Source organism: Equus przewalskii, chromosome 4 (genome assembly GCF_037783145.1).
Source record: "Equus przewalskii isolate Varuska chromosome 4, EquPr2, whole genome shotgun sequence".
Lineage (NCBI taxonomy): Eukaryota > Metazoa > Chordata > Mammalia > Perissodactyla > Equidae > Equus > Equus przewalskii.
In genome coordinates this window covers 38,183,876-38,297,130 of record NC_091834.1, presented here as the reverse complement: position 1 = coordinate 38,297,130, position 113,255 = coordinate 38,183,876, and the positions used below count along the sequence as shown (strand labels likewise).

General features: G+C 38.4%; 2 protein-coding genes across 20 annotated transcripts; one reads left to right on the top strand and one right to left on the bottom strand.

Moving 5' to 3' along the window:
* Window positions 1–3,055: 3,055 nt before the first annotated feature.
* PEG10 (paternally expressed 10) lies at window positions 3,056–15,908 on the bottom strand. Its single transcript, XM_008524248.2, is given in 3 exon segments — window positions 3,056–8,374; window positions 8,377–9,554; window positions 15,687–15,908. Coding segments are annotated over 3 exon segments (2,355 nt in total). The 5' UTR covers window positions 15,692–15,908; the 3' UTR covers window positions 3,056–7,202.
* Window positions 15,909–16,012: 104 nt separating this feature from the next.
* Window positions 16,013–83,019, top strand: SGCE (sarcoglycan epsilon). Of its 19 annotated transcripts, none has more exons than XM_070617506.1 (13): window positions 16,070–16,298; window positions 31,945–32,052; window positions 42,801–42,923; window positions 45,070–45,227; window positions 50,739–50,811; window positions 55,040–55,238; window positions 64,934–65,096; window positions 67,875–68,086; window positions 69,008–69,034; window positions 69,770–69,958; window positions 79,891–79,934; window positions 80,809–80,843; window positions 82,730–83,019. In XM_070617506.1, exons 1-13 carry the CDS (start codon window positions 16,190–16,192, stop codon window positions 82,778–82,780), a joined length of 1,491 nt encoding a protein of 496 aa, XP_070473607.1. In that variant the 5' UTR covers window positions 16,070–16,189; the 3' UTR covers window positions 82,781–83,019. The 19 variants fall into 19 exon arrangements, with proteins under 19 accessions (XP_008522475.1, XP_008522474.1, XP_008522473.1 ...); XM_070617515.1 differs by lacking the exon at window positions 16,070–16,298 and adding an exon at window positions 29,212–29,314; XM_008524249.2 differs by lacking the exon at window positions 31,945–32,052.
* Window positions 83,020–113,255: the final 30,236 nt, after the last annotated feature.

Below are 113,255 nucleotides of genomic sequence, written 5' to 3'. Positions count from 1 at the left end.
TTAGACTTATTCTAACATCAGGTTAATGTAAATGAGATTGAATAATGTTGAAACCTCTTAGAATAGAAAAAATGTTTTTATTATTTTTTAGGAGAATTTTATCTATAAAAATTTTCATGAGGGGCTGTCTCTGAGTATAATGTCCATCTACTTCTTTCTTGGTTTATGACATAGACTGCTTGAGAAGAGCTAGCCAATGATATAAAGTTATGTAAGTGATAATTTTAATTTAACAATTTTCTTACATAAGGACAATAAAGCTAGACATAAAACAGTTATTAATGATCTTCCAGGGCTTCACTTGCATATCTTGGGTCAAAATGTTATTCTGTAAATTATCCCTAGTTACCAGAAAGCAGGAATCTAGATGTACATGTGTCAAATGTCTGTAGGGATTATCTGGGAATAGAATTAGGGAGCTTTATTGTGTGCCAAAAGGGTTTCTTGGGAGGTTAATTTGGGAGGAAAGAGCATCTAGCCTCCTTTTCTCTTATTGATTTTAACTCTCAATTAAACACATTAAAATAAACATTTAAGAATTTTAGTGAATTTTAGGAAAAAACAAATGCCAAAAATTAAGAAACATCCTTTGTCCTCACTAAATGACGATTAAATAGTGCCTGCTCACAAATGACTTGGGCAACTATAGTGCCTAAGAGCAGCTGGGGTACCCTGGCCAGAGAATCTTTGGGTGCTCATCCTTCAGCTGCATTCATGCAAGGTCTGTGTCCCCCAAAACCTAGCCCAGTGTTTGGCACATCGAAAGAAGTCAATAAATACAGACACACACACACACACACTTATTTATAGCCATCCAGATTTTTCTCTACATATATTCAAAGAAACTGGAAAAGGAGTTATGGGTGAGGGTTGGGTATTTACTTAGTTTCTCTAGGATAATAGTAGGTGCTTCGGTTATAAATTAGTTGTATTTTATAGGTATGTATCAAATACTTTCTCATTCTGTTGTGCATATTACTTATGAATTCAGAAATATTCACCTTAGTTTCCATTATTATTCCAAGAATAATTTTGTTTACCCTCCCACACCATTAAGCCCCTACTAGTTCTTAATGTATCTGGCATTCACTACTATATTTTTTTTCTGCTTTTTTCTCCCCAAATCCCCCCAGCATACAGTTGTGTATTTTTAGTTGTGGGTCCTTCTAGTTGTGGCACATGAGACACTGCCTCAACGTGGCCTGATGAGCAGTGCCATGTCTACTCCCAGGATCCAACCCAGCGAGACCCCAGGCACAGACGCAGAGCACGCCAACCTAACTACTCAGCCTTGGGTCAGCCCCCATTACTATATTTTTTGAAGCATGGATCAAAAGTGATTCTTCTCCACACTCATATTTAATTACTTTTATATGTTTTTAAAAGTTGTGTATTTTCCCATTGTTATTTATTTTGTATTACTGTATAATTCATTCAAAAAAGGTAACAGAGCACCAATCAGGGAAACACAGGTCTTTATCAAGATTGACCAATGAGCATATATTTATGCATTTTAAGTAAAAATAGCATGATCTTCACTTTAAACAATTGTTTTGATTAATTACTGGCCTCAACCACACTGGATAAGAGAGATTCCTTATATAATTGCTACAGCTACGTAATAGACTTTGTTGATATCTCTGTGGGAAGCCACCTCTTTCATAAAATTGGTATGGGTTTCAACAAATATTGCCATTGCTGTATAAAATAGGTTTAGTGTTCTGGACTAGCCTTGTGACGCAGTTACATAAACTAATTTAATGCAATCTTGAGGTTCATTCCTTTGTATCCCTGAAGTTTTGTTTAATCATGTGGTTTATGGAGAGAGGTGGGGGCCAGGATGGGGAGGAGTCTAGGTGTAACAAAACAGGGATGAATAGGATAGTTCAATTTCCTTTCAAAGTGATTTGGTTAATAGCTTTTACACCATATTGTTTAAATCACAAGTAAGTCTCCCAGCAGACATTTCATTGTGCCCCCCTCTCAATTTCCCCAATTCCATCCACCACCCTGCACACCATGGAAGTCTATGGACTCTGGGCTGGATGGAGAGCCATTCAGGGCAGCCTGCTTCTAAAGAGAGACACTGCTTAGCTGTGTTTTCATCATTAGCGCCAGACCTTCCCTCTAGACACCATCTTCCATGCATCCTTCCCAATAAACCATTGTGTTCATGTGACCACCAGGTCAGATGCACCCACGAACCCTTTGAAACTAGCACATTGAGTCCCTTTTTCAGGTTTTCTATATGTAACCTTTTATTCTACAACTCTGACTAATGTCATTATGCTTTAAAATCTGATAGGATGAGTGCCTCATGAACCTCATTTGTCACTATAGGTGACTTTCATGACCACTCTGATTTTTAGTGTTAATTGGCATTTTTAAAACCTACATGTTAACTTCCCACACATCTCTACCCTGCTTCATTTAGTATATCTCCCTTTTGTTCCTCATTATTGTTTTTCTAATTTTCTACTAATAAATCTCAAGTATTCCAAGCAAAATTGATATTAAAAAGTTTTTATCATGTCATATATATGACATATGTCAATGGAGCAATTAATTGTCTGGCTTTATTTTATATATTAAAATTTTGCATCTTAAAAAAGTTTTTAGTATTACATCAATAGAGCACTAATTGTGTGACTTTATTTTATATGTTGAAGTTTTGCAGCTGGAATAATATAGTTGATTTCCTGGAGCATTCTGGGTAAATAATTGATACTGGGTTGCTTGATTGACGTGTTCTTTATACCACCCCCCCCACTTCCAAACTTACTCCCACCCTCCCACCCCTATCCTCTCAACTCCTCCACTGCCCCACTGCCCCATTCTCCCCCTTCCTCCACATTCTTTCCCCCTCCTCCACTTTCCTTTCCACCCTCTGCCTCCCCCCCCCACCACCCTTGGGCCTTCCTTTCCCCTCCTCTACGACCCCACCCTCTTCACTCCTCCATCTTCCAACCTTCCTTCCCTCTCCAGCCCCCAACGCTCTCCACTGCCCCACCATGTTCCCTTGATGCCAGTGGACGCTGAAATGATCAGGACACAGTTTTCACTTAACCACTAAATCTTTATTAATTGAATTTTTATTATAACATCAATACAATATTAGTAAATAGAAATATAAAGAGAATACAGCAATAAACTGGGGAAGGGTAGGTAGGAGGTGCAGGGGTAGTGAGAAGAGGCAGGGTAAGGAGGAGGGCTACTGAAGGGGGTATAAGCAAGGGCTCTTACTCATCATTTTCCTACAACTTCCATGAATATTTACCATCCATCATCATCAGTTTAATGCCAGCAACAATTTCTCAAAGGGTATCTATCCATCCTGTAACTCCCTAAAGGCTTTGCTCACAATCTCCATCCCTGGAGTTAATACCCAGGGCAAAGAGCCTCCACTAAATTATGTATCCAATCACCTTTGAACTTTCTCCCACTAGGTTTTATTCATGTCCAATTCGCCCTAAATAGGTTGATCCCCCTGCAGTTCCCTCCAAGTTTATTTGAAGTCATTACAGGTAGCAATCACAGGGGAAAGGATCACAAGTAAGTACACATGTCCACTTATAGAGATATCTAATACATAATATCATGCTAACTTTTAAACTAATCCCACCCACTTAAGATTACTTAATAGTCCCTCCCACCCTAAAATACTTATGATTATATATCCCCTATTACTTAAACTGATTACACAAAGAAATAAAACAATGCAAATTTCCACAGACCAATTTGATAGCATTCTACAATCTGAAACAACAAAGAACTTCCAGTCCCACCAGATGTGCATTCTTTCTTTAAATGAAAATGTAGTGTGGTTCCCATCTGGCTCTTCACCTCTACAGGCTGCTTTCATTTCTACCCAGGTCTTTCCAGTAGAGTGTTCTCTGTCGCAATCTTCGAATTCTATCTGATGTTAGATGTCTGCGGTGGATGACAACTGGATCAATTCAGGAGTCCAAGAGGTACCTGCAAACTTAAAGAGAAATCCAGACTGCACTCTATAGATGTGCCCCTCTTGTTTTGTGCACCTGCAAGTTAACTGTGCTAGCTCACATGATTTAATCAAACTAATTCTCCACTTGCCAATATCTCATACAAATACCTCATTGCTCAAACTAAACTGACCCTTCAGAAATGTATGTAAACTTCCTCCCTTTCATATCCTAGCACGATGACCTTAGCTAGTTCTAAGTTTCCCTAACAATGGGAGCTCATATCTTCCTTGATTTTTTAATTAACACTGCAAATTTGGGCCAAAAGTCAATTTTACCAATTTGTTTCAAAGGCTTCACTATTGGCTTTGCTTAATAATTCTGTTTTTTATTTATACCCTTTATTTTGCTCCCTTTCTAACTTCTTCAGATACAAATTTAATTCCTTTGCTTTTCTCTTTCTTACGAATAAAGGCATTTTTGTTGGAAAATGCAAAAAACAATTTAAAGTATTCAATTAACATAAGTTTGATCAACAGCAACAAAATAAGTCAGATGAATGAAAGGAAACTTAATAAAATTCTGATACTAGAGAATAAATTTCAGATTACTTATCCTTAACACCTACATTTATAGATAGTATATATAGCAAGAGAGCATAGTACACACTGCCAACAAGTTGTTCACAAGCTTTACTAAACAGCCAAACGAGCGTCAGGGACTTCATCCACGAATTGTTAACCCACACCGCTGTGCTCTCCATGAGCGCTGTTGTTGTTGGCCAACATCTCCAGCCTTCTGCTTGCAGTGATGGCAAACGTCAGTGTGCACATGCTGGGGCTGCAGACAATGGCCCATTCTAAGCCCTCTGCAGCTTGAAGATCAATTGACAACTATAAATTTGACACAAAACAACTTGAATTCAAATGTATGGAGGATGGATTGTTATGAGGTAAACTGAAGTGATGCTTCAAAATAGTCCAGAAGCACAAATGCACCATTTCAAAAGCAATTACTCTAAAACACGAGTGACTGACAAGCTTTCTGATTCCACCAAAAAAAAAAAAAAAAAGGAATACTTGTTTTGTATTAAATAGCCAATTACGTATCTTCTTTGAATTTGTATATCTTTTTGTGTGATTGTTAAAGGCCAATCAATAAATTGAAATTATATATGACATTAAAATAGAAGATTGAAGATGAACAGGATGAACTATGATACAAATACTCCAGTTCTGAGGAGCCTCTCGTTCACAGTGTCGTAAGGGAAGTTCACAGTCAAGAAATATTTTACACTACGTTACTTCACAATTAGTTTAACACTAACAGTAAGAATTGGATAGTACTTTGTAATTCAATGGAAATAATTTCTGAAAGCAGTCACCACTTTAAAACACTGTTAAAGGACACTACTAACCTACGGCTAAAACTTTTAAGTATTTAAACATGCAAGAAAAAGGGTGGGTGATAATGAATATGTGAAAGATAATGATGAAAAATAAAACTTCACCGTTAGGCTTCTCTTCACGATAGGCAATCTCAAATATACACCATGATGTTTTCTACTGCTCAGACTGTATTCTGGCGATCGGAGGCTGTGTCGAAACACATTCTCCATGAAGCCTGCCTTTCTTCTCCGTGCGTGGCAGCAAAATGGAGTCTCAGCAACCAGGCAGGAAGGATGACAAATCCTGCAGCAGGATTAATGGCAGTAGTAAAGAATCAAACAGAAAGAGAGAGGTTAGACAAACAGTTCAAGGTAGTAGCAAGGGACCAGGCTAAAGGAAGTCAGGCAGTCCCAGGTTAGCACAAAGCATCCAGGAGACACCGGATGATGTCACTGGATCGAAGACAACTCTTGTGTTGTCTGTTGCTTTGAGTCACTTTCTGAGGCCCTTCAGTCATTGTCAGCTCATTATCAGCTCCATCCCCTAGAGGGGACCAGTCTCCATTTTGTGAACTCCAATCTTTTTAAAGTAGGTTACCCCTCAGGTAACACTCCTGGATCTGAAGTTCACTAAAGAAGTCCATATCCTCAAGACAGTGTCCAGTGCCCCAATTCCTCTTCTTCAAAGACATCCCTCCCAGGCATAGGAGTGTGAGTCTGGGTGCTAAAATCATTCCCCCTCTCTAAGCATCCTAATGCTATAGTCCAGTGAGGGGACTGATGATGAAATGCCCTGATGCATATGGAGGCAGAGACATGGATAGATGCTCCCAAGACTTCAGGCGATGCTCTTTCAGCAAAGTAACAATGCTCGTGAAAATTCTTTCTGAAGAACCAGGACGAGTTGGTAACACTAACTCAGAGCCTCTTTTTCTAAGAGTTGGGTACGGGACTTAGGAGTCATTTTGATTTGCTACTCGTTAGCCCTCATAAATGATTGAGAGGTGATCATATTTCACAAACATCTAAACACACCTGGAGCTACCAATAGTCTCTGGTTACCAGGTTTAAAGTTCTGTGGAAGCCATTGCTGGCATGGTGATGGCAAGGTGTTGTGACAAAGCCAGAGTCCTTGGGTACATGTGATTTGCACCAGGATATGAAGGCACACTCTTAACATGCAAGAGTCCATCTGAGAGGGCACTTCCTTCTCAGGCCTGAGGTGTTTCTGGGGCAGGGGTTTTGCTCCTGGGAGAACTGGTCGAGTTGCTGCTCCTTGAGAATTAACAGAACCATGAAAGTGGAGTTTGAAGATGGTGAAGTTTCTAAGGGTGCAGCAAAAAGATCACGGAAGCCGTTTCACACTGCACCACTGATTTTGGCTTCCTTGAAAAGGTGTCAGTCCTCTTCCAAGCGTGGACAGAGTACTGAAACTGCAAGAAAAGTCATCTCCTCCTCCTGCTCTCCCCCTCCATAAAGAAAACAGCATTTCCTGTTTGCGTCAGCTTCTCTGTAAATGTTAAATGAGGAATTTGGCAGCCTATAATTTAGATGGTGAGAGGTTTCAGTAGGTAAAACCCAGCCTTCCAGAATTCTCTGGGAAGTAAACTTTTTACGAATTTCAGTTAGATTGGCAGTCAAAGTGGAAAACTGAGGGATAATTTGTTGGTCAATATTATGTCTCCCAGAAGATAGTGGAGGTGTTTTGCTGTTTTAAGATATGTGCCAGTCGAGGGTGGCCCTGATCTTCCATAGCCGTTTCAGCGAAGGTTGGCCTGAAGATGCAGTACCCCAATTTAGCACATAGTCACTGATTGAGAAGCTGAACAGGAATACATTTTGAGGGCAGAGATCCTGCAGGACAGGAGAAGAATTCAGATTGCGCTGTAGGATGGTGGCGGAGGCGGCGGCGGCGGCGGAGGCGGCGGCTGCGGCGGCGGATACTGGGGCACCGGCGGCTGGCGGTACCAATGAGGATTCCAGGTGATCATCACAGGAACATACAGCGACCGCCCCTGGCCGTCCCGTCCCACTGGGTACCAGGCGAATCCTACTGGGTAGGTCGGGTACGTGCCGTAGGTGGGATACGTTTGGTATCCAGGGATCTGTGGAACGTACTCAGTGTACGTTGCCAGGTGAGCCTGGTCTTCCAAATTTGGAATAGACAGGCGGGGATACTGATTCTGGATAGTGAAACTGTTGGGAGCTCTGCAGTCGTAAGAAACTTGCAGCTTCCACCCCCTTTTCACCTGAAGAACCTGGGCTCCATTAGGTGCGACTGTTGGAGTAATCAGGCCATCTTTCACATTTCTGGCCACAAAATCTCGCAGAGCTGCCATTTCAGGTTCGGACAGTGAGTACACATGTCCGCTGGGAATACTGTGTGCTCCAGGAATCATTTCTATGGTAGGATCTACCAGGCGGTGATCTGGGTAGACGTTTTCATCCACTGGAGTGTACACATTCTGTACATAGTAATACCTCACGGGTGGGTAAACTCTGCATCCGTCTACTGGGTAATAAAATGACGGTTGTGCTGGTGGTGGGAGGGATGGTGGTATTGGAGAGTACATCCGGCAGTGGAACCTGCAGTATTCAGAATCAAAGACGATAGATCGGGTGCTCCATGTGATGTTGGGATCGTGTATGCTCAGCCAGCGCACCCCTAGGACGACGGGGAAGAACGGAGACTGAGTCACATCAAATGACAGCACCTCACGGTGATCTCCCAAGTCGACTATCAGGTCGTGCGTTTCGTGGACAACTGGGCCCGATGCTATGGGACGTCCATCAATTGCTTCTACAAGTATCGGCCAGTCTTTGATTCTTAGAGGAATTCCATTTTGGGCAACGTATTCGTGATCAATGAAGTTGCCAGAGGCACCAGAATCAATCATGGCTCGGACGAACAGGGTGTGTCTGCCCGGAAGATGAATCTGGAGCATCACTTGCAAGTGTGGAGATGAAGCATCATCTTGTGGGGACCTTATTATTTCCGGCCCGGTCGCTGAAGGTCCCTCTACAGCGGGGCCGGGGAGTTTCCCGCCGGCGAAGCCTTTGCGGCCTTGGCAGGACAGTTGTCGGCGTAGTGACCTCCATTTCCACAGTAGAGGCAGAGGTTCAGCTTTCGGCGTCTTTCTTTTTCTTCCTGGGTCAGGCGCATGCGGGCCCCGCCCACCGGCTCGGTTGGATCTACCTGGTGGTGGTGTGTGATGTGCGACAACACCAGCGCCCGCGGCGGGGAGCGCGGCTTGCGAGCGGCGGCTGCCCGGGCCAGCCTTCTCTCGATGTGGATGCACTGGCCGATCAGGGCGGACAGCGACTTGGCAACTTCGAGGCGGGAGAGCTCTGCCTGAATGTGGTCGCTGAGGCCCTCGTGGTATTGGTCAATCAGCGCGGGCTCATTCCAATCCAGGTCCTGGGCAATCATCTGGAAAGCGTTGGAATAGTCGATCACTGACCCCATGCCTTGGCGCAGACGTCTGATCTTGCGCTTGGCAGCCTCTCGCCGCTGAGGGTCTTCAAAGACGTGCTTCATTTCGGTCATGAAGGCTGGGTAGTTGTGCATCAGGTAGTGGGATCGCTCCAGCTTTGCGGAGGCCCAGCGGGCAGCACGGCCGGTCATCATGCTTGTCACGAAGCAGACGCGGACACGATCAACTGAGAAATCTCTGGTGCTCTTTTCCATGAAGAGCTGGCACTGGGCCATGAAAGGAACCAGCGCGTCTGGGTTGCCGTCAAATTTCTCGGGAAGGTCATCTGGGCACTCTTCCTCTATGGGAGTGGGTGGGGCAGCAGCCGCTGCGGCACCACGGAGTTCGATGTCATCTTCCTCATCCTGAGGGGCAGGCTCCACTTGCTCACGAAGGGAGGTGTTCTCCTCTGTGAGCTTCTGCACCTGGTTGTGCAGGTTGTTGTTCTCCTCGGACTGCTTCATGACCTTCTCTCTGAGGGAGTTGATCTCTTCAGAGAGATCGTCGCGCCTGCGATCTGCCAGGTTGGGGATGTACTGGCCCCTTTGGCCACTGCGTGAGGAGGAGGAGGAGGCGGAGGAGGGAGCGTTGGGGGGAGGAGGAGGAGGAGGAGGTGGGCAGTCGGGCCCCAGGGTGAGAGTTGGGGTGGGAGGAGACCTCCCAGGTGTGGCTTCACTCCCGTGGGGATGGAGACCTGAGTCCTGGCCTCCTCTTCCACTCTTTCTTCTTTTTATTTTCAAAAGCTTTTTGTTTCTGTAAATGAGGATAAAAGCATAAATTCAACATACACAATCAAAGCACCATAATACAAAGAAGATTTTAGCATTTAAAGCATCTACCAAAGTACTTTAAATACATGAGTATTTAAAGTATCTCTTTGCTCTCCCTGCTTACATAAATATGTAAACAACAAACAAAAACCTTGCAAAGAAATAGATAACAAAAAGCACCCTACTTTTTGATGTCCAAATGACCTTTTCCTCCTCAAAAGTCACCTGTTCATTATGATTCAACAATTCAGAACTGTAGCAACAGCCCGCTTACCTTTCTGATTATAAAAGAACTACTGAGACGCCCTAAACAAGTAGTTTTATATCAAGAGAGCAAACCCAGAAACTTTCAAAGCAAAGATGGATACCAAATAAATTACACGAAATAGAGCCAAAATCATAACTGTTAACAGAGAAGTTACCTGAAGAATAGCTAATATTCTAGCCAATAGGGAACCAAAAAAATATAGGGGGGAATTAAAATCACAATGCCTGTATTCATCAGCCCTGGGGGGAGGTGGGGTGTGCTGGCAACTCTCACCACCCTAGTCCACCTCTACAGAGAAGGTACCTGGTTATCAAAACAAACAACTGCCCCAAAACCCACCAGATTGTCTAAGTTACTTTTCTGATCATAATATGATTTCCCAAAGAGAATTTTCTATGGGACAGAAATGGCACTGAGCTGCAACGTGTGTATATCAGTCTCCCTCCTCATTATGCAGTCAATCAACAAATATTAATTGATGCCTCTGAGGAGAAGCGGGGCTATAAAATGGGACATTCGAAGAAGTCCAATAATAGTACATCTCAAACTTATAATAAGGACGTAATTAAATAATGCAGGTAAAACACACAGTGAGTGTTCAATACCTGTTAGCTGATATTAATAAAGTTATTAATAAGAAAACAGCAAAGCAACTGTCTGTGTAAAGAGGCTGGGATTAAAACAGGGAGGGGCTGTTACTATGGCAATCTGGGCATGCATTTCCCATCTAAAGAGATATATATATTAATACTGTGTTGGTCAAACAAATCCAGGGCCTCATTTGACTTTCAGATCACCAGTATGCAATCCCTGGTTTTTAAACAAGATTTGTCAGCACAGCCCAACCCGAAAGTTTGTAATTTAGGACGGGATAGGGCTATACTCCTAAGGGGTAGGTAAGTGGCACTGTGTGTGCGTGTCTGTGTATGTGTGTCTCTGGTGTGTGTGACGGGGGAGGGGGTGGCGCACTGGCTGGGCGGGTGGGGAGATGAAAGATCCTAATTATTGGCAAGGTGACAATAAATCCCACATACAATAAACCATTACACAGTGTCTGCCTGTGTACTTCCTGAAAACAGGGTTAAACGCATCCAGAGTAATTTAATTATTTTAACCTCAATGATTTTTTAATGAGCAAATTCTCATATTTGGAAAACTTTAGGAAAGTACTCAAAAGTTTAAAAACGTGATATGCAGACTGCCTGTTCACTAACTTTTATCTTGGAAGTCCCAGCCACCTGTTTCTTTCTGACTCATCAAGGCAAAAATGGATGCCAAATTAATTACATAAAACTTTTTATTATATAAAAAGGTAAACGTGTTATTTAGCAAAGTTAGGTGAAAAAAAGCTAATATTTCAACCAACACGGTCCAAGAGAAAAAAAAAAGGTGTTGAGAATCAAACCTGATGCCTGTAATCTTCAGTCCTGTCCCTGGCTGTGGAGAAATACCCCTTCCTCCTTCTTCCTAAGACCCCTCCCAGTCCTTTCGGCCCCTCCCCTGCCCCAACCCCACCACCCACACCCACTTTCCCTATGGGCTGTGCTGTTGGGATGGCCTCCACAAAGAGTCCTTAAGGGACAGAATTACTGTACCATTTTAATAGTTTTAACCTGCTACTTAATTACTTTAATAACTTAGGCTATAAAAACAATGAATAATTGACATTCAAGATAAAAAGTTTAGGAAAAATTAGAAGATGCAATTAACACATAGCCTGTGACATTCAGTTTCCATTTCCAACTCCTTAAAGACAATTATATTGGTAACACTCAGAATATAAGGTTACAAAATAATGCAATTATTATTCATTAAATTAATGTCCCATTAAAAATAACTAATAAGCACAGGTCAGGTGACTCAGGTGCCCCTTCTGTCATCCAGACATTAATACTTTCAAAACTTAGAAACGAGATTTCTGAAAAGGCATTTACAGCATGGCCTGGTGCAGCGGGACCCAGGTCAGGAAGGTTAACAACCTACATGTCAATCACAGTCACTGAGGTGGGCTTTACTGAGACCCAGGTCTGATGGTTTTAACATCTGCAAAACACAAGGATGCAACAGAAACAACAATACATCAGGAAATCAGCCAACAATTACCGTACTGTTTAGGGGAAAAAGGAGATCAATAGGGGTTTAAAACTCAAAAGCTTTTGGTAGACAGGAAGGTAATACAGCAGTGAGAAGAGAGAGGTGAAGATAACAGGAGGGGTCGCAACTATGTAACTTGGGGATGCATCACTCCTCCCCAAAGACCTTCAATTTTTTTGAGTTTTTAATCCAATGCTGGTCAAACAAATTCAGGGCCTTATTTGGCCTGCAAGGTCACCAGTTTAAGACCCCTGACCTTTACCAATATCAGGCCTCAGGCCTCCGCCCCTGGAGTGGGACTCTAAGTCCTAAAAGAGAGAATTACAGAGTAGTTTAACCATTAAAAGTGCTAGGATAGTGGACAGGCAGGTTAACAGTTAGTGTAAGTAAAGTTTAAAAATGTTGAAACAGCAACAGGAGCACTGTGACTTAATTTGAATTACAGAACTAGGGCTCCTTAAACGCCCTCTGAGGAGGGGCTGGGCTGGGGAGGTAGAGTCAAGAGGTCTGTTCCGAAAACCTGAAAGGACACACAACATAAAGCCAAGCCAACTTGGGACAGGTGCCATATTTACATATGAAAAAAGAGTTCAGTGTTAGTCTATTTAGTAATTAAATACATTTGATTAATTTTTAACTCTTCATGATGACTTCTGAAAATTTCTATTCCCCCAAACACATCAAAAAGTAATAATGGCAGCCAAAAACTGCCGCACATTAAACATGCATTAGGAAATGACACTTCATTAAACTCTTAATTGTTTTACAGTTTCAAATGTTGTCCAAGTTTCTTTTTGAGTACTCTTTGTGAAATGCAAACTCTATTAGTATGCATGTTTTTACCCTTGTTTTGAACCTCTTTCAAAGGTACACAGAGAATTTCCAAAGAGGGAGGCACCACAAGGTGGCAAGTGGGTAAAAAGACAATGGGGACTTACTGAAAGCTGTAATTACGATAAGTACATGCTATCCATAGATTGTATACTTGTTGGGGGGTGTGGGGTTGTGTCTGACAACACCCCCAGCCCCCCGGCAAAGTCCTGGCTCACGGTTTACAATATATAGAACCAGGTTTTCAAATTTCTTCATTTAGTTAGAAACATAAACATGGTACACCTGACTGGCAGGAAGATATAAATTTGTTTTATGTAGATGTTTAATAATGCCAGCTAAAATCCTCAATCTTGTAATATAAACACTTTGTTACATTACACAAATTTTATATGACAATTATAGACTATTAAATAATCCACTTGTCCCAAATTTAAATAATTAGCTTTTGCTTTTTATTTTTAAAAAACTATTTGTAATACTTTAAATTAATTTAGTTGTTTTGTATTATAATTACAGCTTACATTATTGGCGTTTAAAAATGCATATATATATATTTTTTTAATAAGACAAGCAATCCCTTGGACAACTCAGGACAGTAAAGCACCATAGGAAAGATCCAGGAGCAAAAACCAGAAAACACCTGCAGACACCAAGGGAGACAGCGAATAAATCAATTTATTCTGGACATTTAACACATATTTGATGAATGTCCACCATGTGCCAGGCACAACTAATAAATATGTAGGCAGGCTGGCCAGGGCTAATCTCCTAGAGCTGGAAGAAAAAAATCCAGCTTCACAGGCATGCAGATAAACGCCTCTTCCTCACTCAGAGGCCAAGCCAGCAACACCAATAAACCACTTCAAACTCCTCTATGAAACACAGTTCAGGCTGTTCCTTATTTGCATCCATCAAGGCATCCGATTCCAGTACATCCCACCACAAAGGTCCACTAGTGTCTTAAAAAAATCCTTAAATGTGAAAGTATTTACAACAGTCTATTTTTGATTTGTAGTAAAAACATTTAGCTCGACTGCCCTTAGAGGCTCCAGCCACGTCAGCTTAGGAGCACCCTTCATAACCCACTATAAGGGGTTTAAATTGTGGGATTATGTTATCTAACATATGCAAAGTGCTTATAAAAAGCACTTATAAATGACAGGTAAATTTACTATTGTTGTTAATTATTCTTATTATTGTTAAATTTATTAGACACTAGTGGATAAAAAGCAAAACCGGGGCAGCAGGGAAACCGCAGGAGGGTGGGGCTGTGCAGCCAGGCTCAGGGAGTGAAGGCACGCAGGCGCAAAGGAGGTGGGCCTGAGGGAGGGGCTGGGGCCTCACACTGCGCAGGCGCACGTGGCTCTGGGGGAGGCGGGGCCGTAGGCCAGCTCTGTAGAGGCGGGCTCAGGGAGGGGCCAAGCTTTGGAGAGGCGGGGTCTGACCAAGTCACCTCAGAAGAGGTGTGGTCTTGGGGGGGGGGCGCTCCTCAGAGGGGATGGGGTGTGGCTGAGCCACTTCCGAGGAGGCGGACTCAGGGGAAAGTGGGATCTGGGGGGGCCATCTCACAGGAGGCAGGCTGAGAGGCGTGGTCTGGGGAAGCAAGGTCTGGAAGGCGCGCGCTGGGAAGGCGCGCTGCAGAGGAGGAGGCGCGCTCTGAGGAGGCGCTGGGAGGCGCTAAGCAAGCTCTGAGCACATACTGCAGAGAAGGCGCGCTAGAATGGGCGGGGCATGTCTGAGAGTGGCTGCCTGCCTCTCCCAGGATCCCCCCTCCCAAAATCCCTCCCACCAGCCTCCAACAGCCAGATTCATTTCATGCAACAAGAGCAATCACCTCCAGATCCAATCCCCCTCAATACTAAGCAAACCAACAGTTTCCACAAACTGTTGCTGGACGCCAATTCGCGCCACCACTACAACTACACCGCCACTTCAATCAAGCGCAACTAGGCAAGGCAGCCCGCTCTGCCACCACCAAAAGATTCCCTTTTACACTCAAATCAGCGCTCCTTCATTCGACTGCTATAGCAGGAATGGTGTGGACAGAATGTTAAACACTAATTTTTGCCCAGGGCTCCATTTTGTCTAACAACACCATCATGCAGCGAACCGTCCCGCAGAAAAAAACAGTGGGAACCATTCCAAAAGGTGTGTTAGAGACAAAGGGTGGGGTCCCCCTCTAAGAAGACAGAGTAATCTTACTCCGCAGCTCATGTCCCTCTACAGCTGGTTTTTTTGTAGTGGAAAACAGTGCAGCTTGTGTACCTCCGCAGCTGTTATTACTTTGTAGTGCATTTTAGGTGTAAATTATTCTGCAGCTCATGTACCTCTGCAGTTCCTGTGCAATAAAACACTGTCGTGGTTCTAATTGTATCATTTTCGTAGCACTAATTTTCTGCAGCCAAGATTTTGTGCATTTAAGGCGCAAATCAGTCTGCAGCTGGTATATGGCTGCAGTTCATACTGGTTTGTAGTACAATTGAAGCGCCCATCAGTTTGTAGCGCAATTGAGGCGCCTATCAGTCTGTAGCGCATCTGAAGCATCAGTTGTAGCGCACTGAAGCGCCCATCAGTCTGTAGCGCGTTTGAAGCGCTTATCAATTCGTAGCGCATTGAAGCGCCAATTAGTTTTAGCGCCTATCACTTTCTAGTGCATTTGAAGAGCAAATTGGTCTGTAGCTCATGTGTGTCTGCAGCTCATGTCTGTCCGCAGCTCATGTCTGTCTACAGCCTGTATCTGGACTTGGGTGCCGGAAATCAAAGCCGTGAAGGCTTGGCTTCTCCACTCTGTTTTGGGGTACAGCCAGTAAAGGCATGACAAGGTTTGCGTGGAGACATTCAGGGGCACTACTCCATCTCCCGCAGCTCCCGCTAAGAACGCGGAATGAATGTGATCTTAAAAAAAAAAAACATCCTCACCGCATACTCACCACGCGAGGACTCCTCTGCGAAGACACGAAGGACGGGGTCCCACACCTGTGCCAGGCGTGGGCTCCGCTGGGTGCTCCGCAGCCCGGAGTGGCTCCGGACGCGAGCCCGCTCAGCGGACCTTTCGCGAGGCTCAGTGGACGCTCTTCGCCGTTCTCCCCAGGTCGCCGTCAGGTTTCTTCGACACACACCAACCGAAGTTGAAGCGCGTGTACCCGGAGCGCCGACTGGGAGCCTTATATAGGCTGAACAGAGGAGGGGGGCGCCAAATCCCAGAGTGCTCCGCGGGTTAGGGGGGCGGCGGGGGGCGCGGGGGCGGAGGGGCTGGGGGATGGGGGTGGGGGCGATGGCCAAGCTACACTGGCCCGCCGCTAGAGGGAGTACGGGATTAAGGAGGGGGTGCAGGATGCTGATGCTGAACTGGCCAAGCTGGGAGGAAAGAAGAAAGGGAGGGGAGGGGAGAATCGAGGACGGCAGGCCTAGCCAGGCCAAGAATGCAATTGCCCCGGTGGTGGGAGCCGGGAGACCCTTGTGCTTGGACGGGACAGGGTCGGGGGACACGCAGGATGAGCCCCGCGACCACTGGCACCTTCTTGCTGACAGGTTAGTGGCCCGCGCGCGACGGGAGGTCCTGGGGCCAACAGGCCACCGCCTCCCCATCCCCCGCCCGGGTTTGGGGTACCCGGGCGCATTTTCCGGGTGTCAGCCCTTCTTGCTGCCTCCGTCCCCACTGCACCCCTTCTCCAGGGAACCCTGCACCCCACTTCCCGGGCCCTGTGCGTCCCTTCCGAGGCTTGACCCCTGGCCTTTTCTTTTTTTCTCCGCGCCCCCGCGGGCCCCTCCCTGCCAAGAGCGCGCAGAAATTCCATCTCCAGTTTCCATTCCCCACCCCACCCCCAGCCCCAGCCCGGGTTGCGGACCTCTCCCGATCTCTGCAGCAAAGAGCTGGGGGTCGCTGCCCATTTTTCTGGGGGGCCCCTTCCCCCGCGAATGCGGCCGGGAGGCGAGCCAGAGGAAATGGATGTCAAGCTGCCTCCCTTTCTACACAAACATCTTTTTTTCCTCTCCTTGAATCCGATCGGGAGAGAACACAAAAATGTACATTTGAAACACCGAATTCCCCCTTTTCCTAAACGCATTTCTTGGCGGCGGAAACGCCGTTTTTCTTAGGTTTTACCGAGCAGGGAAGCGGAATCCTGAACTGTTGGCCGCTAAACAGGCGTTCAGGTCAGGGTTAACCCCGGCTGGGAGCCAGGGACGCTGCAAACAGCACCGTTTGCCCCACCAAGTGCACTGTTTCGAGAAAGCAAAAACAATTAAAAACAGCTGTGGATGCCTCGAGTGTGCTTGGCGGGCTTCGGAGGCTCCCAGCGACGGCCTTTTGGTGGTGATTACGAGGTTTACGCAGAGACCTAGCTCTCCCCGCAACGTTACGTTTTTCTAAATCTTGTAGGGAGAACGAATACATTTAGTCACGGTAACTGCACGTTTCCTCCTTTCAAGCGTGTTGCCGAGATTCGGCCACAAACATCTCTCTGTATTTATGCGTAGAAACATACATATTTTACGTTAGAGAAAATTACTTGCAGTGAGTTAGAAGACTCTAAAATACTGATGAGGAAGGATGCTAAAAAAAAAAAAGCCTCAACACGGATTTCCATTTAAACGCCTCATAGTATTAGGCGATGAGAAAACGGACAATCTGTTGATAATCTTAGTAAAAGAAGTTTAAGTTAAAATGGAAAACCGAATTGTCCACAGCTGAGTGAGGTTCCAGAAACACGGCTGAGACACATGCGTATTTGAAGGCTAAACTTGGGCATGTTTTAGTAACATGGCTACAGATTATTTTATACTTAGAGGATAAATAAGAATTTACCCATTGTAGGTGGCAGAGTGGCAGGGATCGCACTTAAAGCGAGCCTTTCTAGGAATAAACAAAACTGTGGCACATTTACTGAGGTTTTACTTTTTATCAGAAATAAGAGGTGGACCCTCAGATAGATGAGTGAATGAAGTGCAGATTTTCAACAATGAAAGATATTTTTCTAGGAAGTTGAACACAATTAAACTTTTCAGAAGTGCCTTTTAATCTTTAGTATTCACCCTTGTCTGCAAGATAGACTAATTTCAGGATTTCTTGTGTTTCTTAGCGTACTGTTCTGGTAACTGCCAGGCTGTCAAATTCTTAGCATTTTTTTTCTTTTGTCCAGAAAAGTTACTTCACCTAGTCTTTAACTGATAGACATTCTTCGTCTAAAAAGTGAGGTTAAAAAGCAGTGTAGATGGTAGGGAAAATTGACGTTTAAAAATGTATCCCAACACTTTAAAGTTTGAACCAATTTGAATTTTTTTTTCAAAATGTTAACCAGGATTTTTTTGGTAAAAAAAGAAAAGCAGCTTTAGTATTATTTTTATCATAATAAAAGTAATTCCTATTCATTGTTCAAAATCCATGGGAAAGAAATTCCAGAAAACTGGAAAAAAATCGAGAAGAAAATCAAGATCACCTGTAACCTCTTCAGCCTGAGATAACCCCCGTAAGCATTAGAGATAACCTCCGTAAGCATTATGGAGTCCGCTTTTTCAGACTTTCTCTATGTGTAAATATGTACTTAAATAATATTTTTTTATAGAGTTACATATATATAATTTTAAAAATTAAAAATGGATCAAATCAGTTTTCGTCCATTATTTTCTTTCCAAGGAACTTTATCAAATGACATTAAATTTGCAGAGTTGTTTTAAAGGAAATAATATTAATTACTTTTTCTAATTAAAAATTTAAATGAAGATTAGTACTTAAATATTTTAAACCAGAGAACTGAAATTTCCTCTCATTTCACTATTCTAACATGCATGTAGTTATCACTTTGGTGTATTTCCTTGTGTTGTTCCTCTATATAAGAAATAATTTGTACTTTGCCTAGAAATAGAATTTTCCAAGGAAAAAAACCCGACATCAGTAGATAAGTAATTTTGATAAAACTTTTTATCTAAATATGAAGATGAAAACAAAATACATTAATAGACAAACCCTTTAGATAACATTTTTGTATTATCTAAAACCACAAAACAACATTACAAACCAACCTTCTGCCCCAAAAATTAATAGAGAAGAATTTTAAACACTTTTTGATGTTAGTATCATAAATGAATTTTGGATTTTCTCAGATATTTGTCCCAAATGTTGACTATTTCTTACACATTTTGCACGAGACTACATGTAAAACAAAAAGTGCTAATGTGCATTATTTACTTTATCAAATAACTGGGCATTGTATTTGGACATTTTAATCCATTTTTGTGAGAATTTGGTGTGGATCTATGAAGCTGTTTTTTTTTTTTTTACCACCTGTGTTGAACTTCTAGTGTAGTGAGAAAATTGCTCTTCAAAAACAAGTGGGCTTTTCACTTGTTAAATAATAAACGAGACTTTCTGTTTGGATGTTTTACCTGTTTTATGACAATTTGCTGTTTATCCGTGAAGGTGTTGATCTACCTCACTTACTGAGCTTAATTTCTCAGGTGGGAGGAAAATTGTATTTCAAAACAAAGTGGAATTTTCACTTGTTAAATAATCATTGGACTCTCTAATTGGAGATTTTATCTGTTTTAAATGCTGATTTGCCAGGGATGTGTGAACGTGCTGATTTACCACATGCGTTTGGCTTGACTTTTAAGATGGTAGGGAAAATTTATTTCTAAGCAAAGTGACAGTTGTCACATACTGACTGGACTTAGTAATTGATCATTTTCTCCATTTATTATAAGTTTGCCATAAATCTCAAAGCTGATGATTTACCTCTCATATTTAGCTTAACTTTTAGTACAGTGGACAAATTGTATTTCTAAGGAAAGTAGAATTTTCACTTGTCTCTCAGACGTTGAAAATAGCAAAGGATAGCAGCAGAGAAAACTTGGGGAGAGACAACCTCAAAGAGAGAAAGATAGCATGTATCCAGGTTCTAACACTGGTTTTCCACGGATGAAAACCATGCTCTAAACAAAATGCTGAAGCTGTGAAGAAACCCTGACATGTTAAAAAATTCTCAAGTATTCAGATTCTTTGGATTCTAATAAGTGCAGTATTTATAGATCACATTTTCTCCAGAATAACCAGCCACTTTGTTTCTTTTTCTTTTTCACTGTTTGCACTTACTCTCTCTGACCCCCTTTTCTTAAAACTTACCCTTACTTCAGTTCTAAGCCCCAAAGTGCAGATTCTGTTGCTGATCTTATTTCCTACTTTTAGTGTAAAAAAGGAGTCTAGGTGAATAGATCATAGGAGTTTGTGTGTCCATTAGAGATTCTTAAGCTGAAGCTCTGTTTTAGTCCAGAGCTTCACAGAAATATTAACATGATGGTTTTTTGTTCTTTCCACCCTTTCCAGCCGAGATAGAAACTGACAAGACAGACAGACAGACATGGACAGACAGACACAAACACACACACACACACACACACACGTGCAAAATATCCAGGTTTTTCTAAACTGCAGGCTTGACTTCTCCAGTCTGCTGTCTCCCTAATTTCCAGAAATATTAAGCCGAAAGCAGCAATGCCAAATTCAAAAAAAGAAGCTGATGTTTGTAAGTAGCAACAAGTCTTTTCAAATGAATCTTTTTCTGGTTGGAGTTTTCAGGTTGGTAGGATCTGATAGAACCTCAATGGTCTTACAGCCATTTCACGTGAACTGCTTCCAAGCGAAATTCTTTCTAAGAAAAATTCTGGTTCTTTAATTTTTTAAACAATGTACCTGTAGTAAAGACAGTATTAAATTAAAAATAATCTCCATCGTCTGACACTAGAACAAACATTTCCATTGCTGCTCCTTCCCTTCTATTCTTTGTTCCGTGTGGATATATATTTTTACATGACTATAATTTTAATATGTGTAGGTTTTTTACACTTTGTTTTGAAAGATAAGTGAATCTTGTTTTCAGCCAAGCATTTGTCAAGGCTTCAGGATGCTCTTGTGTGTGAGGTGATGTGGAGACTAGCAGGATTGCTTTGTGAGCGTGAGGCAGGCTGAACCAGCACCCGCCAGGTGTGTGGGGTCCTGGGTTTGGGTCCGGGAGTGGTCCCTGGTCAAGGATCATGAGCCTTTGCCCTGGGTCTTCTCTTCTTCAACATTTTTATGAATGACTTCCATGAAGATCTAGGATGCTTGCTTTAAAATCCATAGAAGCCTTGAAAAGGGATAACTGTTACAAAGATAACAGGATTTAGAGTTTACATGGTTTAAATAGCTGCAGTGCTATGCAAAAAGGTATTTTATAGCAGTAAATGCATCATAATTCATTAGTGTGTAAGGAAGGAGGTGACTTTATATAGTGGCAATTTTTGAGGAAAAAGAAAGTTGATATCAATCAGTGGTATGATGTGGCTGCAAAAAAAATCAAATTTAGATTCTGGTGATATAATGTCCATATGTCACAAAAATTAATAGTACCCTGCTCTAATTAACCACATCTGTAGTATTGTGTCCCTTTCTGGCTGTCACATTTAATGAGAGATGTTGACAAATTAGACAACTTCCAGAACAGTCCATCGGGATGGTAAGGGGTCTGGCAATCCCGTCATAGGAGGTGTCTTCAAAGGGTCTGGAAATGTTTAGCTTGAAAACTAAAAGTAGGCATAAACTCTCTTCTGTTTGCTTCGGAAAGCAAAGCAAGCATCAGTGGGTGAAAGGTAGAGATGGATTTCAACAGGAGACTTTCTAACAGTTCGTGCAGCTCAGCCAGGGAATCAACTTCACACCTTTATTTGGTCTATTCTTTTAAAATATCAGAAATATTCACCTTTCTTGCAATGAATATTTAATTTGAAGGTCATGATAACATTTTAGTGTAGGACAACAAAGATAATAGAAACATTTTATGTTTTCTGATAAACTATCTGAAAAGAATAGTCCTATGTGTTGCAAGTTGATCTCTTACAACTTGAAAATAGCTGCAACAGGGCAATTTCACACATTCCTTCTTCCCTTCTCATTCCATTTCAAACATGAAAATCTGAGAAGAGAATTAAAGATTTTTTCCCCCTGCAGAGTCTTCTGGCCTTTGCTTTGCTTGCTAGAGTGAGTCCTTTCCTGGTGTTTCTTGGTCGCTGGGAGCAGTTTCTCCGGCCGAGTGGCCATGGTTGCTGGGGGGCCCAGGGTGCAGGGGACTAGGCTGCTGCTGGCTGCTGGTCCAGGACAACTCAGCCCTCAGCTGCTGGCTCCTCTTCCCCAGGGGGAAATGTGGGGCAGTTCTCTCTGTGCAGTTTTTCACCCCTCTTATATGTCCTTATGATATTTACAGTTACAATGTGTAGCTTTTCAACAGAAAGTAAAACCTTTCAATCAAAACTAGCTTCTGACCCTGTCCTCTTTTAATTTCTCTCAGTTTCAGCTTAGGCTGCTTTCTCACTGCCTCAGAGGCACAGTCTTAGTGTCTCACACGTCTTGGGGCACATTTTTCTTTCCTCTCCATCTGCCTGTTATTGTTTATTTTGATTACCTTATCTAGCTTTGAAAATGTGATTGCTCAAAATTACTTTGTGAGTAGCACACCGGACCCTCCTTCCGAGGAGTGATAACCTGTAACATATCTGACTCCACAGAAACTATTTTTATGCCCTGGAGCCTTGAAAACTAAGGGAGACTCTGATGAGAAAAGTAAAGAAAGAAGAGAACATTCTTCAGTCATTTTTTTTAACCAACTTTTCCCTGCTGCTTTCACTCCTGCCTCTTTGTCCCACACCCAAAACTTTCTCTTTCACTCAAATTGTTAGGTCAGAAATGTGGTTGCTCTAACTCTGACGGTGTGAAGACTGTTTAATGTTGGACAAGTTTTCCTCTCCTTATTTTCTCTTTTTTGAAAGTGCCGTGCACTTTTGTGGGATTGTAATAATGCACGGGGCAGCTTGTGATGGCTTGCTTCCCAGTTGTTGAAGATGCCACAGGCATTCCTGGGGCTGAGCTCACATTTCCGAGAGAGAAATGCTCAGAGATGAGCTTCTGGCTTGTCAACGCTCGCTCACCTGCTCCGCAGTTGGCTCCTTCCAGTTCCTTGAAGGCAATGCTTGCTCCTGCTGCTGGGCTTGGGAGGTAGATGATCCCCAGTGTTTCAATTGTAAAACTTTAAGAAGTTATCTCCAAAAATAAATAGGTGGTCTCAAAACATGAGTTGCTGGCATGATTATTAATGTTGTTGAAAAAATTAATATGTTAGTAAAACTAAAGTGCTGTTTTCTTCTTGGGTCCCTTTGGTAGGATTTTTATTTTTGTCTCCATCTGAGAAATTTCGTGCAATGTTTATGCAATAGCTGTTTAAATGTGTTCTGTTACTTAAAAAGCACTCATCTTTAGCACATCTCACTTCCTACTTAATTGCCTTGGACTAATCAGATTTTTAGAATAGATCCCTGGCAGTCTGTACCACAGGAATCGCCACGGCATCTGTTGTGACATGGAAGGCAGACTTTTTCTTTGCTCACAAATGAAGCTGGTCATTTCAAAAATGTTTAGGAGTTCGGCAGCTCCACTGTAGATTCTTTCCCATTCTCTAGCTTTTCGCTCATTCATCTGGTCACCACTTGATTATTATGGAGATTTGGGGTTCACTAGGAATTTGAAAGAAGAACTCACAGTTAATTTTCTTATAGCGGGTTACGGTGAAACATTTCAGTCCGTTTTGGTCCCCGCTTTCTTATGCACGAGGCATAGAAGTAAAGTTGATCTTTTACCTTGGAATGCAGAAGAAAAGAAAACATTAGCCCCAAGGTTTTTTGTTTATTTTTTTCCTCCTTAGCAAATTGGTGTTTCTTGCTGTGTGGTAAAATTACATTGGCTTTTCTCTCCTCTGAAACACTTAATCAATGTAGCGCCTTTAATATCTTTCATTTTCTGTAGCTGTAGAGTTGGTTCCAGTCAAAGACCAGTCCCGCAGAAGTGGAAACAGAGCAGGTCGCTACATGTGCTTATCAAAATGTACAGTGTACGCGGTTTTCTGTCTAGCCGTTTTCTTCCAGGAGTTCAGCTTACAGATAGACTCATGAAAGTGCTTAAAGATAAAAGTATAAGGATGTTTACTGTAGTAGTGATAGTAACAATGAAAAACTAGAAAAAATAGTGGTCATCTTTATTAACTAACAATTCTTTTATTCCTTTACTTTTTGGGTGTCAACTGGTTCTGAGACTCCGTGTTCGATGCTGGGGAATATCCGGTCCCAGCTGTCATGGAACTTTTACGTTAGTGGGGTTGACAAGGATTAATCAAATAATCGCACATATAAATGTGCCTTTAGAACTATGGTAAGCATACAAACACTACTAGAATTTCTAAGTAGGGGATTTGGCCAGACAGAGGAATTAAGGAAGGCTTCTCTGAGGAAGTACTGAGATCTGAAGGATGTGTCAGTGTTAGTGAGGAGAAGAGGGAAGGTGTATCTGAGGTAAAAGGAGGAACTCTGTAGAAGCCCTGGGGCAGGTTGACATGGCAAATAGAAGGTGCTGGAAGAAGTCCAGTGAGGTTGGAACCGAGAGAGAAGGGGAGCACAATATAAAAGGAAGCTAGATAAGAGGTCAGGGAGCAAATTTTGCAGGACCTGTTTGACCACCTTGAAGAGTGTACTGTGTCCTAAAACCAATGGGAAGTCTTTGGAGGGGTTTAAGTCGACATGGTCAGATTTGCATTTCGAAAAGATCGCTTTAGCTGCTTTGTGAAGAAAGAGTTGGAGGGGTCTGAATGGGTTGCCGCAGACCAGGTCGAAGGGTTCTTCAGTAATCCAGAACGGAGATGATGGCCTCTGGGTTAGGGTGTGATGAGGAGAAGAAGATAGAAGGGACATTTGGAGGGATAAACAACTAAAGGAGTGTGTTGTAGATTGAATTTGGGGTAGAGATTGGCAGGAGGAGATGTCAAGGATAATTTCTCGATTTCTGTCATATTCACGAGAATAAGCGGTGGCGCCATTCACGGGATGGGGAATGCTAGAAGAGGACCAGACTTTAAAGGAAAGATCAGGAGTCTTAGTTCGGACAGGCTGAGTTCAAGGTGACCATAAGTAAATTATGGTTGAGCCATACAACACAAAGCTATGTAACTTTAAATGTCATATCATGTAAACATGTTCAAGATATATGCTAAGTGAAAAAAGTGTGATCGCTTATGTGAAAAAGAGCATGGTGTGAGTATCCTTGTATATGTGCACAAACATATGTGTGCATATGCACAGAATATGGAAAGAAGCAAAGACTGTTAAGAGTGGATACCCTAGGCAGTGGCATTGGAGAAATGGCCATGAATATGTGAGAGGAAACTTTTGTATTTTGTACCCTCCTGGGTATACTATTTGAGTGTATTACAATGAAAATGTATGGCTTCTATAATAACGGTTTCTAGTAAACACCAGTATGAGAGTATTTCTCTTTCAGAGGTTTCTAAATTGGAAAATCTTGTAAACGTTATTACAGTTTTTCTTGTGAACAGAATTTTTTCCTACAGGTTTGCTTCTCTAACCGAGTAGCTCTTACACTTTGCCTTTTATTCCTTTTCCACTAGATTGCACTATTCCCCCAGATTTCACATAGTCTATGTACGATTTCGTATTCTGCCTTTCACTAATTTTATTGTCAAAACAGTCCAACATTTTGCAGATGAGGACATTAAATTGTAATGATGCATATGACTGCTGCATATATTGTGTATCCCTTTTGTTAAGGGTTCCACTGGTGCTCCTTATTCGTCCAATATTTCTAAGATAGAACGCAGACAGTACCGTTTCTGGGCAGTAGAAACCAACCCCACTATATGCTTTGGTCGGGCTATTTGAGCAAAGCAGTAAAACTACCAAGAGAAGTGGCTAATGCTCCCTTCTCCTTTAGCGATTCTATCAAGCTAGTTTTTTTATTAGACATTTAATTTTCCCCCCAATTTTGATATGTGCAATGCAAAGTTAAGTCTTGTGCCCATGCAGTTTTTGCTTTTGTTGCTTTGTTTCCTCAGAATAAATAGTTAAGAGTTTATGAGAGTCAGAGAGTACAAATGTCAATATAACTCACTTCTTAAGTACAGCTGGCTTTCCTCAAAAGGGTTAAACTGCCGCTCTCAACCGGAGCGCCTTGGCCAGTGCTGGAGTGAAGACTTGCTGAGATGCCACGTGGAGTTTGGGGTGCTTGGAGCCCCGGCTCGTGAGCAGCTTGCAGTGTTTATTCCACTCTGCCATAGAAATATTACTATTTTTCATGTGTCTCATGACCATGAAAACAAAAAAGAGAGGGCTATATTCCATAATGCCAACTGTAGTGGCAAGAATTTTTTCATTTGAACGTCTAGTTTTTAAAAAAATTATATTTAAAGAAACCTGAAATTTTCTTCATCTTAGTTGAAGATTAAATGTAGTAATAGCTCACAATTTTTGAGAACATCATTATGTGCTAAGCACTCTTCCGAGGGTTTTAAGTGTATTGTCTCGTTTAATACTCACAGTGTCTCTATGAAGTGGGTGCTGTTCTGTCACTGCCAGACGAGAAAGCCGAGGCACAGAGAAGGTGAATGACTTGCTCAGCGGACAGAAGCTGGGATTTGAACCCGGGCCCTCGGTCTCCAGAGACTCTGATGTTAAACACTGCATTTATGTACTCCAATTTTATTTCACCCTACAGTCTCATATCTTACCTAGCTTATGGTAAAATTATAAAACTTTAATAATTTTAGATTATATTAAATAATTACTTATGTTCTGCCCTGCCAGGCTCTTCTGTTTTAATGACGTTTGGAGGCTTCTTATTCTGGTATTCTTGGTTTGAAGTCTTGCTGTTACACTTTTCTTGGGACTATCTTTTCCTGACTCCCTTCAGAGGCTGGGGTGGACAGTCCTCAGCAAAGCCTTTTTTTCTCCATGGGTTCCAATTTACTTTTTAGCTTTCTTATTTTAATGAATTGTTTGTGTGTGTGCAAATAACGCATGGGGTTAATTTCTGTGGGCATTGCCTCATTGCTGGCCATTTCTAATCCATCAGTCAGGGGCAATTTATTTTTTCTAGAAACAAAAATAAGTTGAAGATGACCTATTAGTAATAATAATAATATCTCAAATTACATTAAAAATATATAGTTTACAGATTGCTTTCTCATTTAACTGTTGCTTTCTCATTTAACTGTTTGTGGGTAGTTTTGACAAGTAGATGACACGGACTTTGCAACTAGCCAGGAAATGGGTTCAAAATCCAACTCTGCCCCTTACTAAACATATGTCCTGGAGTCGTAAAACTTCGTATCCTCATTGTAAAATGGAGCTAATAGTACCTACTTCCTGTAGTTTTTGATGTGAGGATGAAATCAGTTAACATGTATGAAACCCTTAATGCAGTGCCTCGCGCTCAGCACTTCGAGCATGGTAACTAATGATAGTGCCAACTGAAGTTTTTTAGAGAGAAAAATGTGAAAAACAATATTTCAATGTAAGAGACAATTTAAAAAGTATCAAGGATAGTTGCATATAGAGAAAATAGAGAAGCAAAGGAGTGACATAGTGACATGGGGACTGGTAAGAGAAAGGAAGAGAGGTAGGGGACATGAGTTATATATCCAATTTATGGAACCAAAGTCTGTGTCCCCTTTGAGGAAAATAGCAAAACAGACAGAAAAGAGTGGACAGAGAAAGACTGGACAGTTTGGTTCTACGGTGAGTGTGTTAATCAGATTAAATATCATTTGGCACATCCTGCTGTTTACTTAGACAGTGATGTTGGAGTAAGTTATTATTTATTATTTCTATCCCTTGACATTCTGATTAGCTCATCAGCAGTCAGTCACCATTCACAGCTCTTCAGTTGCTTTTATTAAATAGCAGACCCCTCCTCCCCTAGTCAGCAAATTATTCAGGTTTGGGAAAGAGTACTGTGTCTTCAGAAAGTGCTTGCCCCAGGTCAGATGACGTGTAGACACGCTGCTACAAGACTCAGAACGAGTCATGGACTCTGAAGACAGGCAAGTATTGTATGGTTTCTAGGGAGTTTAAGGGCATGCCAGCCACCTTTGGATTAATTCAGGCTTTGATGATTTTTGAGAGGGAGCATTGAGCAATTGGTTAAATTGTATACCTTGATATGCTAGCCGATTAGGTGAATGTCTTCTTAGTTTGGGCTGTGTAAATGCAGTATGCATATTATTCTGTGCTTTTGTGTTTATGAGTTAGAGCAAAAATCACATCCAGGTGCAATTGTAGCATAGATTATCATGGACCCAGTGAGCACAGTGGAGTTCCTCTCAAGATTTCTGAGGATGGTCCATTATCTTTGGAAGGAGTCCAAGAACCAGTCTATACAAGTTGACATTTTTTTACACATTAGATTTAATCTCGAAAAGCTATGTATAGAATAGTTATTTTTTTAGTTGAGTCATATTTTCCCATCCTGACTAATTATATTTGTTCTCATAGGAAAAAAATGCTTTGGTCCTTTTCTAATGAAAAATCAAACTTTACTGGCTTTTTTCAGTAAGTATTCTGCAGTTGTCAGTGTACAGATTTCTATAATTTTCTATACAAGAAGTGAGTTGAGTGGATCTATGGTGTTGGGAACACAATTAGAAACAAATAGCTGTTTCCGTGTGAGTGATTGAGATTTCTCCCTCGAGGTGTGGGACTGGAATGTTTAAGCAGACACACCGTCTGTGGCATTGTGCCTTGCCTTTAGTGACAAATGTCTGGCAATTTGAGCCGTAAAAAGTTGTCTTTTTATTTAGATTTTTTGGACTTCAATCTTCTGTGGTCAAAGTAAGACTTTAGATGGATCAATATGAACTTTTAAAAAATGAATATAGGCAAAGCAAGGCTGGCCTAAAATAGAGTGATATCTGGGGGATGTGTTTAACCTGTTTTACCCTCCCTCTATTTTTTAACAATTGAAGCACCAGTCAAATTTTTCTTATGAATCCTGTAAAAGCCCTTGGAAGTATGAGCAGTAATATGTTGGTTCACTCGGCAAGGACTTGTAGTGGTGTTAAATCTTGTGTGGGGTTAGTCAGATTCTAAAAGCCAGAGTGTAAGACAAAAAAAACCCATAGACTTAAGTTATCCTAGTAAATCCATTAAAATCCCATAAAGTACAATCTGTAGTTTTGTGTGTGTAACTCTGAACAATAATTCTTATGCACAAAATAGTCTGAGAACCACTGGACTAGAATAAAGGACGGAACAAAAGGGATGCTGTCTGGACACTCATACCATTCTTTCTTTATGGTAACTCCCCAATCCATGGAGGTGGAGAATTCTAAAGAGTACCTGCTTGCCTACAGGATTTACTCCACTTTGCTTTAAGATCAAGCCTCTGTAATCTTCAAACACATTAATAGATTCGGTTGGTTTTGTAAGGATTGACCTAGGCAATATCTATGAAAGCACCTTGCTCAGGACCAGGTGATGTGATGGGTTTAAATCTAAATGTTGCTTGTCAGATCCATGTGTATACATTGTTCTTTGGAAAGTTGTAGAGAAGAATTTGGCCACCTGCTTCCTGTCTTTCTAGGTTGGGACTTCCCACTGTCCAGCAGTGACTTACATGTTCTTGCAAGTTGACTGTATCTGTGGGCCAGTTGGGGGCACAAGTGGATGAGGTTTTCAGTTCTAAGGTCAGTCTTACATTTGGCACATGTGATGTGACTCACTTGAACGTCCTGTATACCCTTGGGTTCTCTAGGTCTTCTCGAGTTCATGTTTGTGTATGAGAATCACCTGATGAAATTATGTAAGCCATCTGTGTAGACTCTCCGTGGTGGAGTCATGAATATGTTTTGAAATTTTTAATGTATTTTTTGGGGTGCCTGTGAATATGTATTTTTAGAGAGCTTGCCAGCTTATGTAACCAGCATGTTGTCTTTGGTGTCCAGCAATCAGGAGAACCCTGGGAGACAGGGTGTTTTGCCACAAGAGACTATAAACATTTCTGATCCTATGTTAGCTTAAATTATTTAGAAAATGACTACTGTATTTTTCATCTAGATTTAAAAGGATATAATTTCAGCTATTAAGTGAATCAACCATTTATTAGGCAAATCATCCATAAGATTAGTCTTTTAGCTGATATAAAATTGATACACTCAAGTTTATATATTTTAAAAATTGAATACCAACCAAGTCATTTATTTGCTTGCGGTGCTAGGGCCTTTGATTTCCACTCCCAGGTATCACGGAAATGATCACCTGAGCTTTTCTTTGCTTGTTTGTTTGTTTTTAGTAACTTAGGTGTTGAATTGTATTCCTTTTTCATTTTGGAAGGGAACTTATTTCTCATAATTTAGTTTAAGTTCAGAATTTTACTCAAAATTCAGTTTTAAAAGCAGGTATACATTCCCTCTCTGATTTACTGAAGTGAGGAGCCCTGTCAACATTGTTTCCTGTACCCCAATATGTGTTTATCTTCACTTGGCCTTCCTTTCTGATTGATGAAGTATTTTCTTTACTTGTATATGCTTGGTCCCACCCATTCTAGTTTTTCTTGGATTGTGTCTCATCGATTATGCTCCTTTGTATTTTCAGTCTCTCTCTCTCTCCATGTGTCTCTTCCCCAGCATGTGAAGAAAATCTGTTTCGCCACACTAAAGTAACCCACACTTCTCTCCGCCTTGCTACCCTTCAGTCTGTCATATCATTTTATCTCTTTGTTCCCCTATTCCAGCCAATGTTTTTGAAAGATTAACTGTATTTGCTGCTTCTATATCTTGACATTTTGCAGTTTGGCTTCTATTCTCACCAATTTATTGGAACTCCGCTTTCAGGAAGTCACCAGTAACTTCTCACTTTTCACTCTAGCAATGTGTTCTAAGCTCTCATCCTCTGACCTTTTCACAGTAGGTGAGGATGTTGATCACACTCTCTTTCTTGACATTCTTCCATTGACATATATATGTGTCACTTCAGGCTCAGTTGTCCCACCTCTCTGACTGCCCTGTCTCTTATTTCTTTGCCGAATCATCCGCTGCTTTTGTTATGTAAATGCATTAACATGTTTTTCTGCCTTTGCTGTCCCTTCCACTTTTTATGCATTCTTCATGCTCTATTTCAGCTCCGGAAGCTAGGACAAAACTATGGTGTACACCCGGGGGATTCTTGGACTGAGCTGAACCCAGAGGGAACATACCTGAGATGGCTAGAAGAAGGGAGAATGAGAAGGCGACCCAATGTTGTAGTTAGGAAAAAGGTGCCCACACATCAAGTCTGAATGGTAAAGATGAAAAGTAGGAGAGTAAGCAGTAAGATTGGTAGTTTGGATGATGGGAAATAGGGTAGACAAATGGGTCAAAACGTGAATGTATCTCTTCTTCAGATTACTTTGTGCTTGAGCACCTACTACATGTTATCCGAGAGCATGATCTTTTTAAGGAATTGCACTGGGGCTGTGGCTTCAGCAGTCATTTCTCTGGGGGTGAACTTCATGTCTGCACCTGAAGCCCCATTAGATTGTCTTACAAACCAGAGCTCTATTTCCATCTTCCTCTTAGGTGCTTTTACCTGGGTATTCATCTAGTACCCTGCATTTAACATATCCCAAATTAAATTTATCATCTTTCTCCTGAAATTGACTTCTTTTTAGGGGGTTCCTAATGTATCACTGTTCTGTGTCATTCTGGATCAAAAATTTAAAGCCATTTGATTCTCCTTTTAGCCCACATCCAGCAATTTGTAAAGCACTGGCAGTATTATCTCCATGGTGTCTTGTAACTGGCCCCACCTTTCCTTTCCTTTCGCTTCAACTGTGATTTATGAGCTGACTGCTATCCTGCACTCCAGAGATAGCCCTTAGTTAGCATCCCCTAAATCCCCTAACCCCGATTCTGTTCATTGCTGCCAGTGTAATATCTCCAAAACTCAACTGAATTTAAGACACTTTAAACTTATCGCAACATTCCTAGCCAGGGATAATTGCTCTCCCTCTCAGTGTTTTTGTAGCACTTAAGCACTTATGCTTTCTACTATTGTGTGTGTAGTCATTGCATATATACTATATTATATATTACATATACCTGTTCATGAATTATCAATCCCTATAGATTGTAAGCTCCTTCACGGGCAGGAACTGTGTCTTGTTTACCTTCTATCCCCATATATTCCTTGTATTGACATGCAGCAAGTATTTATTGAATGGAGTTAAACAGCTAGCTGGGCTAGAGGAATCTGATTCCAGTTAATAGTAGGTGATCTGTGAAAGTCATTTAATTTGACATTAATTTTATTTTTTATGCATTTGTTTTATTTTGAAAAGCATTTTTATTAAGCTGTGCTGATGGCATAAATGGAACAGTTAACTGGAAGACCAAACAGGCCAACAGTTTTATTATCAGCAGAAAAATGACTGCTGGGAAGAAAGATGGTGAGTTTAGGCTGTAAATCTAAATCCCTTTTGGGGAGTCAATTAAATGTCCGCTTCCAATATTCTTTTTGCTTTTGTAGTCTCATGTGGATTTTTTTTTTGATAAGTTAATCTGAAAAAATCACATTTTGTTTTCCTAATCTTCTAAAACTCGTGATCCTCTGTGTTCGTAATCTGCTATTTTCCAAGTTTTTTCCTTTGCTGTAGTTTTGACTTTATTAAAAACTAAAAATAATTCTTGTTTTTAACCTATCGTTGCCCCTTATCCAGTCACTAGCTTGCTACTTATAAAAATTGTCCCAGTGTAGATATTATAACAACTTATTTATAACATTGAAAAACATTAAGAAGTACATTTAACATAAATCATTTTAAAACAGTATTTATATAACCTTAGAAAAATAGTCATAAAATATTTGGGCTAATTGTGGATGATTTTTGTTGCAAAACCAAATTGATGTGTTTTGCTATTAAATAATTAGATGGCATTTGTTTTCTGTTGAAAAGATGACCTGACCTTTGAATGATTGATTGTTCCGTCTAAATTTTCCTTCCCTATCTATAAATGTGTCCATTAGCAATATGCCAGACCTTTGAAATAATGCATTTCATCAGGGAAAAAAAGACTTACTTAATAACCAAAGGATTGGTTGTTTTCAAAATATCAATTATCATAATAAGCTTTTATTTAATATTTCTTGATTAGCTGCTTTTATGATCCCCCTCGCCCCACACCATCACACATACACACACACAAAATTTTGGCTACGTGTGGTCATGACCATTAGCAGAATAGTAGCCTAGTTTCCATAACTTTGGGGCAACTGAAGTGTCTATAAAAATAACAATTTAAAAATCTTTCTAAAAGAACATTGATAACATGGCCTTACTGCCAGATGAAACCTCCTGGGTGCCTTAGAGGAGGGATTGTGGCTTATCTCATTCTCTTCATACATCCCTGAAGTTGGGGTCACTAACTTTTTTCCAGCTAGCACCAAATTATTCCTCAACTGGAATCTTCTACTCCCAGATCTGTTTCACAATAGAACAAAGGACCCCGACATCTCTTCTACTCTGCTGTCTTTGAAACAAACCCACAAACACCTTTGCATTTTTAAGGAATGTTCACTGCTAATATCTATAAGAAAACAGGTTTTTATAACACTACCTTCCCATGAAAGATCACAAAAATTTGGTTTAAAAAGCACTAGAAGCACTTGTTCCAGGACCTAAGCCCATCATCCTATAGTCCTTTCTCCTCACCCTTCTTAGATATTCTCGAGGGATTCTCCCAGGTTCCCTGACAGGAATCACCCCTAACTGTCCTTGTCTGGCTGGTTCCTTAATCAAACTGAGGACCTTCAGCTTTTTCGGCACATCCACTCTTCCCGTTTTCTAGTCTTTCTCGTTATGGGCCCCAGATGGCCTTCAGTGTTGCCATCTTCAGTGTCCTTCTGCTTTGTCATCTCCCAAGGACTTGGGACCTGCCTTGATCCCTGGTTCCCCACACGAGGTCGCCAAAGACTCTTCCCCTGGGCTTCACACCATTTTGCCCTAAATTGCAGTCATCCTTTCCCTTTTCTTCAGTTTCTTCTCTTTAACTTTGATCCCTAGAATTTCTGTCCTCTTTGATCATGTCCCTCCATTTCCTATTTGATTTGCCAGAAAGGTACTCTAACCAGCTGTTAAGCTCAGTTGAATCATTTAATGCGGTGCTTTTCTTAGTGAAATGCGCTATTCCAAGACCCTTACATACAGCATTTTCTAGAATCTCCAAGAGATACTTGTCTCTTCCTGTTTCAAACTTCATGCTCCCGTTGGACCTCAAGCTGATTTTCTCCTTGGAACCTGAGCAGTAACGGTAGTTCTAAAAATAGAAATGATTAATACATCTTGAATCTACTCAGGTAACCAGTTCAGGTTACCACCTTCTCTTCTTTCCTCAGTTCATCCTTTGAGTTTCTCTTGAGTTCATCCTTTAGATTCTGCCTTCCTGGTTTCCTCATCCAATTTAAATCCTATCATTATAGTTCTGTATTATCAAAATATCTTATACAGAGAGTAATAAGTTTCATCAACTATATGAAGAGAATTTTTTCTGGTAGCTTATATAGCAAGGCCATATTAAACGCTATCTCAGATATCAGATGTTCTTTGAGAAGTTCTTTTTGTTTTTGGAGGAAGATTAGCCCTGAGCTAACTACTGCCAATCCTCCTCTTTTTGCTGAGGAAGACTGGCCCTGAGCTAACATCCGTGCCCATCTTCCTCTTATTTATACGTGGGACGCCTAGCACAGCATGGCTTTTGCCAAGTGGTGCCATGTCCGCACCTGGGATCCGAACCGGCGAACCCCAGACTGCCGAGAAGCAAAACGTCTGAACTTAGCTGCCGTGCCACCGGGCTGGCCACTGAGAAGTTCTTGACCATAAATACCAGTCATATCTTTCTGATAATTTCAAGAGAGCACAAAAGATTATAAGAGCATTTATATAGTAAAATAAATTTAGAATTGTATTTTTTGTGTAACTTTCATCTTAAATTATGTTTTAAATCTAACTTTAGCAGTGGGATGGTGCCTCTTCTGTAAATAGGATTTTAAGGAATTTAGAATGTCTTAGACCAACATATTTGGTATCATTCTACCTTGACATATATTAAATAGTTAGAAAAATCATAAGGAGCACTCTAAACATGGACTCTTTTCTTTTTCCTGGGAAAGGGGTAGAGGAACTTAAAATTTACCTCTGGAATAATTTAAATAAAAAGAAAATAAGCCTTTACATTACTCCTTTATATACTTCATTTAAATAAACATCTTCAAATTCTCCTTTCTTAGAACAACTCACATTCTAGAATGAGTTATCCTTAGGTTTACTGATAAACTTTCATTGCTTTTTTCCTAAAAACCAAAGAAAGAGAAAGTCAAAGTGATTATGTCTTGATTTGCTAATTGTTTTCAACTTAAATGTTAAACTTTAATTGGACATTCATGGGATTGAAGTAATATGTACTCTGAATAATTTGGTAGAATTCTCTTCTGCCATCTTAAAGGAGGCTCCTCCTTAGCTCACTGACAGTCAAGGGACAACATGGCCTGAAGATAGAAATCTCTCTCTAGGTGGCTTTTTTCCCTCTGTAGTTGGGGAGGAGCCGGGCGTATCCCCAGGCCTGAAAATATGTGTGCTCCTTTGCCTCTGAAAGGCGGCAAAGTCAGGAGGAAGGATCACGAAGTTCCGGGACTGCAAAAGATCGTCTACCAGAGATGTGTTTCTCCTTCCAGGCTCTGGCTGTGAGGGCTGGAATGTCTCCTTCTAAACTTCAGGTTTGTTTCTTTCTTTAAAAAAAATGTTCAGGTTTGTTTTTTCTTGAAATTGTGATTGTCAACTCACTTCTTCCAATGGTGCAGTGTAATGAGGATAACTTCATGAAATGATAGAATGAACTTGGATTACCTGGTCAAATTCTGGTTCATCATAAAACAGGAGAGATAATTAAGAAAGTTAAGGCGTTATGCCACATAATTAGCTCTCTGTGGTGGGTTGTAATAATATAATGTACAGCCACCGAGTGTGTTACCTTATGTTTTCAAATGAACAAAATATATGACTCCATATGACTCCCTGGTTCAAGTCCTGGCTGTTCCTTTTCCTAGTCCCATAGGCTTGAACCTGTCACTTAGTCCCTCTGGGTTCAGTTTTGTTGTCTATAAAATGAAGGGCTGAACTCTACAGGAGAGCAAATGTGTGCCAACTCCAGTTGGTAGTATCCATCAGAAGTTCTGGGTTGAGTAGAATGCGAGGCCATGTCCACATAGGAAGTAATGCTATGATGTCTCTCTCAGTAAAGAAGGATATTTGGCATGCCCAGACAGGATGGCGTCTAAAGCCCTTTTCAGCTGCAGCATTCTAGGAGACTAAGTTTATTGATCACCAGTTGACAATGATTTGCAACCACCTCCCAACTGACATTTAAGACAAAAACAACAAAATAAAACAAATACATGTTATCTTCATATGGAAAATCAAAATAGTTAACTCCAGTTTAGAAAAATGGTTTCGGTAAGTGCCTTCTGTTGGAGGGAAAAAGTCTCATGAAGAATCCCTTATGCTTTTGGTAGAAAAAGATCCAAGTATTGGTTTCTTTTGTGCCTCACATAAAGAAAAGTAGTCATATCTCTTAGAGGAATGAAGTTTAAAGAGGCAATTTAATGCCTTCCCTGTGATGAATTCTATAGCCTAGGCATGGGTTGTTTGTGACTGAAATAAAAACAGGAGCTGACCACTGCCAAATGAGTGGCCTGCGGACTTCGGTCTTGAGTAAACTCAAAGGTGAAGGGCAGACTGCTGAGAGAAGCTTTTGATTCAAAGCCAATATTTATAAGACTGGATTGATAAAACACAAGGTAAATCTAAGTGAGAAAACAAAACAGGCCATGTACCTGGCTGGATATTGATATCTCTCAAAATGTTTTTCTGTAGTAATTATCTGATTTAATAATTAAATTTCAATTTGACTATTAAAATAACATGTTAAAAAATAAATTAGCAAGGAAACCATAAATCCATCAGGCTCTGAAAACCCTGAAATGAGTTCTCTTGATGCAGAGATAGCAAATGAGATTCATCTCTTAGAATCAATTCTGATTCATTGGTAGCAGCTTCTTGAAGTGCTGTGTATGCAGGGGCTTTGAGCCTCATAAAGAGCTTTTAGCTGTTAAAACTACAAAATATAAGACAAGTCTTAGTTTTCCTGTCAGTACTTGGAATTTTTAATTATCAGGGGTGGTCATATAGTAAAATGTTTAAAAATTGTGTTTTTTTGTATTTCTTTTAAAATAATAGTCCTTTTTTTGGTGAGGAAGATTGCTCTGGAGCTAACACCTATTGCCAATCTGCCCCTTTTTGCTTGAGGAAGATTGTCATTGAGCTAACATCTGTGCCAGTCTTCTTCTATTTTGTATGTGGGACGCTGCCACAGCATGGCTTGATGAGTGCTGTGTAGGTCCACACCTGAGATGTGAACCTGCGAACCCTGGGCTGACAAAGTGGAGTGCACAGACTTAACCACTACAGCACTGGGCCGGCCGCAATAGTCCAATTTTTAGCTTTACCAGGGAAAAAGTGTCTCTTCTGTAAATAGGATTTTGAGGAATTGGAATATCTAGTTGCTTAAGCAAAAGTTTATTTTAAAACTACCAGATAAGTGGCTATTCTGTGTTAACTTTTTTATTTTAAACATATTTAAAAATCATCTTCATCATTCTTATCCCAAATTTTTTTTTCAGATAATACATACTATTAAGGCAGCAGTATGAACAGTTGGGAAATATGCATTATCTTCTTTAAGTAATTTGCACTCAGTTAAAACACCCTTGTCATGCTTCCCAGTGAATAGCTCACATCTTAAAACACCTTGAGTGTGAGAGGCAAATTAACAAAAGTGAAATGCTTTTAGAAATAGATTTTAATTTCTTATTAATAAATTACTTGTTAATTGTAGTATGTTATAATATTCTTAGTCTGATAAATGCTAAGAGTAGTAGATCACTTAATCAATAAATCTTTGTTTAAATTATGAAATATATTTCCCACACATGAAATATGTAAGAAATTATTTTATGCAGCACATTAAATCTGTTTTTATTTGGCAGTTCATGTTTATGTAATATATAGGTTGAATTAAGATTTTCTATGGTACTCTTATTTATTTCTGAGTGCATTTAATACATGGAGTTCACGCTGCCATCTCCTCAAGTGATGGCTATATCCCAATTATAGTAGGATCGTCTATTCAGAAGTATATTGCATCAACTAAGAACCAGGAAATATGCCACAAAAGGGTCTTTGGGTAGCCAAAATAGATGCTACAAATGCAGGCTCCTGTTTTTCACATCTACCAGAGCCCCACGTGCATTACGACAGTACAAATTTGTTCTTACTTTAACGTGCAATCTCACCTCGTTTGGTAGTCTGGTTTCTAAACCTGAAGCAGATTAATAGCAGCAAATTAGAAGGGATAGAGAAACTGCTATAGGAAACATACTGATAGCAATGAGAAATGACAGCCGACAACTTGTCTACAGATGCGAAAACAGAAAATCTATAAAACATGCAACCTGAAAGAACATTAGCAGACTAGGACCTGCTAGTGCTAGTGCTATCAGTAAATGACAAGGCAACCAAATAGTCCATAAGGGTGTCACTGGATAGTAGAGCAGAGTGCAGTAATTGATGTGCCAAATGACGATCTTATGCCGTTAAGAAAGAGGATTGACCGTGGAGTACTTTAGAAAACTCAGCTCTCTGAAATGTTTCCTTCCTTGGGGTTCCTGGTAAACTGAGATTTTACCATATTCTCTTAAACCTTAAAAATTAGAAAATGATTATATAAATGGACCTTTTAATGTGTTGATAAAGCATCTCTGAGAGAGAGATACACATAATGGGTACCTAATAAAGGTCATCTGGACGTGAATACTGACACTACTTTGTGATTTTCTTCTCAAAGATTTCAGAGGAGAGATGGCTTTAAGATTTAAATCTAACTGGCACTTACAGGATCTCACACTCAGCAGCTAGTTTATCTTTATAGCCATGTACTTGTCCTTGGTGATGCAGAAAAAGGGCTGGTAAGTGTTCTCTGGACTTTTTTGTAGAGAAGGGACTTTGTACGTGCCTGTGCACGTACATATGCCATTAAGAATAATCATTGTGGTAATTGTGAAGTTACATGCCACAGATTCATTAGCAATGCACCACCTTAATCCTTTCAAAATTTAATGTTTACGAAATACATCCAAATTTGCTTTTGTTTTTAAGTAATTGTAAATAAGCACACAAGTGCACACCCTCGTATTTTCATCATGATGTTTCTCCTGTAAGGATAAAATTTCAAAGGGACTATTAATAAAGGAAGACAGAATGCTGTTTAGCTAGCATGAGGTTCCACTTTATTGCTAACCGCCATAACCGTCTGTTGCTTGGTTCTGGGCTCTCTGCTGTCATATAGTATCCATTGTTGAAATGGTCCGTAGTTTCTATACCTTATGACTAAAACATACAGACAATAGTTTTGTGGAAAGATTTTGATGGTGTGGTAACGAGGGACGTTGGAGCTACATTTACGGAGGGTGAAATAATTACCCCATCCACTTGCCCACATACCCTTTTGCTCTTCTCAACTCAGATATGTAATTTTTCCTAAAAAAAAAAAAAGAATCTATTATTTATGACTGCCTATCTGCAATTTTTAATCTTTGCAATCTAGCTGCCTTGCTGTGTGAAGATGATGTTTTTGACTCTCCTGTGGGTTGGACTTTGGTTTAATTGTGTTTCCCACTAATGGTGATGGATTTGCACGGGTTTAGCCACACACTGGTTTCCGGTTTCGTTTGTATCCAGTGGCATGTGTTTGCAGAGGTAATGGATTTTTAGCCACAGACGATTGCAAAACCATGCGACACAGAGAGGCCAGACCCTAGGACACCAACTTGATTAGCATGGCACTGTACACATGTATATTTCAGAGATTATTAGATTTTAGTACTGTGGATTCTTAGAGTGTTTACATTTGATTTTCAAGACTTGCTTTTAAGGACAACAGTATGCTTCAAGCCTACTGTTTGTGAGTACTACCTAGACATATGTGCGTGCAACATGTGTTCACTGTTAGTAACAGCCTTTGTTGGTGTTGGTGCAGACCCTATCAGCATTATTTATAGAGCCCGTGTTTAGAACAAGACCCTATAACTTTGAATTTTCTGTGTCATTTGTTGTTTTCAAAAGGAGGCTAAGTGGCTAAGTGTAAACACTGCCCAAATAGCCTCTGTTGAAGAGCTATTTGTTTTGCAAGTAACAAATGGGAAAGGAAAAGGTACAGGATGCTTCTCTGAAATGTTGTGTGGGTACCCATAATTTAAACTGATGCTCCAGAAAGGAAGTATTATTTTTACAAACAAAACATAGTGGCTTAGTCATTTTCCATTTCTAGATGATGAATGTGTCATACATCTGTATCATGTTTTTCTCAAAGTGGATGGCATACTATTCTTAAAGTGAAGCAGGCTTTACTGTGGAGTTGCCAAGGTAACTGACCAGCAAGTATGCAGTTCAGCAAATTGCAGAAGGCAATTGAGTACACATGAATAAAGAAATGTGCATGTCATCTTTAAACCCAGGAGGGCCATGGTAGATTGTGGTTTGGCTCTGTAGATCACAGAAATATTTTTTATGAAAGCAGAATCTAAGATGTTCTATAGTAGTCCTTGAAGTGAGGTGATAGGCAGTGGCAGTACCCGTTTATGGTTCCACTTCAGGCCCTGCCAAGGACTGTATAGAAAATAGAATCATTTCAATTTTGTTTAATGTGAACAACCTTTCTTTTTGCTTTATAAGCTAGCTTTTACCACCTTAGGGCAGCAAAAACTAAAGGAGACTGTTGTAGTTTATAATGTAAATGGAGGATGATAACCTATAAGCTGCTACATGCATATGAGAATTAATTCAAGTTATAAAACTGAAGTTTAAATTAAGTATTATATATATTTAGTCCACAAACATGAGATCTGCGTTTACCTCTACAGTGCTCTAGATTATGTATTCATCCATGCAGTAGGCATTGATAAAATTATTTACATATTGCCAGACACCTTCCAGGTGCCGAGAAAATAACTAAGGTAAATAAAATCCACTGCTAGAGTTCAAGGGGTTTTTCATCTCTAGAAAGAATAAATTAGGTAAGCTGTGAAGAGATTCTTTCAGATTATTCAGAATATTCCTGTGCTGTGGATGTAGGACTGTGATCTAGGATTTAAACACCTTTATGTATAGAATGAAATAACTTCTCAGCAGGAGTTCACAACTCTGCATAATTTGACTTCTCTTCCCAGTTTTCCTCCCCCTACCTTAAACGCACCCCAGAACATAGCATCGCTGGCTTAATTCCCTTCCTTGAAAAGGCCCCGCAGTATCCCATGATTGTATCTTGCACGTCTTCACTGCTGAAATGCCTGCATTCTCCATCTCTGAGTTTCAGAACCTTACTAGTACTTTCAGAGCCGTATCACATTCTACTTCTTACATAAATCTGTTCCAGATCTTTCCAGCCTCCCATGCTGCTCACCGTCTTTCCAGGTATTGCCAGAGTAGTTCACACCTCTGGATCATACCTAGTTAGGTGGGTGGTGGTCCCCCAAACCAGATGGTGAACTCTGGAAGGCAGGGACTGCGTCTCCTTCATCTTCACGTTCCCCGCAGCACCTAGCATTCAGGAGATGTTGTGGAAACCAACTGGTGTTAAAAAACCTCAAATGCTCATCTTGTTTTTCTGTGATTCATTCATTTTCGTTTTTGGAATGGGACCATTTCCACAGGTGAGTAAATTGTTTTTGGGTAGAAGTTGGGTGCTCTAAATGCCAAGGGAACACTACTTACAGAGATTCGTACAAGTCGGGAAAGAACGAGTCTCCTGCATACCTAGTATAAACCTAACTTGCAGCTTCCTTCCCTCTGTTACAAAGCCTTTGAAGTTGTGTTTTTAGTAGTAAAGCAATAGATACGTGAAGCTACAAGCCAAATATTTTCATTCCGTTCCCTTTTTTTGGCAGCCATCCACAGAACTGCAGGGACAGATTTTCATAGATAAAGAAACATTTTGTGGGAGTTCCTATTTTTATGCTGAAAACTTCGCTGTCGGTGTGATCTTGCTATTCAGGGATTTTAGTTAGTTGTGAGCCTGGAGTGAGCAGCCTTGGAGTTCTTGAGGGTAATTACCACATTTACAAATCTATCAGTGACTAAGAGAAAGAACTGGCCTGGTAGAGTTTATCTGTTTAAAAATTGCAACCACTAGCCGATCAGGAAGATAGAAAACCAACAGGGATTGTAGAGGTGACAAGGGTAATGGCAGTAATGTGTAGGTGGAGATGATGAAATCAGAGGAAAAACAATAGGGGAAACCTAATCAAACCAATTTGGCCATTTTAATGTACCTGCAGTATACATCTTAAGTAACCGGGAAATCATGAAATCTGCCTCATTTCACTTCAAGAAATTATTTGCACTAAATTTTATTATGTAGTTATTGCTTATTTAGGATGTAGCATAGTACAATGTATTGTGTGAATTGTTAAATGTCAAGATGAGGTAAAATGGAATAAATCATTTCGAGGAGAGATATGGGGAATAATACTGATCGAAAAAGTATCTAGTGCATTTCTATAAGTATATATGAAAGTCACCTTACATGTATCGTTGGTGTTACATAGTCTGATGGGCTTTGTCTTAACTGTCAAACAGTTAATACGGTATAGAGTCTTATGATTTAAAAATTGTTCCTTATTCTTTGCTTTGAAAAAAAGGAAAAAGAGAAAAATAAAATGTAGCAATTATGTAGTTGGTTAGTTCTCATGATGTATTTCGTTAGTAATAATTCCTATTAAAAGAAATTACCAAAAAGATATTATAGATGTCTTCATTATTTAATAACAAGTTAAAATGTTAAATGTACCTAATTTTGTTTACATAGTATTTGAAAAGTCTCTAAACACACCAAGTTGGAAGAGTTGTTCTGTGTTTTGTCCTAAAATCACTTCCTTTTAAAACAAACTTGTTAACAATATCTTGCACGTTGCCTCAGTTTTCCCAGAAATTTCTGCGTGGTGAAACCCTTCTTCACAGTGTAAGTGAATTATCAAAAGCATATCTCATTATTTGTCTGTCTTTCTCTTATCTTTCCTCTTTGTTTTCAGTGTACACTATTTTCTCGAAAGTGCACTCTGATCGGAATGTGTACCCATCTGCAGGTGTCCTCTTTGTTCATGTTTTGGAAAGAGAATATTTTAAGGGGGAATTTCCGCCTTACCCAAAACCTGGTATGTTCTTGGTGGGGGAAAAAAGTGATTAATTTACTAAATTGTTCTTTTTGTTCAATGTGCGTAATCTAGATGATGTATGATCAGATATTAGGAACATTATTTGGAATGGTCTGGATGCGTGATAAATTGTTGTAGTATATTTCCCATTTTAAGATTAGAAATTTAATTACAAAAGGAAATAATTCATTTTTGAATTTTAAAGAAAGCATATTTCTGGTTTCCCAGTCTTGAATTTCATGCTTCTGGCAAATGATCTCCCTGTATTCGCATAGAAATAATTATAGCTATACAATTACGATTTTCCACATTAAGGCTTAGATTCTTACGTAGTACATTGATTTTTGGAAAACTATACATGTGTTGTAGAAGAGAATGAAATATGGTGTTAAGAAAGAGTTTTCAAGCTTTTGCAACATGAGAATTTTATGTGACTTCATAATAATATAATGGAGATTAATTTTTTTTTTTTCCGAGGAAGATTAGCCCTGAGCTAACTACTGCTAGTCCTCCGCTTTTTGCTGAGGAAGCCTGGCCCTGAGCTAACATCCGTGCCCGTCTTCCTCTACTTTTATATGTGGGACACCTACCACAGCATGGCTTTTGCCAAGCGGTACCGTGTCCTTACCCAGGATCCGAACCGGTGAACCCCGGGCTGCCGAGCAGCAGAACGTGCGAACTTAACCACAGTGCCACTGGGCCGGCCCCTGGAGATTAATTTTTTATTCAAAGTAATAGCAATTATGAAATGTTATTTAATTCACTGTTGGTTTAAATTATGTTATGTTGGATTGTCGCCAATGCCATCCAATTAATAAAGATATAGAAAGAATAGCAAGAAAAAATATTATTATAACTCTTAAGTAACAAAAATTAATTTTCTGAAAATTATAGTATTAGAATTAATATAATATTTTTATAGATTCTATGATGAATAGCATACCTGAGAAGACTCATAAAATATAGTTAAATGTATTCTCACCAGCATTCAAGAAAAAAAGGTAGTGTTTTCATCAGTTATTTAAAAAATGTCTTTTTATGTTGCATTTTATGTTTGCAAACAGCTCCAACATTTAGAAGAAAACAATTAAGATAGTTTCTGGAGTCAACCAAGTTTAAATTCTAGTTTCACCACTTAGTATGACCATGGAGAAGTTACTTAACGTGGAAAATTTCACATTCCATCAATAAAATTAGGGCTAATGATAGTACTACTTTTATAGGTATGTTTGAACATCAGATGAAATGGTGCCTACAGAAGCCAGGAAACAGGACCAGGCCCATGCTAACAAATGACGCTGTTGTTATTGTTTACTAATAATAAATGTCATTATTACAGTTCTTTTGGATTTCTAACAGCTTTTTCAACTCATCCTTCAGTGTTTTAAAATTACATTATTTTTTTTGTTTGTTTTAAAATTACATTATTTTTGGGGGGCCAGCCCGGGGGCACAGTGGTTAAGCGTGCATGTTCCACTTCTCAGCGGCCCGGGGTTCACTGGTTCAGATCCCGGGTGCAGACGTGGCACCACTTGGCAAAAGCCATGCTGTGGTAGGCGTCCCACATATAAAGTAGAGGGAGATGGGCACCGATGTTAGCTCAGGGCCAGACTTCCTCAGCAAAAAGAGGAGGATTGGCAGTAGTTAGCTCAGGGCTAATCTTCCTCAAAAAAAGAAATAAATAAAATTACATTATTTTTGTTTTGATGGTACTTTTATAAGTTTGAGATATCCCTTAAGATTAGTTGATAGTGTTCAAAGATTCATGAAAGGAAGGCTTTGTAGAGGAATGAATACGTCAACATGATTAGAGATTTTCCCAGAACATAGCTCTCATTGGCAGAACTTTCCCACTTCAATGTGACCCCCACTGCAAAAAAAGAAAAGAAATTTCCAAAAGTTTTGTATGAATCTGCTTTCTTCGTTGCATCAGATTTCTAGACAAACTAAACAACCAAAAGGGCTTTTTCTTTACGTGAGACGCTAATCTAAATTTCCAGATGGCTTTTTTTTTTTTTTTGGTATGTATTTAGTTTGCAACAAATGTAAGAAAAAAGTTTTAGACAGAAATATTTTGATTGAAACTACCAAAGCAACATGTGTGAAAAAAACTGTTTTATATCTTAATTCTGTGTTTCTTATCTAGGTGAAATTAGTAATGATCCCATAACATTTAACACAAATTTAATGGGTTACCCAGACCGACCTGGATGGCTTCGATATATCCAAAGGACACCATATAGTGATGGAGTCCTGTATGGGTCTCCAACAGCTGAAAATGTGGGGAAACCAACAATCATTGAGGTAATTTACTTAGAAAGAGCAAAATTGTTTTTGTTTTTTTTGTAATTTGAGTTTCAAATATTGAAATTAAAATTACATGGAAGTGGTTTTCAATATTTTATGCATGGAAACACACTAGATAACATTTGGAAATGTACCATTCCTGTCTGTTCGTCTACAAAGATTTTTGTTTCAGTTTTTACATAAAAAAGGGCAGTCTAAATTAGTGAGAAAATTAGAAGACATTTAAAAGAAATAGGTTAGTATGAATCCTATTTAAGAAAATAAATAGAAACTTAAGACACTTATTTGCTCCATATTTTAATTACAAATTTCATGTTCATTGAAATACGGTCCTTAAGCAGACATCTTATGAGCCCCTAGCATGTGCTAAGTCTTATGATAGGCGCTGGTGACAGAAAGATGAACGACAGGTGAGCCCCGCCATGTCTTACAGTCCAGAGATTGAAGCACTGGAATGGAAACTCATACCTAGCCAACACTGACATAACTGTTAAAATAAGAAGGTGCTGTTTGATGCATAGTCGTGTAAGAGGGTAAGTAGAAATTCACAAAGAAGAAGGAAGGCTCTCTTAGTTAGAAGAAACAGCGCATCAAAATCTTGGAGGTATAAAGCAAACCACATGGTCTTAGAGAATTTACAAGTTTGGCTGGAGGGTAGGATATACTCCAGAGGAAGAATGATGGGAATGGAGGGGCCGATGTTGGTAGGGGCAGATCTTTGAGGGCTCTGTAAGCCATGCTGATATGTTGGACTTTTATTTTGGAAGTGATGATGGTGTTAGAATTCATCGGATTTTCACCACTACCTAGCATCATACCTGGAAAATATTAGAAATTAAAACAATAACAAAAACAATGATGACATTGAACCTTTAATGAGAATTAATAGTTTTTAAAAAATGAATGGATATAAAAGCTAAAAGTGTTTCACTGTTTACTATACCTAGCAAAATCAGGATTATAATGGCAATTAATGACAGGAGAGTAATCCTATACTTTTAGGCCCTGATGCCTCCAGGATCTTAGGTTCTAATTTAACTGTTCAATTCCATAAGGATTTACTGGTAGTGACCAGGACAGCAGCAGAGGAACTGCTAGTAGAAGTGCCAAGAGCTTGCCCAGGTCTAGGTGGCATGTTTCCTAACTGGCACACATTCTCGGGGGATTACATGCTTTGAGTTTTTCTCTGAAGTTCTAATCTTGGGCTGTGGGTATGAGCTTCCACGTTGGCCGGGAGAAGAAGGTGTTCCTTCATTTGAATTAAAGTTTGTATTAACATGATTTTTTGATGATTTCTAGCTGTAAATCTACTTCCTTAAGACAGTGTAGATATAAGATAGAAATATATGTAGATATAAGACAGTTAATTTTGAGTTATTGTCAAAATAGTTTTAAAAAATATTCAGTAAAGTTATGAAAGAAATATATAAATGTAATTTACCACATTACTAGATTAAAAGAGAAAAACAGCATATCACCTTGATTGAGGCAGAGAAAGAGCATTTAATAAAATTCAACACCTATTCTTGATAAGAAAAAAATAACTCTTAGCAAACTAGGAATAGAAGTGTACTTCCTTAGCCTGATTGGTTACTTACCAAAAATAATAGCAAACATCCTTTTTGTAATGGAAAACACTAGAGGAATTCCGTTTGAAATCAGGAACAAAACAAGGATGACTCCCTCTAACACATCTATTATACAATATATAAGAAATCCCAGCCAGTGCAGTAAAGAAAGAAAAATTAAATCTATAAGTATTTGAAAGGAAGAAATGGAATAGTCAATGATATAAAGAGTCTATAGATTATTAAAATCTTAAGAAAGCCCAGCAGTAAGCTATGGGAGCAATATAAAAAATTTAGTTGTATTTCTCTACATCAGTAACAAGTATTGAGAAAATCCATGTTTTTAAAAGATACTGTTTTTCAATACCAGAAATTATAAGGTGCTTGGAATAAATCTAACAGAAGATATGCAACATCTGTATGGTGAAAATTATGAAACTTCATTGATAGTAAAGAATACCTGTATAAATGAAAAGATAGTCCATTCAGCAATAGGAAGTCTCAAAATCGTGAGGGTGTCACTTTTCCCCTGATTGGTCTATAGATTCAATGCAATTCCAATAAAAATTGCAATAGTTTTTTTCATGAAACTTAGCAACTAATTCTGAAATTTGTAAAGAAGATAATGGCCAAGAATAATCAAGACACTCCTAAATAAGAAAAAAAGGGGAAAGGATTCTTTCCCTTCCAGTTATCAAGATTTATTATAAATCTGTATTAATTATCATAAGGATGTATTGATACAGGGATAGACAGATTAACCAATGAATAGGAGAGCTCAGGAACAGATCCATCCACATAAGGAATAATGATATATGTCTGAAGAGATGATGCCACAGATCACTGGGAAAAAGGATGTCTGTTAAAGGGTGCTCAGACAATGGGTTAGCCATATGGCAAACGTAAAATTGGATTCTTCACGGGAAACGCAAAACTTAAGTTTAGATAGATTAAGGATTTAAACATGAAAAGCAAAATTTTAAACTATTATATGAAAATGGAGAAGAATATCTTTCTGAGTTTAGGGTAGGGAAGGATTTCTTAAATAATACCTAAATATTTTTATTTAAAAGGAAATATTGGTGAATTTTACTACATTAAATTTGTGAATTTCTATTCATCAAAAGAAACCATGGGGAAAATAAGACAACCCACAAACTGGAAGAAGATATTTTAAATATATATAGCTGACTATTGGTGAGTATCTAAAATATAAAAAAGGACTCCTACAATTCAGTAAGAAAAAGACATGAACAGACATTTCACAGAAGAGGAGACATAAATGCCAATTAAATAAAGAAGCTTACTCTCATCAGTAATGAGGAATATTGAAATTAAGACCACAGTGAGAATTTTACTCTCAGAAAAATTCATTGCAGGTGGGTATGGGAACTGGCATACCCACCTCAGAAAACAGTACTGAATATTTCACATAGCTGAGTATTGCCGTACCCTGTGATCCAGCAGTCCCGCTTCTAGGTACAGACCCAAAGAAATACTTGGAAATGTCCACTGGGAGGCATGTACAGTCATGTTTCTTGGGCAATGTTTGTATAGCAAAACGTGGGGAACCTACAAAGCAAGAGAGCCAAAAGCCTATCAGCAAGAGAAAAGATAAATTGTGGAGTATTCACACAGTGAATGTTTACACCAAAACTGAAGTTAAGCTTGCTCAGCAACGTGGATAAATGTTTTAAACATAATGTTGAATTAAAAAAACAAATTCCAGAAGACTGCATACAGTTTCCCGTTTTTTGTAAAGCTCAGAAACAAGCAAACTTATTTAAGTATATGCCTTTATAATAAAACTATATTTAAAATGAATGGGATGACAAACACAAGATTCAGATGTCTCCTTCCGGTTGGAGAGAGGCAAGGGGCTAGGATAGGCGAGAAACCCATGTGTTGAGCCTGGACTCACAGGGGTTCATTGTGTTCTTATACCTTACTACTGACATGTAATGCAGTTCATGCTATACATTTTCATCATTTAAAATTAAACATATGTTTTATCAAACACAAGCAGTGATTAATCTGTAACTCATTCCTACATCCATATGTAGTAACATATTTACAGTATTTAAAAATATTCTATGAATATAGTCAAAAGAGTTTTGCATATCTTAAACTAATATTTGATCATATAAATCCACTGGTGAATTTATTCAGGAGATAATTATTAAGCATCTAAAGTAGATCAGCCACTATTCTAGAAATAGGGGATCAAAAAAGCGTGCACACACACAGGCATACCTCTCTGCTGTGAAGGGTTTCACATCATCATAAGTAAAATTTGATTGAGGATATTACAATATTTAAATATCTCATTAGAAGTGATAGAGGGACTGCATTCTGTTATAGCTGTTAAATTAAACATTAAATATAAATTTAGATAATAAAATTCTTCATCCTGGTTTATGAAAGGTTCTTCATTCTCTTCAGTAGCCTATGATTTAAAAAAAAAAAAGCTTATTAGACTTTATGAAATTTACAATAATGAAACTTGTGATAATTATGGGAAGGCTAGACATAAAAATATTGCCACTACTTTAAAAATGTCTAATCTTTCTTCCTGAGCTTTAGTTTTGAGATATTATAATAAATAGTAGAGGATTGATACTTTTTTCCATTGAGAATGTGATTAAGGTTTTTGCAGAGTAGACTTTAAATCGTGAAGATTCCCAAATCAAATCTTTTTTGCCTTTTTTTCCACTTGCTCCTTTGTGAGCAATCGTTCCTAGTTTATTTTAATGACTAGTCTTAGAGTTCAGTGTGAACCTAATTGATTATGTGTCCCAACAGATAGCAGCAAGGAAGTCATTAAATCCGACAGAAATTTGACACATTGTGGAGAAAGAATTTCTTCTAACTTTGTGGAATAATATGCTTTTCAGACTATGTACCTTTGAATATTGTTAAAGGTTTGGAATTATTTATTCCAAAATTCTGACTTTTACTGTTCTTTCAAATATTATTTCTGATGAGTGTAATTTATTTCATGTAAAGCCCACATGTGATGCTGTGAAAATCTTTGATATTTGTAATGTGCCAGATGTCTCTCTTTAGTTGGAGTCAGTTTTGTCGTGCTCTTTTGTCTCGGTGTCACCTACAGCCGCAGTCACGGTCAGAAGGTTAGTGCCGGGATGCTAAGACTTTTACGCAAGCATTTGTTTTTTTTTTGAGGTATTGCTGACCTGTCTGAATGATTTAATATCTGTTATAAAGTTAATTATTCCTTGAGTTTTGAAGCCATATCCTGTTGTTGGCCTTTGCTTTGTTTGTTGTTGGCAGTGGCTGTTTCTGAGTTGACTTTGATGTAAGTTCATTGGCTCTGCAAATGTTTACTAATAGTTGACTCTGCAAAGGGATTGATTGGTGTTTTTGAACGTGTGCCGTAAGCTTCACAGACTGTGATCCTTCAGCTTTACTCCCGTCGCAAGCGAGATATGGTTTCCAAAGGGTTTTTCATGATGCTTTTTGACTGGTTGGTGTGCAGTTTAGTTCTGAACGCAAACACCACTGAGATGTGCTTGTTTTAAAGTGAACTTTCCAGGATAATCCTTAAGCTCCATATAAAAATACAAATATTGTTTTGGTTTTTTTGAAATCTTAGAATGACACTGGTAAGTCATTCACAATGGTTACTCCATTTACTAATAGTGCATCTGCATTGTTACTAGCACTTAATGGGCTTCTATAAAAGAGTCTTTCTGATTTTAACTTTTTGTTGTAGCATGTTAAATAGACCTGACTAATTATTTGTTTTCCCATAATATTGCTAAAAGCTGAGTTCTTATAGCCCAGAGAAGGAATATTTTGTAAGTATACAAACAAATAATGAAAAGGGAAAGAATGACAATTTGTTTTTATTTTGTCCTTAATGAATTTCGTTTTCCAAATAGCATTTCACTTCATTAACATGATTTTCTTTTTCTGATAGATAACTGCCTACAATAGGCGTACCTTTGAGACTGCAAGGCATAATTTGATAATTAATATAATGTCAGCGGAAGGTAGGTATGGAAAAATGTGTTGCTAATTATTTCCTTATTTACAAGAAGGTACTGCATACCTAATATAACTTATGAAATAGTAAAATGCAGAAAAGAAAACTAAGCAATATTTAGTTTGTTGTAAAATATCGTGATGTATTATGGTGCTAAAGAGCTCTGGATAGAGAGCCAAACAGATAGGCCACTTATTTCTCCAGGCCTTGGTTTCAACATCTGTAAAATGGGACTAACAATAGCATTTCTCTCATAAGTGTGGGGTAAGGGTTCCATGAGTTAAGGCTTGAAGTGTGCTTAAGGCAGGGCTGAACACAGTGTGTACAATCAGTAATTATTAGCTAGTTTTATTATTTTACTTTAAAACTTATCATAGGTGGTAGTCCAGTTGTATGTGAATATAAAGAGTTGTTGATGGACAAAATAAACTGTAATTTGAGTCACAGACTCCTTCCTAAAGACCTAATCACGTATCTGTAATTGCTAGAGCCCGTCAGCAGTTTGAGTTACATATGCTCAGACTGTAAGTGATCCCCAGGGGTTTGGAAGGTTAGGGACACAGGAAATATTCCAATAATTACACTCTCAAATATGCTGACTCTATTTTGGTATTTTATTGGGAAAAATACATACCACTAAAAACTTTGTAGTTAAAATTTATAAAGCATGGGGTTCTCCTCTCTATACTAGATATCACTTGTGAGGGTAATGGGAGAAGAATTGATACAGCATTTTTCCCCCTGAAAACAGTAAAACAATTGTGCATCCTGTATAGGGGAATTCTTACTTCTATTTCCTAGTACAATTAAAAACAAATGAGCAAACACAAAACATTTTGTCAGAACCTACTAATTTGAAATTCATGATAATTCAGTAAAGGCTGGGTTAAAAATTGCCTTTATACTGTACGAAAGAAAGCAGTCTCTGTAGAATTGATAACTTAATACATAATTGGGGAGATTACTAGAAGATTTTGAAGCCTTTACATGAATTTTTTCCCAGGTGTTCCGAGTATCAGTTCTCTGGGCCCCGACAGAGGACTCCCCGCCCACTTGTGCACTCCGCAAGGGCTTCTAGCAGGCATTCATGTTTGGATCACGGAGACTTTTGTTCTGGACTCCAATTGTAATTGGATGCTTGCATCCACTCTAAGCTGTCCCTATAGAATTGGAATATCCTTAATGAGCAGAATAATTGCAAAGTTCCCTGTCTCCTTGGGAATTCATTAGTATAGTTATATAGTTACATTACAGTGGGCTTGAACCACTAACCTCACTGTTCTGCTCTCAGAGGGACTCAGAAACTCTGTGTGAGCTATGACAGTCTCTACAAACTCCAAAGACAGCCTAGTCTAGAGTTTGAACTCCCTCATTCTCAAGTCTGGTCTCAGACCTGTGGACACGGAGTACACAGGCATCCTAATAAATGTTGTTGACATGTGGGGACCGCGTTCAGGCAAATACTAAAGGAAGACTGCTAGACAGCTGTAGGATTGAAAATTGGCTCTAGGGGCTGTTTATCTAAATCAGGGGTTTGGAAGGTGTGTTGGTGAGGGAGGGAGACCAGATGGGTTTTGGAAGCCTCTACACTTACTTCAGGCAGAGCTGCCCTGCTGCCTTTTACACAGGGTTCAGTTGCCCAAAACTATGAAAACCAGTGAACCAAATGGCATCTGTTTCTCCTTCCTGGTCTAGATGGAATGTATATGGGCACTGGGATGTACATCTTTGAGCATAGCCCTCCCACATGCCATTTCTCCCAGGAAGGTTAGGAAAAGAAGTAACGAGAGTCCAATATCAGGATAATCACGCTTAGTACAACTGCCTGCCCAGCTGCCTCCTGCTCTGAGAGACCTAATGGGAAATTAGTCATGTGGAATCACACAGCATGGAGCTCAAGGAGAGTACACAGAGTGATTCTCTGAATTGGATTCAGGGCTGCAGAGGCCTGCCACCAAGCTGTTGGCCTACTGTTCCCTTGGCCTCTGTGATGTCCAAATATAGCAGGCATGGGATTTCCCCAAAGTTAGAAAGCTACTGTGACTCATCTCTGGGAGGCCTGGCAGCAGCACTTGGCCAAGTAGACGGCAGGCAGCTGCCCAGCCCAGAGCCTCAGAGGGCGTGGCGGCGGCAGGTCTCAGACAGGAGCCGTGAAACAGGGTCACGTGCGTTAGGAGAAGCCAAATAATAGTTCTCCAAAAAGTGGCATGGATAATAAGAAAAAAGTTTTACGTACTTTTTTAGAAAAGTGGATGTAAAAACACTGAATGAAATTAATAGACTTCTAGCATACTCAAAAACTATATTTGGTATTATTTATAAATACTATTTATTGCCAAGAAACTGTTCTTCGTAATTATTTCTACATGACTATTTCTTGGTATGGGGAAAGATGTCGCATGATTAAGCTACTGTTTATCTGTATAAAACAGAAAGTGTATCTGTATAAAACAGGAAACTTATCTACATAAAAGAGAATAAATACATCATATCTTAGAAGATTGCAGATGGGCCATACGTCAAACAAATGTAACAAAATCACAAGCAGAATAAATGACAGTGTAGGAGATGAGTAAAGAACCCCTGTGATTAGAGCCTTGAAAAACTTAATCTTAAGGAAGAGACACCACGCTCTAGAAAACTCTCTAAGCCACAATCTTTCCCTGACTTCACCTCTGTCATCAAACGTACTTTAATATTAAAGAGGCTTTATAAGAAACGGGGTCATGAAGATTTCAGTTATTTACTGTATAATTTTTATTGTTTATTAAATGAGTGAAATACTTCACAGATATGTGAGTTTTAATGAAATAAATCAGAGGATGTACATAGTGTAATCACTGCTGGGGACTTTAAATCTATGTGTAGTCCCAGAAACATTTTCTTGTCCTTTGAAGGGAAGAATTCAGGTAATCAGCTTCTTCATATTTTATAATAATTGCTAAAATTTAATATTTTATAAGTTCTTACCCTATGCTGGGAGCTCTGGTAAGCACTGTATACACACAGTCATCTCCTTTAGCTTAGATAAAAATCATGTGAGGTAAGTTGAAATGATGGTAAATTCCTAGTCTGCTCTAAAGATCCACTTGCCCTTCTGAGAGCATGGAGACGCTTACAGGTACCTCACACTCTCTGGTCGTGAGTATTAATATGATAGTTCACCTCTGTCTCTTAGCTTGGCCTGCCCCATAGTAAGTATTCAAAAAAAGTCGCCTTTATTATTACAGAAATATTATTGAACAAAAAGAATGCTATTCTTTGTCTTATTAGAACAAACAGAATATAGGAGATGATGGTTTGTAATTCGAGAGTGGGATTTGAGAAACTGAAATAAATTATACTTCTTTGGAGTTTCTTATATTGAGAGTCTGAACTGGATATTGAGTTGGTTTAAAATATTAACTTTGAAACCTTTAGAGGGAAATATTGAGACATTGGGGAAGGAAAAAGCTGACTAAATCTCTGACAATGCGAGATATGGAATTTCACGAGAAATTTAAATATAATTTCTCTAGAATGCTTAATTATGGAGTGGTCAAAAGAGTAAACTTGTATGATTTCAGAATTCTTATTGAAAGTATAATTAATATTTATTTTAGTAAAAAGTAATGTTTTAGCATGCTCCAAAAAGATCAGTAATACTGCAAATTAAAAATACAGTATTTTGAATTATATATAAATAACCCACAAGCAAGTGCAGATATTCTGGAATGTCTTCTCTCTTTGGAAAAAGATGTTGCTCTGTGCCTGACTCCCTCCTCTGTTCAAATGGGACTAGCACTACCTAGGGTTGTAGTGATCCAGTGAGAGGATGTGTTTGTAAAAGATCTGTCAATTTTAAAACACTGAAAATGCAAAATATTATTGTTACTCATGTAGAGATCTGGAAATGCTCCTTCTGCCTGGGCGCTTTGGCAGGGCGAGAAAGCTGGCAGGTCACTGGCAAGTTGAAGGCACATTTGACACTTTTTTTCTTTTTTGGCTGAATCCTATCATAAATTGCCCTACTGTCCCCCGGATTTGATTACATTGTAGATAAAATTCTGTGTCAAATGTATGTTATGTTTTTAGATATGTCCTCTGTTATACAGAAAGCCTTTAAAGTCAGTGTTAATATCGTTCCCCAAAGCCAGGATTGTGACGGAAATCAACAAATCTCGAATTGTTCTTCTGTTTCCCTTTCAAAAGATTACTTCATTAAAGATATGCATACCCTTTTTCACCAAAATTAGACTTCCCGTTACCGTATCAAGCAGAATTCTTCATTAAGAATATGAATGTAGAAGAAATGTTGGCCAGCGAGGTTCTTGGAGACTTTCTCGGGGCCGTGAAAAACGTGTGGCAGCCAGAGCGTCTGAACGCCATAAACATCACGTCGGCCCTAGACAGGGGCGGCAGGGTTCCGCTTCCGATTAATGACATGAAGGAGGGGTAAGCAGACCTTTATCTCATTGCATTAAATACGGATTTTTAAATATGGTGATCTTATCAAACTTGTTATAGATGGAAGATGGCCGAATATTGTAAAGACGTGAAAACACTAGCAATTTTCTATATTGGCAAAGAGTTTACGTTAATGGTTCTTTATATCTGATGTTCCAGGTCCTGTGAAATCTAATTGTAGATCAGGATCAGCATCATAAATTATAGCACTAAGTCTCTCGTACCTTCCATAGAGAAGCTGATTATTTAGGGCCCTGAATTTCAAAGGAAATTGATGCCCCAGTTATCAGCTGCAGAAAGACAGTCGGACTGCTGTAACTTTATTCTAGGAAACTATTTCTTCGCCTTTAACATTCTTTCCACCATGTGTCGGTGACTGATGGCTGGGGTGGATTTGAAACCCATTCCTAAAGCCTGGCCTTGTCATTCACAAGCTGTGTGACATTGGGCAAAATGCTGCACTCCTCTGTGCCTCAGCTTCCTCTCTTGCCCCACTGGGGATTACACCCTCTCGCCACGTTGTTATGATGAAACAAGACAATGCATTTGAAAGGGATTTGCCTGTTCTCAAGCCTTACATACAAGACTTACACCCTCGTAGAGGTTAAGAGACACTCCTTATGCCTGAGTGAATTGAAAGGACCGAAGGTCAATGTTGAATCAAACTTGGATCTTTAATTTCGAATGTGTAGGTTGAGGCAGAGCTGCCTTTTTTTTAAGCAGTCCTACAAATGTATGAGATATGGAGTAAATCACATTTCGTGCAGCATATCCCTTTCCAACTCCTTCTTTGTCCATGTTCCTGGTAACGTTTTTATACGGATGATGTCTGGAATTAACTAGAATACCTGGATTAAGAAGAATTAAATTGAAGAGCAGCTTTAAAGGAGAAGTTTGTTGGAAATAAGGGAAAAGATCACAAATAGACATCGATGAAGTATGAGGGAGGAGGCAGAGGGGGATAAGGGATAAGCAGTCAGCTGGAAAGTCCAACTTACAAATTCCAGAAATAAACTGCACCTCGTTTGTTACAGTGACGGATTTTGAAGCCGGTCAAGCACACGTAGAAGAGCTTTGAGGAAAACAGTTGCTTCATCTCTGTCTATCTGTTGGTTGGCTTTCTATATGAAGACGTAATTCTAGAGCTTAACTTTTCACCTCAGAGTTGCACCATGGTTCTCCTGCCCACTGAGTAATTAAACTCGCACCGTGGAAAGAGATGAACAGGGGTATCTTCCCTGAAAATGTTCTCCAAATATGGAGTCTTTTCAGCAGTTTCTTAAAGTAACGTGTTCCACGATAATTGTTAAAACAGTGACCAACAGATGCTAGGGGAAGCAGCTTGAAACCAGGCATTGGTAGTTTCCCATAGCTGTGCTTTCTTTTGGGGGTCACCCCTCCTCTAACCAGTAGCGCAGGCCCTACCCATGGAGGCACTTTTAGAAACAACTAAATAGAACTAAATAAGTCTATAAACCAAACTCTGACCTAAAACAGTGCTTCCAACTATGCTAGCCTGAGAATTGCCGCTAGAGCTTTATTAAAAATATAGATAGTTTCCTGGCCTCTGATTTCTACTAGAGATTCTGAATCTTTGAGACTAGGGCTGGGCCTGAGCATGTGACGCTAAAATAAGAACAGAATTTTTGTCCTACGAGTGCTTGTTAGAGAATTCAGTCATTAGCTGACCGACCCACAACACCTGCCAGATGGCGGCATGTGCTGTCAGCTCTTTGAGAGTCAGTCCCGTGGCATGTATTTGGACCTTGTTGTCTCAGATCCCTTCCCAACTTGAAATGCTTTCCCGTGAGTTTTAATTTAATGTTAAGCTGTAACCTTTACAAAGTATTCATATGATAAGTCTTTTAAAATAGCATTTCTGTAAATTGTACCCACTGCCAACTCTATTAGTCTAATGTCCCTCTATGAGCACCAATGAAATAAGACCCTACTTGAATATAATTCCAGAAGAAAAATTTGTCCCTGGGGATTATTTTGCTTATTTTCTTTAGTTGTTATACAATGTCCTGGTAACAAAAATAATTTTTTTTACCCCCGTTGCCTTAAATTTAGAAATAAATCCAATGCTGAACTCATCTCTTGTGCCTTCCTTTCTTTTTAATGGTGTGTATCATGATTCTTAATTCACGTAATAAACTTTTTGCTTCCGTACTTTCTTTTGAAAATAATGTGGGCTATATATCCCTTTAAAAAATGAAATAGTGAAAAGATCAAGAGAGAGAGTCAGAGGTAGCAAAGCCCTTACATCCCTTTCTTTTTCTGCAATTTTATTTAAAAGTGTATTCTTATACTGCAAAGTGTTAATTAAGCACCTAATAGTGAGTTCTGCTTAATACTTAGCGTAAGTCTCATTGTTTGATTTAAAAAAAAAATAACTCCATTATTTCCTTTTACTCATGGAAGCCACAGTCTAACGGCAGATTTTCCCCATTTGGTATATGTAGTCAGATAAACAGCGGATGACGAAGAGGGGCTCTCGGTAGTGGACCCTCAGAGTACACCTGCTGCCCTTCCACAGCCCAAAGTGCCATTAAATGTCAGTCATCCAGAACCCCCCCCGCCCCCCCCCTCCGGCGGCATCCCAGCTCCTCATCCTTCGTGATGTGCATTTTTTAAAGATCCTGCAAAACTCGCTGACAGCTATCAAACTTCTCCTAAATCTGACAGAAAACAATTATAAAGATTTACATCAAAGTAAGTAAGCTCCTGCAAAGGAAGGCTGAGCCTCCTGAAAAGATTCCCTTTCCCTTGCCAGCCCCATAGCCCCAGGGCAGCCGTGCTCTCTCAGGGTGTGGTCTTGGTGCTGCTTTTGCTCCTGACACTGAGCCAGAGGCTAGGGACTCATGGATGCATTTAGCCTGGGATAAAGCTGGTGGAAAGAGGAGCAGGTTCATATTTCATTCTAGGCATGGCATAACTGCCAACCCAGGGTGAGTGATGTGGTGTAAATGGTAGCTATGAAGGGAATGATGGGGTGTGAGGATTAAAGAATATACTCACTTTTTATAAGAGATTGTCAAAGCTACCACTATTTCCTCTGGTTACCAAAGCGTGTGGCTCTAGCCTCAGTGGGCAACAGAGAATCCTAGTTTATTCTCTAGACTGTCTACAGAGTACTCCCTCTAATTAATTGTCTGCTTTTGCCCTATAAAGGCCTCAGTGAGAAGTTACAGTTGAGGAGGAGAATGTAAGTCAGTGGCTCCCAAATCCTGCTCTGACACAAGGTCATGATCCTGGGCCAGTCTATAGTGCTCTGCTGTATTTGTCCTCATGTTTGATGATTTACAATATTACCTTTTATTCTTAAATAATGTGCCTCCTATATTTTTGGTGCAAATATCTTTTTATGGAATGATGGTGATATGAGATAGGAACTTCTTAAAAAAGCCTTTGATAAGGTAAAAATTGGAGGCCTATGTAAGTCCATTTTTATAAGTATAAAAATAAATATAAATAAATGAAATCCACACAGCTATATGTCTACTATCTGTTCTTCTAAGTTCTACACATAGGTTCATTTTTTTCTTTCATAATTGAGCATTTGTTAAGTATTTTTTTTAGGGGGGAATAGTGTATTAGTCTCTAGGGTACAGTGATTTAAAAAATACATTCTAAGCTCACAATCTGTTAGGACCAGGCAAGTAATCAGATAATTAAAAAACAGTGTTGTACGTACCGCAGTTGAGGTAGTCACAGAGAGTGCTCCTTCCCCACTTGAGGTCCCTGCCTGGAAAGGGTTCATGGAGGAGGTGAAGCCTGATCTGAGTTTAAAATACAGGTACAAATTAGCCTGCCTAAAAAATGAGAAAGGGGGATTCTAGGGAGAAGGAACAGTTGGGCAAAAGCCCTTAGGTAGGACAAAAATCTGGTGGGTTTGGAAACCTACTTCATGTGGAAATGGGGGACAGGGACCCAGAAGTGATATTTACCAAGGATGCTAGACTAGACCGTGTCAGGCCTTGGACACCAGGAAAACTTGTTTGGATTTTATCCTGAAGCATTAGAGACCTTTGCAGAAAATGGTTTAAAGTTTTCATTTTATCAGGTGGGCCTGCTAAGCCCACCTCACAGTTGAAAGAATAAACTGAACCCAAATGCCTCCTCTCTGCAAGCAGGAGATTCCACTCCCCCGCCAGAATACCCCAGAAGGGTCGAGCCTTGTGTGCCAGTTCTCCTGCTAAGATGGTTCATTCCTTCTCCAGTGGAGAGGATTAAGCAAGCAGTCAAACTAGAGTCCAGAAGTGTCCTTTAGTCTTTGTTTTTTATTCTGTATTGTCTTTTATTTAGTTTTATTTATTCTTTATTTTTCACTTTATTTTTTGATTGATTGATTGCAGGAATGCACAGAACAAAGAAGTGGAGTGGGGAACAGAGGCAGGAATCATGGTGTGTTTTCTTTTAAGAGCTCAGGAGTTCCCAGGCAGCATGTAACATATATGGATACATTCTCCTCTTCTAAACTGTCTTTTATCTTCTATATACACAAAGTAAAGAGTAAAATACATTCATTACTTGGACAATTAGATAAATAATACAATCATTGGATCCATTTATCTGGCTTTTGCTGAACAAGGCAGCGTTTTGACTTAGATTTTTCACCCGTTCCTTGGTTCTCCACATTGTGTGCATAAAGGCTTCAGTAAGTATATTTTCCCTCAAGGGAAATTGAGTTGCTCAGATTAGAATAACCAAATCCTTCATAAGTAGCAAGTTCTGTCCAGTGCACACCAGTTCCCGAAAGGTTGAGGTGCCATGTTTTGTTAACATTGCTTGAGAGTCTTGTACTTGATAATACGCTCCCATCTAATCTGTTTACACACATTTGAAAGTTCGAAAACATGTGGCTAAGGTCATAAAGGTGTAAAGATCATCCTCATTTCACTTAATAAATATTTTAAGTTTCTGCGTTTCAAAAAGCTAACTAAAAGGAAAGCAACGGATTATGAAAAGTAATTTCAGCATGTAGAGCCTACAGTTGTTGTTGTTGTACATGGCCTCATACAAAATTATTTTTAAAAAGCCAACATATTGAAACTCACTGGCTCTACAAAAGAAATAATAAATACACGTTTTTGACCTACAAAGCAAATCCAGTGTCTGCTTCTCTTGAACATCATGTTTGTAGTCTGTTTGTGTTTTATTTATTAACTTATTTTCCCAGTTTCACTGAGATATAATTGACCTATCACACTGTATGAGTTTAAGTGCACAATATAGTGATTTGATATGTGTATATATGCAAAATAATTACCATAATCAGTTTAGTTAACATCCATCACCTCACATAGTTATAAATTTTTTTTCTTGAGATGAGAACTTTTAAGATATACTCTCCTAGCAACTTTGAAATATACAATTGCTTGTTTTTAAACTGGTATAATGCTTTTCATTCATTCATTCATTCAGCACATAGGCTCCTTGAGGACAGTGAGAAAGAATGAGTGTACACCCGGGGCTGTTGCATCACTCCCTGTGGAAAGTGATGGTGACTAGGACTAGGGTTGTAGCAGTGGGATGGAACAGAGTGGACAGGTGTGTATGAGAGTTCTTGCAGGGTAAATGTCAGAGACCCGTGGTGGATTGAATATGTGGGGAAAAGGACAGAAGTCAAAGATGATGGTGCTTGAGCATCTGGCCGTGCCAATCACCGAGAGAGAAGAAGATAGAGGAGGAACAGGTGGAGGTGGGGTGGGGTGATGATGAGCTCAGTTTGGAGCATATTAAGTTTGTGAAGCTTATGGATCATCCAAGTAGCGATGAAAGTAATTTGGCAGGATGTGTCAACTGTCATAAAAATGTTTCCACTTCTAGGCATCTCTTTTAAGATAGTAACTAAAGAATATGCACAGAGATAGTCTTTGCAATATTATTTATAACATCAAAAAATTGGAAACAACTTACATGTCCAACTCTGAAATAATGGCTGAATAAATCGTGTACACTTAAAAATTACATTGCTATAAGACTACAATTACAAAGACTGTACAATATGGAAAATGCTTATGACGCGTTAAATGAAAAAGGACACAAAGTTATATTTTAGAGATGATTGCAATTAGGTTAAAATATATGCATTTGAAAAATATTCTACAAGGTACATTGGAAAATGAAAATAGTTATCTTGGTAATATAAATTAATTCTGTTTTTATATCCCAAGTTTCATGTAATGTTTTTATATTACTTTTATAATTCAAGAAAAAAAAACATTTCAAAGTACTAAAAACTCTTATGCTTATGCCCATTTATGTTAACTTGAAGTGAATTAATTTGAAATCTTACTAATTATAATTGCAAATCAATGACATGTTAAAGCAAGAGGACTGTTAACAGTTGTAAGAAATACTCATTTTGTTTCTCTGTTTACAAATGTATTTCACAGTTATCAAGGAAAAATATGGTCTTGGGTAGGCAGTTAATAAGGGGATAGAAATTGACTTTATGTGACGCTTAAAAGTAACCACTTGCTTTAAATGGACTATATTTATATTAACTGATTATCTAAATACCAGTGGTTTGTCGCATCTGCTTTTGTTTGAATTTTTAATATTCCATTTGATCTTTAATTTCAGTCTGTTATATACTGTCCGTCTCCCAAAGGCACCAGAGGTTTTTTTTTTAAATATTCTTTCAAATGAATCCTAAGTCCAAATATAAATTTGACATAAAGAGCAACCAAATGAGTTTGTGTAATCATGCTCCAGGACACAGTTGTCAACTCAGGTTGTGACCTCGTACTTACACGGACATTTCTTTTAATCTTTGTGCTTCACTTTTATTTCATTTCATTTTTAAAAATAACAGCTTTATTGAGATATAATTCACATACCATACAGTTCTCCTATTTAAGTTGTATAACTCAAAGGATTTTAGTTTATTCACAATCTTGTGCAATCATTACCACAATCAATTTTAGAACATTTTCGTCATCCCAGCACCCTCCTCCTATACCCATTAGTAGTCACTTACCGCCACCACCACCCTTAGTCCTAGGCAGTCACTATTTATTTGCTGTCTCTATAAATTTTCCTATTCTGGACATTTCATATGAATGGAATCATATAATATGTGGTCTTTTGTGACTGGCTTCTTTCACTTCGTTTTCAAGGTTCATTCATGTTGTAGATGTATTGGTAGTTCGTTCCTTTTTATGGCTGAGTAATATTCTATTGTATGTATATTTCACCTTTTATCCATTCATCAGTTGATGAGCATTTGGATTGTTTCCACTTTTTGACTACTGTGAGTAATGTTGCTATGAACATTCATGCACAAATTTTTGTATAGACATATATTTTCGTTTCTCTTAGGGTATATACTTAGGAGTGGAATTGCGGGGTCATATGGTAACTCTATTTAACCTTTTGAGGAACTGACAAACTGTTTTCCAAAACAGTTGCACCATTTTACATTCCCACGAGCAGAGTAGGAGAGTAGCAGTTACTCCACATCCCTGTCAGCACTTCCTATTATCTGTCTTTTTTATTATAGCCATCCTTGTGGGTGTGAAGTAGTATCTTGTTGTGGTTTTGATTTGTTTTGCTGATGGCTAATGATGTTGAGCATCTTTTCATGCACTTATTAGGCATTTGGATATCTTCTTTGGAGAAATGTCGATTCAGATCCTTTGCCATTTTTAAATTGGATTGTTTGTCTTTTTGTTGTTGAGTTGTAAAAGTCCTTTATATATTGTAGTTACAAGTCCCTTATTAGATTTATGACTTCAAATATTTTCTCCCATTCTGTGGATTGCCTTTTCACTTTCTTGATGGTGTCCTTTGAAGCACAAGGTTTTTAATTTTGATAACATGCAATTATCTATTTTTTTCTGTTATTGCTGGAACTTTTGGTATCATATCTAAGAAACCATTGCCTAAGCCAAGGTCAGGAAAATTTATGCCTGTTTTCTTCTCAGAGTTTAATAGTTTTAGCTCTTACATGTAAGGCTTTGATCTGTTTTAAGTTATCTTTTATATGGGGTCCAGCTTCATTCTTTTGCCTGTGGATATCCAACGGTACCATTTATTGTGGAGTCTATTCTTTCTCCCATTGAATTGTGTTGGCACCTGTGACAAAAGTCAGTTTACTAAATGTAAGAGTTTATTTCTGGACTCTGAATTCTATTCCATTGATCTACATGTCTATTCTTATTCTAGTGCAGTCACCCCTCTGTATCCATGAGTTTTGCAAATTCAACCAACTGCAGATGGAAATTTCACAGATAGGGAGGAATTTAATTGAGTTGTATCCATGGATGTAAAACCTATGGATATGAAAAGCCAACTGTATTCCTTGTACCATGCCATTCTATGTAACAGACTTGAGCATCCATGGATTTTGGTAACCATGGGGGTCCTGGAACTAGTCCCCCGTGGATACTCAGGGGTGTATACCCTCTGTCTTGATTACTGTTGCTTTGTAGTAAGTTTTGAAGTTGGTAGCTGTGAGTCTTCCAACTTTGTTTTTCTTTTTCAAGAATTTGTGTGTGTGTGTGTGTGTGTGGCTGTTTTGGATCCCTTGAATTTCCATATAAATTTTAGGATTAGTTTGTCAATTTCTGCAAAGAAGACAGCTGGAATTTTGATAGGTTTATTTCATTTTGTGAGTAGCTATAGCATTGTCATTAGGAAAAGAAATAATATTTAGAGTAATTTCCTGGTTCTCTCTCTTCTTTTGAAAGGCGTATGAGATTCTCATCTTCTCAAGCTGCTCCAAGATGATTTAAATGCTATTATCTCTATCTTCTTTTTTATTGTTAATCTCTTATTAGTGGGGCAGGCCCGTGGCTGAGTGGTTAAGTTCACACGCTCCGCTTCAGTGGCCCAGGGTTTCACCGGTTCGGATCCTAGGTGTGGACATGGCACCACTCATCAGGCCATGTTGAGGCAGCATCCCACATGCCACAACTAGAAAGACCCACAACTAAAATATACAACTATGTACTGGGGGGATTTGGGGAGAAAAAGCAAAAAAAAAAAAAACTCTTATTAGCCAATTAAGTAGAGTTCTTTCCTTCTAATTGCAGCGATACCAAAAAAAAGGTTTTGTTTGCCTAGATTGTGTTTACTAAACAATAGCTTTTCTCTTCTATTAACTTCTTAGATAAAAATTGAGAGACCGTGTAATGAGAGACCTAACAGTAAGAATGTGTGCAGTAGAAAAGCTGACAGAACTTTGGGTAGAATAGCTCAGTCTGTCTAACGCTCCATACCTCCAGGGACGTAATTTCACTATCTTATTAAAATGAAATCAAGTGAAGATTTATTACCAATAATTATTTATTTATTATTTTAGTGATAGCGTTATTTTTCTAAACAATTTAAGAATAATTTTTAAAGGTAAGTAATCTACCAAACATAGTAATCAGAGTATGAGACCTGTTTGTTTTGAATTAAAATAAATAGGATGGAAAAAGCTTTTAGAAATTAACGTAGAATTGCGAGTATCAGTTGCACCAAAGCACTCAGTAAATATTGGTTGAATAAAGGAAAAAAATGAAAGGAAGTCCCTACATAAATCACTGTTTTGAAAGCCCATGCCTCAACCTTAGGGATGATTCTAGATAATCCCTCAATTCAAAAGGATAAATCCTGCTTTCAGGGTAGATTGTTTTTCAGTATTTCCAATTTTCTTAAAGGATAACCTGAGTTTCACATTTTTGCAGCGTTTACGTCATGGTTGGTGCTGATGTCCCATTTTCGTCTTGTTTACGAGAAGTTGAAAATCCTCAGAATCAATTGAGATGCAGTCAAGAAATGGAACCTGTAATAACATGTGATAAAAAATTTCGTACTCAATTTTACATTGACTGGTGCAAAATTTCATTGGTGAGTTTTTATTTTATTTTGTTTTTGCAGATATAATTAGAAGTGATGTGGCTGGAGATAACAATTGACTAAAACCTGAATTGCTTTTAGGAACAAATCCTGGGTTTACTTTATTAACTGCAGTTGACTTCCCTCGACTTTAAGGATTTGGCAAGCTCATTGACAGTGCATCCATTTAGGAAAGAGTATCTCCACTTTTGTACTCAGTCTAGCCTTGATTAGTTGCTGGGGCCGGATTAGCTTGACAGGTGGTCCAGATGGCCCCCCTGGACATCCAGGTGGCTGCTAAGTAGGGATAGAGTATGGAGTCAGTGTGACATGTGAAGAAAGTCTCAAATATGCTTCTGCCACCCTACTTTGGAAGGAGAGACTGGAGTACAATAATAAATCTGAAAATAAAGCAATATTGCTCTATGATTCAGTGTCTTGGAAACTCAAATTGTATGAAAAGTTCAAGGGATAAGAAACAATTCCTACTGAGGAAATTTAGAATCTCACCCACAGTCCCATAAATAATAAATATTTCTTTCTAAACCACTTTTTAGTTACTGTGCTAAAAGACTTAGGAAAATGTGGGTAAGGTTTCATATATATGTAAGAGATATATATAATATTTTATATGAAATTTATATTATAGTTTTTGGTCCAGCTTTCTGTAAGATAGGAAAGTTGGTTTACTTGTGACCTTTAGATTTAACTTCTGTCAACTCTCGATGATTGGTGGTGAGTGAATTAGATCTAAGTTTAAAGTTGACATTTGAACAAAGTTATTGACACATAAACACAACTGTCACTTCATGTCTTCGCTAACCAGCTGCAGGCAGCTTTCCTGGATCCAGTGCGGGAGAACATGCTGCTCACGTTGCAGCTCTTAGCACCTGTGGCCCCTGGCCCTGGGCTCCTCTTTCCATGTCGCTTGTGTCTTGGGAAAATAGTTCTCCTTTTTTGCCTTCTCAAATGAAGTAAAATTGTTAAGATGCTGGGGTTTATGTGTATTATAGATAAATGTTGAATTTGCAAAGCTCAGTATTTCAGTCATGGTGCAAATTGTGCAAGGCTGCGAGAGCCTGAGTGGCTGCCGTGAGAACTTCAGCGACTGCTTCTGACCCTGGTCAGTAGACGGTGGGCCCGACACTGCCGTTCTACTTGTGCTGGTGCTGTAAAGTGTTTATGTTTAGGGATATTATCTAATTTCTAAAGGTTTAAAAATGGCTTATGCTTTGAAGATTTTGGTTTTTGTGGTAAGACTTGATAAATGGAAAGGTTGGGATTTTCATTTTTTATTATTTATATGTCTCATCTTACCACAGAAGATTTCAGGAGGCTTAAATAAAAGGGTCAAAAAATAAGCATAAAAACAATAAAATATAAAAGAAATGGAAAATCAGGACCTAAACTTTACAAAAAAGTAAGTTTAACGTCAAGTTTGACTACAAGCTTCCTAATGTCCAGGATTAAAAGAGGAAATTCATCAGTTATTTAGTTCTCATTCGTAAAGGGAGCAGAGAATCCATTCCTTGGGAGAAAATTAAGTTTTTACTAGCACTGTATTGTTCACAAAATTCTTCAAGTAGAGTATTTTGGGAGAAGATTCTGAGAAATGCCACAAATAATTCTTCCTAGCCATTTTTTGTAGGGGGAGCAAATATAGTAACAGATTTCACATTGCTATTTTTGTGGTGTCCTTTAAGTAAAACCTTAGCGTAATTAAATGCAACTCTGTGAAAGCCGTTCAGTTAATGTGGATGTAAATTAATATAGTGCGAGTGTTGTGCATTTTTTGATCCTGAGATTGTTGTTGTTAGTGTCGTAGACTCCTAGTGACCCCGTGTACAGCAGCGCAGAACCCTGCTGGGTCTTCTTGTGCCATACTCTCACCTCTGGCTCTGTATCAGACAATGCTCCACTGCTATTCATAGGGTTTTCATGGCCAATCTTTTTCCAGAAGTGGGTGGCCAGGTCCTTCTTCCTAGTCTGTCTTAGTCTGGAAGCTCCACTGAGATCTGTCTGCCGTAGGTGACCCTGCTGGTATTTGAAATACTGGTAGCATAGCTTTCAGCATCACAGCAACAGGCAGCTGTGACAGTATGACAACCGACAGGGGTGGTGTGCTTCCTTGAGCAGGAAAGGAACCTTGGCTGTGATGATGAGAGTGTTGAAGCTTAACCACTAGAAGGTCAGGGCTTGCTGATCTTAGGATAGAATTTAGTGAAACTATAGCCTTGGATGGGTTACAGTAGTTCCTTAGACTATCTTCCCTGAAAACTACTTCTGTCAGCTAGATGGTAGAAAGATCAAGGTTATAATCATTTAAAGAAAAAATTTTTTTCCCTTTTCTGTTTTACTAACCTTAGAAACCACACCCCCACACCTGGTTATCAGCCAGTTCACTGTTAACATCTGCACTAGAGGTTTGTCACTAGGAAACAAGAAATTTACACAGTAGTGTGAAGGACTTCTGCTTTGGAGGAAGGAAACTGGAAAAGAACAACTGCACACACACACACACACGCATATTTATGTATTTAGACATGTCCAATGCATATCTGTTGTGGGAAGTTCATAGAAAGCAGGCCAACATAAACCCTTTAATTTATTACTTCTATTCATTACTTCTTCATAGTTCCCATAAATAATTGCAAGTTCAAGATGATAAACTAATTAGAAAAGATTGCTTTTGAGAAATTTGTCAAAGATTGTTTTGCTATGTCTAGATCTTAAACTTTTATAATGTTTGCAGCTGTTGATTTGATGTGTAATTGTCTTCTTTTGCATCAGGTTGATAAAACAAAGCAAGTGTCCACCTATCAGGAAGTGATTCGTGGAGAGGGGATTTTGCCTGATGGTGGCGAGTACAAACCCCCTTCTGATTCTTTGAAAAGCAGAGACTATTACACGGATTTCCTAATTACACTGGCTGTGCCCTCGGCAGTAGCATTGGTCCTTTTTCTAATACTTGCTTATATTATGTGCTGCCGACGGGAAGGAGTGTGAGTACTTTAAAGCACTAATGAAAAATTATAGAGCCTACTAAGATAACAACGTATAAGATTTCATTAAAAGCCAAGTTCCATTTAGTTCATAAAGCACTTTATAAATGAACTGAAATTGTGTTCAAGTCAAACTACAGTACTTTATTCCTTTAAAATGAATTAAAGTAGTTTTGAGTCTAGTAAATCAAATTAGGGGATATAATTACTTTATTCAAAAATTATTAAGGCTAGATGTAAATTCATGCTGGCAAAACAGTCCAAGAATAATTGAGGCTAAATATTTTGGTTATGCACGCCGTCTTGTATGAGTAGAGACCTCGGGATCTATTGACATGGTAATTGCACTTTAAATAAATAAATAGTTTGATCAGAAGTGATGGTCAAAATTCTTCTTGACATTGTTTGGCTGTCAAACAGGGTAACAATCTAAATGTTTAAAATATATCTATAAAAACAGCAGTAAATTAATGAGAAGAAGAGTATAGTTTGAGTAATGAGTCTTCACTTCATGAATAGTTAGTACTTTCAGGACGTCTATGTCAATTAAAATAATCTCCTGAGATTATCTGGAAGTCAGGGTAACAAAACAAAGGATAAAAAATTAATAAAGCAGCAAGTAACAAATTCTTCCATTTATACATGTAGCCTGATTTCATTATGTCATAGAATTTATTTCTAAGAGCTTAATTCTTAATCTCCATTTTTTTTCATTTTTCTGTGTCTTTCTCATCAGTATTCCATCTCTGTACGTGCACTCATCCAAATAATGTCATAAACTTGGTGGCAAATGCTGCCTGGTTGCATTTAATAGTAACAATGTCAGCATTTCCACATCATGCAAGATCCCATGAGCATATAGTCTTAATGTTCCAAATATCAATGCTATTATTTAATTCATAAATTTTGTTTTGTTTCTAGGGAAAAGAGAAACATGCAAACACCAGAGTAAGTGTCTTCTTTCCTGTTATTTTCTTTATCATTCTTTTCACTTTTCAGTTGCCCATCATGCTCCATACATGTGTGTCATGCTTTTTTCCCCCCATTCGTCATCTTTCATAGTTTCTTTCATCAATGTGAAAGCTGCTTTCTAAATAGAGATATTTAGGAGGGGTAGAAACTAAAAATAAAAAGGGTTTGAAAACTAAGATTATGTAGATAAAATTAAACCTAAAATATTTCAGATTCAGAATATTAACTTGCCATTTATATTATGTGATTTCCCAATCTGCATTTCTATAAACCAGAGAACAGACGAAAAGACCTTTCATACACGTTTTCCTGAATCTACAGTAATAACCTACCATAAAATGAAACTTCTGTGAGTATTTATAAATGCCCCATCAGAAGCAACAATATAAAAGCTATGGTAGTTTTATCTTAATTGTAGAGATTAAATAAAATGCTAGTTTCTTACTTAGGGCTGTAATATTAACACAAAGCTTTATAGCTTAGTTTAATGAGTGACACGTTTATTTAAAAATTAGTTTATAATTTTCAATTTTGCTATGTTAAAGGTATATGAAATGTATCTCTTTCTAGAGTAACTTGTAGAATTCCCAAAGTGCAATAATATCTTCTTATTTTAAAAGGAAAAAATATTTCATAACTTTTTCAAATTGATGACCCTTTGGGCTAATATATGATTTTAAATATATGTTGTTTTATTTCTTTTTGACCTAGCATCCAACTGGTCCATCATAGTGCTATTCAGAAATCTACCAAAGAACTTCGTGACATGTCCAAGAATAGAGAGATAGCGTGGCCCCTGTCAACGCTTCCTGTGTTTCACCCTGTGACGGGGGAACTCATCCGTCCCCTCCACGCAGACAGTTATGAAAGCACTAATATGCCTTTGATGCAAACGCAGCAGTAAGTATCCACTTGGAACCCTCATTATGAACATGCATGAATAGATCTACTTATTGTCTCTAAAGACCAGAGCTTTTCATTGTTGTTGCTTCTGTTTGTTTCTTTGTTTGTTTATAATTGGAAGAGAAAAATACCAAAAGAACATTGATAATGTAGATCCCATCCTCGCTGTGCTGACTCAAATAAATAGAATTATTTTCAGGAAATGCTTTTTTTCCCTTCACTAATCCCAACAAGATAACATTCACCTTAATATTTAAGAAATTGACATTGAACTAACATATGTTTGCTCACTGATGAGTTAATTGGGAAAAGAGTAGCATATCCTAAAGCATGACAAATTGATTATTTTTTAGAGCTATTATTAGAATTATTGGTTCTGTTAACCTATTTTTTTAATGTTATTACCGCAGATCTATTTGATCTACATTTTTTGCCTCAGGGTAAAAGGTTTTTAGGTTGTTTTTTGTGATCTGCTTGTATATCAAAATGAATAGTTTGAATTTTGGCTATAAACACAATTTATTAGTGCAAACCTTCTCTGTAGTGCTGGAAGGGCTGTGGTCAGAAAGCCTGGAGGAGGCCTTTGTAAGGGGTAAACCTGGGGGAGAGGAGTTGGGGAAATTGCCCAGTTGCTCTTAAGAACCAAAGTTATATGCCTAGAAGCTCAGTTTTCATATAAAGCAATCGTAGGTAAAGCTGTCATTTATTTTTAGAACATGGCTCTTTTTTTCTTTTTCAACCATACCTTAAAATGGGTTAAATTCAGTTTCACCAAAGAAGCCACAAGTTTGTTTTTGAGATCTCCTTATTTTTCACTTTATTTTTATAAATAGAATGGATATACAGAAAAATCCAACCCCTCCCCCCCCAGACAGAATCCTTAGGATATGATATAAAAGTCACCTCTTACTGATTAAAGATTTATCTGGAAACCATGCTGGGTGCAAAGGTTTTCCCATTGTGAGTGCTTATTTTGTAACCATGTAAAAAGCATCTGGTAATTTGAAGATTAACGGTAATTAATATGAATCGTATAGATAGTCCAACTCAACAAATTTGTCCAAAATACTTTGGAACTCTAAAAGTATTATAAGTATTTTCCTGAAATCCTCTAACATCATTTACGTAGTGTTGACTAGGCCAAGGTGTATGTTTATGTGTGCATGTGTGTGTGAGTAATTGATTCAGGTCCGATTAACAGTGAGGAAAATTGCATACGTTTAAAATTTTGAGTTTTGGAAACAGTAATAGTCTATCAGGGATGTAAATATTAAAATCTCACAAAATACAGTTGTACTGAATAGAAGGGGTGGATTTCTAAGTTCTCTAACGGTTAGTGGATCATCATAAAACTGTTTCACTTTACCAGGATTAGATACTGATGAGAAAAATTTGTGAAATTTCAAGAATATTCTAATAGTTCACAATTTATCATCTCTCCTACCTTTTTTAGATGAAAATTATGAACAGCCTTATCATTCATTTTCAAAATGAAAAGAAAGAATTCTTTAAGGCCACCGTTTTTTATATTCTTTACTCAAGAGTGCTAGTGAAATGTTGATATCTGTTCTTCAAATGTTGATATATATTCTCAAAAATGAAATGGTCAAATACACTTGAGAAGTGGATTTTTTGGTGGTGGATTTTTAAACTACAAGAGTTCTCATAATCTTTAGTGTGTTGATATACTTTGTGAACCCATGGAAAAGGGTCAGAAGAGGTAACTCTTTAAAGAACAGTTTGGGAAATGCTTCTATTGACAAAATAATAATGCTGTCAAACTTTAGGATAGAGAAATATTTATTATAATGAATAGGGTAACTTGAATATGTTTGTAAATCAGTAAAACTCTATTGTTGGTGAAGTTTAAGGGAGGGAAAAAGGCCGCATCATTTTTTAGATATGTTTTCTAACAGTATATATTGAGAATAAAAATAGCCCCTTAAAAATTATTCAGATTCCCTGTGGTTAGGATTTTGCAGTGTTGCCACTAATATACAAACATAATAACATTTCCTGTCTAGTTTACAACAAATGCATCTTCCTGATCCTTCTGTAACCCCATCTAGACTGTCATTATGTTGATCAGATCTCTCTGTTTACAAATACAATAGGTTATTTTATTGAATTTGCAACAATTTGATCATATATGTATTTTTAAGTCCAGAAAAACCTTCATATTATTCAGATTTCTGCTAATGGAAAAACTCCATTAACTAGCACTTCTATATAAATAGGGTACATAGATAATTGATGATGTTCACAATGATTATTCTGAGACACTGCGAGATCATCAAGTGTGTCTGACTCATCAGAGGAAAATTAAATTCCATTCGGTGTAGTTTCAGTGTTGAGTGTACATTATCTTTCTTTTACTCTTGGAAATGGATAATATGTGCGCAGTCTCTATGGTAACTGCCTATGATTAACTTCATTTTCCAGCCATGCCAGATAAAAGTAATTTATTATATCAGGTTTGTCACAGCTGTCCTTTACAAAAATTCAGCTTTTAGTCCTTACCTTAAAAGCATAGCTCTGTATTTAAAGTTTCATTTCAGCGCCAAGTACACACATATGTAAATATTTTGGTCATTGGGATTGAATTGAGTTCTCGACATTAGAATGAGGTGTTATATTTGATGAGGCATTACAGTACTTGATAACCAGGTAGATGCTTGAACAGTGCTGCCTGGTGTTTATTAATTAACCCTTCCTAAGAGGGCACGCGTTTCATCTTCACATATTCATACTAACTTTACTGAATCTATTATTCTTAAATAATTTGGCTAGCTACAGGATTTCGTGCTGCTTCTTCAGACTCGACACCAGAAATGTTCAGGCATAAGGATGTGGTTGAAAGCTTATGTTAGCTTCCAAGCAAGACTCAAGAACGTTCAAAGCTTTCCTTCCAAAGTTACATAGTAGCTTGTTTGGGTCTTTTAAACAAGTCAATCCACGAGGTATACGAGGTATAGAGAACCTCGTAACAGTGTAAGGTATACAAGACTCACAATAGTTGTGTAATGAGGGGCTGCCTCAGTTATTTGTAAATTACACAGTAATATTTTCTTTTTGGTAGAATGCTTCATGTGACTTCAGACTCACAGGATGAATTAGACAGTAAACAAATGTTTAATCATCTGCAGGTGATAAAATTGAGACCTGGATAAGAAACAACTAAATTAGGTCAAAACTGAGATTAGATTGTTTACCTATCTTGATATGAAGTCAGGGAAAGATAAGGTGGTCACTGACCTCAGAAAGATCTCTGATCCAGGTTACAGGCAAGGTTCAGGTTATGGAAAAGTACAAACAGGCTGTTAAAGTTATCAGATAGTATAGAAATGTAAGATAAATTTAATTTGCTCTTTGCTAATATATTTATTGTTTAATAACTTTTTTATTTTGGAATGATTTTTGAGGTACAGAAAAGTTGCGAAGATAATAGAGTTCCCAAATAGCCCTTACCCAGTTTCTCCGCTTGTTAACATCTGACAGTACATAGTGCGTTTGTCGCAACTAAGAAACCAACATTGGTGCTTACTGTTAACCAGACTTCAGACTTTTTTTTCTTTCAGATTTCATTAGTTTTTTTCCCCTAATGTTTTTTTCCTCTTCTGTGATTCTGTCTAGGACACAGTAATTGGCATGTGTCTTTAGTCTTCTCTGGTCTAGGCAGTTTCTTAGACTTTTTTGTTTCCTGTGACCTTGACAGTCTTGAGGAGCTGGGTATTCTGTAGAATGTTCCCCATCCCCTGGTATAGTCGAGCTTTTTGCGTCTGTGCTTAATCAGTTATCTTTGTAGCCCAGTGAGTAAATGTTGCCATTAATAGTAAGAAGAATGTTTTCCTCTGTAGGCAATCCCCTTACTTATTACGATTCATTGCTGGAAATCACTTATAAAGTAAATTCTTAAAGGTAAATTTGCTTTACCCAAAGAATCATTATGATTAGGGGTTATGTTTTTGACCAAAGACTTAACATCAAAAATATATTACTGCTTTGGTTGATGTACCTCAAAGATAAACCTTTGTAATGATTTAAGTTAAGGAAATCAAATTCTGAGTCATAGCATTTTAGGTCCTAAAGGGATGTTGAGAGAGTCTAGCCTGGTTGTTCCCAAACCAAGGTGCAGGCACACTGACCCGTGGGGCTTTTACACACGCATCCCAGGGCCCCTGCTTCTGGAGATTTGGATTCTGGTAGACGCGTGTATGCGGTGGAGCAGGAAAAAAGGTTGAGAACCCCTGATTTAAATACTTAAAAGGCCTAGGTGTTAGGATTCAGGAAAGCCAGATGGGTATTTCTGGTGGTATTTCTGTTGAGGGAGGAGGTGGAAAAGGGGTTGTTGGTCACACTCTTCCAGTGGAGTTTTAAAAGGGGAACAGTTTCTCCTAATTCCCCCGAGGGGTCTGAGCGAAGGAGAAATGTGAAAGGGGGCCGTCCATGCGCATTCGCATTATCTAGAGCGTGGGGCTGTTTGTGGGTTTATCATATGATTATCAGCCACTCGACTTTTCTCACCTCCTTAAGCTACCTGAGGAGAACGGTGTGGAGAAGGGAGAGCTGAGTGCTGATTAGAAAATAATGGCTGGGGGCCGGCCCGGTGGCGCAGCGGTTAAGTGCGCACATTCCGCTTTGGCGGCTCAGGGTTCACCGGCTCAGATCCTGGGTGTGGACGTGGCACCACTTAGCAAGCCATGCTGTGGTAGGCGTCCCACGTACAAAGGAGAGGAAGATGGGCACGGATGTTAGCTCAGGGCCAGTCTTCCTCAGCAAAAAGACGAGGATTGGCAGCAAGTGTTAGCTTAGGGCTAATCTTCCCCACCCCAAAAAAGAAAAGAATGCCTGAAGGGACAGGGAAATGCTAAACCTTGAAAAGGTAAAAACCACCAGGAAATTGTACTTATTTTGCAATTTTGTGGGAGGCATTGACTGGAGGATCCTAAACACTCAGTTTTCTAAAAAGTAATTTATTCTTAAATTTGTAATGTATGGTGTGGTCTTTTGAAGGGTAGATCTGCCTCTTTATTCTTTTCTTATACCAACGTCAATATCAATCGATTTTTCCTGAGCGGGAGGCATCTTCATAGAGGATTTTATATGATTATGTAATGAATAATAGAGAAAGATGCCCAAACATTTTCTAGGAAGATTTTAATTGGCTATACAAAAATTTTCCTTGTTCATTATACTAAACAGAATACCTAATCCAGGGTAATTGGGTCTCCCTCAAAACAGGAGGTGGGTTGTGTCTAATCTTTTGCAAATTAACAAGTATAAAAGTAGAATTAAGGTCTTCTAATTAAAGCTATTTAGTAACTAATCATTTTAGCTTTTACCTAAAATATTTTTCCATTTGTCTTTCCTTTCGTAATAATTAGAGCTAACTTCATGGCAAAATTCCATAAATAAAAAATTAGGTTTCAATAAAAGTTAATATCAGTTGAAGAGAATGTTTCAGGGGACCAAGATAATGCTTTCCTGTTGACAAAAAGTGTCAAGCACCCAGGGATATTTCAGAGGCATTGACTTTTAAAAAAAAATTCAGTGAGTCTACCCTAACAGCAATAGTTGCGGTATCTCTTGAATGCATTTTGGTTCTATCAGTTTGTACTGCTCTGTAAAGCTGTGGTGGGCTTGCTTTTGGCCTTATACAAGCAGAGGAAAAAAACTAAAAGAAGTAGATGAACGTCTTCTTTCTATTTTCTATTCCATGTATGTTCTACATTGCTTTTAGTTAAAATTAGGTTTTGAAATAAAAAATTATGGTGATGCTTCCAGTTTCTTTGCGTCCTTCCTTCCTTCCTTTATCCAAATAATGGTGTGATTCCTTAGTAAAAATAGTTATAGAATCCAAATCAGCATTTTCGAAAAAAAAATTTTTGTAGAAAATTCAAGGTTTGGGGCCAATATCAATTTTGCTAAAATAATTGGAAAATACCAAAAATATATTACTATTTCTTACGGTTAAGTGACTCCATACAAATTCAAAAGAGAAGTGTTTTGTATTCCACATAACTAAACTGATGTAATTTATTTTCATCTGTGGCCTTATGCAAAGCACTTGACCTTTCTTTGCTTTTGAGTCTTTAAGCAAGTAGGAATATAATGGGTTGGTAATCATCAACCTTACTCATAGACTTACTCTACAGGATATCCAGGAATGTCAGATTACCTTAAAACGGTTGTACAAATAAATAATTGTATACTCCCTCCAAATCACTTATTTATTAATTTGCAAGTTATTACCTTTGTTTTCTTAAAGAATGAAGTTTGTGCAATGGCTAATTTACATAATTTTCTATTTAAATGGATGTAATTCATGGTAGTAAAATTAGAAAATAATTAATGCTAATAATTTAGAGAATTATAGTTTTCTTAAATCTTTGTTCTACGGAATGCAGTTTACACATCCTAATCTTTCAGTTAGTCCATTAATAACTTAATTATTTTAAATAGTTTTGTGACTCTATAAAGGTCCTTTCTTTGAAGGATTAGAGACTTCTATTTGAAGTCAGCCCCCACTCTCCTGGATAATTGCCTTTAGTAGCCTGCTTTCACCAAAGATGGAAAGGCTCCTATTTTCTTACCGCATTCCCTGCTTAACCACAGCAGAGTTAGTCGTAGGCATTTTTACAGTATGCCTGAAGCAGTGCTCTTATGAGGTACCTCCCTTCAACTCTTAAATGGAATACATGCTTCAAATATGCCCAGGATCGTTATAGTAACACTCGAACACTCAGGCTCACATGTACTTGCAAGTTTGGGCAACCAAACAAACAGAGCTATGTGTGCACAGGTGGAGACTGGGGAATTTGACTCTCCACGTGTTTTTGTTGAGCACCATTTTGCACACATAAGCGCTTTTATATAACTCATCTAGGTTTCAGTTGAATTTGCAAGGAGTGCATGTACATTGTTCAAATTTTAAATCCCTAAACCAATGTAACACCCACAATTGCTTTCTCATACATTTCCCAATTTCTTGTTTGTGTGTGGCACTTTCTCAGCCAACCATTTCTCTTCAGACGGAGCCAAGCCCATTGCTATTTAGAAAGTTTACGGGCCGGCCTGGTGGTGCAGCCGTTAAGTTCGCATGTTCCGCTTTGGCGGCCAAGGGCTCACTGTTCGGATCCCAGGTGCAGACCTATGCACTGCTCATCAAGCCATGCTGTGGCAGACGTCCCACATATAAAATAGAGAAAGATGGGCATGGGTGTTAGCTCAGGGCCAATCTTCCTCAGCAAAAAGAGGAAGATTGGCAGTGAATGTTAGCTCAGGACTACTCTTCCTCAAAAAAAAAAAAGCAAAAGGAAAAAGAAAAAAAGAAAGTTTAGCAGTGTAGTAGAAGAGGAAAAAAAAAATGGAGACTAGAGAAGAAATGACAGGGCATAGATTGACTTTGACGGTGGTTTTCAAACACTGTTCCATGGAAGGGTGAGTTGGATTGGCCAGTGGGAGAGGGGGCTCCAACTACTTCATCCAAATACTGATTTTGAATTTGGGTATCCGTGATGGAGCAAGGGCTTTTGAAGGGCTTTCTTTGTCCTCTTTGGTATTTTTATTTTGTCAGAATGTACTAATGTAAACCATTAATAGGCTGGGTAGAGCCAGAGATGATAGGAAATGAGGAAGTGCGTGTGCGTGCGTGCGTCAAAGGTGTGCTGTATTGGTTTCTAATGTAGAGTAGACCCAAGTTAGTCAGACCTGAGAAGTTAAAACAAAACCGACATCCCCCTCCCAAATGCCCGCGAAATTGCATTTTGACTTATGTGGTAAAGATGCCTGTTTTCCCATCTTTAAATCTAGAACTTATTTCCTCTTTGTGGTTTATAAATTAGTCCTTTTACTTTCATGATCAAAACCACTATAAATGCATTGTCTGAAATACTGAGAGAATCAACAAACCAAAAAAAAAAGATACTCCCTGAGACCACACAAGGATAAGTAGGGCTCATAGGTAATAGCAAAAAAAAAATGTTATTGGGATGAATTATTAAGTAACTTCCTCAAGTTGAATTAGAATTGATTTTGTTATTTCCTTCACAATACATTTAAAATGGAACTGGAAATTTTAAAAAAAAAGATCACTAGAAGTCATTAACATTTCTATAGATTATTTAAGGGTTTAAACAGTGTTTAAGTAGCATGTACTGTTTTCCACTTTAGATCGTTGAATTTGGAACAGAATATTTGCCTGCCTGAAATGATTCAGATCAATGGTTTTCAAACTTTGTTTCTTGGAGGTTTCTTAGAAATGCCTCAGGGGCCAGCATGTGGGGCCAAGGAAACAAAGCAGGCGGGATTTCTGGCTCCCTTGTTTCAACCCAGGCAACCTCACATTCATCTCTTTTGTATGTCAAGAGTTCTGCTTAGGATTTCAATTAAAAGGAATTCCATTGCTGAAGAGGAAAAAAAACTTTAAAAATCCCTGGCTTGGATCAAGTTCTGCTCTGTAGCAAGGGGCTGCCTCCTAGAATTTCTTCCACACAGAATCTAAATTGTACATTTTAAATACAATTTTAAACTAATTTTAACATCAGAATTTGAAACTAAATCGGTATGAGTGTTATGTGAATCTTCATAAGCATCTTCCGTTTTGCATGTATTCATTAAAAAATTGTTTATTGCATGCTTACTGCTGGGGATACTAAACAAAATAGGATGATTCTTACTGTTAAGGTACTTGGGGGCAATTAAACATTATGTGAGGAGAACTACGACGACAGTCAGCATGCGGATGAAGTATGCTAAAAGGTAACCTAATTGGGGGGATGCTTAGAGATTGAGGAGGCTTAGAAGAGGTGGTACTCGAGATGTTAGTTCTTTAATTAAAAAAGATAATAAGTTAAAACAATTAACATTCTTTGTGGGATATTTTTAAATTATCAGAGTGATGCTTGTCCACTGTAAATTTCAAGTAGAGTTTGCAAGGACAAATGGAAGCTGGTTGGGTGCAAAAGGTGACAGTGGCCATGGTGGAGGTGGTTCTGTTTCAGGCCATCAGGGAGGGCTCCATGTACGGACCAGATATATTGGTGGCCTTCTAGGCCACACTGAGGGACTTGAAACTGAATTTACAGGTAGGTATGAGGAAGTAATCAAATGTGTGTTATTTGAGGGACACAATCAGATTTGTGTTGTAGAAGATCCTCTGACAGTAGTGTGTGCAGTGGATCATGAATGAGCAGGAATGGGAATGAGGAAACAGTGCAGATCAGTTGCAAAGATCCAAGTGAGAAATGATGGTGGCTTCAGCCAAGTTAGCCATGGAGATGGGGAAGAAGCGACAAATTCAAAGGAGATTGAGGAGAATTGTCAAGAGTTCCCAAGTGATTGGATGTGGGGACTGAAGGGGAGAGGGAAGGGTTCATGATGACTTCCCCATTTTGACTAGTGTATTTGGGTGGATGGCCAGTGTCATTCTCTGGGATGGGGATAGAGGAGCACAGGTTTGGCACAGTGAATGAAGATGGTTATTTACGTTGTTCTGTGAGAGTGTGTGAGTGTGTACATGTGTTCTAGACCTGGATCTAAAAGTGTACAGGTTACAAGCACAAGCCCTGGAGCCCCTGTGTTCCCATCTTTATCCACCACTTCCTAGCTACGTAGCCTCAGAACTCTAAGGCTATTTCATCGTATGTAAATTGGGAAAAATATTACCTACCTCCTAGGCTTCTTGTGAGGTAGAGTATAGCATGTTGTAGGGACTCAATGAATGTTACCAAATATTGTTATTATTTCTCTTCCTCAGACCTCAGGCTCCACATCCATAAACCCATGAGAAGTGAGTGGGGGGTTGAGCTGGATTAGATGATCTCTGAGGTCCTTTCTAGCTATAAAGTTTTTCATTCTAATATGGCTGTGCTCTGTTTACATGTCTGTAAACAAACACACTTTTACTCAAAAATATTAACCATTTCTAGGAACTTGCCACATCAGACTCAGATTCCCCAACAGCAGACTACAGGTGAGTACTAAAAGTAATAAGTTGATGTTGATGGATGAAGCTAATAGATTAAAAGATAATTATAGTACTATGTAATTTATGAAGCTTTAGCTTCACCATGTAAGGCAAAACAGTTGTGTCATTCCTCAATCAGAGTTAGAACTGCAGAATAATAGCTTAGATTATTGCATAGATTGGCATCACAGTGATAAACACAGGGTAAATGATCTTAGAGCAAAAGCATCCGTGGAGGTCCTGTCTAATTAAGGAAGACTGAATAAAACCCCTTCCTTCAGCGAAGCTCCCTATTCTTCCCCTTGGTATGAAAGATTCTTAGCTTGGATGCATCTAGGATTTGTCTCAGTAAGTGAGCAGCTTGAAACTGACTCTTACAAAAGGAAACCATTGTGTCTAATCACTGAGGCTTTGGGGGGATAAATGAGAAATGGTTGGCCTGGTTTTAATGCCACTTTTAAAAGCTCTTATAACTTGACCAGCGACAACAAGATGGCGGACAATTCTCCCTAAACTATTCTATTTCCCTAAGACTTGCTTTCTTTAAGTTTATTTCTTTCAAGTGTCCCTAAAAAATTTCCCCTGCCAATTATTTCATTCATCTCGGTACCGAGTAGATAACTTATTCATGATTGTCTTCTAATTAGTGGTTGATTCTTAGTTCTAATTGCCAGGCAACCAGTAATGCCTTTGTAGCTCTTTCGGAAAAGCAAGAGAAGTTTTAAAACTGTAAGTTGGATGTGGAATTCTGACTGTGAATAGTGGTATTGTGGTAGGGAAGCTATTAAGTAAGTCTCAAAAACTTCAGGCGTATATAGAAATTTATTGGATGTTTTCATTCAAAAATTATCTTCTCTATTACTGCTTTCGGGAATTTAAGGAGATTTTCGTTTGACAACTTTTCAAAGATTTGAGGCAAGTATAATGAAGTTATTCATCAGATTTTAATTACGAGATAACATTTATCAGAATTTTCCCCCACAGTTTTGATTACTTGTTTTAATTAAATGCTAACATGTTTCAACCAGACTGTTCAATATATTGATGCAGTGGTGCTACTGTGTAAGCATTCAGGAGATTGATGAAGGAACCAACTTTATTATGAATATGCGTTACCTAAAGAGCAAAGAAATAAATGAATCCTGCTGCCACTAATTTCATGGCTTTTTTTTTAAAGGAAAAATTTTTAAAGAATATTTCTACAGTGGAAATGTTAGAACTTTGTCTTCATTAACCTCATAAACTTCCATCTCTCCTAAGATGTCTTTCCTCTGATCTTTAATTATGTCAGGCAAAGAGTGAGTAGAAGGGAGACTATTTCATTTCTAGCAAAATAATAAATTCTTTTGAGTATTTTAAAAATCCAGGTTTTACATATTCTGCCATTAGGGCAAATAAGGAAATCTAAGTATATGGTATTAGGGAGATTACTTGATAGTTGTATAGAGTTTTAGCAAGTAGACTTGTTAGCGTGCTACATTTTAGTAATAGGCAGCATTTTCCAAATACAGGGACAATTTCTGCCTGAGCAAATGTGATAAGAGCCAAAGAATTTCCCCTGGGGGATTTTAGGCTGTTCAACCTAATTTTCTAAATTATTTTTCTAAAACAGGTTTTGGGGAGCAGGCATTTTGCGTGAGTCAAGAAAGCTTTGATCTCCTTTTTAGTTAACACTGTAGCCCATTACCTTCTTGTTTTCTTATATTTTTCTGTAATTTGGAGCATATTATGGACTAAAGAGCACTATCTCCTCTTGGTTGTTTTCTTCTTCTTGTTGTTTTTGGTGAGTCCCCAGAGTATGTGAGTGCTAAAGGGAGAGAGACTACCCTAGCATTTTTATAATTATGATGGATTGTTGTGTTTCTGCTCTGATTAGAGTCATGCCTCCTGGAGAGAGGAGCTAAATGGGCAGGTTACATTTCTTCTTCCGATTCTATTCATTTGAATGAAAAAATAAAGTTTGTTTCTTCATTTCTAAGTATTCTGTTCCGTCTGCACATGCATGGATTCAGTGCTGTTTATGTATTTTCGTGGGTACACCAGCTTTTCTGTTCCTCCATCCTGGTTATTTTAGTACCACAAAGAGGCAACAACATTTGTGCATGATTACCGGGAAATAATAATTTGGTTTTTCCAAGAACCTCAGAGCACTATGCTAGTGTCACAGTTTTCTTTATGAAGGTAACATAAGCACCAATTTGTCTCTTGGATACCAAGTGATTTAGTTGTGGCTACCTATATGGAATTTGTCAGGGGAGAGTATATTTTGAAGTTTGGTTTATTTAGTTAGTTGTTTTAAATGATCATCAGAAGTTGAAGAAATGAACTAGCTGCTGGTGGTGTAATCCTGGCCTTAAGCACTAGCTGGGATAATGGAGCAGTTGAAAGCTGTCAGTAGCCCTACCCTTTGGACCAGCCCCACGCCATTGATTTTGATGCCCCTTCAGGTTTTCCCGTTTTCCCTGCCCTTCCAACCTACCTGGTATCTTCTAAAAAGCCGTGATTAAAAGGTAGAGTCATACATCGTCCAGTCACCCTCGTTCTGTTTTGTTTATTGTGGGAGGAATTTTCAGGCCATACCTTTGGAGAAATAGAAAACACCCTAGCTTTGGCCGAAGAAGGAGGGGACAGATTTAGAAAATTTTCTTAAAACCAAATGCAGAGAAATAAGACAGCATAATTATTTTAAATTATGTTATGATGGAAAATTACTGGTTTGGTCAAATTTTCGTTTTGCTCAAAATCTGTAAGTGTCTATGCCCTGACTAACTCATGCCCATATTCATTCTTCCACATTTCAGGTAAATGGTATCCCTGAAGAAAGGAAACTGACCGAAGCAATGAATTTGTAATCAGACAATAGAGCCGTTCTCTCTTACTTCTCTCTTCCAATAATGCATGAGCTTTCCTGGCATTTGTTGTGCATGTCGACAGTATTAAGTATGTACCAAATGATACAGTATAACTTTCATTTTACTAATGCATTTTTTTTGTACTTAAAGCATTTTTGACAATTTGTAAAACATTGATGACTTTATATTTGTTACAATAAAAAGTGATCTTTAAAATAAATATTATTAATGAAGCCTAATGCTGGTGAAATTTATTTCAGAAAGTATTTGATTGCCTCCTGCGTAGTAGGAATCTTTTGTTGCTAGGAACAGGTCCACGTGTTCAGTCTTCATTCAACAAGATTTTATTAAGCACTTCCTATAAACACATAAAATGTCTATGCTTCCAAGTGAGCAATCTATTTAAATAATACTTTGATCTTTCTGGCCTTTAAAGCCTATTCTTTTCTATAACACTTAGAGTGTTTTAGGGTAAACCTGGTTTTATGGATTGAGGATCTGGTGACACCCAGTTCATGAAGAGCAGCCCAGGCTGCACAATTACATGACTCCATAATCAGATATTTGGTTTTAGAAGCAAGCCAGGCACTATTACTTAAAAAGAGAATAGTAACCTGTTGATGGTGACATGAATTAGCTCCAAAGCCCCAGGCTCCCCTGGAATAATACTACTTTTGAGGCTTAGCAACCTTTTCATACCCTGGTGGTCTGCTTCATGCATCTTGGACACTATTGAATCAGTGTGGTCATCAAGCTAGCTAGCAGGGCCACTTGTATTGCAAACTAGACCAGCCAGAAAACCTTCTCTTACTCTTCTGTGGGGTGGATTTCTGTGTTACCTATTAATTGATCAGAGGACACACAAATGCTATCTAAATCTGATTCCAAGATCCAAAAAGATTCTCTCTTAGTATTGTGTGCAACAACTTGTCCACTTAGGGAGAATATTATGTCCTTGACACTGGAAACCCCCTCCCCCCATCTCCTTCCTGGGACTTAACAGAGAATGTAGGTTCTTTGATTTCTTAGAGATTTAGCTTGTACTTTTATTCCTTCCCAAGACAGCTAGGGCAGTGCCACTTGCTGTTCTTCAAGACTGATCAGCTTGAGGTTGTAAATATATTGGGTCAGTTTCATGTCCTAGGAGGAAGGACAGGTTGCCACGACTCCAGACAACTAGATTGTGGCACTGCGGCAGAGAATTAATAAACTTGCTTCTGCCAGGTGAAACCAAAGTGTTCCTGGTAGCCCAAGTGAGCAAGAACATAGTACACGATCCACAAATCCAGAACTGCAGGACGGGGTCAGGAACTTTTATTCATCTGTTCTAGGAATGAGGCCACTGTGGGAATTGGAAAATGCAGTTGGAGTTTGTATCGGTTTTCACATTGACCAACCATATTAAGGAATTGAATGGGGATAAGAATCATTGGCCAGCATCTCACAAAAGTTTTGATAATTGCCTTAATGTCTGCACTTCCCTCTGAAAAAGTGGTCTTGCCTCTGACTTAATATTTAAAAGGAGAGGAAGAGTCCAAATAGCTTCCCAATGGTCATTGCTTTCTTAATAGCCCTTACTTTGTGGGTCAAAAAAGATATGTGGAGATTCTGCTACACGCTGAGAATTTCTATCCCAACCAAGCACCCTCATAGTGGGCAAATGAGTACATGGTGAGTTTGGGGTCCCAACGGTGAACTTAAACTAGAACACCTTTTTACAGTCGGCCACAGTAAACTGTTGCCCTAACAAACCCACTGCAGTGGTTATCTGCACTTTTAATAATTTAAGAAAACTCGGATCTAGATTCCAAATATCCCCTAAAAGTTGTGATTTTTCCTTTCTCCAAGGTTTAGTCACCCCATAAATTATGACCTCTTTTTGGGGAATTTCACATCTATAAGTCTACAGTGATGATAGAAAAGAACATTATGTAAAAATGTTAAGACTAAATTTGAGGCTAAGAGAATACTTAGAAGATAATAATTAAGTAGAAAACAATGTCAAGGTTGGAGCCTCCAAGTACAGATATATCGAATAGATGGAGCGTATGACCTCTGGGATCAGTGCTCCAAGATTTGAACTATCACTTCCCATGCCCTGACTATACCCCATTGAGTGGATGGATAAAAGCTTTCAAGCAAGCCATTCTAAGATGGAGCAGCTTCCCAAATTTACATTTTGTAATTTCCTATGGAACACTCGCGCCTTATTTATTGCATGCCCAATATGCAATAAATATAACTCATTAACTATGAGTCAAGTGATGTTCTGAGGATACCGTGGAGAGCCAAACAAAACACAGGCTCTGCCCTCCTGGAGTTTACATTCTAATAGGACAGACAGACATTAGTCAAGTAGTCCTACAAATAAATATCAAATTGCAATTGTGATAAATGCGATAAGGGAAAGTAATTGGTGCTGTAAAAGCTTATCACAGGGGAACTTGACCTAGTCAGCAAACTCAAAGATTTCCTGAGGAAGTTTGTGCTGATATCAAAGGATGAGTAGAAATTCATGAGATGAAGTGGAGTAAGAAAGAATATTTGAGGGAGAGCAAAGAGCATATCTAAGTTCCTTTGGGAGAAGAGATCCTAGCAAGTATAGGGTTGTATCAGAAAGTCCATGCAGCCAGAGTATGGAGTATAGGGAAGAGATGTTGGGGAAGTGTGGAGGAAGGTGAGACCCAAGAGATAGGTAGGACCAAACCATGCATGAGTTTAAAGGCAGAAACATAAAGTCTAAAGCAGTATAAGAATGAAGGATGGTGATGTCATATTTTGCATTTTTGTACAATTGATCCAGCTATAATATAGAGAAGAGAGAGAGTAGGTGGGCAGAGTGGATATGGATAGACCAGCTAGGAGATTATTGTAGACACAATAGGAGAAATAATAACTTTGATTAGGACAGTGGTGGAAGAGATGGAGAGAAATGGACAGATTCAAAAGCGATTTAGGAGGTGAAAAATAGCAGTTGTTGATATGTTGATACTTTGGAAATGGTGTTAAGGAAAAGAAAGAGGCTAATTCTGATTCTGTAGGGGCATTTTTGGTCCAGTGGTGGTGCTGTCTATTGTGATAGAAGATGCTGGATGAGAACTAGGATTGAGGAAAGCAACATGAGTTCAGTTTCGTGTAAGGTGAACTTAAAGTCCCTTTGGGAAAACCAAGAGAAGTAGGCAGTTGGATACATGAATTTGAAGCTCAAAGTAGAGGTCTGGACTGGTGATATGATCAGTAAGTCATCTGGATATATGTAGTCAGTGAAGCTATGAAAGTTGGTGAGAAATCTGGTCCTTCATATGTCAACCAAGCATTCATGGGTCAGCCAAAGTCTACGTTACAGTTATTCCTCCAATAGCTAGCAAAAAGGATAGGATACATTAAGTTTGGTATTTACCAGAATCTAATGGTCAGAGAAAGGCAGGGATGGTATTTTATTCACAGTTTGCAGAATTAAAATGTGCTATTACTTATGGTTTGTATTAAAAGCTTACCACTTTATTAATAAATCTTATGTTTTAAAAGGTTGCACATGTGCTACAAGGATTTCTGTGGTCAGATCATCTCACTTTGCATTCGATTAATAGGCTGCAGTTCATCTGAGGTAATTTATCTTGTCGTTTTCCTTTTGGTATTTAAATTCGTTAAATTTGTGGCAGCCATGGAGGTATGCTGCTTGGATCTTCCTTCAGGAAAGAGTTTGCCATTCAGCTTCAAAGAGTGCAGTTTAATGCACAGCTTCCAGTTGTTGGCACCTTCAGGGTCTGCCTTGGCCTTTGAACAGAGGAACACTTTCTGGGCCGCCACCCTCTAGCCACAACTGAGCATAGTGTGAGTGCTAGGCCTAGGATTCTTGTAACGGGAAATTTTTGCTCTGGAGCTCCCTATTGGGTTGGCTGAGACTTTGTCAGAATTGCATTGTGGTCAGATGACCTCTTTGCCTAATCCTGCTTCCTCTCCACTGCCTTTCCTTCCAGAGATGTCAGATCTCCATCATGGATTGAGGATTTTCTTGCCAAATCCTCCTTCCCCCTCTTTTCTTTCACAGCTATTGCCCCCAATAAACCTTTGCACTTCCAATCCCATTTCAGCATCTGCTTTCCAGAAGACCGTACTGCTCACTCTGGTATTGCTTTACCTTCCCAATAACAAATGTGAGTCAGTGGTTCAAAAGCGGTTCACTGAAGAATAAAAGTGATAAAAATAGGCATACTATACCAACAGGGACACATACTGTAATTCAAAATAATGCCATGAACATAAAGAGTGATTAGGGCTCTGTTACAAATATAGAATAAGTCTCTATGTTCTAGAAAACATAATTTTGTGTGAGGATTTTACATACAAGAAGCCAAAACAGAGAAGTGCCAATCTTAAAAGTGGGTTTTATTGGATCAGAAATCTGTTCACCAGGACCACCTCACTAACTAGTCTGTTGTCTGTTTTTGCACCATTTTCAAATAATATGCAATTTCTTTCTAATAAACCAATTGAAAATAAAATTGATTGCTTTTATAAATTCACAAAAGGCAACAGAAATTTTGAATTAGTTTGTTCCCCCTCCCCCAAAAACAGGTCATTTGTTTGAGAGGTGATCCCGGGAAACCAGAGTGTGGGAGCAGAAAGAGTGAAGAAGTTAGGAGGTTCTGAAGGAAAGCTAATGAAGGGTAGTATGTCATTGATCTGGCTATTATTCTGGAAAGTAGAACTCGGTCCTACTGGAGATGCTCTAATGAACTGTGTAGAACAAACCTCAGAATTTTCCCTCCAAGTGACAGGAGATTTAGACTTTCATCCCCTGACTCCATCCTACACCTGAGAGTTGCTCCGGGGGCATTAACTCCCCTGCACTTGTGAGCTTTGGCTGTGAGTAGGCTGAGCAATATCCTAGTGCTCTGGAGAAAACCCTGGAGTGGAGAAACAGAGAGATGTTATGGAAACTTAAGGTGAAAAACTCAGAAAGAAAGCTGAACAAGCTATTTGCAAAATCTCTTGATCAAGGGATTTTGCGTAGTATCATTGACATCCAAGGTTAAAAGGCAATTACTATCAGTTGTTTTTATTAGTTGACATTTCAATTTGCAGTGTACTGAAATCATTCATGCATAGCTTATAAATCAACTTGTGATATCCATGAGTTCATCTATAAAGGAGAATTGCTTGATGAGTTTTTTGCCCTATCACTGACAACTCATCCTGTGAGAGGACTGATTCTCATTTAGGGAAAAATTATTTGTGAGATGTGTTGATGTGACAAGTATACTCCTGAAATCACAGTGGCTTAACACAACAAGTTTACTACTCTCTCATGTCATAGTCTAGTGCAGTTACGTGAGTTTTCCTCTATCTTGTGTACTCTATGATCTGGAAGACATAAGATCCAGGATTTCTATGGAAAAGGAAATGCAAGGTCATGTGGGATGTTTTTAAGAGCTGGCCTTTGAAATGGCTTCTGTCACTTTCATCTGTACTTTGTTGGCTGGTGATGCCATGTTGTCCAACCATAGTTGTTACAGACACTGGGAAATGTGGTCTTCCTGTGTACTCAAGAAGAGGACATCGTGTGGTAAACACAAACACTGTCTCTGCTGCAGATGTGAACTGGACAATACATGTGATCAGTGCTTATGGACTAATAGCTGTATATCATGATGAAGGATGTAATCGTGCAAATAAGTAGTTCTTATTCTTAATCTCCAATGACCTAAATTGCGAATAACTTTTGATTCAGTGGAAATAAAAACAATAACAAAGAAATTGCCTAGATATAATAGTTAAACTAGATACGTTTTGGAGAAGTATTGCATTGAATTCATGTAGAAGAATGTATGATTTTAGGTTCACAGTCCCTTGTCTGCAATTCCCAAATCCAATATCTCAGTTTTTTCCATAGGTTCATGGCAAATCCATTTAGTAGTAGAACTTGACCCAAACAAAAATGAGGATGCTTATTTTATCTTTCTTAATCCTACTTGGTGTGATGTTTTGCTATAGAAATATTAATATTTGATTACGTAGTTTTGCCCTTACCCTATTGAGTATGTTACATAATGTAAGGAACATACCTTATATTAATTACATTTATAAAGTCTGAAAACAGTTGCATATTAAAACACATCTGGTCCCTAGAGTTTCCAGTAATGTGTTGTGGGCTTATATTACTAATTTTATAAATGTTATATTTAATATTATATGATTTTTCTGTACACGCTTCTTTTTACTACATAAATTTGAAGGTCCATGTATGTGCCTAAAGCAAATTAAGTGGTGAAACAATAAGGAAAGATTGAGATAAACTGGGCTAACAGAGTAGTATATCCCTGTTTCTTTCTTTCTTTTTCTGTTTCCCAAAACATCTCAAAATATCTTATTGATTATCTGGGTCATTCATTCATTTGTCTGGTGAAATTTTTTTAGAGCCTATTATGTTCTAGGCGTTGAATTATGCTTGGTAAATAAAGCAGACACACTGTGCTATGAAAGACAATAAACAAGTCTAGTACACTGTCTGGCACAAGTTGGTGCTAAATAAATATTTGTCAAGGGAATTAATCTAACATCAATGAGTACAGGCTAGGAAGGTTAAAGAAGTGTAGTAAAAGAGAATGGGGAAGGCAGCTACTTATTAAGTGATCAAAATAGGCCTCTCTTAAGAGAGAACATTTAAGATGAAACTGGAAGAAAGATCACGTGCCCATCATGCTTGCAGTCTTGTCAGGTGACACAGCATGGGCATGGATCCACAGGCAATGTAACAGGACATGGTGGTTGGAGTTTCTGCCCAGCATCCATTGACCTTTCTTCTGGCAACTTCCCGTATTTTCCTCTAGGCAACCATTCCCTGCCATACTTTCAATCCAGGGGCTTCCACTTGAATTGACTGCATACGCAGCACCAGATTTCAGGTCTGGTGAATCAGAACACTGAATCCCTCTGGACAGGGTTCAGACCTCTGCCCCAGGAGAGCCTGTGAGATATGATCCATTTTTGCTAGGACTGCTGAGAGGAATGGGCTCTTTTCGGAGATACTTGAATCAAGAGTGAAAATAAGGCCAACAGCGTAAAAAAAGGAGGGACCAACAGAATGGTTAGAACACAGCTCTCTTTGTGCTGTGGGCAGTAGGTTGGATTTTCTGACGCTTCAAGCTCAAGAACGTGAAGGAGCTCGTGTAGATGGAGCATATCGAGCAAGGGGGAAGTGGGATCAAAGATGATTGTGGTATAAATGTATCAAACCAACATGGGCTATACCTCAAACTTACACAACATTCTATGTAATTATGTCTCAATAAAAATTAGTTAAGAAGGAAAATTGTATTGGAAATCCAAAAAAGAAAAAAAAAAAGAAACCAATTGCTTAAAAACTTTTTTTAAAAAAAGAAAAGATGATTGTAGAGATGTAAACAGAGTCCCATTAGACTTACAGACTTTTATCAAGGAGTTTGGATTTTATTCTAAGAGCACTGGAAATTAAGCATTTGAAGTAGAAAAGTAACACGATCCAATTTACATTTAAAAATCACTCTGGGTCAGCAAAAGTGGTGAAGTAAAGACCTTTGCAAATTTTCTCCTCCATAAATGAGAAAACTGGCAAAAATGGTCAAAAATAACTTTTTCAAAACTCTGGGAGTTAACCGAAGGCTTGTAGCAATCTGGGAAGGGTTTATTCGAGAAAATACAGTTGAATCTTGGTGAGAGGAGCAAGCTTCCTGGCATTTGAACCCCTCTTGTTCTCATCCTCCCCACTCCGGCCCCGCAGGAGCTTTGAAAACAAACAGTCTGCAATCATGGTGAAAACCAGCAGTCTGGGAAGCACTAAAAGGCACAGAATGAGGTTGGAGTTTCTTTAAAACCTCATTCCAAGAGAACTGTCATTCTGGTGGTTCTGTCTGGTGGTTCCCCGGATGACAACTTGCAAGGCTGTCTTTATTTGAGCTGATTTAGAACTCCCCTTGCAAGAAAAATCTTTTCCCTGGGGCATTTGGTGAAAACAGAAGCAAATTTATGAACTTCCTAGCTTCCTGAGGTGGTGGATAACTGTTGGGGTGGGTGTGGAAAGTGGGGAGTGACTCTTTTCTGAGTATTTTTTGATATAGTTCTGACTTTTAGAACCACATTAGGGGCTGGCCCCTTGGCCAAGCGGTTAAGTTTGCACATGCAGCTGCGGCCGCCCAGGGTTTCGCTGGTTCAGATCCTGGACACAGACATGGCACCACTCATCAGGCCATGCTGAGGCATTGTCCCACATGCCACAACTAGAAGGACCCACAACTAAAAATACACAACTATGTACTGGAGGGCTTTGGGGAGAAAAAGGAAAAACAAAATCTTTTTTTTTTTTGAGGAAGATTAGCCCTGAGCTAACTGCTGCCAATCCTCCTCTTTTTGCTGAGGAAGACTGGCCCTGAGCTAATATCTGTACCCATCTTCCTCTACTTTATATGTGGAACGCCTACCACAGCATGGTGTGCCAATCGGTGCCATGTCTGCACCCAGGATCCGAACCGGCAAACCCAGGGCTGCCAAACCGGAACATGTGCACTTAACCGCTGTCACGGGGGCCAGCCCAGAAAAATAAAATCTTAAAACAAACAAACAAACAAAAACCTTAGGGGAGAATCCTTCCTTGCCTCTTCTTAGGCAAGTTTCTAGTGATTTGCTGGCAATTCTTGGCATCCTTTGGCTTGCAGTGGCAGCCGTTCAGTCTCTGCATTTGTCATCACATGGCATTCTCCACTTGTTTGTCTGTGTTTCTGTGTGTCTCTCTTATTGCTGACCCTGTTCCGCTATGTCTTCTTAACTAATTATATTTACAACGACCCTATTTCTAAGTAAATTCACATTCTGAGGTTCTGGGAGTCAGGATTTCAGCATAGCCTTTCCCCCCCTCCATGTTTAATATATACATTGCCAAAATGCTTTCAAGAAGATAATACCAATTTACACCCTAATCTATGCATAGATGGGTTGACAAAGATGACAAAAGAGTAATATTTATTACTGGTACTGGTTCTACTCAATATTTCTTTGATTACCACTGAGGATGAATGATTTTTTTCATAGTGTTCTGGCCTTCTTTTTTTTCCTTTTATTGTCATTTAAAAAACCCACATAACATTAAATTTACCTTTTTAACCATTTCTAAGTGCACAGTTCAGTAATGTTAAGTATATTTACATTGTTGTGCAACAGATCTCTAGAACTTTTTCATCTTCAAAATTGAAACTGTGTACCCATTAAACACTAACCTTGCCTCCCCCTTTCCCCAGCCTTTGGCAACAATCTTTCTACTTTGTGTTTTAATGATTTTTGACTACTTTAACTACCTCATATGAGGGCAATCATATAGTATCTGTCCTTTTATAACTGGCTTTTTTCACTTAGCATAATGTCCTTGAGGTTCATCCATGTTGTAGCATGTGACAGGATTTCCTTCTTTTTTAAGGAGGCATAATATTTCATTGTATGTCTACATCACATTTTCTTTATCCATTCATCTGTTGATAAACATTTGGCTTGCTTCTACCTGTTTGCTATTGTAAATAATGAGGCAATGAACATGGGTGTGCAAAAATCTCCTCAATATCCTGCTTTGGTCAACATATCTCAGCAGTTGCATATGGAAAAAACAATAACTTTGCTGTGAAGAAACCTGGAAAACACGGCTTTAACCAAGTGATCAAAGTTAACATCACCAGTAATGGGACAAGTTGACACCATGTGCCTCCTCTTATCATGCACCAAAAAGAACCACTGTTTCTGTGATATTCCTCCAAAAATGCATATCCTAAACCTAAGCAAGAAGAAACATCTGACAACCCCAAACTTGGAGACACTCTACAAAATAACTGGCCTTACTCTTTAAAACTATCAATCTCGTGGAGATATGGACTGAGGAACTCCACGTTAAAGGAGACTAAAGAGACGTTACAATCAAATGCAATGTGTGGTCTTGGACTGGAATTCTCAGCTCTTCGGAAAAGAAATTGTATAGATAGATGGATGGATATATAGATAGGGTAAAATGATAAAGCAAGTATGGTAAAATATTAACATTTGGTAAATTTGAGTACATGGAAATAGTTGTACTATATTTGAAATTATCTCAAAACATAAATTCTTAAAAATAGACTCTAACTAAAATATGAAGAATGATAAAAGGGCAAGGAGTTAAGGCAGAGGAAAGAAAAGTAGGAATAGGATGGGGAAGAAGAAAGAGAAGAGTGTGTCTTAGAGAAATATTTTGTGTGCAGAATTGATAGGATTTACTGATGGATTGGAAATGTGGGGAAAGGAGGAATCAAGAGACTTCCAGAATTATGGCCTTAGTTCCTGGGCATATTTTTGACCCATTTACTGAGTTTGAGAAGGGTGGGGGAAGAATATACATCAAGGACAAAATCAAGAGTTTGGCTTTGAACTTTTTTTTCTAGTTACAAAGGCCAACTCTCCCTAGGAACAAAAGCAGGGTAGATGTTTCATCTCAGGAATTTTCAATGCCATATGCCAATTTTTTGTGTACGTAAGTTTGTGGGAAGACTCTGAAACCAATTTTATTGGCTACAACAGTAAAACATTAACCAGTCATGTATACGAACGCTTGGTCATGTCTACGTCAGTGCGAAGTGTTCAAAGGTTCTGTCAGAAACAGATAATGAAGGGGAAAGATAATGAAGTCCAGGGGTCTTGTTTGAGGTGAATGTGTAACACAGGGCTATCTTGGACAAACCTAAAGAGGGACAGACACATTTCAAAGGTAAATAGTCAGGGTTATGGCCTAATTTATCTATTATGATTCCTCATCTCTGAAAATTATTGGAAAATTGAAATGAATAATTAAAATTGCTTCCTCTTTGTGTTAGGGTTCTGAATGTGGAGATCATGAGTTCCCAGGCCAAGCCAACTAATCAGGATCATTGAGACAGAAGATTTCTTTATTGACTGTCCATGGAATTTCCAGTGAGACATAGTAAAGTACATTGATGCCACATCCTGATAGATGATAATCATGGATTAGACAATTAAGGTCTTTCTCTAAGGCCTGCAGATCTATCATGTTCACAAACTCTGCAACAGAGTGGCTTCACAAGCCTGTAAAGTCTATTTTGTGAGAAATGCCAAGTGCCTAAAAATTAAAAATGGGATGAGAGATGTAACCTTCAACTAGATTATGCTACGTAGCTTATTCCTTGATGTGTCATTTATCTACTGCTACAATTCTGCTGTGTAACAAACCACCCCAAAAATAATAAACATTTTTTAGCTCACTGTGGGTTATCTATTTAGGCTGGGTTTGCTTAGAAGTTTCTTCTAGTCTCAACTGGATTTCCCAATATGGCCTGGAGTTGGCTAACTACTGGCTGATCTAGAATGGCCTTGGCTGGAATGCTGGGAAACCTTGGTTTCTCCCAAGTTTATCTCATTTAATTAGGTTGGCATGAACATATTCTAATAGCATGGCAGAAACACAAAAGAGAGTAACTCAATCATGCAAAGGATTAGCAGAAAATGTACATCTTCTTTCAAGCCACTTTTTGTGACACATTTGCTAATATCCCATTGGTCAAAGAGAGTAAACTGGCTGAGCCCTAAATCAGGGTGGGAGAAGAATATAAGTTTACAGAGCAGACTATGAATATGGAGTGGCTATTAATTAGAGCAATTAATGCAATCAATTTACCGTAGTCTGCACACTGGCCCTGATTATTTGTGTTCCTTCCACATGCAAAATACACTAAATCCCTTTCAAGACTCCAAATTCTCATCCAAAAATGGCAACGCACTTAAAGTACAGGATTTTATGTCTACATCAGGTTCAGATGCTTTTCCTTGGATATGGCTCCTCTCGATATGGAAACATATGCTGAAACTGTGAGGAATCTGCCCCACTCCCACAACTCCACATAGAATGGTGAGAGAGGGACTTAACAAATACTGTAGATACTTCTTTTTAAAGGGGGAAGCACTGGAGATGTATAGTAGTCATTGATTTGTTTTCAACTGCTGTATAGAAATGATCACAAACAGCTTAGAACAACACAAATGTATTGTCTCTCAGTTTCCAGGGGTTAGGACTCTGGGTATGGATGAGGTGAGTCCTCTGCTCGGGATCTCACCAGGCTAAAATCAAAGTGTTGGCCTGGGCTAAAATATCATGTGAGACTCAGGGTGCTCTTCCAAGCTCACTGATTGTTAGGAGAATTCAGTTCCTTGTGGTTGTAGTACTGAAGTCCCTGCTCTCTTGATGGCTATAGGTTGGGGACCACTCTCAGCTTCCAGAGGTTGCTGTCACTTCCTTGCCATGTAGCCCCCTACATGGTTGTTCACAGCATGGTATTTCCTTCTTCAAGGCCGGCAGGGGAGTCTCTCTCCTTTTGACTCTCTCCCTTCAGGAAGGGCTCAGTCACTCTTTTAAGGACTCAGTTAGGTCAAGCTCATGCAGGATAACCTCATTTAAATTAACTTAGAGTTAACTGATTAGTAACCTAATTGCACCATATTTGTTAGTCCCTTCTACACTCAATGAGAGGGTATATACAGGCTATCATTACAGGACAAGTGTGAATATTGGGAGCTATTTTAGAATTCTGTCTATCTCAGTCCTCCCTCTAGTCCCCAAAGATTCATCTCATTCCCAAACATTTGCCCCTTTCCCAATGTTCCAAAAGTCTCATCCTATTTTAGCATCTGTTCAAAGTAAACAAAAAAACTCCTCGTCTTATTAGCTCACAGTCCAAAATCTCACTATCAACATTATTTAAATCAGATGCAGATGAAGCTCCTGGATGTAATCTATTAAGCGCAGTTCTATAAAAAATCAACTAAACAGTAAAGAAGGCAGCAACGGAGGAATGAGGGACAAAAAAGCTATACGACATGCCTAAAACAGTGAACAAAATGGCGGAAATCAGTCCTTTCTTATCACTAACTACTTTAAAAGTAAATAGATTAAACTCTTCAATCAAAAGTCAGACATCGGCAGAGTGGATAAAAGTGATTCAACTATATACTGTTTACAAGAGACTCACTTCAGCTCTAAAGAGGCAAATATGTTGAAAGTGGTCAACTGATTTTCAAGAGGGGTGCCAACATCATTCAGTGGGGGGAAAGGACAGTCCGTTCAACGAATGGTACTGGGAAAACTGGATGTCCACATGCAAAAGAATGAAGCTGAACTCTTACTTTCTACTATATACAAAAATTAATTCAAAATGGATCAAAGACCTGAACTGTAATCTAAAATTATAAAACTCTTAGAAATATAGATAAATTGGACTTCATCAAATTAAAAACTTCTATGCATCCGAGGACACTATCTAGAGAACGAAAAGACAACCCACAGAATGGGGGGAATATATTTGCAAATTATATCTCATAAGGATTAACACCCAGAAATCGTAAGGAACTACAACTTAACAAGAAAAAAATCAAACAACACAATTCAAAATGGGCAAAGGACTTGAATAGACATTTCTCCAAAGAAGATATACAAATGGCCACTAAGTACATGAAAAGCTGCAAATGCATCTTTAATATTATAAAGTATTATAATAATATAAAATTTTAAAATAATATAAAAGTATATTATTAAACATTATATACTTTATATAATATATTATAGCATAAAATTTTAATATTTAATATAAAATATTATAAAATCTTTTGTAATATGTCAGTATATTAATTGATCTAAGGAAAAAGATGAAATGATCATCTCCATAAAAGCTGAAAAGTCATTCCACAAAATTTTCGACTCCAATTTTGATTGAAAAAATACTCTAAAATAGGATGTTAGATGGTTACTTCCTTCATATGACATATCTAGGCAGCCATGTGGAACACCAGAAGTATTCTGACTCAGTCAGGAATATTTTACTTGAAGCCTCATAACAAGACAACAGGAAACAAACATCATGATAAGATAGTATAAAGGCATTAGTGGCAGAAAATAATAAAGGAGGAGGTTAAACCATCAATATTTGAAGACGTTATGATTGTATATCTGAAGACCCAAGAGAATCGACTGAACAAACTATTACAAATGAGTAATAAGAAATTCCATAAGGTAGGAGGGGTGTAGATTTAATAGAGAGACATCTCTGTATACAGTGACTAGTTGGAAGCTATAATGATAGAAAAGACCCCATTTAAAGCAGCATCCAAAAAGAGAGAACATCTAGGAATGAATTTACCTGGAAGAGTGCAAGTCTTACATGAATAGCAACTTTAACACACCCCTGAAGGACACCAGTTGCCTTATGCAAATAGAAAGACATATCATAGTTTTGGACTAAAACTCTAACCCAAGGATTTCCTTTATTCTAAATTAATGTGATTCCAATATAGAAATGAATAGGTTTTCTGGAAATAGACAAACTGATTCTGAGTTTCGTTTGGAAAAACAAGCAAACAAACAAGAATATCTAGAAAATCTCTAAAAAAAAAAAAGCAACAGGGAGGGTACTTTCACTAGATATAAAACTATATTATTTTATAACCTCATGACAAATATTGTAAAACATCTATAATTACAACTGTGTAGGGCTATTGCATGAATAACTAGTGATATAGAGTAAAAAGTACATAAATTGTCCCACCCCCATGAATGAATTTAGTGTATGTTATAGGGAGCATCTAGAGTCAGTGATAGAAAAGATGGACTATTTAATAAATGTACTGGCAAGTAGGGAGGCGTCTGAAACAAAATTAAGTTGAATTCCTACCGCACATCATAAGGTATAGAAAAAAATACAGGCGATTTCCTTTAATACTTTGGTGTAGGGAAATCTTCTTTATTCAAAAACTATTCAAAATTCAGAAGTTATAAGAAGATTGACAAAATCTTATATATATATATATATATATATATATATATATATATATATAATATATATATAAAACTTCTACAAAGCAAAAACACCATAAGGAAAGTGAAAGACAGATTGAGGACAAGTATTTGTATCTTACAGACAAAGGGCTAATCTCCCAGACATATAAAGAATTCCTCGAAGTTGATAAGAAAAGGACAAACAACAGATAAATGGGGAAACAGTGTAAGCATACTGTTCACAAAAATGGAAATATTAATTACTTTTAAACATATGACAAGACGCAAGTTGATAACACACTGTGTTGCGAGTGTGGGGCTGTAGGAGACAAGCACTGATGGATGCATTGCTGGTTGGCAGTACAAAATGCTACGGTCCCTAAGGAGGGCAGTCTTGCTGTAAGTATCAAAATTAAAAATGCATATACCCTGTGACCCAGTAATCCCACAGCTGGGAGATTATCTATCACGTATACTCATATTGGTGGAAAATGACGTATAAATAAGGCTATTCACTGTGGTATTATTTGTAATAGTAATTGGTTGGAACTACTTAATAAGGGAATGGTGGATCTCCATATTATTAAGGGATTGGTGGATCAATACAGGAATCAATAAGGAAATGGTGGTTTGATGATGTGAAATGCATGCCATGTAACACTCCGCAATGTAACAAAAAATAGGGAACCTATACATTGATAGGGAAAGATCGCCAAGGAATATTGCTAGATGAAAAAAAGGTACAAAAACCTGGATAGTGCGGAATATTTTATGTTAAAGAGAGGAGAAATAGGACTATGTAGTCCTATTTCCTTGTACTGGATAAAGGAACTTTGTACAAATACATAAAAGAAAGTAAAAGCGACTACATGTAGTGGGGGTGTAGTAGTCACGAGAATTAGGTACATGAGGGACTGCGGAGGAAAAATAAAAGTTTTCACTATCTGCCTTTAATATTTTCTGATTTTTGAAACCATCTAAATATATTCCCTATTCAAAAATAAATACATGAAAAGAAATAATGAAGGACGTTGACCTTGAAAGTGAAGCTAGAGGACACAGGCCGGAGCCAGGATACATTCCTATTTCTGTTATCTCCCCACATATCTCCCCTGGCATTTTAAAGATGACCAGAATGCTGAGAGAGAGGCTTACCAACCCTCTGGTGTCTTCTTTCTGATCTCCCCTTATAACTCCATTGGTATTTTTGAGGCTAGCACCTTGCCAAAAATGAAGTATACAAATGCTACATGTGGGAAGTGATGGGCAATTTTAATTTTTGTTCCAATAATATACCTGTTCCTCTTACATGTCCCCACTCAGATAATGTTAGAACTCTGAGGAAAGAATTAAAGATATCCACTGGTATGGTAGAAGCAGGATATAAAAGGTTTAAATCAGTAGGAAGGAAATAAAAACTGGACAATTGCAACATATTAAAAAGAAAAAATAAATTACAATAAAGAGGAATAAACAAAACAATACAAAACAGGATGGAAGAGTTAGACTAAAAATTACAATTAGCAGAATAAACATGAAAGTGTAAACCCCTCTGGCGTTTGGCTGATTGAGAATGCAGATATAAACATTCAGTGGCAGGGCACCCAGGACTGGGGGGACCGTCTCTGCTTATTGAAAACCAGAACAGGCATACCGCCGCACCGTGGAGAGCTCAGAGTGCGAAAGATCTGGCCAAGATGCTCCTCAGGAAAAACTTGGAATTCGCTCTTAATCACAGAGAGATGGACCATTGAGGGCCAAAGTTTCTGCTCCATACGGCACAGACTCAATAATTTTATTCCATAAAATGTTCAAGGAAGGTATAACCAAAAGCCCACTGTGGTGCATTAAAAAAAAGAAAAAGAAAAACTTAAAAGCTCCATTAGAATGACCAGCTTTGAGAGTATTGCTTCCTCATGTACCCTCCAATTAAACTATTTATGTAATGTAGCCCAAAGTAATGGAATGAAATGACGTACCACGTGGAATCATGAACTGTAAACCAGCTACAAGTTGGAGAAAATCTTAAAAAAAAAAAATTGTAGGAATTCTTTCTATAAAGATACTAAAACTAAAAGTAGGTCTACTAGTTTTTTAAATATTTTTTCAATTTGCCTCTTAAATTATTTATGGCATTTCTTTTGATCAAGAAAAATACTTCTTTTTTATAAACGAGTATTACAATCATATGCATTTTGCTTTCTTCTTTTCTTTATGTGTCTAGGCTATTTTTTCTCCATCAGAGATTAGATAAAAATGAAAGAATTTTTCCCTCCTTTCCTTGCTTATTTAAAATTCTGTGTTCATTATATTATGAATTCTCTTATGCAGTCATGTGTCACTTAATGACAAGGTTACATTCTGAGAAATGTGTCCTTAGGTGATTTCATCATTGTGCAACATCATAGAGTGCACCTACACAAGCTGAAATGGTCTAGCCTACTCTGCACACCTTGGCTAGATGGTATAGCCTATTGCTGCTAGGCTACAAACCTGCACATCATGCTGCTGTACTGAGTACCATAGGCAATTGTAACACAGTGGTAAGTATTTGTGTATCTAAACATAGAAAATGTACAGTAAACATACCATAAAAGATAAAAAGTGGTATACCTATATAGGGCATGTACCATGAATGGATCTTGGAAGTTGCTCTGAATGAGTGGGTGAGTGAATGTGAAGACCTAGGACATTACTAGACACCACTGTAAGCTTTATAAACACTGTACACTTAGGCCACACTAAATTTATTAAAAATATTTTTCTTTCTTCAATAATAAATTAAATTTATCTTACTGTAGCTTTTTATTGGTTTTTTTTGTGGAGGAAGATTTGCCCTGAGCTAACATCTGTTGCCAATCTTCCTCTGCTTTGTATGTGAGCCGCCATCACAGCACGGCCACTGATAGGTGAGTGGTTCAGGCCTACGCCCAGGAACCAAACCAGGGCTACTGAAGAGGAGCACACTGAACTGACTACTAGGCCACCATGGCGGGCCCTGTGGTTTTTTCACTTTATAAACTTTTTAATTTTTTAAAACTTTTTGACTCCTTTGTAATAACACTTAGCTTAAACAAAAACCTTGTGCAGCTGTAGAAAAATATTTTCTTTCTTTGTATCCTTATTCTATATGCTTTTTTCTGTTTTTAAATTTTTTGTTTTTACTTTTTCAATTTTTTTTGTTAAAAACTAAGACTCAAACATACACATTAGCCTAGGACCTACACAGGGTCAGAATAGTCAATATCACTGTCTTCCACCTCCACATCTTGTCCCACAGAAGATCTTCAGGGGCAATAACACACATGAAGCTATCATCTCCTATGATAACAATGCCTTCTTCTGGAATACCTTCTGAAGGACCTGACTGAGGCTTTTCTTGAGGAGGTGTCACTCTTTTCAGAAATTTGTCCATGGTGGTCTGCTTGGTTTGTTTCTTTTTTTCATCATAGATTTGCTTATAAGCAGATAATACACCATGAACAGCCCTCTCCATTAATGGAAAACTTTCGGTGTTGGGGTCCATGTTTTCACACTTAAAAAAGTGTGCTTCACACTTAAAAATGAGCTTGTTGAAGTGTGCAAAAGCTTCTCCTAAACCCTTCTCTGTGAATTTCCTTGGGGATTCTTCTTTTTCTTCTCCTGCAGTTTCCTTTTCTCTTGCCTCTCCTTCAGCTATGAGTTTCTGTTCCAGTTCCCACAGCTCCTCATTAGTCAATTCCTCAGGATCCACCTCTAGGAGCTCCTCAATGTCGTCCTCATCACACCCAGGTTCAAGTTGTTTGCCTTCTCAACCACAGCCTTGTTGAGTTTTGCAACCTCCTTATTCTTGGTAAATCCTTTGAAGTCATGGACAAATCTCTTGAGTGTCTTCTTCCAGATGCCATTTACGAACTTCTTAGTGAGATACCCCAAGCCCAAGCAAGGTTCTTGATGCAGTCATAGATGTTGTAATCCTTCCAGAATTGCATCAGTGTCTTCTCAGCGTCTTCCTCAGCTGCAGCAATAGCCTGGGCAAAGGTCCTGCTCAGGTAGTATCCCTTAAAAGCTGCCATAACTCCTTGATCCATTGGTTAGATCAAAGAGGTGGTGGTTGAAAGAAGAAATACAGCTTTGATATTGGGATGAAGACCACCAGTAAAAGGAGGATGTTTGGGAGCATTAACAACAATAAGCGAAATCTTGAAAGGTATGTTATTCTCCAAACGGTACTTCTCCATTTTGCTGGTATAGCAATTCAGGAGGGCATCGGATGAGGAGCTGGGTTTTCCATGTGTAAAAGCAGCTCTGCCTCCTATTCCTGATCAGGATCATTTGTTCCTTCCAAAATGTGACTCCTCTGCTTGCACGTTGGTCCTTCCAGTGGGTGTTTTGAAGGGAGATCTGAGCAGCACACCTCCATGGCCACCGCGAAGAACGAGGGGAGTACTTGTATTCAATAATAATACTAATTATTATTGCTCCTGTAATATGACACTGGCAGTGTGTGATTATTGATATGCCTGATGATCCTGAGGTTTTCAATGTGCCAGCTCACAAAGAGTTTCAATTCGTAGCCTGCAACATTGCCTCCAAGCAAGACTATCTTCTATCTCGTCCTTAAAAGCTTTGAAACCTAGCATTGACTTGGCCTCCTTATGAATGAAAATCCTTTCAGGCATCCATTTCCAGAATAGGGAGTTTTCATCCATATTGAATATTTGCTCTGGTAAGTAATTTTCTTTCATAATCAGCTTACCTAGACATTTCCAAAAGTTCCCTAACCGCCTTCACATCAGCACTCGCAGACTCACTCTCACTTTGACAATATGTAATGAAAAACGATTCCTGAATCATTTAAACCACTCAGAGCTAGCAGTACATTCAACATGGTAGTCGGGTCCCGCCTTTTCCTTCAACACTGCAGACAAACTTTGCTTTGGCTGTGATTATCATGGTCCTGAGAGGGCTATGCAATCCTGGTCTTCAATCCAGGTCATTAGAAGTTTCTCCATGTCTGAGATAGGCCCTTCTCGAATTTTTCTTAGTCTCGTTGCCTTCAATGAAGCAGATCGTTTAACAGCTTCCATCTCTTTATCCTTGTTCTTCAAGATCGTAGCTATGGTGGGATGGGACATGCCTGACTGGCAAGCAATAACCATCACTGATTTTCCACCTTCATAGTCCTTAATCACTTTTAATTTTGTTTCCAGGTTAATGACTCTTATTGGCAACATTAGCAGTGGAATTTTGTATGTTTGGGGGCCATGATGAACAAAATAACATGAGATTAAATCAAGCACAAGAGAAAGTGAAGCAATCAAGAGACGCAGTAAACACGAGATGTATGAGGCTGCTGCTAGCATATCATGGCATACTGTTTTACAGTAAACTTTTTCTTGTGAAAGAGTACACTCTAAAATAACGACAAAAAGTGTAGTATAGTAAATACATAAACAAGATACATAGTCATTTATTATCATTATCAAGTATTATGTACTGTACATAACTGTATGTGTTATACTTTTATACAACTGGTAGCACAGTAGGTTTGTTTACACCAGCATCACCACAAAGACGTGAGTAACACATTATGCTATGATGTTAGGGTAGCTACCATGTCACTAGGCGATAGGAATTTTTCGGCTCCATTATAATCTAATGGGACCACCACCGTGTATGCAGTCTGTCATTGACTGAAACATTGTTATGTAGTACATGACTGTATATAAAAATTATTCCCAGTTTTGTCTTTGATCCTTTGTTCGTCCTTTGATGTAGCACCTGAATTTAATCATAAATTTCTGAGCTTCTTTATTATTATTATTGAGTACAAATACTTCCCTCATTGTTCTTGTGGCAGCTGTGGAGGTGTGCTGCTCTGATCTCCCTTCGAAAAACCCACTGGAAGGAGCAGTGTGCAAGAAGAAGAGTCACCATTTTGGAAGAGCAAATGATCCTGATCATCAATAGGAGGTAGGGCTGGTTTTGCACAATGGCAGATGGAAAGAATTTGTGTGGAACTGAGGTGATCCACTTGGGTTCTACTCTATACTCTCTTGCCCTACTGTAACTGTGAATGAACAAGTACACCAACTCCAGCCTATTAAGAGTAGGATTACCAAGAGCTCAGACCCTTCCAGAAGGAGAGTTTGGATCACAGCTTCAGGTAAGCCACCAAGAGCCGCATAGCTAAGGGGAAAGAGAATTTAGAATTGGTAGTGGAGGAGGGAGATATGAGCTTCATTTGTGGCCCAAAGGCTAACTGCAGAGACAGAAAATGTAGTTTGTCCTATTTTAACCTCTTGTTTTAAAATTTATCTTCAGAAAAAGTGGCCCATGGAAATAATGTAGGACAAATTTCCTGAAATTGTGTGGATGTGGTTTTGTGTACAACACCAGGGGTGAAATGTGATGGCTGTGGAGGTGCCCTGTTCCCATCTCCCTTTAAGAGAACTTGATGCGAAGAGGGTAACAGTGGACAGTCTCAGATACTGCATCTTTGCATCTACCTCACGTTCAGACTGAGATCTCAATCTCTTTGGGTTGCTCCCCGTCCAGTGATGGTCATGGTGGGGGTCAGTTAATCAAGCTCTTCCTCTCGGATGCAGGACCCCTCTGCACGGGTGATCTTTGCTCTGGGGCTCCTCAACAGCCTGGCTGAGACTACCTCAGAGTTTCACGGGCTCTAAAGTTCCTCTTACCCAAATGCCCATCCTTTCCCCATCTCCTTGCAAGGTGTCACAAATGCATTTTGCTTTGAGGGAAAGAGAGTAATCAAAATGACTAATAAGTTTTCAGCTTGAACATTTTTATGTAGAAAATTACAATCAGCCAAAATAGAAGACCAGTGGCAACTGTGGAAAGTATTTGCAAAATTAGACAAAGGATTATCACCCTTATTATACAAAGAATTATACAGATTACCAAGAAAAAAGCAAGCCTTTAAGTTACACATGGGTAAACGGAATTAACAGGTATTTTATTGAGAAAAAAATTGAAAACAGAAAATAGCTAATTATGCCTTAATTTTCCTATTGGGTCTAACCACCAAAAATTACCTTCCTCAAAGAATTCCTTAGCTATGTATGAGAGTTTCCCAGAGCTTAAATATTACGTCCTCAGAGAGGTCTTTTCTGACCTCTGCACAGAAGAGACCTCTTTAACATTTCTTCCTTTTAGGATATGTGAAAAAGGGGGTATGGAGGGAAGTAATAAAACGTCCTATCGTGAGAGTCTACTCAACACCTCCTCCAAGTTCCGTGTTGCTTCTTGCCACTCTTTCTCCTCCCAGGGTCACTGCTCACTTTGCCATAGATCACAGTTTGGGAATTCATGGGCTAGAGCTGCCCTGGAGATAATCCTGCTGCTTCTCCGAAGGCTCCTGTGCGTAGGGGGAGGCTGAGCATGAAGCAGACCTTACTTTCCTTCCAAACACAATCACAGCAGCTTGTGAAGGTGTCTCAAATGTTTCTGAGGGGTCAGGAAAACTAAAGCCACAAAGAAACAGAGGAATTTTCCTCAATCCTCCAGCCTCCTCCAGGATACAGGAAAAAGGGGGCAGTTGAGACTACATTCTAGTGGGGAGAGAGAATCGGAGTCATGGTCTAAAATGAAGCCACTCGCTGGGACCAGATGCTCTCAGAGCAGTAGCATGACGATGTGGCAGTGAGAAGCAAGCATCCACAGAAGAGGTCACTGCCCTGTCGTGAGGAGATATGGGTCCCAACATCTTGAGGCTGTTGCCTGGCATTTGGTCCTCAGAGCAGTAACCTCCAAAAGAGAACCAGAACTGGCAGTTAGAGAAGGAACCAGTACAGACACAACTGGAATTTTTGGTAATCTTAAAAAAAAAAAAGAAGAAGATACAGCATTGGTTACAAAGGAAGAAACAACGCAGAGGGAACAGGAAGACGAGAACTCAGCCTTGTTTTTATGAAGAGTGGTGGAGAACTGTGAACACTTGCTTTTGGGACGTTTTATCAGCCACTCTGGGTATGCCTCTATCGCTCATCCCGGCTGGTGTGGTCTGAAGAAATACTTATGACCACCATACTGCCTTCTTCCAAAAAGGAGGTAAGATGGCTGAGAGGGCCAGGCAAAACATAGCCAGATAACATCAGTCGAACTAGATGAGAAGGAAAAGGGGGCCAAGAATGAGGCTAACATAAACAGTGAAGGCCAAAGTGCCCTGTTCTCTGGGAGGGAGCACAAATTTAGCGTTAGCTTTTTATCAGCAAATGTGGAAAGCCAACTCACAGTGTCCATAAGGTAGTAGCAAATGAACTATTCAGGAGAAGCACAAATATTCCACTGCTAAGCCCAGACTGAAATAACTCGAGAGTCTATATAAAGAAGCCATTGTATAATGTAATCAACAACATTCTTACAGTTGACACAAAGATGAATTTCATATAACTGTTTTGTAGAGTGTCCTGCAATGCTGTCCAATGGCTTCAAACCAAAGAGAAATTCTAGGGGTACACAAGGAAGATTTTGTACAGGTGGTCTTTGCTACGTGCTTGCCTGACTTAATTCTGGAGTACATTTTAAAGGATCTGAGGAATTGATAAAAAGCAAATCCCTAATGTTCCTTTATAAATACTCTTTGCCACAGCCAACCCCATAGCTGATAGACATTAGGTAGCTGGGAGTTCATACTGGATAGCCTACACCTGGAGTTGAGCTATTCCAGGCATCTAGGAAAAAAAGTGGTCTTAATAGGACATTGAGCTAGTGTAGGAGCGACATCTTTTGGGGGGAAATTTAAGAGTCTAATCATCAGTAGTTTCTGAGGGAATACTCTAGAGCTTGGCCAAGATTCTCTTTAGGAAAGGAAAAAATGGAATATGCACTCTCACACAGACAGATGGGCTATTTAGGTTCCAAATTTCTGCTCAATATAACCTAGTCTTAATTAATATTAGTCTGGACGTGTAAGGAAGACATAATTAAACATAGTGGCCATTAAGAAAATCCCCCCCAACTCCTGAAAAGCATCCTCAGAAAGGCTGGCTTTGAATACTGCGATTTCCTGATGCTCTTCCAAGTTAAATTATTTGCGTAATGTACATCAAGGTGTCTGAATGAAGTGAACTTCTATGTAGACTCAAACAGGAACCAACTGAAATTTGGAAAATACCTTGTTTTTTCTAAACTTTAAGAGCTCTAGATATACTCAGGATACATTTTTGTCAAATACTCACGTTTTCAAATTTTTGGGCTTGTGCTTTTGCTATTTATGTCTTTTGGTGTGTTGGTATTAAATTTTTATGTAATGGAATGTAGCAATTCTGGTTTTATCTTTGGCTTTATCCTTAACGGGTCTTTTCTCATCTTCAGATATTCACTTACATTTTCTACTTCTTATTTTATATGTTTTTAAACCCATTAATCATTTTAAATGTCTTTTGGTATATAGAGTAAGGATGGGAATTTACTGCCCCCACTGCCATAATTAAGCAATTGTCTCGGGACTATTTAAAGACTATTTCTACCTTTCCCTAGTAATATGAAATCAAATGATTACTTTATTCTAACATCTGCTGGATTGAAATCTGTTTCTATGCTTCCTGTTCTATTAATCTATGTATTCTTGCATCTGTTACTCTACACTGATTGGACTGTAACTTAATAATGTGTCTAAACATCCAATTGTGCACATCTTATGCCTTCCACGACTCTATTGAATTTTTTCTTGGATATTCTTGCGTATGTATTGCTTCTTTACTTCCATGCTCAGTCTTGTATTCTCTGAAGAAGTGCCCCAGCGCCATGTCCCTTGCATGTGTGTGTGTGTTGAAAGTGCTGGAGCCCTGAGACTTCAAAGAAATGTTTTTCCTTCACTTTTTCTCCTCCAGCGATTGTGTCCTGGGGTGGGGACAAGATGGAAGGAGGCAAGGAAAGGAAAAGGGGGGTTCTTAGTTCTAGTTTGCTCTTTATACCAGAGATGGTTGTCACTATTTTTCTCCTGAATTACATAGGAAAAACACATCTTGCCATTCCAAACATTATCTTCCAAAACCTATCTAGTCTAGATTCACAGAGGAGAGTCTATTTCTTTTATTAGCAGGATTTTGACCCTATGACTAGTCAAACAAAACAACACTAAACTAAAAAACATACGGGCCTAGTTATGAAAAAGCTATAGTCAAGAATCAAGTACTTACTGTGATTAGAAAGAAAGTCAAATGAAGAAGGCTAAGAATTAAAGAAAAAACCAAACTGCCAGACGTAGAATCAAACTTTATTTTTACTGTATAATGGCATAAGCTTTTAATATCACATAAACATTCATAATATTGGAGATATTTTAAAGTTGAAAATGAAAAAATAAAGGGAAAATAAATTTAATTACAACATTTTTCTTTCTTAACTTACCTTTAATTTGGAATAAGAATGTTGATATTGTGTTTTTACTAAGATATACAACATCAGATGTTTCATTGTGATATTCAGTACAATTTTACCTTTAAATCCTTTAAAGACGAGGGATACTTGATTTTATTGTTTCATAGTCCCCAAAATTCTTCATGGTTGTTACTTTCGAACAATGGTAAAATACCTGCGTAATAGTTTTTATGTTTTAAGGCAACTCTTCCTAAGGTATATGTAGAATTCAGGGATTTCAATTTTGTCATGTTTAGGTTCATTCATTCCATTGAATGGCAGTTATATAACTTCCACTTGTGTCCCTTCATTTTTACTATCATTATTAATATGAAAAGGTAAAAAAATAGTGTTATTAAATTTTCGTAAGATTTAAAACCAGAAAAACTTTTCCAGAAGTCAATCTTCAAGCCCACAATTTTGGGAATGTAGTTGCCACCACTACCTTCTCTAGAAACCATTTTTTGCATAATAAAATGAACCAGAATACACCTTACCAAATAAGTTTCCCCAAATCACAGTTATCCTAAGAAGGAACAAATTAAGTCATATATTTACATAATCACTTTTGAATGTCTTTGAAGAGAAACATTCAGACTAGTGGGTTGAATTGCCAGTCAAAATCAGCCACCTTTATTTCAGACCTTGCAAATAAGCTAATAGTGTTATTTTCTCTTGAATGATGTGAAGAATTCAGTTTCTTTCAATAGTTCTGAAAATCTCTAGGTACAATGCCACCTAACCTCCTGTTATACAGCAGGCTCCCATGTGGTACATCCAATTTATTGAGCAAAACACTGAACTGTCTGTAATACAAGCCATGAAACACAACCAGTTTATGAAATCGATGACTATATCCACAATGCATTTTATTTTTAAGGTTTTATCATAAAATCATTCCCAGGGAATAAAATAATGAGTGGATTTAAGTTCCATGTCCTTGTGAAACATTACTAATTTTGTTTTCATTTTGTAAGTCCATGGATCATCACAATAGCACTTTCTGTTATCATACATACTAATTATTAATTTTAGTAATATTAATATTAGCCTATATCAAACTTTAAGATTTTTCCCAATCCAATCTATCAATAAATCATTCCCTTATAATGAATCTGACACAGGTATCTTTTGAGTTACTTGCTTACTTTAGAATTCTCACTGAAAGCACAAATAAATATAATTAGGTGGCATTGTTGATATCTGGGCTCTCAATGCAATATAAAATTTCACAAATTGCACTTTTCATGAACTTTTCCTGTAAGTTTTCAGCCAGATCTCAATATACTGAAGGAAATAACAGTTTTCTCAGTTAGCCTTCTATTTTCAAAAGCTTATTTCTTTTTGGCATGTAATTTCTGCTGCATTCAATGGATATGCTTTTAAAATTTACCACCTGTTAAATGTGTTGATGCAATTTTTTTCACTTACTCTATATCTGAATTTCATGGCATAATCATTTTTAAAATTTTCATTAAAATCAAGTCCTGTTGAAATTTCAGGTTTTCATTTAATTCATTAATCTGATTTTACTTACATGGGCACTCACATATACATTTCCGTGTACTGCCAATGGTTTTTAGTATAGTTTATTTCATAATGGTTTTTTAAGTAGTATTCTTTGACACAGTAACATTTTCCTGTCGAACACAATGGAGTATTTTTGACTTCCACAAAAAGCACAATCTCTCTTTCTTTAAAATGCATATCTTTCTTGGGTTATCTTTTCATTTTCCTACTTTTGATAGACATGAGTTCCAAGAAATAATTCTCTACTATAAGAAAAATAATAGTATAAGTGCAATGACAAATGGCAGTTGACATTTGGTCTCAGCATAAAGCAAGAAAATAAGGAATGGCAGGACCCACAATCAGGAAAAGACTTGTGCTCTGTCTGGTACGGCAGGTGCTCAGCTCTGCAGGCCCTTGCCCTCAAGGACACCCTGCTAAAAAGTCACTATTTACCTGGCTGCACAAGTGGGTTAATTTTTTAAATAACATTATGCAAATCAACATTCTAAAACCCAAATAAGGTGTATCTTTAGCCTTTTGGCCAAATCGCTAAGGAAAAGTATTTTCCCAATTGCCTCATCATTTGCAGGGCTGCCCACCGGCCTCGAATGGAGTTAGTACTTGACCCCGTTTTTGCAGCATTAATCAAGTCATTCATTCAGCAAATAATTGAGAGAGGCATTGTTCTAGGAGCTGGGGATACCATAGCAAATAAAACAGAAAAATCCCTGTCCTCAAAATGATTATGTTCGAATGGGGGGAGATGGAAAAGAAGAAAAGAGCTAAGTAAAAATTATGTCAGAAGTATGGAGAAAAACGAAGCTATTACAATAATCCAGGAAAGAGCTGGTGGGGTTTGGGAACAGGGCGATCACATTAGAGGGGATGAAAAGTGATTGAATTATTGAATTACAGATATATTTTGAAGATGAAGCTGACAAGATTTACTAAAACATAAGATGTAAGGTGTAAGGGAGAAGACTCAATTTTTTATCTGAGCAACTTGAAGGATGTAGTTGCCATTTACTGAGAAGAGAAAGACTGTGGGTGTGTTTGTGGCAGGTACTGGGGAAGCTTAGTTTTGTTTTAGGCTTAAGTTTGAGATGTCGTTTAGATATTCAAATGGAGATGTTAAATAGGCAGGTGGATACCTGAGTCTGAATTTTAGGGAAGAGATTCCGACTGAAGAGATAAATTTTGTAGTCATGAGAATATAGGTAACATTTAAAGTCATGCGACGAGGTGCTATCACTTAAGGAGTGAGTGTAGCTAAAGGTCTGAGGACTGAGCTTTGGGGAATTGCAGCGCAGAGGTTGAGAGCGCGAAGAGGATCCAGGAAACAAGACTGTGAAGGAATGGCTACTGAGGTAGAGAGAACACAGGAAATGGTGATGACCTGGAAGCACAGTGAAGGGGATGGTTGAAAAGGGAGGCGGTAAATTTACTGTGTAAATCAAATACTGCTCCTAGGTCAAGTAGGGTAAAGGCTGAGAAATGATCACTAAATTTAGTAATATGGAGGTTCTTGTTGATCTTGACAAGAGCAGTTCAGGTCTGTAGAAGACAAATGAGGTAGTAGCTTTTGGAATGAAAGAGATAAAGAGGAATTTTGTTTTTAAGATGGCAGAAATCAAGCCAGAATCCCTAAGCCGAGGGTCAAGCCTCTCTATACCTACTTACTTTATCCATAAGAAATACCATCTTGACCCTGGCGTTTATGGAAGGAATGGAAGAAATGACAAAACAATGAGACCAGGTAATTAATGCTAGAAGAGTTTAAAAGAAGAAGGTAATTAAAGTACTGGTTTCACTTTCAAAAATCCTACTTTCAAAAATAAGTTGGATTTAGAGAGATGAAAAGAGTGGGAATAAAGAAAAGGAATAGTATGCTATTTGGGGAACAGTAAGAATCGCCTGGCTGGAATTCATATCAAGAAGAGACGGGTGATAACCGTGGAGAGGTTTTACCATTAGCTGAGTTCTGGCTTTATTATTTTGGCAATGGAGATTAAAAGAGTTAAATAATCCATCTGTGCTAACTCTAGAATTAAAAAATAAAATCTTAATAGTTTTGTAGTTCTTTTTAGCGATTTTCATTATTAGAAAATTCTCTCAAATGTCTTCGAAATAAGGACCACTAGATATTGGTGAAGTAAAAGCTAACACAACGAATGTAGCTGAACTTTAAAATACTATAATAATTACTTTTTAAGTATGAAGATTTTTCCCTACACATGATAGAAACACTTCCAGGTAACCACAAGTTTCCCTTTAAAATGTTGATCTATCCCATTTTTACGCTCTGGAGTGGTACTTTAAAAAGTATTTTACTAATAAGAAATAAGATCTAAGTTCTTTATTTCTAACTAATCTATTAGGAATTTCATAGCTCACACTATCCTCCACTCTACTTTTGGAAAATAGCCTCTAGTTTATACTACTTTATGGATCTAACTTTTAAGGAAGTTTTATAATATTCCTAATTCATATCATACAACACACTAGAAGAGATTTCATTAAAAGAAAGACAAATATGACTCTTAGGTGCTTTTCAAATATGAGTATCTTACGAAGTTTTCACCAATCCTCAAAATCACCCTAAATATAACCAGACTTAATATTTAGAATTTTTAAAATAGTTGTGATCAAAACACAGGGAACTGCCCAAGTTACTTTTTTTTTTCAATAAGGAAAGCTGTTAGGTTAAGTCCTATGAAATTGTCATTTTTGTAGGTCAAAAATGATAGCATATTAGCAATCTAATACTGTTCAACATAAAAATTCCACCTTGGCTCTCCTGAGGTCTGCTAGACTGGTCAAAGTCCAAATCTAAAGGGAGAGGGATCTTCTAAGGGGAGAGAGGCATTCTTCTAGAAACTGCACATTCTTTGACAAACTGGCTTTTATTGAACGTCTATTATGTGAAGGTTCTGCCCTAGGTCCTACGGTTTATTTATTTATTTAGCCTTAATGATTTACTATCTAGTTAAAAAATTAAATATAAACAAACACAGATATGATTATCATTAAAGTTAATTTTACCAAGCTTAAAAGCTTCCTATGCTGAGAATTGAAATAATAAAGCATTTGTGGAGGAAAAAAATTCACCCATCTTTAAATTTTAACTGGTCAACTTATCTTACAATGGAATGGTAGAGTGTAAATGTTATTTTATACCAGCACCTAAAGCAAATAATAGGATCTAGCTCATAGGCACAGTGAATGGTTTTAGGTGAAGGCTCTACCTTTTTAACGCTATGTTGGCTATCCATAAAAATGGAAAGGTTTGGCAAAGGAAACAGGAAAAGATTGGGGTCGATTTGAGTGAAGCAAGTACCTTTCGGGGCCAGATTGTAGATTTCTTAATGTGATTTATAATACAGAAAGCCTGAGTTTAGAGAACCTCTGTGATTTTATCTCAATTTTAACATATCTAAATATTCTATTAAACATCTTTTGCTGAAGAATGGTATAATCGAGTAATGCAACTAGTCAGTATCTGAGTCAATGCAGAAAAAAATATTAAAACATATACTATACACAGATGCTATCATTGTGGCAACTTCTACCACAATAACCTCTTATCCACAAAGATTCATTAAGAAAATCAAATATAAATAGAATGTATTTAATTATAAATGTATATTTTAATTATTACATATTACTATATAGAAAATAAAACAGGGGGGCATATTAAGTAAGAGCAAGTTTTAGGCTTGAGTTCACAGAACAGAAAACTCATACTCACTTGGGTATTACTATTGG

Coding starts and splice junctions, on each gene's coding strand:
- SGCE (XM_070617506.1), top strand. CDS start 16,190: ATGCAATTGCCCCGGTGGTGGGAGCCGGGAGACCCTTGTGCTTGGACG. Junction 65,097..67,874: donor ACTGGTGCAAAATTTCATTG/GTGAGTTTTTAT, acceptor CTTTTGCATCAG/GTTGATAAAACAAAGCAAGT. Junction 68,087..69,007: donor TGCTGCCGACGGGAAGGAGT/GTGAGTACTTTA, acceptor TTTTGTTTCTAG/GGAAAAGAGAAACATGCAAA.